We start from the raw sequence: 123847 nt of genomic DNA on the forward strand, positions 1-123847 counted from the left end.
GAAAGCTAATCTGGGATTAAGAGAAGAGGAAGGGCATTTTCAATTAGAAAAACAAAATGAGCCCATGATTTGGATAAGTATAATTAGTTCAGTGAATGAGCAAAGCAAATCTTATAGAAAAAGGGTTATTATTACTTTTTAGTAGTTGATAAGGCTGGTTAAATAGAAAGAGGACAAATCAAGAAAAGCTTGAATACCAGTCCAACTCATAACGTTTAGTGATTAAAAAAGTAACTTTCTAGGTTCTTCAGCAGTAAATGGAAACAACGAAAGCACTCTTTAATCTGGTGGTATATAAAACATAGTCGAAGGAAAAGAAACAGTAGAGAAATTATTTAGCAGGTTTACTCCAACACACTCACTGACCTAGGACAGCAGCAGAGAGAATGGAAAGTAAGACTTGGATAAAACGTTGAAGGAAGAGTCAATTCTTGATTTGACTTAAACGACTGGAAATTTATCTGAGGAATATTGTTATAAGTACATATGTAAAGATTCAGTTACAAGAACATTAATTTCAGTGAAATTCATAATTAAACAATGGAAACAATCTAAATGTCCAAGAAGCAGGAAGTGGTTCAGTCGCATAATGGAAGATTATTAATTTACTAGGAATGTTATAGATGAATACATATTAATGAGCTAGGATATTCACAACATACTGATATCTTTTAAAATGTGTTCAGAATGGTCCAGTTTTTGTTTACAAAAATATGTATGTGTTCAGATGCCTAGAAAAGTTTGGGAAGAATATCGGTACAGCAAAGTATCACTAGTGTTATCTCTAATACTTCATTCTACATTGTATGATAAAGGACTTTTTTCTTCTTTTTGCTTATCTATGTTTTCTAATTTTTCTAAAATGAGTATGTTTTGGTTTTGTATTAAGAAATCAAAATTATTTATTTATGTTAAACATTTTAAATAAAAAAATAAGACTTGTTGACTGTGAGGAAACTAAAACAAAACTACTGAATTTTGAAAGCCTGGGTGACAGAGACTGACATTAACAAGGAAAAATGTGGGAAGACAAGAACAAGAAAGCATTTTGAGATCAGGATGATAAGACATAGTTTTAGACCTAGCTTTAAAGGTGGACACACACACACAACTCAAGAGAGAATATATAGAAAAAAATGGCCAAAAGACTAATTTTGGAACATTGTGGAGTTCTGGGAGAGTAATGAAAAATAGCATTGGCTATAGAAAGTGAATTTAGAAGCCTTTTACTCTTGCTAAGATTTATTTATTTACCCTAGATGTAGGGAGAGGAGGCCTTTTCCTAAGGTTAGAATAGTAATTCTCAAACTTTATCATGTATCAGAATCACCTAGAGGTCTTGTTAAAACACAGACCTCTGGGATGCTGGGCTCTACATCCAATTTCTGATTCTGTAGAATCTGCAGTAGGACTAGAGAATTTTCATTTTTAACAAGTTCCCAGGTGATACTGATACTGCTAATCCAAAAACCACACTGAGAACAACTGTACTAGAGTTGAGAGATATCTGTCAAACTGGTGGATTGGCAGGGCAGAAGTATGTTTGAAGACAGTTCTAAGGAAAAAAGTCCTAAGGCATGATGCACTTGATCCAATAACAAAACTTTGAAATTTGGTGTAAGACCAGGGTGGTAGGGATTTTTAGTTGAAGGTGATGCAATATGGTCCTTGAATTCATTCCTGGTGCAGCCTATCTGGACCCATACTCAGGTCCCACTTTTGAAAAGGACTACATAAGTAAAATTGAGAGAACTGTTTCATGAATACTGTAGCATATGAAAAGGGAAAAGAAGGTCATTTCCCTCCATTCTCCATCATGCATCTAGAACACCACCAGGGCAGACTAGCATCTGGTAAAGCAGCATGGAGTAGAAGCAGCACATGGTAGGCTATCATAGGATTGAATTTGTTTCTGAACAGGTGTGGGACTCCTCATGGGGGCTCTCAGAAATAATTAAATAGGGAATGTACTTTGCAGGAGGCTGGAGTTTCTGCATAAGCAGTTGAGGGCCAGAGCCAGGACAATTTGAGTTACACAGAAACCCTTGATTTTAACTCAGAATTTTTACATTATATCTTGAGTAGACAGCTAAGAGGAGTATATACTTCGTATCTTCTGCTCAGAGTCAATTTTAATTCAGCTAACAATAAAGAACCATCAAATTACTTTTAGTAGAACCATCAATAAGATAAAAGCAAAATGTCTGATGACAGCTGTTACAGGTATGTTTATGCAGGATAAGCTGAGGAAGAGAAAATGATAGTCTAGGCAATAATTAGAATGCTGCTATACTCTAGTCGTAAGGTGATAAGGAGGACTCATCTGGGGGGGCGGCTACAGACCAATGAAGTAGGAAAGGGGTATATAATATCAACAAGACTTGATAGATAATAGTTAGTAAATAAATTCGAGTAAAAGTCAAAGATAGCACCAACTTTTCTGTCATAGTAGCTAGAAAAGCTATGGTCCAACTAAGAAAAACAGAATTTTAAAAGAATAATCATTTTGAGAATTAGAGACATATATTTTTTGGATTTCTTAAACCTGAGGTAATAATCAGCCTGTGATTTTAATTAGGAGAATGTAGCTTAATTCCTCTTTAGTTATCTCACACTAAAAATTTTTCTTCATCTAAATTTTTATAAGTTATTATTTGTACCACTTATTTAGTATTAATTATTAACTGACATAGTCTCAATGGTTATTTCAGGTGTATATGTTTTATTCCCCAAACAGATTTTGCCCTCCCAAAGAGTAAAACCAATGTTTTACATTTGAATCGCCTATATCTCATTCTCTGGCACTAGCAATAAGTCCATACTAAGTATACTTTTTTATAGCGTATAGTTCAGATATCCTTTGAAAAATATAAAGAATACATTAAAAATTATGATCAATATTCTAAAGATGAAGGTCAGAATGCCATTAAATAATAAAAAGGAACTAGAATGAACTATTGGAAATTAAATATTCAATAGCATCAATAAACAATGCATTAAAAAAACTGAAAGATCAAGTTGAGGAAATCTCTTAGAAAGCAGAACAAAAAGATCAATAAAATTAAAGAATTATAAAATAAATGAAAAAAGAGAATTTCCCAGAACTGAAGGAAACAAGTTTCTACATTGAATGTGATCACCAAGTACCCAGCCCAATGAATACAGCAAGAACCATCCAAAGATATATCAAATACTGAACTGTCAGAACACCAAGAAGAAAGAGAAAATCAAATTAACTTCAGAGAGAAGAGACAGGTTACATACAAATATTTTGGAATCTGATAGTATCCAACAACAAACACCTGGAAGCTAGAAGATAATTGATCAATGACTTTAAAATGATGAAAAAGTACTTCCAACGTTGAATTTTATATCCAGCCAAGCTATAAAATGTAAAGATAGGATAAAGATCTATCTTCTTTCAGATGTACACAATCTACAGAAATCTTCTATGCACTCTTTCTCAGGAAGCTAAGAATATGTTCCACCAAATTAAAGAAAAAGACAGGAGTCCCAAAAAGAAAGGAATCAATGTGGAAGACAGAAGGAAGGAATTCCTAAGACAATAGCAAAGAGAACTCCTTGGATGACAGCAGTGCATCCGGTCTGTAAAACAACAAGTCCAGATCAGAGCAAGAGAAGTGCGTGTTCCAGGAGGGATGGACCCAAGACTAAAATGGATCTGAGAGGTAACTTGATATAGTTGACCATGCTGGTAAGTTTGTGGCTGAGTTAGTGGTAGATGAAGAGTTAAGCCAATAAAACAAGGCAATTGTTAATTCCAGAAAAAAAAAAAAAAACTTTAACAAGAAAAGAAATATAATCACAGTCACAGTAAAATGTCTGACTTACTGTGAATACTTACATAACTCTAATGCTTTAAGTTTTGAGCACTTTATTTAATTTAAAATTTTGAAATAATTGGGAGGTTGGAGCAAGAAGAGGAAGAATAGTGTGAGATAAAAGAACTAAATCCTCATCTTTCATGGGACTAAATCAATAAACAGTATGCACAATTTTTTTAATTGAAAAAAATCAGAGTGTAATCATGTTACTTAGGAATATGGACATAGGAGCTAAAGTATATCTACAAGTTGAGTGTGACTACTTCTAAAAAACACGACTCAAGACTGTGGAGGAAAATTATATGATGTTATTAACCAATGTTATCCCAGTAAATTTAATTTTAAAAATGCTTTTTAATTGGGAAGGTGAAAAAAAAATTGTGGCGAGATAGAGGAGACTTTTTAAAATTTTATTATCTTCTGGCATTTCTTCCTAGATGCCACTTCTCACCTCCCTTAGAAAAATAACTATGTACATTTTCACAAACTTAAATACATACATATTCATCTTGGCTTATGTAATTGCTGATAACATATGAAAAGAAAAACTGGTTCTGTTTCTTTCTGTTATAAATATATTATTAAATTATGCATGTGAGTATTTGAAACATATACCAATAAAAACTACCAGAGCAAATATCAATTTATCTAGGTAGGGTTTTGATAAAACAGTGAAAAGCCATTATTTGAGACGTGTTTCATGGCTTTTGGCTCTACTATGGTTTCTGGCCTGGAAATAATTTGTTCATTCAATTTATTCATATTACACACCTTTATAAAACTCCTTTTTATAATCAAGGCACGATACTAAATTCTGAATATCCTGAAATATGTAATATTCTCATTTGCACTTAATGGCCTGAAATACTGTAGTGCTTAGACTAGCAGCACATTTCTTAATCTATTAACATTGTAACTCTTTTTCAGGAAAAATTCTAATTTGAACAATACTATTTATTGTTCACGGATTGACATGGAGATCAAAACACACAAACTCCTTAATTCAACATTCTAAAGTAGCTTTCCATTATCTTTTCTAATTTTCCTCTTTTCCGAGAGTTGGATAAATGATTGTCAATGTAAAAAAAAGTGGAAGGAGCTCTATCTCCTGCATTCTCAAGAAACAGTTCTTTCCAAGCATTAAAAATGTAGCAATAAAAAAAAAAAACCACTAGGCACTAAACCCCATGAAGAGATGAGCACTTCCGGGTGGGCTGGTTAGCTCAGTTGGTTAGACCACCTGGCTTGCAACAAGGTTGCCTGTTGGATCCCCACATGGGCCACTGAAAGCTGCGCCCTCCACAACTAGACTAAAACAACTACTTGACTTGGAGCTGATGGGTCCTGAAAAAACACACTTAAATAAATAAAATTTAACAAAAAAATGAGATGAGCACTTCCTCTTATTCACCACGGCATTCCCAGTGCCAAGCACAGCAGCCAAACACAGTATCCAGCACGTGCTGTGCGTGCTTGGTACTGAAATGTGTTAAAATGAGTGAATGAAACACTACTTGGCAATTTTGTCTGCCTACTCTAACCAAAAGAGATACAAAAGATTACATTCTATTAGGTATCAGGTATTTGTATGTCTATGAAGGAACACCTGTCTTGTCAATTTTTGCATCCCCAGAGCCTAGAAAATGTTGAAAGATTTAAAAAATAATAGGAAAAAAAGCCCTTGTCTGGAACAGGTCAGAATAGGACCCAAATCCATTTTGTTACCAACAAAACTTCCAGCCTAGTTTGTCTGTCCTCTCTGAAAACTGCATGGCCCTTAGAGGAGTCAGTTCTAATTAGAAAAGTAACTTCTTCAGGAACAGGCTCTTCCTACTCTATGCAAAGTGAGGCCAAGTTAACCAAACCTCAAAGACTTGGCTAATTCAAGCACAAGCTAATTTATTATTATTGGCCCAAATTACCCACATTTCTTTCTTTCTTTTTTTTTCCTGCTGCGCAGGCCAATATCCACAACCGCACTGACGCCTCCTGTAGGGCGAACTTTTTCACCGGTAGCTGGTGGGGAGCACTGTTTCTCAGCCAAACCCGAAGGAGACTGGAATTTGCGCAGTGTGGTAATCCAAACACCTCAAGTAGATCCCAGCCTTTAAAATCTGCACCTTGTAAGAAACTCCTTCAACTTTCCACATTATATGCTGGGGAAACAAACCTCCTCAACCCTTCAGGACGAGCTTTTTCCCATTCACGAGCCCGAGACTGGGCCACACAAGACGCAGCTCTGAAGGGTCACAGCGAAGCTGCGCGCCGCTCGCCTTGCCTTTAAAGAAGCCGCATGTGGTGAGGATGCCTTGTAGTCCAACTTCCGGCCACATAGTGAGAGGATGTTTTCCTCCTGGCCACGCCCCGGACACGCCCACCACGCCCCGCCCTCAGAGCGCGCGCTCCGACGGACCGTCGAGAGCGCGCGTGGGAGGGCGGGGCCACGAGGGAGGCCGCCGCGCAGATCGCCGTCACCCGGCGGCGCGCAGGAAGGCGTAGACTCGCCCAGAGTTTGCCGACCCCGCGGCGGCGCGCGCGCGCGCTCCCGGTGCCCTGCCCCGTGACGTGCCTGGACGAGGCCGCGCAAGGGCGCTGTAGCTGCCAGTACCGCTGTCATGGCGTCGGAGGCACTGGCGGAGGAGAACCCGCAGCGGTCTCTTTAGAGCGAGGGGCGGGCGGCTGGGTATGGAGAGCGGCCCCGAGAGCCTGCAGCCGCTAGAACACGGGGTGGCCACCGCGCCAGCGCCAGGGACAGGTTCTCCGCAGGAAGGGCGACAGGAGACCAGGCTCGCTGCTGGGGATGGTCCTGAAGTATGGGCGGCAGAGAGCGGCGGCGGGAATGGGCAGGGGGCGGCGGCCGCCGGGAGGAGCCTCCAGGACTCGGTTCCTCCCGCCAGCTCTCCTCAGGTTCCTGAACCGTGCAGCTCCTTCACGGGCTTGGACTTGCAGAAGAGCGATTTGGAGCGTCCTGCTGCCCAGAAGGTGCCTCTGAGAGGACAGCACAAGGTGACCGCCTCCCCGGAGACAGCCGAGGCTGGAGCGGGCCATGGGTTGGGTCCGGCCGGAGACTCGGGCGCCCGCTCGGATCCCGCCGGCACCTGCCGGCCAGAGTTGGCCGCGGGCTCCTCGGAGCCCAGCAGCGCCGGCGGCCTCAGCAGCAGTTGCAGCGACCCGAGTCCTCCTGGGGAATCGCCGAGCCTGGACTCCCTGGAGTCGTTCTCTAACCTGCATTCTTTCCCCAGTAGCTCTGAGTTCAATAGTGAAGAAGGAGCTGAGGGCAGGGTCCCCGAGGAGGAGGAGGGCGGCACGGCGGTGTTGCCCGGGGTTGTGCCTCTGTGCAGGGGGGAGGAGGAGGAGGAAGAGGGGGAGGCAGCTCAGGTGCTGGCGGCATCCAAGGAACGCTTCCCGGGACAATCTGTCTATCACATCAAGTGGATTCAGTGGAAAGAAGAGAACACACCCATCATTACCCAGAATGAGAATGGACCCTGCCCATTACTGGCCATCCTCAATGTTTTGCTTCTGGCCTGGAAGGTACCTTCTGCAGCTTTTTATTTCCTACAGCTTTTGGGGAGGGGGAAAAAACGGGGTGGGGGAGCTGCTGTATATTAACTGATGACTTCCTCCTCTCTTTCCTCATTAGTCCCCTTTTCTTTTTACATGAAATTCATTCTGAGACTACCATGTTGAAAGCATTAGACGTATGTCAGAAAGAATTGCTGGCAACCCCAGGTCTCTCTTGTACTGTTTAAATAAGAGTTTAACTTTCAGTTGTGGCTGGTATACTTACAATAAACTAGGACTTAGAGCATCCTAACTCTTATCATCATTTTTAAACTATATTTTTGTATGGTATTCCTTCTTACTGACTATCACATACGCAAAAGAGTGAATAATAGAAGGAAATGATTTTCAGAAGTTATCATCAATATGATAATCAGGGATCGAGTTCTGATTGTTATGTTTAGTCTATTTTCCAACTAATGCTAGCTCTATTTGGGTGTGGACACTTAACGAAATGGTGATAGGGAAGATGTGGCCCCTTAGACAAATTCCATTTAAGGAAAAGCTTTGGTCTGAGACCCAATTACCATAACTTCTTGGTTTTCAAAGGTTGTTATAATTTTATGCATGATTTTTGCTTGCCTCATTTCTTTGGCTCTTTTTAGTTTGGCATTACCAGTAACCATGCATCAGAATGTTAGGGGACCTAAAATTGTATCAACTAAAATAAGAAAGATATATTCAAGGTAAATGAGCATAAAAGGGAAGTGCCCATCAAAAGTAAGTATATTGAGGACTCAGACTCAAAGTGAGTTAGTTATCTATAAATGGAGTGTCTTTTTTAAGCTTGCATTTTATGGTGCTGAGAAGATGTATCCTATAACACATATTTTATTTTCAAATTGATAATTATATCTATAGATAAAACGTCCCCTAGAAAAAAATAACCTGGATTATTCTGACCAGTTAGGAAGAAAATCAAGTAAAGGGAATTGTATTTATTACGTGCCTTAGTATTCCTGTTACTAGGAAAGGTTGATGCAAAAGAAATAAGATTAGAAAAAACTTACCAGCATCTGGTACATACTGCCACTCAAATATTTTGAATGAAGACTGTGCTTGCTCTTAAAGAGCTGTTGAGTTATTTGGGGTTGCAGCATTGACTTATACTTGAAATTATTAAAGAACCATGCAAGACAATACACTATAAATACTAGATTATAGGTAACAGATTGAAATGCATTAGATATCCCAAAAGGGGACATTTTCCTTTGGCCTGGCATAGTCCCAGAGAGCTTTGTGGAATTTTTGGGTCTTGAACCAAGCTTTTAAAGAGAAGTAGAATTTAGAATAACAAGGAAATGGAATTCCTGGGAGAGAGAAGGGTATAAACAAAAGAGAGAGAAAAATAGAATGAATAGTGTGTTTTGGATGACAGGAGTGGGAGAATAATAGAAAATAAAATTGAAAAGGTGAAGAGCCACGTGATGAAGGAGGCCACTGAATGTCAGACTAGGGAATTAGACTTGATCCTCTGGGCCAATGTTCCCAGTCTTTTTGTAGGAAGGTTATAACAGTTTCCTTTAGGCTTTTCATTCTTCTTAGTCTCTGTATAGTATGTACTGCAGAAGTTCAGAGGAAGGAGCAAATACTGTGGGCTAGAATGTTTGCGGATAGATGAGCATTGAACTGACTCTGAAAGACATTGCTTCAAGTGAATGATCAAACGTTTGGGTTCCCACTATGTGAGGTACTAGAAATACAAAGATGAGTAAGATGCAAGTCTGTCCTCATGTAGTTCACAATTAGTGGGGAGACAGACAATAATTACGGTGCAATGTGAGAAGTTCTAAATGTGTTATGGAATTGCAAAGAAAAAGGTAATTGGGGATGGGATGTGTCAGAGAAAGCTTCAAAGAATTGGCAACCTATGAAGTGGGTCTGAAGGATGAGAGAAGACCTTCCCGGCAGAGGGAATAGTTCATTCAAAGATGCTGAAGCAAAAAAAAAAAAAAAAAAGGTTTGTTCTGTTTGAGGACTCCAACCTCTGTTGGAGTACGGGGGAGGAGGGAAAGGAAATGGCAATAGGAAATAAAATTGATAGGTGAGGTTAGACTGAATGAGCAGGCATGCTAATGAATTTGGAGATTATTTTAAAATTTGTGATTCTTAGCTTTATTTCTGCCTCCATGCTCTTGCTGAACACAAAAGTTACTCATCAGTAGTCATCAGTGATTGATAGGGAGACTGATTAAGAAAATGGGGTCAGATAGTGTTCTTAAAGTGAGCCAGGGGTTCTAGAGGTCAAAACTGTTTCATAATACTAAGATGTTATTTGCGTTTTTCCCTCTCATTCTCTCACAAATGTCAGTGGAATTTTCCAGGCTGCATGATGTGTGATGACATCATGCTTTGACAGTTAATGGAATGTATGCTTGTGTATTCTTATGTGTAAAATTTTTCTCAATTTTCATTTTTAGTACAGTAAGTATTGGTACATGTAACCCACATAAGCTAAAGCTCTTTGGGGTCCTCAATAATTTTTCAGGACTGTAAGGGTCCTGAGACCAAAAAGTTTGAGAAATGCTATCGTAGAGAAAAATAATAAATAGGCTATGAAGGTAGTTGTCCAATTTCAGACGGGTCCCATCACTGGGGTTATTTAGACTTTATATATCGCTGATTATAGTGAGCTATTATAAATTACTGGACAGAGGAATGCCATGGTGAAAGTGGTATTTTTGTTTGAGATGAGACTAGAGGTAAGATTGTAGTGAATGTAGTAAGAATTGATGAGACTAGCTGTTTTGGATGGGGAGTTCTTTTCTCTTTGATGTCACAGCCTAAATGATGCACTGATCACTACCTGGCTATAGGAAATGAAGGAGCTGACACCACTGTTTCTAATCTGGGCAATGGAGATTGGATCATTCAAAAGGTAGAGATGTTTCAGATGGGAACTTTAGAAAGTTGATGTCAAAGTTTGGTTGTGTCAGGCTGGAAATGTCTGGTAGTGGGACATGAAAATATAAATGTTTATTATGTCTCTAGAAGCATGGACTGGGTCTCAGGAAAGAGGTCAAAATTATGGAGAAAAACTGAATTGGGGAAATACTACACAGATGTAAGCTATGAGAATAAATGAATTCTCTATAGAGTGGTGAGCAATAGTTGTTAACTTTTTCCATCCCAGTATATATAGGGAACTACAAATTGCCAGGGAAAACATCGTCCCTGTCCTCACTCAATTTCCCCACTCCCTCTTCTACCCCAATCTCTAGCAGACATAGAGAAAACAGAGGAATAAAGATTCAACTTGGTGGGGAGAGAGAATGCTAGACATTAAGGGAAAGAGTATCAACGAAACCAGCATAGGCACAATTTGAGACAAGAATAAGAACTAGAAATAGGAGAATGTCATGATAGTCTGCGAGAGAGACTGTAATAAAAAAAAGTGGTTAGAAAAAACAAGTGGTTAGTTATTGTCAAAAGCAACAGCGTCGAGGAGCTGATGGTGGAGGAAAGATTTTGTCAAAAAGGACAGTCGTGAGGACAAGGGCACTGAAAAATCAGGAAGATATGGACTCCTCAGACTAGGTGGTAAACTTCTCTTCAGAGGAAAGAAACAACAATCTCATTTTCTGAAGTAATGGAAGGAATGGAACAAGGCAGAGACATACAGAGACAAGTTTAGAGAGGCAGACGGAAATTGAGGCCTCATTTTCCATTTTGACAGTGTTAACAGTTGACCCCATCAGTAACAACTATTAACATCAAACTTGTCAGTAATTAAGAGGTAAAGAGGTAAAGCATCGAGGGGTTGGTTTTGTGAGAAAAGTACATTGTATTTTTTTTTTAATTCTAATCTCACTGGACATTATGCATAGTAGGAATTTGAGGTATAGGTAGAAAGGTAATAAATAGCAATTGATAAGTTAGGGTATTCTTTAAAAACTTGATATGTTAATTTTGCTTTCCTCCCACCCCAGTAATTCTCTTATACCTGGAAATAGAGACAGGAAGAATGGCTAGTTAGGGTTATCAGGGATTGGGCTTTTCAAGGGTTGATTCATGGCAAGTCAATGGAATTAGAGTTGAAAGTGAAACAGTTGATCATCTCTTTTTGGGGGGATGAAGTAATGAGAAAACCAATAAACTGAACATATTGGGAGGATTTGAATGATTCAAAGGAAGTAAATGCCATGGTTCTACATGAGCGATAACAGTTAAAATTATCAAATGTAAGTACTGAGTTGAAATGTTGCAGTTTTAAATAAAAGTGTTGTTTTTGGACTGGAGAGTAGGTAGGTGATCATTCATAATTTGTAAAATAGTTGAGCTTTGATAATTCCAACAAATCAAGAAAAAAGGAAAAGCTACTCATTAAATTTAATGCAAGCTCAAATGTCTAAATCTGTTTAACTAACATCAGGTAAACTTATGTCTTGGAATACATTTCCAATTTGGTTCTTTACTTTAGACTATATTTGGTGATTATTTTAGTTTTTCTTTAATCTCTCATTTTTATCTGTCAAAAACAATGCCATTTACAGGCATATTTGAGGGCTGTGACTCATTTAATTAGATGTGTTTATAAAAATCAACAAGTCAGAAGATACAAAATATAAAATTTGGTTTCTGGTGATACTGGCCTTATTTTATAAATGTTGAAGCTAAGTGATTTAGAAGTTCATTACGCTATTATTTTTCTATTTTTGTGTATGATTTAAATTTTGTACTATGAAACATTTAGAAAACTTTCTGCCTTAATATTTTTATGTTTATGAAGGTATTAATTTAATAATAGAGGGAGTATCTGCTTTGTCATACTTTTGTTTTCTTATAGAAAGAACGTTATAGGTTCTGGGCCCCACACACTAAAAAAAAAACCTTATATATCTTATACTGTACATTGTGATAGAGGACATATCATATTTTATAGCTAATCATTATGTATCTAATCATTATATAGCATTCTAGTAGAAAAATGAGTGCACTGTTCTGATTTAAGATGCTGGAGACACATCTCCTCTCCTCCCCAGCCCTTTTGGGTAGGAAATTCTTTTCTCCTTTTTTTTTGCTTAATAGGAGGTGAGACCATCTCCTACTCCAAGTCCAGGGAGAAACACCAGGGTTCTGAAGCAAGATTTTTTTACATTAAACTGGTTTCTCCAGACAGTAAACCTAGAAACTGTACCATAAGGATAAATACATTTGAATTTGTAAAAAAAACAAAAAACTTAAGGTTAAAAAAAGGCAAAAAACATACCTCCCACCCCCAAAAATAAAATCCCACCAGAAACTAATAAATCAAAATACACACTACAAACTGAGGGAACTATTTGCCAGATTATGTATCTAAGGGCTAATTTCTTAATTTATAAAGAGCCCTTCCAAATTAGAAAAAGATGAGCAATCCAATAGCAAAATGAGCAAAAGGCCATTAACAGAAAATTCAAAGACGGTTAAATAGACATCCTCTATCACCTGCATAGTGGGACACCATGAGGGTGAGCCTCTTGCCAGCATTGAGTGTTTGCTCTAGTTCTCCCTCCCTCCTTGAGGACTTTTTTTTTGTCATACTCTTCAGATACCTCTTCTTGCTTCTGACTAGGGTTTTGTTTTGTTTTTTTAACTTCCTGACTTGTAGGAACATTGCAATCACACAAATTTTCTCATATTCCCCTTTTACTAAAGTAGACAGAAAGCTCTTTTGAGGTTTTCCAAGAGTGTTTATTACTTGTAAAAATGGAAAAACAGATGGTGAACTTCCATTTTCGCCTCTGCACACCCTGTTTTTTAATATAGATCCTGTAAAAAGAGATTAGAAACTTCACACCGTGATGGAGTTTTGTTTACACAATAGGTGCAAGTAACACTTCAGAGACTTTCATGTCTAGTGTCTCCTAAGAATTAAGATTAGTGTGGTATCTCTAGATTGGTGAGATAAAGTGGATGAGGACTGATGATAGTATCCATACTGACAGTGGGCTGATTGTCCCATTATCAGTGTGTTCATTTTCTCCTCTCCCCTTGCTATGGAGTAGCCCTTCAGTGGGAAAACCTTCCCATTCCCCATCCAACCTTGTCTATGTTGAGTCCCGGGTGAAGGACATTTGAGCACAGGTGGTACCAGCAATCATAGAGCTTTGAGTAATAATGGTAAGTACTCAATTATTTTTATGTCTAGGTACTATGCTAAGTATTTTACAGGCATTATATGCATTTTCTCTTTTAATTTCCTCAACCACATCATGAAATCCTCATGTAGATATTGTTCCTATTTTATATAGAGAGAAAATTGAAGTGCATAAAGTTTAAGTAATTTGCCCAAGGAAGATTATCACCCACTCCAGAACCTGAACTCTTACTTGGGATATTTGGTTGGGAAGTTAAAATTCAAGATACCAGTAAGCCTGTGGACAATTGGTCTAAAACAAAGCAGGGTGAAAGAACCAGTGATAAAGTCAGAGAAACAGAACTAGACTTCATGATTCCTTAGACGAAAACCTGGGGATCTGGTACCAGCTGCTCTTTATACAGACTCCTTCTGTTTTTAGCCCTCTATGCTTTATCCCATGTCTTCTGATTTCTCAGACACTTCCAATTTCAGAGCCTGTCTTGGGTTCTGTGGTGAATGAGCTTGCCTTTCCATCATAGTTTATTGAATACGATATTTTCAATAATTAGTAACTCTCTCTACTACCACTACTCTATCTAGTTCAGACCACCTTCATCTCTCACCTGGACTACTTCAGTAGCCTTCTAACTGGTCTCTTGTCTTACCCTATTACTGGCTATCTTTCAAGCAATTAATGTAAAAGTTTCGGCTTTTTTTGAGGGAGAGGGTGGAATTTTCAGCATGGTAAGTTTGCTGACCTTCTTATATATAAATCCAGTGTATTTGGAACTGAAGATGTCTTTTTTTTACTAGTAAATCTTTCACTGGTAAAATTCACTGTAACAACATTGTTCATTACTCTAAAACCCTTTGAATTGCATATAAAATAGGACATTCTTGAAAATCTAATATGTGTGAATATATCTGCAGTTTCTGATGGTTTTAAATAGTTTTAAGTAGGCCTTGGTATTACTCTGAGGATGAGGTCTAAATTATGATAAAAATTGATGGTGAAAGTGTTTCAAATTGGCCTTTCTAAGTTGAAGGTTGTCTCTTATAAAATTTTCCTGCTTTGAAATACTGCTGGCAAGTAGAAAGTCAGTTAGATTTACTAAAAATCTGAGTTTTAGTATTTTTAAGTACAGTAATTATTAATAAACAAATAGTACATATAAGAAATTAGAATATAAAGCATGATGTATAATAGTTTGTAATGCATAAGTTTATTTGCTGTAGCCAAAATTAAAGGCATGCTGAAAGAATCCTTAATTTTTTAGTTCTTATTTTGAAAAAATGACATTTCTTCCTTTTAATTCCTGTTAATAATGCTTCCAATATTTTCAAAAAAATAATTTCTTTACAATTTTAATTTAAAATATCATGAATGAAATATGATTTACAGCATATTCAAAATTAGTAAAATTTTTGCTAAGAAGAAATTACATTATTTAGTTGGTCCATTTTACCATAGTAATGCAAAAATAGACTGCAGCACAGGAATCAAATATTTCATGTACAAATCAATAATGGTTCTCTCCTGAGCTCCAACTCAACTTTCTGTTTGAATGTTAAACTAAACTTCACAGTTCTGAAGCAGATATCTTCTACAAACTTATCTTCCCTTACCCAAAATCTGATTTTTATTGATTGCATGGATCTTGATTTTTAGTCTCCTGAGCCTTAGAGTCAACTTCAATTATTCTTTCCCCATCATCCTCCACTTTTCATTGGTCGCAAAGTCCTGTCAATTAATCATTTAAAATATATTTCAGATGATGTTTTACATACGATTTCATTGTTTTGTAAAAGTCTATAAATACTGGTATAATGGAGAAGATAATTGACTTAGGAGTCAGGATCTCAATTCACACTACAGCTCTTCTACTTTGGACAAATTAACTTTTTAATGCCTTCGTTTATTCTTTGAACTTAATAATGCCTGCTTCATAGGATTGTGGTAGACTAAGGGTAACATGTAAATTGAATGGCAATTAGTAGAAGTTCAATACATTTAAATATTTTTCCTGACTTTCCTAAGAGCAGAGACTGTCAGTTAATATTTTTATCTCCTTAAGTATTTTTCCAACTTTAAAGAGGTGTTAGAATTCAGACTATGTATTTCTTGAGTACTTATTAATTGGTATTCTAATGAAACATTTAATAATGTTCTTTGGCTGGTTATTTTCATACTTACCATTACCTATATAAACTGCTTCTTATTTCTTAGTTATTTCTGGGTCCTCTGCATTTCTTTCTACCCTCAGAATATTAAAATCATAGGTATCAAAGTCTTGGCGTATATCTTTTTGGATGTTTTACATTCCTGTTTAAGATTTTAATAACACTTTAGACAGAAGGTCTTTTGTTGTTCTCCCTTTTGGTTGCTTGAGTCTATTCTAAAATACACTTCACTCTTTAAATGACTAAAAATCACAGATAATTGGGCTGAATTAATGAGGTTTTATCCTATAGCTGAGTATTTGGTGTTGGAGTAGCTATTTCCTTTGTTAATTTAACTATTCTTGCTGTGCTTATATTATTAATTTGCTCAGGAAATCTAGTTAATACAATAAAATATTTATAGGATAGGACATTATTTTCCTGGAGAATAAAAACTTCATTTTATTTGGACTCTATTAATTTGGAACTATGTGTTAATTTGGGAGGCTTTGCTCAGATTTCAGGAAGACTATTTAAACTACTTAAGAGAATACCTTCCAAGTACCCACCTATAAATTAAAGTACTCTCCTTTACTTATAAACGTTATAGGTTATTACTAAAAGAGGACCGCCTGAGAACCTAGGTCATACTCCATTTATTTTTTTTCTAATTATAAAATTGTAAATTTAGAGATTCAGACAGAATGCCACAATTGTTAATTCTTAGCTAATTGGATATTCTTAGCTAGCTGTCCCATAATCTATTGCTCTTTAATAAAATTTAAAGAGACAAAGGAGTGAAAGTCTTAGGATCATTAACAAAACCTTTAGCACTTGCTTTGAGGCTATGGTGGTAGAGGAAAGCAAAAAGAGAAGCAAGCTTTCAGGAAGATCATTTTGTGGTTAAAAAAAATTAAGATCTGTTGATGGCTCCAAAGTATTAGTGAGAGGCATTTTTCTTCACTATTATACTCTTTTGTCCCTAGTTTTAATGAACATCCAGAATATTATATTGGCTAAGATTCAGGAAATCAACATACCACTGAGTATGCTTGTGAATAAGTCAGTTAAAATATTTGCATATTTGTTGTTTCACTTCTAAAATCAGTATAGAGGTTGTCATTTCCTATTTCAAATATTTGAAGCAACACGTGGTAGGCAGTTATTATTTGGAAATTTCAAGGCTAAACCCTGAAATTATCTGTTTGTAGAAATCGAGAATTGTAGAATGTATTTCACAAATACATATACTGGTTAGTGCCTTGGTTTCTAATTTTTATAATTCTATAGTAGGATTACTACATTAACCAAAGCAGAGGGATAAGTAAGCTATTCATTTATGGAATATTTTGGTGAATATATTTCTGTAGTGAATCTGTCTGCGATAAAGAATGCATAGGTCTTATTTAAGAAACATTGCTAGATGTAAATGGGACTTTCAATTGGTCTGACAGTTCAGAATATAAACTTTCACAGTGGTTTAAATATCAGACCTTCAAAAGCAATACTGAAGCACCTGATAAAGTATTATATAATAACAGTTAAAATTATCTAAAGCAGGGATCAGCAAACTTTTCCTGTAAAGGACCAGATAGTAAACATTTCAGACTTTGTGGACCATATGGTCTCTGTTGCAAAGATTCAACTCTACTGTAATGCAAAAGCAGCCAGACAATACGAGGTTAGACAATTAAGTTTGCAAACTCATCCTAGAAAAAGTGCTACAGACCTCATTGCTGAATATAACTACAGTCACCTTCGAAGTACTCCCCTTGGGAAGCTAGGCACTGACGCCAGTGCCTAGTCCACCCTTCAAAGCAATTTTGGAACTTTTTTTCTGTAATGGCCATCAGAGCTGTTGTCGTATTACTCTTGATGTCCTGAATGTCATCAAAATGTCTTCCTTTCAATATTTCCTTTATCTTCGGGTAAAGAAAGTCATTGGGGGGCAGATCAGGTGAGTAGGGAGGGTGTTCCAATACAGTTATTTGTTTACTGGGTAAAAACTCCCTCACAGACAGTGCCGTGTGAGCTGGTGCAGTGTCATGATGCAAGAGCCATGAATTGTTGGTGAAAAGTTCAGGTCATCTAACTTTTTCACGCAGCCTTTTCAGCACTTACAAATAGTAAACTTGGTTAACTGTTTGTCCAGTTGGTACAAATTCATAATGAATCAGCCCTCTGATATCAAAAAAGCCTAGCCCATCATTGCAGCAAGTTCGCGAACTTAATTGTCAGACCTCATAAACAAATGAGGGTGTATTTCGATAAAACTTTATTTAGAAAAACAGCCAGGGGACTATAATTTGCCAATGAGGGTCAATTTAAAAATATACCATATATAGGAACACTCTGTACTTTCTGCCCAATTTTTTTCTGTAAACCTAAAACTACTAAAAAAAAATAGTCTATTGCATTTAAAAAAAAACATGTCACAGAAAATAAAAATATTTAGAATCAAGTAATGATCAAAACCTCCATGGAATCTCTTTGTTTTCACTGAGCAATAAATCCACTGGATAACTAAATCATTGTCAACTGTCATGTATGCTCTCAGACGGTCTCACACTGTTCTGTGTACAGGGATCTTTTTTAGAACCTATTCATTGACTAAAACAAATAAACAAAAAATTGTGACATACTATTACCATATTTGGTACCAAAAACACCCCAGAGCACCTTTTTCAGCACTTGGGGGAATTGTTGGAGAAATTGCTAATTTCAGTGATTTCCTTGGTTGAACAGAAAATAATTCCTGAAGAATTTTAAACTATGTTGCTATTCTATCATTGATATATTAATTACTTTGTTTGAGTTTCCATCCTACAGTATTGACTTTTCTTCTATGACTATACCACAGAGTATGCTTTTGAATAAGTCAGTTAAAATATTTATAATCATTAGCTATAATATCTGTAACTCATCTGACAATTCATTTGAAAAATTAATTTAGACTGTGTTAAAGCTGAATTAACGTTACAAACAAATATGACTATAACATATGTATCTACTTTAAAATGTTTATTGTCAAATATAATACAGAAAAGTACATAGAACACATATCTAGTTTAACAAGTTATTATAAAGCAAATATTAGTGGAACTATCATACAAGTCAAGAAACAGAGAGTTGCCAGCATTTCAGATGTATCTTATATACTCTTTTCCAACTCCTCTTATCCCTAGGGCTAACCATAATCCTGATTTTTATGGTATTCATTTTACTTTTCTTTATAGTTTTATCACCAAATGTGCAACTCTAAATAATACAGCTTAATTTTGTCTGTTTCAAAACCTTACAAGTAGAATCATACGGTATGAATTATTCAGTGTGTAACTGATACTTTAATACTGTATTCATTTTAGCCATTCAACAATAAAAAATGGCCAGTGCAGACTGAAGTAATAGGATATTGAGTTGTGGTCAAGCCTGTCTTCAGTAAAACTGTTCTTTAGGTGACCTGTCACAATATTTTTGGTGCCTCTTCCTGCCCTTTAACTGCATTTCTGTCACGCAGAACACTGTTGCAGGTGCCTAATGACAGTCATGGTGGGTGGTGAAAGGCAGAGCACGAGTCTCTGAAAACAGATTTCTTAATGTCTCTATGAGACCTTATATCATTTTGTAAAGTTGATGGTGATAGGATTGACGTTGTGTTTTATAACAATTTGTCATAAAGATTTTAATAATGTGAATGTTGATGTATACATATAGTAGATTCACATACACACTTGTGTTTCTAGAAGAAATTCTTTAATCACCTAAAACGTTTGATTTTATAGAAAATATACTTTGTTTTTCAGGTGAAACTTCCACCGATGATGGAAATCATAACTGCTGAACAGCTGATGGAATATTTAGGTTAGTGTTGAAAAGTGGATGATTTTTTATCTCTTTCAAAATAAAACAAAGTTTTCAAAGTTAATATAGTACCAAATCTCACCTTCCTGAGGTGCTATTATATAATCTACTTTAAATTATAATTTTTAATGTCTTAATTAAAATTTTGTTTCAGTATGCTATTGTTCTTGGATGTTAAAGCCTTCTTTCTGACCAGGATTAAAATTTTGTAATATAAGGAGACTGGATTACATGTAGAAAACAAGATACATAGTCATTCAAATAAATTGAAGAATGGGAAATGGCATAGAAACTCTGATATTGCCTATAGAAAGTGTTAAGAAATGCTGAGTAGACTTGAATGAAAGACCCAGGAGGTGATTTGGAACAGTGCTACCCAAAGTATGATTCATGGACTTATGCTGGTCTATAAAATGTTAGCTACCAGTCTGCAGTGAGATAGGGGCTTGTACTAGAATGTAAAACATTTACATTAATAAGCACATTGTTCTGTTCACCTGAAATTTTTTCATAGCAAAAATTTCTTGATGAAGGAAGCAGTGGTATTGAATTGCATTCTTATGCAAGCTTCTTATTTCAAAATAGACCAGTAATACACAGTTTGCAGACCAACTGCATTGAGTAGAACTTGTTTATGAGCAGGTAGTTGTGTATCACACTGAGGTCTTTTATAATTTAGCAAATAAAAATTTATATATTTATACTATTACCAAAGAGGACATCTTAATCTGTATTCTCACAGTATTTTTATTAATTTTTTTTGTTAGCTGATTAGTTTGTCTATGCCATTTTAGACAACTAGCTGTTTTTTTTTTTGTTTGTTTTTTTTGAGATGTAGGCTTGATGAAGTAAGAGATTGCAGCTTTTGGAAAACCCTTTTCTTTATGTAATTAATATCATTTAATCCCATTTACTGGCTAGGGAACCTCACAGACGTGGATAGATTACTTTGACTACCTAGATATCTAGAAATAGAATTTCTAATTATACCTCTTTTAGTCTAGCGTGGTGATTCTTAGACTTTGTGATTTCTAAGATATATTTCATGGGAAGGCTGAAATATGTGTCATGCTTTTAAGGAACAACCAGTATGACTGCCATGGAGGGTGCAAAGGGGAGGTAGCAAAAGATGATAGTAGGTAATGGGGTCAGATCATATACAGCCCTGTAGGCTATTACAGCAACTTTAACTTTTGCTGGGAATGAGCTGGGAAGGCATTAGAGGATTTTCAACAAAGAACTAACATCTGACTTTGAGTTTAACAAGAATTCTCTAGCTGTTATGATGAAAATAGAACTTAGGTGGGGTGAGGACAGAAGCAGGGAGATCAGGAAGCTATTAGACCTGGCAAAAGATGGTGGTAGCTTCAAACAGGGTAGTAGAAGTAGAGGTTGTAAAATGTGGTCAGGTTCTGGATATAGAGCTGGCAGAATTTGCTGGTTGGTTGAATATGGGGTGAGATTGAGAGTGGAGTCAAGGGTCATACATGGTTTTTGGCTTGAACAACTGGAAGGATGGAGTTCACTTCAACTGAAATAGGAAAAAATGGCAGGAACGTGTTTAGGGAGGAATATCACAATTTTGGTTTTGAGATGTTTATTGATATCCAAGTGGAGATTTCAGGAAGGCAATTGGATATAAAAATCTAGAGTTGAGAGCAAAGATCTAGATCAGCACTGTACAATGGCACTTCCTATGATGATAGAAATGTTCTATATCCGTGCTCTCCAGTTTGGTAGCCACTCGCCACATGTGGCTCTTGAGCTCTTAAAATACAACTAACATGACTGAGGAACTGAATATCAAATTTAATTTTAATTTAAATTTATATAGCTACATGCTGCTGCTGGCTAATATATTGGACAGTACAGATCTAGTCTGTAAATTTACATTTAGGACCAGAAAACATAAATAAAGTGGGTTAGACTAAAAGAGATCATGAAATTTTAATGGGGGATAAACAAAAATTGATGAAGAAATATCTAGATGTAGGGTAGTGAAAGAGGTTTGGAAGTCCTGGATGAGGGGACTCAGCTATTAGGGCAGGCAGCATGAAAGTAATGTAATCGTAATGGGACGTGGGTAGCAGTGAGCAAGAGTGATGCGAGAAAAAAGATTCTGAAGAATTTGCCTTGCCAAAAGTAAACTTCATTCAGGGCCAATCCTGCCAGGACAAATTGTTTAATTTTCTAAGTTATTTGAATTTTCTCCTCTTGAGATTACTCCAGTTCTCTGGAAGAACTAGAAATGTTTTTGAGTTAATAAGCAAACACTAGTAGAAAGATAAGAGAAACCATTAATTGATTTCCTAGCACCAAGCTGAGAAACCACAAGGGAATGGGAATTTTGATTGGTAAAGATTAGAGGAGGAGGGGATTTCAATTTGGAAATTTTTGTTAACTAGAGTAATAGAGCAGGGCCACACGTGGACAAGGCTTGTTGTAGGGCTTTGGTGTAAAGAAGAACAGAACAGGGATACCTAGAAAGTACTAAGAGGTCTAATAAAGTAAAGTGGGGAGGCAGTGTGGCAGAAATGGTAGGAAGATAACATAAAAAAGTGTCACACAAATTGGAATTTATACTATGACTTTACTCATCCAAAATAATTTATATGATGATGAGATTAACATAGTATTACAGTAAAGAAAATGGTTGTTGGGATGGTGGTGTTCTCTGACTTTAAAAGAGATAATGTATTTTATCTTTTGAATATAAACACTATATTTGTTGGTCAATGTTGAAGCATTTTAATATTGCCCAGTGTTGACCACGTTTCCTCTTTTCCAAATGCTTATGTGGGATAAGCTAACTGCTGCCAAACCCTGTCTTCCATTTTTTGGCCTAATGAAGCTCTCAGATTTTTGTTTCTTGATTTCTGCTTATTTGGTATATCCCATTAGTAGCAAAGTCTTATGGATTCTTTCTTTGAAATTCTTCTCCTCTTTGTATACTAATACTTCACAGCATGATTTATTGCAAACTCTATTATTTCCTTTCCCCTCCAAATAAGCCTACATACCAGTGTTATCTTTAGAAAGCATCAATTTCATCCTGCACTTGTCTAGTTAAAAACATAAAGATCCTTTATGATCTTTTATAAGCAGCCATATTATTTATGATTTATTATTATCTGATCGAGTTGACTCATCCAGCCATATTTCCCACCATTCTGCAACATAAATCTTACATATAAACCTTCTTATAAACTGTCTGTATGAAATGATGTTTCTTAATATGTACTTTTTCCATCACTCTTTCTCCCTTAAAGAATGCTGTTTCCTTCACTGACTTGCCAAGTTCTTCCCATTTTTCTGAATCCAGTTTAAATACTACCCTCTCCAAAATATATTTCTGAGTACTACAGACTTTATCAATATCTCTTTTCAAAATTATATGATACTTAAGGCATTTATTACATTTTCACTGTATTATACTTTATCATTATCTTATTCTCTGTTTCCTGTATGTTCTCTGCTCAAATGGATTATTGGTTTTTTAAGAGAACCATTCATCTCCTAATATTTGTTTTAACCCATTACTAAACACAGACTCTCATGAAATAGTTAATAGATTGAAATAGTATTGTTGACTAATTTCAGGTAATAAAGGTTAGATAAGCTAGAAAAAACAGCACTCGTAAGAGTAGATTTATTTAGATATCTAAAACTGAAAGATGCTACCTTAGAAACTCAAACTCAGAACTGACTCTGGGTAGTGAACACACTATGTGGTATATAGATGATGTGTCAGAATTGTACACCTGAAATCTATGTAACTTTACTAACAATTGTCACCCCAATAAACTTTAATTTAAAAAAAAGATTAAAAAACAAACAAACTCAGCCTTTTAAAAATATCGGATTCTTCTAATAAATGAAATATAGGATACAAATATAGCAATTATGTTCTTGATTATTTGAATAAATAATGTATAGAATTTATTCAAAATAAAGTATAGTAGTTTTCAGTTAAATGCTGTATTAAAACCCTTCTCTCTATATACACATACACGCACACACATAGCACACATACTATGTGCCATATAGGGAAGGACTCAGAAATACTTGTTAAATAGACTTGCTTATATAGCTCTGCAAATCAATTAATTTAGTACTTTTGAAGTAGTTCTTGTACCTATGTGAAATAAAATCTTTACTAGTTAGGTTTTGCTATCGTGAAGTTCTAATTAGAAGTACAAATAATAATATATTAATGTTCATAGGAATTTTTTTACCAGTTGGAAAGCTTAAGAGAATACTTGATGCAGTCTTAAGAAGTTAATTTGAATTAGAAAATAAGGTTTATATTATAAACAATTTAATCAACTTGTTAGTGATTTCGGAGGGTCAGTGAGAAGCTGGTTTCATATATAACTATATCAAAATAAATTCCAGATAATAAAATATTTAAACATTAGAAAAAACAAACAAAATTACATGAAGAAAGCATATGTGAATGTTTGTATACTTTTAAGAGGTGGAGATCTTTCTAAACATGACATTCAACCCAGAAGCTGTAATAGAGAAGTTTGACTATATTAAAATTAAATATTTTTGTATCACAGACAGTAGACAAAAAATCATCAACATAAAGTCAGAAGCCCATATGGGGAAAAAATATTTACCACCTATATAACAGTAAATGTTCTGATTCCTCTAATTCAAAAAGAGCTTTTATAGTTCAATAAGAATAATAGTTGTATAGGCAGGCAATTCAAAGAAAAGGAGTATATATAGTTAATACATAATTAAAAAGGCAAAATATAAATTAAAAGGTACAGCCGATATCAAAATGGAGCTACATATATTTAAAAGGTGCCACATATACTAAAAGTCATACATATATTAAAAAGGTGAAACCAAAATAAAATACATATATAAAAAGATACCAGTTTTTTTAAATGCAAAATAATTTTATTTACTTCTCAAAATGCAAACATTTAGAAGACTGATAACACCCATTCTTGGTAATGGAGTAATAGTTATATTGTTAATATCAGTGAAACTTGGTACAACCCTTTAGAGCTTTATTGTAGTTAGTGAAAGATGCTCAAATATATTGTAAAATGTAAGGAAAAGAAAGCTCAAAAGAATTAGAGTATGTACTTTGAAAAAAATGTGTGAGACTAGCAAACAGTTAATATCGATTTTCTCTGAATAGAGTTGGGGAGTTAATTTTATATGCCACCTATTGCTATAATTTATAATTAAAATCTATTACCTTTGTAATCAGAAAAAAGTACTATTTTAAAAAGGCAACTTCTTAATTTCTTTTTACAGGAGATTACATGCTTGATGCAAAGCCAAAAGAAATTTCAGAAATTCAACGTTTAAACTATGAACAGGTAATAGAAACAATTTTTGTTATATTAAAATATGTCATTTTTAACTTATGGACGTATTCATTGGTCTCTATCAGTGGCCAGTCTGTTTTATATGAACATATATGCTATATAGAATGAAACATAGATATCATTCTACGGGACTATGTAGAATGATAACCTGGTATTTTCCTCGCAAATATTGACTTTCAAGTGATTTTGTCATTGAGTCATCCTTCCTCATTTTATTTATTTATATTTTATAATTATATTTAAGAGAAAGTTGAGCAAATGATATCTAGAGTATATCATTAGGACCCTGCAGTTTCATAGTTTCAATGTGTCCACATTTCTTAGCATGTTCTTTAGAGATTCTGTTCCATATATAGGAGGGGTCACGAGGCTCAAAATTATTGGAGCTGGAAGAAAGCAAGCAGAGCTTCCTTTTCCTCAGTATTCTTTCTTTCTTTGATAGTAGAAGGCAAGATCCTATAGTGGAAGGAAGTCTCAACCAGGGAAGAAGTAGACATCATTGGAACCTTTACATTTACTTTCAGAGCTTTTTTATATATTTTCACTAGTATCAAATTTGCAGAAAGGAAGCAAAACCTCATTTCAGTATTACAAAATTTATTGAATTTAAATATTCAGATGATCTAGTCCTAAGAGAATGGAAAAGCTAACATGTTGCGTTGCATCGCTGTGTGAGGTAGGAAATCTGTAGCTAAAGCCAAATTGGTATGCTAAGTCATTTAACTTCTATTGAAATTTATAGCTTAAAGCAAGGGTTTCAAAATGTTTTTTGCAATAGAAACCACTTTTCAAATGAAATCTTATGGTAACCTCCAATATATAAAACCAGTAAATAATATTTTATAAGTATAAACTGATATGGTTTAGTGTATATTATTTATCAGATTTATGTCATCTCTTACTGAAATCAGGCTGTTTTGATTAAAAACTTGAAATTAAGAATTATGGATGATAATTGCAATTTCAATTCAACCTCAAAATTCATTTTACTTCTGTTATACAGTCTAGAGAGAATCCTGATGAATCTTTGCAAATGATATCAGTATTTTGTTTGTTTCAGGTCCATCTTGCAGTCTCAGGATACACTTTCATTAAGGTGTTGTAGACTGTTGGGAAATGATTGGAAGTAAAGTTTTGTTTCAGAGTTGAAACAAACAATATCTAACAACCACTTATAAACATGCCAGACAAAAAGTACCCTGCATTTAAAATAAGCTCTAAAACTATTCATAAGGTATTGTGATTACATTATCATTAGCTTTGGGAGTAGTATGTATCAAGCTAGCATGTCTGAGTGTGAGCTGGTATCTAGTGTTCTACAAGTATGATGTAATAATGTTATTTTCTGTGAAATTTTATATGAGCAAAAATGTTCAAGCCTGGATTATAGGAAGACCAGTGCAGAGCTGCCAGCTTCCTAATTAAAACCTCTTTATCAGAAGTTGTAATGTAAACAAAAAGCATATTTTTCCCAGTTTTGCTTAATGATAGATACCCTGACAAAATAAGAAAACATTGTGTATTTGTGTATGTGTTTATGACAGATTTTTAAATGAATACAAATATATTTTAAAATATATTTTATATTAACCATTGTCACCCCAATAAACTTTAATTTAAAAAAATTAAAATATTTCACCATATTAGAAGTACGTTTGGGGAAAATTCAAAGAAACAGTTTAACCACTGGCTTAAAGGAACCAATAGTAATTCTTTCTTGTGATCGGTTGCTTACACCATACCTAAGGTCTCTGTATTTTATAATACTATCATAATTTGGATTTAGGAACAAGATAACAAAATATTTATCCTTTTAAACTCTTTGTTTATAAATTTGTTTATTTTTGTCATTTATTAATCATTACAAAGACTATCAAATGGTATCAATTTAGTTATTTTAATACTATATAATCTATAAAAAATGTGGACGATATATAAAGGTATAAGCATGAGCCCAGGAGCTATTTGAAATTACAATTCCCCTAAAGGAAATTGGGTGACTAGTAACCTAGAATTTAACAAATATAAAAGAAAAATCAGTAGTAGTAGAACTACAATCCTATATAATTGCTCACTATTGTTACAATTTTTTTGTGTTCATCTTTGCTATAGCTTTAGGCAAAATTTTGAAACCACTGAAGGAAAAAATGTGAACTGTTTTTAAAGGTTCAACTTTTGAGAAAATACAGTTGACCCTTGAACAATGCACGGGTTGGGGGCACCGACAGGCTACACAGTTAAAAATCTGCATATAACTTTTGACTCCCCAAAAACTTAACTACTAATAGCCTAGTGTTGACTGGAAGCCTTACCAATGACATAAACAGTCATCTAACACATATTTTTTATGTTATATGTATTATGTACTGTATTCTTATAGTAAAGTAAGCTAGAGAAAAGAAAATATTAAGAAAATCATAAGGAAACTAAGATAATATTGAATAGAAACTATAATTGAAAAAATAAAATAAAATCATAAGGAAGAGAAAATACATTTACAGTATTTACTGAAAAAGATCCGCAGGTAAGTGGATGCACATACCCGTGTTATTCAGGGGTTAACTATATATTGTTTTGGGGGAACAGTTATTAGGAAGAAGTGAAACTGACAAAGCCAAAGACTATATAACAATGTTATCCTGTTATAAATCTCTCATTCATAAATTTTAAATATTTGAATAATTTCTGTTTTTAGTCTGTCCAGTCTCTTAGAATGGAATTTTGTCACTTAGTAAAACAGAACTTTGTTCTTATGACCTAAATTTGTCTTTTTCAGATTTTAGAGAGTTCCGAGTTTTAATATAAAAGGATTTATTTCATGTTCACCCTTTCTACTCTAAGCTCTCTAATAGCCTATAGTCTACTCCTATTTTATATCTTTTAATGGCTTGATAGCACAGTGTCTGATTAACATTAGGGATTCAGTAAAATTTTATTAAATTTTATATATTGGCTTTTATTTGTTCCATCAAATATATCCTCTATAAGCATGTCCATATTTAATGTATTAAGATGTTTAGAAAAACATGTTTAAAATAGTCTTTGTAACAAACTTATGTGATCATATTTGTTGAGAAAACTGATGTGAATTTGGCCAACAAGACTTTGTGATCCAGCCACTGTCTCTTGCAGACTTCATCTCCCACCACTTTGTTCTAGCCGTGCCGGACTCTTTGCTATTCCATGGACACATTATTGAACTCATTTCTGCATCAGAGTTTTTGCACTGATGCCCACTTTGTCTGGAATGCCTTTTTTCCAGAGCTCCCAAGACTCAATAGTTTGCTTGGTCACTATTGGTTACTATTTAAGTGTCATTCTTATATAGACCTTTTTTTAAAGCAGTTTAAGTTCACAGCAAAATTGAGTAGAAAGTACAGAGTTCCCATATACCTCCTATCCCCTCAACACACACACACACAACCTTCCTCACTATCAACATCCTGTACCAGAGTGATACATTTGTTATAAAGGATGAACCTACATTGACACATAATTAATACCCAAAGCCCATAGTTTACGTTAAGGTTCGCTCTTGATTTTATATATATTCTATGGGTTTGGATAAATGTATAATGCCATGTACCCATCTTTATAGTGTCATACTGAATAATTTCACTGCCCTAAAAATCCTGTGCTCTGCCTATTCATTCCTCCCTCCTCCTAACCTCTGGCTACCACAGATCTTTTTACTGTCTCCATCTTTTGACTTTTCCCACAATGTTGTTTGAAATCATACAGCATGTAGTCATTTCAGATTGGCTTCTTTCACTTAGTAATACACATTTAAATTTCCTCTGTATCTTTTAATGACTTGATAGCTCATTACTTTTTTTCTTTTTGTGTGTGTGTTGTTAAAAAACATATATAATTTACTCTCTTAACCATTTTTAAGTGTATAATTCAGTAGTGTTAACTATATTCATGTTGTTTTATAAACAGATCTCTAGAACATTTTCATCTTATAAAACTGAAACTCTATACCCATCAAACAATTCCCCAGCTCTTCCTCCCTCCAGCCCCTGACAACTACCATTCTGCTTTGTTTCCATGATTTTGACAACTCTAGGTATCTCATATAAATGGAATGCATTATTTGTCCTTCTGCAACAGCTTATTTCATTCAGCACGGTGTCCTCAAGTTTCATCCCTGTTGTACCATGTAATAGGATTTCCTTTTTTTTTTTTTTTTTTTTTAAGGCTGGATAATATTCTATTGTATGTATATACCACATTTTCTTTATTTATCTGTCAATGGGCATTTGGGTTACTTCTGTACATGGGTATACAAATATCTCTTCAAAATGCTGCTTTCATTTCTTTTGGATAAATACCTAGAAATGAGAGAGGCCTTCCTCTTTGACTAGAAACGTTTATCTTTAGGCTTTCTGGTCTAAAATAGGTCCCTCATCCCTGTCACTTTGTACATCCTTATCTGCTCAATTTTTCTTACCAGTACTTGACATTATATTATATATTTTTATATTTGTCTCTCACAGTAGAATGTTAGTTGCATGAGATCAGGAACTTTGTCTATTTTATTTACTATTAGATTTTTTTAGAACTCAGATTTGTACCTGGCACCTAGTAGGTACTTTTGTTTTAAGGAGGGTGCAGCTCACAGTGGCCCATGCAGGGATCGAACCAGCAACCTTGGTGTTATCAGCACCACACTCTAACCAGCTGAGCTAACCCGCCACCCCCTAGTAGGTACTTAATAATAAAAGTTGAAGGGATAAATAAATTGGACAAAGTGAAAAATTAGAAGTAGATGTGCTTACATTTACATATCTTTGTTGTTGTTGTTGTTTGACTTTTTTCATTTTTACCCTTCCCTTTCTGTTTTCAGAATATGAGTGATGCTATGGCAATCTTGCACAAACTGCAGACAGGCTTGGATGTAAATGTAAAATTCACTGGTGTTCGAGTGTTTGAATATACTCCAGAGTGCATAGTATTTGATCTTCTTGATATTCCTTTGTACCATGGGTGGTTAGTAGACCCTCAGGTAAGTAGAAAAATTTAAATTATATAAACACAAATGTAGTAAAATTTTATTAATTTGGCAAATTAATCTAGATTTATGTTTTCTGATACTTATATTTTTATGCTTTTTCCTGGAATTAGCCAAATTGTGAGGTTAAGGGCGCAGACTGTTAAACCTGCCCAAGACTGCTGAGCAATTTCAAGGAGTTAGGGGCCAAATCCTTACCAACACTTGTTATTATCTGTCTTTTTTATTACAGTCATCCTAATAGGTGTAAAGTCATATCTTGTGGATTTATTTGCATTTCTCTGATGACTAATGATGTTGAGCATCTTTTCATGTGCTTATTGGCCATTTGTATATCTCTTTGGAGAAATGTCTGCAGATCCCTTGCCCATTTTTAATTGGGCTATTTGTCTATTTGTTACTGAGTTGAAAGAGTTCTTTATATATTCTAGGTATAACTCTCTTATCAGATACATGATTTGCAAATATTTTCTCCCATGCTATGGGTTGTCTTTTCACTTTCTTGATGATATCCTTTGAAAAAAGTTTTTAATTTTGATAAAGTCCAATTTATCTATTTTTCTTTCATTGCTTATGCTTTTGGTGTCCTACCTAAGAAGGCTTTGACTAAGCCAAAGTCACAAGGATTTACTCCTATATCTTCTAATAGTTTGATAGTTTTAATGCTTAGGTTTAGGAGTATGACTCATTTTGAGATGATTTTTGTGTATTGTTTGAGGAAGGAATCCAACTTAATTCTTTTGCATGTGGCTATCCAGTTGATTTAGTACAGTTTGTAGAAAAGATTATTCTTGCCCCCATTGAATTGTCTTAGCACTCAGAGTGATCTGTATAAAATAAACCCTCCCCTTTATCCTTGTACTCTTCTCCTTTCCTTACAAGCCTCCAGTGTAACTAAAATAAGACGCAAAATCCTTATTAGAGTTTTCATGATAATGCTACATGATCTAGACTTGACTTATTTGTCCAAATTCACCTCATATAATTCTCCTACTTTTTACTACCCTCTAACTACACTAACTGCCTTTCTGTTCTTCAGACATGTCAAGTTCATTCCTGTCTCGGGTTTTTATACTAGTTGATTGGCCACTGTGGAACATTGTGTTACTACCCCAACACATTGTTCTACCAGATCTTCACATTTCTAGTTCCTCATTATTCAGGCCTTAGGTCACATATCACATTGTAAGAGAGACCCTCCCTGACCAACTTGTTGAAATTAGTCACCCTCCTTTTCTCCAGTCATTTCCTCTCCCATTACCCTATTTGATTTTCTTTTCCACTTATCTAGAATTATTATTTATTTCTTTACTTGATTGACTGTCATCTCCCACGAGAATGTATGTTTTATTAGGACTGGGCTCTTATTTCTGATTACTTAAAACAGTGCTCGGAACATAGTAGGTTCTCAAATATTGACTGATGGAATGAAGTTTGTATTTAGGCATGCATTAACTACACGGTAGAGAACGCAATAGCAAGGACTTGGCAGTGTTTCTTTATCCCTGACCATTGGTAAAAGCAACAGATATTCTGGGCAATGAAAGTGTGTTTTTCTGTAAGCAGGATATCTGTATTTTTAGTGACACTCTGTCTCTAAGAATATCACTGAAAAGTCAAAACATGTCCAGCACTTTACACATCCATGGGGAGACTTGTTGGATGCTGACAGATGACAATGCCAGGTAGCTTAAATTCTTGAGAATGAGCTGATGGCCTGAGGAACTTAAGCCTGAGTTCTTACTATTGGACTCAGATCATCCCTCTGACTATATGTAGCTATATGTTTTGGTAAACAGTTAAATTCATATGCTTAAAGAAAAAAATATAATATAGGACAGAGATGGTTCATCAGACTTTTCTGATCTACACAGTGGTTTTCAAAGTCTTGTGCTCTATATCTATTTTACTTGTTTTGTGACAAAAGGATTCTACTCCTGGGAAAGAAAAAAAGAATAAGGCAAAGTTTGAAATAGGTCTGTGAAATATCTTTCAGAACTGGCTAGTTCTTTGTATTCTAATTATGTGTTCTGCAAATAATTATCTTAAAAATAAATATCATCAGTTCTTTGAATGGTGGGTACCAAAATTCAGCCACGGAGAAGGTATTTCTCCATTATTAATTGGTAACTAACTCTTTAGGAGCAACATTGGAAGCCACATGACAGTGGAAGTGATATATTCAATGTGCTAAAAAAAGATAATGCTAACCTACAATCCTGTTTGCAGAAAAATTATCTTTCAAGAATGCAGCAAAATAAAGTCATTTCTTAGATTAATTAAATTAAGATAATGTCCTGCTGATAGACCATCATTAATGGAAACTCCAAACAGGATTTTTGAGAAGGAAAGTGATCCCAGATGGAAGGAAGAGTGAATGGAGAGAAAATAACATGATAAATATGTGGACAAATAATAAATGTTGACTGTATCAGATAATAACATTATCTTTTGGGGTTTAAATAAAGAACATTAGCTACACAAAAAATAACATAAGGTGGGAAGAAAGTATTCTAAGGGCCTAGAATTAATTCTTCAAAAAGAGAGTATTAACTTCTGACTTTGGTATGGTAGGTAGAGATATTATAATAGCTATAATTTCTCTGTTCAATATGGTAGCCAAGTGGGGCTATTTAAATTTAATTAAAAATTTAATTCCTGAGTTGCACTAGACATATTTCAATTGCTAATTAACCATAAGTGGCTAGTGGATATCTTATTGGGCAACACAGATTTGGAATATTTCCATTATTGCAGAATATGCTTTTGGATATTGCTCTTTTAGAGTAACTATGAAAAGAATAGAAAATATAGTGGGTAACTTCTAGATTAGTAGAAGGAAAAATTAATCCAAGAAGAAAGAAGAGGTATTGAACTGATAGGATAGAGAGAAGAATATTGAACTGATAGGATAGAGAGAATGGTAGCTTTAATAAATTCAAATATATGAATAATTATAGTAAGTATAAATAGGACTAAATCCTCTAGTTAAAAGATAGTGATTCTGAGACTAGATTAAAATATATATATTTGCTGTTTACAAGAGACATATATAAAACAGTATGAAATCAAACAGAAAGATTGAAAATAAAAAGAAGAAAAAAAGATGCCATACAATTGCTAATCAAAAGAAGGCTGGTATACCTATAGTAATTTCAGAAAGAATAGACTTACAGTTTAAGTCACAAAGCATTACGAATGCTAGATTGTTTAATTTGCTAAGAAGATATAATCATTTTAAATTTGTACGTGCCTGGAGACACCTGGAAAGTAAAAAAACCTCGAATTGACTGTTTATTCCTTGAACCCATAGAAACTGTCACAAAGAGTAAAGGTCAGTTTTTGACAATGAAAAACAAAATTTGTATGCATCTAATAACATAACTTCAAAGTACGTAAAGCAAAATTTAATAGAAGTATAAGAAGAAATAGGTCATCATACTGGAAAATTTTAGTATACCTTTCTTTGTAATTGTTAAGAGCATGAAAGAAAACCTAATGAACATACATTCTTCTAAAAGAATTTAATAAACTTTTTATTTTTGAATAATTTCAGAAATAGGAAATTTGCAAAAATATTATAGAGAATTCCCATATACTCTTTAGCCAGTTTCCCTTAATCTAACGTGACCATAGTACATGTGTCAAAACATAGAAATTTAATATTGGTACATTACTATTAAATATATTATATTCTTCATTCACAGTTCACCAATTTTCCCACTAATTTCTTTGTTGTTGTTCCAGAATCCCATCTAGGGTATCACATTGCATTAAATCATCGTATCTTCCTACTCTCTTCCTGTCCGTGACATTTTTTTCAGTCTTTGTTTTTCATGAACCTGACTATACATTCTTTTTATATACCTTAAATTTTAGATTTCAAGACTAAATTTATAAAGATGTTCGTTCTCTCTAAAATAAATTACAGTTTCAATACAACCCCAAACAAAATCCTAGCAGATTTGTGGGGAGTAGTTGTGGAATATGACAAGTTCATTATGTAATTTATATGGAAATGCAAAGAGCTAGGAATAGAAGCCAAGATACTCTTTGAAGCAGAACAAGTAGGAAGGACTTGCTCTTCTAGATACAAAATATTTTAAATATTATAATTAAGAATTAGAACAGTGACAGAGAATAGAGAGGCCAAAAAGACCGTGCACTGTAGAGCAGTGGGGGAAGGAAAAGCCAGTCCTTTCAATAAAAGGTGCTAAGACAGATAGCCATTAGGCCAATTCAAATTTCTTATTAGATAGCCATGAGAAAAAAAGGAAATTGTTTCCCCAAACTCACACCATAAAATTCTGTGCCATGTACATTGATGTTTAACTGGAAAAGATAAAACTGCATTAGTTTGAGAATATGTTTCTAACCTTAATGATAGAAAAGGGTTTCTAAAACAAGACACAAAAGCATTAACTGTGAAGAACGTTGGTAGAACATGAGTATATTAAAATTGAGAATTTCTGTCTATCTAAAGAAATCCCAATGAGAATGTAAAAGTAAGCCACAAAGTAAAAGATGATTGCAACTTATATAATGAATAAAGGATTAATATCCAGAAGGTATAAAGAGCTCCTACGGGTAATTTTTTTAAACACAGACAACCCAGTAAAAGAGGAGTAAATTACTTGAACAGGCATTTCACAAAAATGGATATCCAAATGGCCAGTGAACATATGAACTAGTCGTCAGGGAAATGCCAATTAAAACCAAAAATGAGATAGCACTATTTACCCAACAGAATGGCTAACATTTAAAAGTCTGACAATACTAAATGTTGACAAAAATATGCAATGTAGAGAATTCTTATTTGGGCTGATGAGAATGGAAATTGGCTATCTACTTTGGAAAGCAGTTTGGAGTTACCTAGTAAAGTTGAAGATAAGCATATCCTAAGACTCAGAAATTTAATGAGGCATATTCTCTAGAGAAATTCTTGACATGTGGAACAGGATAAATGTACAAGAACATTTGCAATACATTTGCAGTTCACAGCAGTATTACTTGGCATAGACCCAAACTGAAGACAACTTAAACAGCCATCAAAAGATGAATAAATAAATATATTATGGTATAGTCATATTATGGAACACTAAAGAACAATGAAAACAAAGAACATCTACATACCACTACATACAACTACCTAGCATATTATATATTTGCTTATTTGGTTTATTGTTTGTCTTTGCTCCAGAATATAAATTTTATAAAAGCATAGACCATCTATTTTGTTCACTGCTAAGTCTGCAGTTTCTCTCACAGCACCTGGTACATAGTAGTGCATAAATGGCTACTACTGAATTAATTGAATGAAATATTAATGTAGATTCGGGCTATGAAAACTTGAAATTTTGTATTGTTCCTTGCTAGTCTATAGAAGTACAATTGATTTTTATATATTGATCTTGTATTTATTGTTCTAGTTGTATTTTTGTGGATTCCTTAGTATTGAATATTCAGATTCTTTGGAAAGACAATGAAGTTGATTCATTAAAGACAATTGCTGTAAACAATAATAGTGTTAAGAAAAATAATGAAAATCTAAGGGCTTGTGCCCTCAAATTGCTTCTTAGGGGTCTAAGTTTTCATTTTAAATGAATCAAAGCTAGAAGTCATACTGTTTTGTGTGGTTTACGTAAACTTATAGCCGAAAGATCACCTTTGAAAGAAAAGGCCTTATTTGGCTCTACATCAAAAGATTGACAAGTGAATACATTCGTGTGTTTTTAATTAACATGAAATGTTTAAGATATGTATATAACATTTAACACAATTCCCTGCTTTGACTTTTTCAATTACCTGATCTTCCCAATCAACCATCAGTCCCACTTGCATAGCTAAGAGGCTTTTACCATCCTAGAATTTTGCAGGAACAAAGAAAATAAATTCTATCCTAGAGCAGAGCCGTTGGTCTCCCAACTTTGCTATGCAGCCGTGGAATGAAACTTAGACAACTGAGAAGCAACTTGAGCCTGGAATTCTTTTAGATCTTTTTAACAAACTCCCCAGTTTGGGAACTACTGTCCAGAGGATTATTTGTGCCAATATATGTCAAGACTTGTGGTATTCAAAGATTAAGTATTTAAGATCATTTGGATGTGGAAAGAAAACATTGGCCGTCTTATGTTTTATATCATTATATTAATTTGTACTTGTTTTATTATGCATATATCATTAATACAGTAGTACACATAAATAATTTAGAAGTATATTTTAGGATGGGAGGGCAATCAAAATAAGTTATTTAGACAGCAAAAGCCTATTTTTCTTCAATAATCAAAGCAAAGTATAATGGAGGAAGAGTAGAGATGCCCAATTTTATTTTCCTATAGCTTAAAACTTTGAATTTATTTTCCTACTGTACCTTCAAAGACAAAGATTAAGAATCATTAGGCAAATACTGTCCATCATTAATATAGTATATTAACTTGAGTAAAACAACGTTAGTTATGTCTACTCATATCTCCACTGTACTTTGCTAGGAAGTAAGTAATAAATAAAATGGAAAAACTTTAATCCAATAAATTAATATCTTTAGATTGCCTTGCTTTAAATACAAAACATTTGTGTTTTAGTAAAAAAAATAAATAAAAAACTGAGATTTTCTTTTTTTTCCTCTGAAATATTTTAATCACTTAAATGCATCTTTAAGACCTTAAGAAATAAAGTTGCATGTAATAATCCCATTTAATTATTTTTTGCATAATTGAAATACAGCTGAGCAATAATTTTCATAATATGTTATAGCTGTAAACAAAATTGGAAACTGTTGGGTATTGATTTTAGTGATTTTTTTCTTAAGTAATATTTGTATATTTTAGCATTGTATTAGAATAAAACCCTAAAGACTTATATAGATTTCTTTGTAATTGTTTTTAATCTTATCATGATTAGTGAGACAGTCATTTGTTTTCTAGATTGATGACATTGTAAAAGCTGTTGGTAACTGCAGCTACAACCAACTAGTGGAGAAGATCATCTCTTGTAAGCAGTCAGACAATAGTGAGCTGGTTAGTGAAGGTGGGTGAGTGCTATTACCTGACTTACTCTTGGCAAAATAACTTCTCTGATAATTGAGTATCTTTTAAATGTCTTAATTAAGACTTACGAAAGAATACAAGTGATGCTACTTGTAGGAATTAAAAGAAGTAGTTATTCATAAAGGTGCCAGTGAAAGGTTTGTCCTAGAACCCTTTTCACTTGACTTGTAAAATCAGGCCTGGATTTTAATAAAAGTTTTTGGACTCTCGCTAGTTTTGATACGGTCTGTTACCCAGGGGTAACTGATAATTGCTTTTTAAAAAAGGATTATTATTTGGGAGCCCTGTGTGAACTTTATAATTCATCCTGAACACTTCAGTTGACGGGGATGAGTATTATGATACTCAAGTGTTCATTTTAGTAGGGCTCTGCCGTATGTTTCAGTACAATATAGTATACACTAAAGCTCTATTCCAGATAAAGTATACCTCTAATCGTCAATTTTCCTAATCCTTAGCTACTTAAAATTGCTGAATTCGTCACCATAGAAGCAGTTTCATTTTTTTTCAGCTGTGTTCCAGTCAGTGAAGGGAAGAACAGATTTGAACCCAGAATGCTAGCAGGAGCTATAGCATTTGGATATAGTTCTACATAGTACCTTCCCCACCACCCCCTTCACTTTTTCATAAATATGCTCAAATACTAGAACTGCTATTCTTCTGTTTGTAGGGCAAGCAAAATAAAGAGAAGTAGAGGGTGAACTACATCATTCTAAGACACAAATTTTTTACATGAGGTGTAAAAAAAGTTGATTACAATTACCACATTTTTAAAAATTAAAAGAAGATGTGTACATGAATACCACACTATATTGATTAACCAGAACCCAACTAATTATATTACTCAGTTATCCATAAGTTTAACATATTTATGCAAGAGGCAAGTACCAAGAAAATACATAGTATTTTACTTGAGGCTTATCCTAGTCTACTTGCAATAAACATATAAATGTACAGGCATATGTACAGGGATCATTGATTTGTATGACAGCTCTTTTACTATAACCTAAGACAGCAAAGTTTAAATTTTAGGGGGGAGAGGAACAATAAAAGCTGTTAAAAATATTTTCTCTCAGTTAACAAACTTTCACTCATTAGAACTTATCCAAGCTCTCATTACTATAAATATATTCCAAAACAGCAGGCTATAAAGAAAATTTCCATCTGTGGATTCCTACTTTCTCAGTAACTTCTAATATTCTACTCAATAGCAATTAAGGGAACAATAGGATTCAGAAAGTGTTAACAGATGGAATGATAGCCACGAAGTGATATTTGGGTGAACAGACTTACAGGGTAAGAGGCTATAGGAAACACTGTTAACAGCATTTTTCCCAAGCCAGGCTGCAATATAACAAGGTAGGACTTAGGTAATATACTAATTAACAAATGAATAACAACAAAACCCCCCCCCCCAGTCCCTTTTTGTTACAACTATTTGTTACAACTATTATTATTTCTCTGACATTGATTCCCCAGGATAAGAAAAAGAATAGCTAATTTATATAGTATCGATAACTTGAGAAGAATATCTCAGTAAAAGGAAGAAAGGAATTATCCTCTTTAGTGGTACAGAATTTTCAGGTAATATATATCAGAATTGATTAACTCCTTGATATATAAATTTTATAATGGTGAAATTCTGCATATTAGATTTCCATATCAATGAATAATTATATATGGGATTCACTACAATTAAAAAGCTAAACTACTTTTTTGTTTATAGAAACTACAAATATGTAGTCTGTTTGAAATAATTTTTTGACCAATGGTTACTTGTATAAGGCACTAAGAAATATAGGAAAGAAAAGGCCACAAGAGACATTTTTACTTATAATGTAGCAATTAGCTTCCTTCCATCATTTTCTTCATCATATTTTCTTGGGTATAGTGTTTAACTGAAATGGTCTGCTTTCTTTTCTAGATAACCTACAACTGTAACTTTCCTTCTTATTCAATAAAATAGGCAAAAGGTGATTTATTTCTAATCCTTCTTTATTAAAAAGAATTAAGCTTTTGTCTTAGATGATAACTATATTTTGTAAATTCAAATATTTCATTTTTATAAGGTGCATAATATTAGAAATACTTTTACTATCTTTTTTAATTAAAAATGCTATTTAGCTGACAGTCAAATAGAATTCTTTCAACTTCTTTCAGATGACATTCATTTTCTTTTGATGACAACACCTTATAAGTAAAAATACAAAAAATACTACATTTACATAGAATGCATATTATTGGCTATCTCTTCTGGATGTTAATACTTCCTTGAATCTAGTTATAATGATGGTTTGTGGCATAGCAGCAAAAATCAACAATGAAAACAATAGCACGGTACCAGCTGCCAGACTTCACCAGAGCTGGTCATTTAATTACAGATGCTCTCTCAGGAATAATTTCTTCTTTTAACAATTGTTTCTAGGTAAAAAACATGCTTAAAGAAATAATTCCAGAATAATCGTTTATTCAGATATTTATTGAGCCTTTATTATGTGCTATAAACACGGAAAATTATAGTTGGAATTCATATTATTTTTATTGAATAATATTGATTTCCTTTTTTCTTTTATTTTGAAAAAATCTCAAACCCATAAAAAAGTTGGAAGAGCACAATGAATATATATATACATATATATGCATATATATGTATATATGTATGCTTCACCTAAATTTACCAATTATTAACATACTGAATTTTTGCTTTCTATTCTTTTTCCCTCTCTCTCCCCCCTCACATGTTTTTGCCTAAAATCTTGTGAGAATTAGTTACAAATATCATAGCACTTTACCCATTAATACTTCAACACTTGTCTCCTAAGAACAAAGAATTCTCTTGTATAATCGCCACACAATTAACTCAGGAAATTTATCATTAATACAATATATTATGTAATATGTTGTTCATATTCAAAATTCCCCAATTGTCCCAATAATGCCCTTTATAGCTTTTAAGTTTTTCAATGTAGGTTCCAATCAAGAATCATCTAATTGGCATATCAATTTAGTCTGTTAAAATCTAAAACAGATTGCTAAATTTTTGTCTGTCTTTTTTTCTTTTTGGTCTTTTGTGTTGTTGACTTTTCTTAATAGTCTAGGCCAGTTGTTTTGTAGAATAGTCCTCAATTTGGATTCATGTGATTGTTTCTCCGTGAGCAGATTTAGGTTATATATTTTTGGTGGGAATACTACATAGGTGACATTGCGTCAAATGAGGTAGCACATGATGTCTGATTATTCTATTATTGATGATGTTTATATATGATTAAGGTGGTATCTGCCAGACTTTTTTGTTGTAAAGATGCCCTTTGCTCCTTTGTAATTAATAAGTAATCTCTGCTGTTATGCTTTGAAACTGTGTGAATACCCTGTTGCCTAATAGTCTTTCATCCAATAGAGTTGGCATTCATTGATTATTGCCTGAATCAATTATTACTATGGTGGTTATGATATTTCTGTTATTACTTCTACATTTACTAGTTGGCATTCTTCTGTAAAAAATAGCTTTCCCTTCTATTTCCCTATTAAAAAAAATTTTTTTGTATCAATGTAGACTCATGGATTGTTTCTTATTCGGTGTGTTACAATCCACTATTATCTTTATTCTTTCTGATGCTTCGAATTTTCCCATGTATGACCAATAGGATGGTCTCAAGTTGGATCCCATGTTTTTTTGACATCTTCATCATTTCTTGAACACTTCCTTGTTTTCTATCACAATAAGATGTTCTGGGCTCTGTACTGCATCCCTGGAATCAAATCATATCAACCCCTGTATTTTCAAAGAAAATCATAGGCCATTGGATATATTAAAAGACATTTTTTTTGCTCCCCCGCCTTTGAGTGAAAACATTCATATAATATGTTTGATTTTTGAAACTTTACATAAATGAATTTAAAAATAAAATCAGACCATTTGTTTAAAGCTATCACAGTGACACAGTTAAATTTTGATTGAGTTTAAATGTGAGCACAAATCTCAGGTAGGGCTACATCTAGCGAACATTTTAAAATAAGCAAAATTTCCTTTTATCCTGTTTCCTCTTTTTGTTACTTTTTGCCTAATTTAGTGCCCCTCTTTCTAACTTTACATCTTTTAAGGCACTCAGTACTTTGTCTCTAATAACTCTTTAATAATAGTGGAAAATAATTTGGTAAACTAATTTAGCATTGAATTTCTGAAACTAATAAATATTTTCAAACATTAATGTCAGCAAAATAATTTTTAATTTAAATTTATTTTCAGTAATATTTTATTATTACCATTATATCAATTTTTACCTTACTTTAGTATCATTAATAAGACTATCTATAACTATCTAATCTAAATGTTGCAAATAAACTATTTGTCATTTGAAGCAGCAATGGAGATAAATATACTGCTATGTAACACTTAGAATTGTCTACCAAAGTTTGTTTAATTAGTTATGAAAAGTTGAAACTAGAATAGGCTTTTGAATATTCCACCAAAATCACAGGAGTGTTAGTGTTTAAGAGTTGGTAGAAGAATTAGGAAACATTGTTCTCTATATGTCTAAATTACTATACTTTATGGTTTGAGGAGAAATTCAGTTTGCATTTGTAATAATAAGTACTAAATTTTTTAACTTAATACCAATAATTCTTCTGGGTTCCAGTCTTCACTTTTCCATGTGGAGTTTTGTCCTTGAGCAAATCACTTCTCTTTGAGTCTCTGTCCTGTTCTATAGAAAGACCTTTCTAATGTTGAATTTCTTAATTTCACCCACATACAAGTAATGTGCTATATCCCCACTTATTGTATCTTCTTGAAAGGGATTTGTAGAGAGGATGTTGTATGAATGAGATGTGTGAGGGGCATGTAGAAACATCTTTCTGAAGGAAGTATTTAGTAACACTGACATTACAGACAGCAGTGGTACATCTCAGCACAGGCATTATACTTAATTTTTAAATGCTATATAATAATAAAGTACTTTAGTATATAACCCATACATTCTACTCAGTAACATAGTACTTAGCAAAGTAATGATAATAATAGCAGGGGGAAACTCTTATTTCTAAATATATAATCCCAAGGAGTTGCAAATGTGCTATAAATTTCCTTTGGCTGTGGCCTTCTGTATAACTTGGCATTTCCCCTCCTACCTTAACCACTTCTTTGGAATAGTGCGATACAAGGTCTAACAATTAAGTTTGCAAACTTTGTTGCAACGATGTTGCTTAACCTTTTATGATACCAGAAGGATTATTGGTTATAAATTTGTGCCAACTGTACAAACAGTTAACCAAGTTTACTATTTGGAAGTGCTGAAAAGGCTGCGTGAAAAAGTTAGACGACCTGAACGTTTCACCAATAATTCATGGCTCTTGCATCACGGCAATGCACCAGCTCACACGGCACTGTCCGTGAGGGAGTTTTTAGCCAATAAACAAATAACTGTATTGGAACACCCTCCCTACTCACCTGATCTGGCCCCCAATGACTTCCTTCTTTACCCAAAGATAAAGGAAATATTGAAAGGAAGACATTTTGATGATATTCAGGACATCAAGGGTAATACGACAACAGCTCTGATGGCCATTCCAGGAAAAGAGTTCCAAAATTGCTTTGAAGGATGGACTAGGTGTTGGTATCAGTGCAAGCTTCCCAGGGGGAGTACTTTGAAGGTGACCGTAGTGATACTCAGCAATGACTTTTTCTGGGATTAGTTCATGAACTTAATTGTCAGACCTCGTATATTGGTAACTTTTTACAACCACTTTGCATCTTGACATTAAGGGTGAGGGACGGAGAGGGAGTAGAATAAACCTATACTCTCCAGCTGCCTCTAGCCCTACCAAGTTTGTTTTCAATTTCCTGTTGACGTGTCAATTTCTTAAACACAGGTTCATCTCTACTCCCTATATTTGCACGTCTGTTCATTTAAATATTTTAGAGCACTCTCTTCCCCCCTTTTGTTTCTGAGACATTTCTTCCTTATTAAAGGAAGAAAACAAGAGGAGGAAGAAGAGAAATACAGGCACTTAAAATATTATACAGTCAATTTTCAGTATTCCCAGTAGTTATGTTCTATAAAGTTGCTGTGAACACTGAACTAAGTGAATACTAAACCACCGCTCCTAGGGGAAACACAAGATTAGGTTCCTGTGAGCCTCTTGTCAAAAGATTTGCATCAACTCGTAGATACATAACCTTGTTTTATGTGCATCTCTGTTTAGAGACACCTTATTTACTATATATTGTTGATTCAGTAACATTAAACTTAAACGGCCAACAGCACTATACCTCACTAGAGCAAAGCTGCAAAAATATGTGCTTTCTCCGTAAGACACATCACAGCCTTTGTGCATTAGGAACACTAAGCAGCACTTCAGCAATATGCTTGGGGGCCATTTTACACAGTAAAAATCAATACCCCAACAAAGCACAAAAATGTGAAGAATGTGGCACTAAACAGGCTCTGTGAAAAGGACACTTGTTTATAGTATGAGAGCTGAAACGAGAAGGCAGCATTGCCTTGTTTGACCTCAGTGGGGAATGTGTAAGTTGGGTGACTCAATTTTTTTGCCCTTTTGCACATATCCAGGAATGACCCTGAAAGCACAGCAAGTATTGATTTTGGAGTTATACATTTCAGGTAGTAGGCAAATTTGCAAATATGAACCTGCACCAATAAGGAAGATCAACTGTACATATATCTTTTAAACCCCAGAAATCTTCTTTATATTTTATTATGTTTTGAAAACAAAAGAGATCATTTCCATTTCTGAACTTGATGTATCTATGTAATACAATAATGTATCTAAAGTGGCATATGTTGGAGGAGATTAGGATAAAAATGACATCAATTATCGCAGTTTTCTGTTCAGTTTTACGTGTACTTTTAGTTTTAAGGCAGGAATTGAGCAGTTTGTGAATTAAGGATTATCTGAGAGCTTTGTTAAAATCTTGAGCAACTCAATTTGTTAAGGCTGCTTTTAATTTCTAAATACCTGTCTATTGGGGAAGTAGCTGTTGACATACATCTTTCGCTTCTATGCACTTTTTAAATTGCTAACTCTTACCTTCTTATTTCTAGAAAATGGGTTTTAGTTGTATTGTGTCTGTGTGTTTTGTTGTAAGCTGCCGGAAATCCTTTTTGGAAGTAGGTGAAGTATAAGTAAATACATTAATTGATAAAAAAAAATTTCATGTAACTGTTTCTTTAGGATGGGAATGTCTGTAGACACATCTTCCAGAATAAAAAAAGTAGAGTCTCCAATTTGGGGCCATCATGTTATAGTAGGAAAAGTCTTATTTTGACTAGCCTTTCTTCATACAATGGAGGTAGAAAATCTTTTTAATTTTGAAATTATTCTTCCATCTAATACTATGCATTGGTTCCATAGGCTTTGTAGCTGAGCAGTTTCTAAATAACACAGCCACTCAACTGACGTACCATGGATTATGTGAACTGACTTCAACGGTTCAGGAAGGAGAACTTTGTGTGTTTTTTCGGAATAATCATTTTAGCACCATGACCAAATACAAGGTATGATATCGAAATAGCTATTTAATTGTTATTTGAAATTAAAGGAGCTTGGTTTAGAAATGTCTTATGATCTGCTTCAAAATAAAAAAATATATAAATTTAGCGTAATATTCCTTAACGATCAAATGATGAAGGTAATTATTAAATACTTCTTTAGGATAGAGTGTTTTTTCAAATCAGTTTTTTGTTTTTATTTAAGTCTCAACTACTTTTTCAGATTACTTACTGCATTAAAACGTATTTATTTCCTTTTTAAGAAAAAAGAAGATAAACCCTACAGATAGACCCAGGATGACCGCTAATGGTAGATGTTTATATTTGAGGGCTAAAGGAGTTTAGAAGAAAGAATCAAGATTTGTCTTTATGATAGTGTTTGCTATTATTAATCAGTATGACTTTAAATTCTCCTTATCATGCCATTTTTGGCTCTGCCAAACAATCTTACTGATTCATCCCTTTTGTTCTCTCTTTATCCTTCCCTTCATTTTTATAGCTGCCACATAATTCAGGAGTATATCAATTTATGCCTAAACTTCTGTGGTAGAATACTATGATCATGTCAATAATATAGCAAAAATGTTCATTAGCACCCAGTGCATAGAGGATAACAATGTAAGGTATTTTCTACTCTCCCCCTGTGCCAACACTTTACTTCAGCCGTAATGGTCTGTCTACTCATTGATAATCCTCCTTTCCCGTACACACTTTATGCTTTTCCATTTCTGAAAATTTACTGCCATTTACTACTGCTTACTCCCTGTTTGAAAAGATCACTCCTTTTTGCCTATCCAAATTTCACCTTTTAAGAAGGATTTCAAAGACCAGCTCTTCAGTAAAGCTACTTTTTCTTTCCTTAAACCAAAGGTTCTCAACCCAGCTTGCATGCTAGAACTACCTAGGGAGCTTTTTAAATAACCCCAATGCACAGAGCCTACCACCCACTCAAATCAGAGTCCCTGGAGATAGGACCTGAGCGTCAGTATTTTTCAGACACTCCCGGGTGATTTGAACGTGAAGGTAAGGCTAAGGCTGAGGACCGCTACTCTACCATCCTTCTCTAGCTGTTACGGGCCATAGCATGCTTACCCTTATTGATGAATACCTAGTTACTAGTTTTCTTTATAAATGTGTCTTACTTTTCTAAATGAAAGTAAGCTTATTGAAGCGAGGAATCAGGTCTTCATGTTTCCTATAACACTTTAATCAATGAATTGCACAAAGGAGTGTAAATAATAATGTGTTTGCTTTCATAAGAATACCTTAGCTCTCCTACTCCTATATTAGCTATGGCAAGGGTTCATCTTATTGCTCCCATTTTTGAGCTAGATGTGTACTAGGTATGGGCCCCGAGTCATCCATATGCCTCAGAAATCTAAGGCCAAAGAACCCCAGGATCAGAATTATTACTATATAGTAAATAACGGCTAAGTCATCTTGCTTTACCTGATCTCTTCAAGCCCTGACTTTATTCATTCATTTAACAAATAACTATTGAGCATAATTATGGCAAATATCTGAGCCCAATTCTGGGTGCTCAGCTAAGTACTAGGACCACAGCCTGAGAAAGGCAGCTATGGTTCCTGCCATTTAAGGACTTCTTATTTTGGCAAGGGACAAATATTAAATAATTGCACAATTAGTTACTTCTACTGAAATACACTCTGTAACTCGTACATACAACATACTGTGAGTGCTTTTATCAGGACTTATTATGTAGTTGGGGATGTCAGGAAAGACTTCCTTTAGAAGTAACATTTAAACAGACCTGAAAAATGAATCTTCTTAATCAGTTAGCAAAAAAAGGGTTAACTATGTAGATAGAACATGTGTGCAAAGGCCCTGAGGAGGGAGAGAACTTAACTCCTTAAAAAGTTAAGTGTGGGGGCCGGCCCAGTGGCTCAGGTGGTTAGAGCTCCATGCTCCTAACTCCAAAGGCTGCCGGTTCGACTCCCACATGGGCCAGTGGGCTCTCAACCACAAGGTTGCCAGTTCAATTCCTCGACTCCCTCAAGGGATGGTGCGCAGCGCCCCCTGCAACTAAAATTGAACACGGCACCTTGAGCTGAGCTGCCGCTGAGCTCCCGGATGGCTCAGTTGGTTGGAGCGCATCCTCTCAACCACAAGGTTGCCAGTTCGACTCCTGCAAGGGATGGTGGGCTGCGCCCCCTGCAACTAGCAACAGCAACTGGACCTGAAGCTGAGCTGTGCCCTCCACAACTAAGACTGAAAAAACAACAACTTGAAGCTGAACAGCACCCTCCACAACTGAGATTGAAAGGACAACAACTTGACTTGGAAAAAAAGGCCTGGAAGTACACACTGTTCCCCAATAAAGTCCTGTTCCCCTTCCCCAATAAAATCTTTAAAAAAAAAAAAAAGTTAAGTGTGGCTGAAAGAAGACCTGTGTGGCCGAAGCAGAGAAAATAAGAGGCATGAAATAAGGCTAAAGAGATAGGCAGGTACCAGATCTTGTAGAGTCTTGAATTAAGAGGAGAAACAGACCTTGATCTCCTATGGCCTAGTGGTTCTTTTTGTTCTCTTTTGGGCTTAGCAGGAACAAGATAGTTCACTGGAAAATAAGGTGTCTATCATTGGTGGTGGTTCTACCACCTCCCAAAACTGAGCTGTGCGTGTTCCCTTTTCTGTCAAAGGCATATCCCTGACCAGGAAGTCCTTTGCTAGTCAGCTAGGCATTCCCCATCTTCTTGTGTAGTTGGGGAGGGGGTGCCTCTCCCGGAGCATTTTCTGTCATGTGTCTGTGTCTGGACTAACTATGCCTTTCTAGGAGATAATGATGGCTCAGAGAATGTGTGTATTCTGCTGTTTCTCTGCTTCTAAGTTTTTCTCAGTAAACCTTATTCTATAGCTAAACAGTGTATCACTATTGGGACATTGTCCTCTTGCCTCTTGCACAACATTAAAGTGCTTTGGACTCGGAGGCAAGAGTAGATGGGGATTTAGTTAGACTATTGCAGGAGGCCAAGCAAGAAGTTATACTGACTTGAACTAGGACGGTAAAGAAATGGAGACTAGACAGATTCCATAGACATTTCGGAGATGTAACCCACCAGATTGGTGATTAGGATGAACAATAAGAAAGAAAGATTTCTGGGTTCTGAGCATGAACAACTGGATGAACACTGGTGCTCTTGATTGAAACAGAGAATACTGGAAGAGGAAAGAAACACATGAAATCAGCCTTGGAACTGTTATAGCTGCTTCTGAGGCATGCTGCAAGTGGAAATATTGGGAAAATTGTTAAAGACTAGAATAATTTTTGTGTACAAATAGTAATTTGGGGAGAGGATGTAATTTACAAGAAAAATATGGAATAAGAAGAAAAGAGAAGGCCCAGGACAGATTTGAGAAGTGCCAACATTTAAGGATCAACTAGAGGAGTATGAACTAGCAAAGAAGACTGAGAAAGAAAAGAATAAAAGGAAAATCTGAAGAATGTGGTATCATGTAAGTCAACAGGGAGAGAGCGTTTCAAAAATAATGGAGATTTCAGTTGTTAAATGCTGACGAGAGAGCACTGGGGGAGGAGGGAAAGTATCCATTAGCAATATGGATTTCACTGGTATCTTTTAGAGAATGGTGGCAGCAGAAAAAAACCGAATTTGAATTGGTTAAGAAATAATTGGGATGTCAGGAACTAAAAACAGATGATAAGCAACTCTGAAACAGTTTGTCGGTGAGGGGACATACACATGCCTCATAGCTGTAGTGGAGTGTGGAAGCCAGGGAGGGTGTTTGTTTTTGTTTTTTAACATGAGAGATTTGATCATGTTTAACTATTGAAGGACTCAACAGAGAAAGGTTGAAGACTGGAGAAGGGATAATTGATGTTAGAAGGCTCCTAAAAAGGTGAGAAAAGATAGAAATTTTCACGGGGATTGGTTCTTGATTAAAAAAAGATATCTCTTCATTGTAAAGGAGAGAAGAAATAGACTATGAGTACAACTACAGGTGAATTTATAGATTTGATGGCAGGAAGTAGAGAAAGTTACTGTTTGAATGCTCCTGTTTTCTATATTATGTGGAAGGCAAGATCATTTACTAAGACTGAGTAAGGGGTGGGAAGTTTTGGTTTCAGATTTGAAGAAGGAAAGTTTGAAGTAGTCTTTACAGCATGTGGGGGAAAGCTCTAACTAGAGAAAATAAGAAGAATCACCAGGCAGTGTTGGGAATGGTAATTATTGCATGAATATGCCACTTGTGTAATTTTTCTGCAGGAGTATCAGAGTGTAGGCGTGGAGAAGGTGGCTAGTTTGTCATTCTAGACTTGGGACTTTGTTAAGTGGTGCAACAAAGAGTAGAAGCGCAAAAGAATTTAGGGACATGATGGTATTATGAACATGATATTGTCCAAATTTATAAATATTGCCTAGAGAAAACAAAATGCCATTCTTCACTAAGGTGATTCTCTCTATATAGAAAGGATAAATGGCAACAATTATACTGGCGGCTACAGTCACTAGGAGAAATGCCACTGTTTACTATAGTGACCACCAAACAAAAACAGTAACATTTTTTAAAAATTTTTATTATGAAAAATTGCAAACTTACAGGAAAGTAATGAGACTAATGTGTGCCTATTATACTCATTTACTTTTAACAATTTTGATATTATACTGTCTTCATCTATTTTTATATTTTTGCTTATACTTTAATATGTATCTCTAAACAAGAAAATTTTCCTTTCAAATCACAGTACCATTATAGCATCTAACAAAATGAACTATAATTTTTAATATCATCTAACACCCAATCCATATTCAAATTTCCCACTTGTCCTGTGTGTTTTTATGGTTGGTTTGTTCAAACCAGGATCTAAGCAAGGACCATGCATTATATTTAGTTAAAGTAACTCCTTTTTAATATGATGCAAATCTTGTGTTTTACAGAGCTCTTATAGGCCTTTGGGCTGTTATTTATTTATGCCTCATTAGAATTATCTCCGTCCTATTTCCTATATTCCCATTGAACTATATTTTCATTTTTGAGGGTCTTGAAATAAAACACTGCTTTACTATGGCAGAGTGCCCAATGAGTACATTTTTTTTACAAGAATCACAGACACTTTCCCTCCTCATTGATCCAGTGACTGATTAACTGGATTTACAACAAAATCTACAACACTTCTTTGGCTGTTGCTGTAGAACTAGAAGCCCTAAAGGAATACTTAATAAAATTTAGGAAGGGGTTCCTCCAATATGGTATCCATTTGCTTAATAAGGAAATAGGATAGAAGATTCTGTCCGTGTTCTGTTAAACCTGTTAAGCATTAGAACTATTCTCTACCACTAATTCCTGAGTTTCTGTAGTTCTTTATAAACTTGAATGCCAGGGAATTGGACGTGATCTAATAATGATACAAGTAAGAAAAAACTAGAAAGCTACTTTTTCAAACAAGATATGGTTACTTTTAATACTATTAGGTTAGTGCACAAGTAATTGCAGTTTTTGCAGTTATTTCTAACCTTTTAAACCACAATTACTTTTGCACCAACCTAATATATTAGATCTTCATAATGCCTTCTCACATTTCACTTTTGAAGAACCCCGAGATTTTAGGGCCATTTTATGCATTCATATTTAATGATCCCTTTATTTCCCATATTCTATCCTTGTGAACTCTTTGGAATACCTATAGTATAAACACAGTCCATCCCACAGAATTCAGATATACTTTCAACAAAAAAATGAATTTAATATCTGGATAGAATACTTTGTACTACATGTAAGTGGTATCTATAACGAGGGTCCTATAATAATAATAATAAATTGCCAGTCTATAATAAATTAACAATCAGTCATAAATATCTTCAAACTTATTATTTTATTAGTGGGGCTTATTTTTATTAGAATTTGGAGAAAGGATCTTTATGCTTTTTGGTACCCATATCATATCATATGCTATTGTCATCTCAGGACCAAGACCAACAAGGACGAAGTCCAGGACAAAAAGGATTACTTAGGAAAGGTCATCTCCAGCTTCATTATTGGTTGTTTCAATTTCCTTAGGAATTTAGTAAACTCTTAACTTGTGTGTAAAAATCTTTTGTCATCTAAAGTCTTTTGAAATTCTAGAGGTGTTATGAGCTATGGACTTTTGTTTGACCAAGGGGAGGTATATTTCTGTTACAACATTCTCCAGTACTAGCTCTCTGTTCTAACTCCTGTCTCTAGACTTTCGATAGAGGCAAGGGCAGATTCTCTAGTACTCTCTATACATCAAAGCATTGAAGAGTGTAGATATTTCTAAAATCTGTACCTGGACAAAGTATTCTCTGCTTATTAACTTGACGATTCCATCTCCATAGACTTTTTATTAGGACTTTTATCATCACGCAGTCACAATGGAAGTGTTAATCAAATTGACTATTTTTTTCTGTATAATATCTACCAATCAACCTCACATTTCCCAACTATCTAACATAGTATGGTATGATCTGTGGTTTTATTTTATTTTATTTATTTATTTATTTATTTATTTTTTATTGGGGAAGGGGAACAGGACTTTATTGGGGAACAGTGTGTACTTCCAGAACTTTTTTCCAAGTCAAGTTGTTGTCCTTTCAGTCTTAGTTGTGGAGGGCGCAGCTCAGCTCCAGGTCCAGTTGCCATTGGTAGTTGTAGGGGGTGCAGCCCACCATCCCTTGCGGGACTCGAAGAGTTAACCCGGCAACCTTGAGGTTGAGAGCCCACTGGCCCATGTGGGAATCGAACCGGCAGCCTTTGGAATTAGGAGCCTGGAGCTCTAACCACCTGAGCCACCGGGCCGGCCCTGATCTGTGGTTTTAATTGCACAGCTTCTCATGACATTTTCTCTGACCACACATGCTAATTGACTTCCTATTGTTGGAAAGTCTTATCATTCCTAGTTTTGTGGTTTACCATTCCTAAACTCTGGACAAGTACCTCTGCTGTTTCTTCCATTACTAGCAAAGTAATCAAGTCCACCTCGTGTTAATTATTAGTTGTAATAGCACTCTCCTTGAACCCTTGATTATATTCATCCTTCATCTATCCATTGGCAGCAAATACCTATAACCCCCAATTTCTGCTACCACTTACATTACCTTGCTCCACGGACTTCCGCCTAATCTTGTACAATTAAACTGCACAGATCATTTTGGCAAATGCACTCTGAGTACGTGATCCTATCAAGATCTGTACTTTTCATCAGTATGACTAGATTAGAATCTGAAGCAGGAGGAGACTTTAGTGAGAGAGAGCAGGGCCAGTGCTTTCAGGGCCAATCATGTGGTTCTAGATAGTGAGATAATTTTTTATATAGGCAGGAAATTTTAAAATATAAAAATGAGTTGTACATAAACTACCTTTTCCCTAGATACAGACTTTTTAAAGTCTGTTTTTTTGTTTGTTTGTTTTATAATTTTTAACAAATTTTTTTATTGGGGAACAGTGTGTACTTCTAGGACTTTCTTCCAAGTCAAGTTGTTGTCCTTTCAGTCTTAGTTGTGGAGGGCGCAGCTCAGCTCCAGGTCCAGTTGCCATTGCTAGTTGCAGGGGGCGCAGCCAACCATCCCTTACGGGACTCGAGGAATTGAACTGGCAACCTTGTGGTTGAGAGCCCACTGGCCCATGTGGGAATCGAACCGGCAGCCTTCGGAGTTAGGAGCATGGAGCTCCAACCGCCCGAGCCACCGGGCCAGCCCCTTAAAGTCTGTTTTGCTTTTCATATTATCCATATGATTATGACTGTCAGATTCTTATATACGAGTATATAATTCTACCGGGGGTGCCAAAAAAATGTATATAAGCGGACACTTTGGCCAGTGTTGCTCACGCAGTAGTTCGCTGTAATCAGAAGTGTCTGGATGCTGATGGTAACCACTTTAGCACTTATTGTAATTGCAGAAGTCAAACGTGCCTTGTATTCATCTTTTGTTATCGGTATATGTTGAGTATTACAATTTTAATAGTACTTTCCTTTCTTAAAATGTTTACACATTTTTTTGGCAGCATATGTATATCCAAGATCTAGTTACATTCTTTTACTTTTATGATCCTTCTCCACTTCTCCAGTACTTCCTGCTTGCTTTTGAGTAATATAAACTACTGATCCCTTGGTCCTTGTCTAGATCACCTAGCTTCTAGATCTTTGGTTTATATAATGACATCTGCATAACTCGTTCCCCGTCATGACTTCCTCGTGATCATCCCTTTCCCCTAACAACCTTATGTCCATCATAACAGTTTCCTCTGCCTTTGGTTTCAAATTACTGACACATCTCTGGTGTATAAAACCAAGGTTTTTGATGTTGGCTTTTGTGTGTTTGCTTTTTTACTTTACATGTAATAATTAGAAGTAAAAAGCAGGTTAGAAGGAACTACAGTACTAGATAAGTACTAAAGCAGGGGTGTCCAAACTGCGGCCTGCGGGCCAGTTGCGGCTGCAATCCATTGTTAATTGGCCTGCAGCAAATTCCAAAAATATATTTAGTTTACTTAAATAAACCAGGTGAGGCAATACGTACTTCACCTCGAGTGAGTGACCCAGCTGTTTGTGTGTTTTACTGCATATGGCCCGTGGTGAAAACCGTTGAAAAAAGTTTGGACACCCCTGTACTGAAGCCATATTAAAGAAAGTTGTTCATTCTCTTATCTCTTTGACTAAGACTACAGTGGGAATTTTTTTTCCACAGAAGGCTACACTTAAGTAACAATTCACTTAATTTAGTTATTTTAAAAAAGGTGGTTGATACATCAAAAATTGTCACTTCTTTAAAAATTTTTTTTTTTTTTTAATGGGGGCACAGGGTAGAGAAATGTAGAAACAGTAAGGAAAGTGATAGATTCCACAGTGTAGAAAGAGAGATTTATCTTTTTCTCTTAAATAGGAGGCAGGAGAAGGAGATAGATACAGAAACTGAGATCTAGGGGATATTCATGAATATAGTATCTTATATTCATTAAGTACCATGTGTGTTACATGGTAGTAGCACTTTCACTTTATATTCATTATCTCATTTAATTTTCACAACTCTCCGATGAGATGCGAATGTTACTACTCCTTTATTATTTTAGAACTAAGAGAAAAGGCCCACAGCCCCTAAGGTACTTGCCTAAGACCACGCCTTGTCAGCAGCTCCAATATGACTTTCCCGTCCACACTCTCCACAGCTCCGCCTCTCTGGGGAGACAGACTTCTTTGTGGATGAGATTTATGTTTGTTAAGTAGGAGTCAAGTTCTTTCAATTTCTAAAATATCTTAGAAATTGTCAGATCTCACTGCCCCTATATCACTTTTTAAGAAAAGAAAACTAAGGTCCAAACACATAAAGTAATTTGAATCCAAGCTAGTAAACCAAACATATTCAGGCAGTGCTTTCCTCCATATTTTAAAGGCTGGAATTACTTAATTTTTTAAAATTACGTTTGACACATTTTCTTTTATCAATTTACAAATTGTGATGATAATCACATGTGTTATTCAAACTCTGTGTACTACTAATTTATCAGGATATTATCAGTTTTGGTATCCACTTGCCTATTTTTAAAAAAATTATAAAAATTTCTAATTTATCATTTTATATGTTATGCATTTTTCTGTATTTACATAATTTAAGAATTAACACATGTAGTAGTTATTTTTATGAAATTAATATTTTAGAGAGTGGTGAGAGAGACCTTCTAAATACTAAAATTAATATTTTAGAAGACTGGTGAATCTTCTAAGATTCAAGGCTTAGAAAAGAAAGCTTTGACTAGATAATATAGCAACAGTGATGAGGTATAAAAACAAACTATATTCTTGATGGTGATTTAACTGATATGATTTAATATAATGTAACTTATATTCATATGCTATTGATGAATAGAAATAGCTTTAATAGAAACCCTCCCAGAAATTACCCATCCTAAAGAGGCATTTGGAGAAAAATCATTAAGTTTATGGTTACTCCCCTAACACACAGCCAATCTATGATCTACATAAAATAAATTATAAAGCCTAGATATTGTATAATATAGTGGTATGTTGAAATGTATTGTGATAAGTGTAAACAGAAGAGTCATACCCATTCAGTAGAAAATTGGTTGGAAAGAACTTTTAGTTTTTCTCTTACATTATCTTAGGACAAGGTAGACCCTAACTGGAAATTAAAAATGTGTCACATAATGAGGACTATGGCTCTGGTCTTCAGGGAGTTTGAAATGTATTAAGAGAGATGAATAAGTAAGCAGACAACTACAATTTAATGTATAAAGTGTTATGATAGTGGTAAGTGCAGGAATCACATAATGGGGCGCCTAATTCCAGACTAAGGTGGGATCATTAATTCCCGTAAGAATCCTCAAGCACTTAGCCTACTGCTGCACGTATGGCAGGCATTCAAATAGTTGATGAATTGAAACATAACCTGATTTCTTAAAAAGCATGAACATGGAGTTAATTTTTGCTTAGAACAATGTCTTTCAACTTTGTATCAAAATGTTTTTCTTTATGAATACTTTTCATGTTGCTAGAGTAATTTCAGTGACTGTATATATTATTTGGTATTTACAGCTAATTCTTGAATGTAACTGGAAGTAGACAACAGGGAAGACTTTGTACTTTAGGAAGAGCTATGTCCCACAGTGCCAGACACATAATAAATGTCCAAAAATAATTAGATTTCTAAAGCTTCAGAATTTTATCTCCATACACATCATCCAACTCTTTAAAGGAATTTTTTATTCTTAATTATTAAGATTAACTGTGAATGATAATAGAGAACATGAAAAGTATGATTTTTGTGAATAAACACTATGTTAACCAGTGGGAACTCTGAACAAGTAAATGAAAGTCATATCCTTGGCACATCTGAAGAAAATGGCATACAAACCTTATATGGTATACTAGGGACACTTTATATATGATTGGAGTTAAACTAATGCCTATGAAAAATTACACGTCAGTGCTAAATTCTGTGTTAGTGACTGTAAATACAGTATGAGTTCATTGCTTGATTCAATAATTAGGCTCCAACTTTATGATGCTTACTACACTAAGGTCCAGAGTAACAGAGATTAAAAAGTATAGTCTGGGGAATAAGGCAGGAAAACTCAATCATGGTATAGTGTTATTCAGTGCTACAACAGAAATAGGTACAAAGTACCGTTGGTATATGAAGGAAGAGTAGCTAATAGTGCAGAGAAAGGAAAAATTGATATGGATTAGTCATATAGGCTTCATTATAAAATAAAATAAAAAACTGGCAATATGATATCATTTTATTGTAACTGTGTCTTACTTGTTACCTGATGTTTTTTTTTTGGAACTTGTATTTTGCTATTTTGTGAAATGAGACTATAAAACCTAAAGGTTATTTGTAAGTCATTTATTTAGTTGAGCATGCCACGAGCTATGTTTCATTATACTGTAGTGTACTAATTATAAATTATATTTAAAACTAGGTAGATTTAATTCAGTAAGCAAATTAGATGTCTATTTGATCTATTATTTATTATGTTGTATAGACGTAACAAGTAGGAATAATTAATATGCTTTAAAAATCCAGATTATAAAATTTCTCTTAAATATTAACTAGTTTTGATCAATTTAACAGTCCATTTTCTTTTGTTATTTCTTGTTAAGGGTCTACTCTATTTGTTGGTAACAGACCAGGGGTTTCTTACTGAAGAAAAAGTTGTTTGGGAAAGCCTACACAATGTCGATGGTGATGGAAATTTCTGTGACTCAGAATTTCATCTGAGGCCTCCTTCAGATCCTGAAACTGTATACAGAGGACAACAAGATCAGATAGATCAGGTAAATTTGTTTTGTCTTCTTCATATTGTTTAAAATTCTCATTCCTTTTAAATATGAATTTAGTAGTCCAAAACTTTTGAACTAAAGATTTATTCATTAATATGCTTGTAAAATTTTCCTGACACTTCCTAAATAGGTAAGTGATCATTCTACATGTAAATTAATTACACACTTTGGTTCAGAAGGCCAGATCATATTGAACTGTGAAGTTCATGGTAAAGAGTTTGAATTTTATTCCAATTACCGTAGGGGAAGATATGCCCAATATATCACGTGGAAGTGACATAATGTACTTTTTAAAAGGATGCTAGGTAGAGAATGCATAGGAAGGACACAGGTATAAGTAGAGACTAGCAGTCCAAGCAAGAAGTGATGATGGCCTGGGGTGGTAGAGATGAAGAGATGAGCACATATTTGAAATATATTTTGGCTAATCAGAAGAAGTAGAAAAGGGAGTTTTAAAGATAGCATGCACTGCACCGGGTGGATATTCGAAGCCTTAGAGTCCAAGGTAAACGAAGAGTAGACACTTACAGCAGGAGCTGCACTAGTGAGTAGAATTCCCATTTAGAACTGAGACAGGTAAGATTTTTGCCTGCTATAGGTAAGCAGGCTTGCTGCCACAAATGTGTTTATTACTAGAAGTATAACAGTGATGTGACTTCTTCTCTGAGGCAGAAATCTGGGTATATTAAATGGTTGGCAAGTGTTTTGCGGATGACAGTTTAAGTGCATAGAGACTGGGTTCATTTAGCCAGTATTCATTGAGCAGTTGTATTCCTAGCACTATAACTAGGTCCTGGGGACACAAAGATAAATTATTCAATTTTGTCCTCAAAGATTCTGCAGTCTAGCAGGGGAGGCAGATGTTTGACCCCCTAATGTTATATATTGTTATATAACAGCAATTTGAAGATCAAGGTATGAGTGTACAGAAGAATACTTGATTCAAACAAATATTATTTATAGGACTCCTAGCTTTCCTTTGACAAACAGTCATAATAATAAACATACTCATTTTCCTTCAGAAGCTATACAGGGGTATTGTTTTTTAAATATTACTTAAGAGAAATGTGCAAGATTTTTCTAACCACTGTATGTACAAACTATTGAAGCAGAGAGAATGAAGATAAAGCAATAGATTGCCACAGTAGGTCTAGTTGTAAGGTGTTGAGATCACACACACACACACACACGCGGTGCCAAAAAAATGTCTACATATTTTAAGAAAGTAAAAAACTATTAAAATTGTAATACTCAATATATACCTCTAACAAAAGATGAATACAAGTCACATTTGACATCTGCAGTTACAAGAGGTGCTCAAAGTGATTATCATCAGCATCCAGACACTTCTGATTATGGCAAACTACTGCTTGAGCAGCACTGACCAAAGTGTCCACTTGAATACATTTTTTTGACACCCCGGGTGTGTGTGTGCGTGTGTGTGTGTGTGTGTGTGTGTAAAATAGTTGATAGTGTCTGTGGAAACAGCAAGGAAGGAGTGGATTTAAGACCATGGAAGTTGGCAAAGAGCAGAGTTTGAATAATTGAGAAAATTTGAAGGATAAATTCTTGATATAACAAAGATAGTCATACTAGATAATATAAGGTTTTCACAAGCAACATATTCTCTTCAGTTATTTAAAATTCTCTTATTTTGAGGTTGGGGGAGGTGCACAGAGTAGTCAATTCATTCAGCATTAATGCTTAATTAAATTTAAAATTATCTAAATTTGTTAAATTAGGTAATTTAACCAAAGATGCTTCTTTTTCTGATAGGAAATAATCTGCTTGTGTATGTGGGAGGATGGAGTGGCTGGTTAAGTAATTGAATACAACTGTATGATGAACAACTATGTTGGCTTTAAAAATAATGTTTTCGAAGAACATTTAATAAATAATCTTGGAAAATTCTTATGATTTAAAAAAAACAAAAACCGGAAGACTTGTGACACTGAATGGAAAAAATCAGATTACGATAGTTTCAAGGGTTGGGAGATTTGTTTCAGTTTGTATGTGAATGTAGAAAAAAATTAGATGGATATATATTAATTATAAACAATAATTATCTCTGTGTAATAATATTATGGTAATTTTAACTTGCTTACAGTTTCCTATTTTGCCTTAATTTTCTACTGACATGTTTCTTTTGTAAACAGTTATTTTTAAGCTTTCTCAATGCCTATATACTGTTTCTACAAAGAATTTCAAAGAATGCCAAAAATATTTAGAACAATGGCAGCATCACTGAAATGAGTTTATACTCCCAAATAGAAACATTTAGATACCTTTTGTTTTTATATTTAAGTTCTGGTATGTTTTTTAAAAGCCATTCTCATAGCTTTCTAGATCATAACCTCTATATTTATACTCATTAGTTCTTTGGTAAGGTCTCATAGCTAAAGGTGGTTATAATTTAATTTCTTAGGACTATCTTATGGCGTTATCTCTACAACAAGAACAGCAGAGCCAAGAGATCAATTGGGAACAAATACCTGAAGGAATCAGTGATTTGGAACTAGCAAAGCAGCTCCAAGAAGAAGAGGACCGACGGGCTTCTCAATATTACCAGGAACAGGAACAAGCAGCAGCTGCGGCTGCTTCTGCTTCTACACAGGCTGAGGTGAGACTAGTGCTCTGATTCTTAAATACAGGGATCACGTTCACAGTAAAGAAATTGTGCTGAGATAAAAACAATTTAAATTAGGTGTTGACTCTTCACTTATGTGAGCATTTTAGTACCCATTAGGTTGTATAACATTGTCTGAATTTTGTAATGAATATTTTTCTGATTTAGTAAAGTTATTTTTCCTGAGGTTCTGATGGCAAGATTTTTCAAATTTATTTTTTAGGTTCTTAATACCTGCAAAGAATATAAACCAAACTGAACAGTCTTTTCTGTCAAGAGGGCAGTGTGAGGTACTAATGGAATGTAGACTTCAAGCCAGATAGATATGGATTTGCAGTTCCTGCTGCAACACCTTAGACAAAGTCCTCTAACTCTCTTAGCCTCATTTTCCCTCTATTTCTGTGAAATAGAAGATAATACTTCGATTAGCTCTTAGGTTTGTGGTTGAGAACAATTAAAACCAGTGCCTGACATATACTAATTATTCAACAAAGGTTAGCACTTTCCCACTTTTTACTTTTTTCCCTGTTTAATGTTTTAAGCACTGAAAATGTGACTGTTAATTGGGTTTCTGTATGTTAAATCTCATTCCATTAAATGAAAAAATATTCCCCTTCTTTGTGTTTAACTGTACCACGCCAGAACTGTTCCTTTGATTTGGGTATACAAGAAAGCAAGATGTCCTGTAAGGTCTGATGAAGATTTAAATATAGAGGTCTCCATTAAAATAACATTTCTATTTCTGGCTCAAATATTGACTATCCCAAGCTTAAAAGTTAAAACCTACCATTTATGACTAGCTTTTCACTAAAAAAAGAGTTCTCTTATTTCACAGAATACACTTACTCCACACTCTCAGTTCTCAGGACTTTTTTCTCCTTTTAAAATCTGTTTATTATAGTATTTAAGGAGAACTTGGAGAGCTATTGCAGTTTACCAAACGGTGTCACTCATTAACATTTTCTGAACTTTAACATTTCTTGAATTTGAGGCTTCAAGCAGTATAATCCTACACAACATTATTTATTTTTTGAAATTCCATTTAGTTGGAATAACAGATACATTAATTGTATCTGTCCAGAATAGTAGAGGCAACTATTTAGATACCATGTAACATAACTATACACCAATAGCTTCTTTTACCATTAATGATTCCTTTCCCTCTCTGTGGTTTTTCGTTCTAGATAACTATGATTAAGCACCTTAGGAAAGTTGAGGTAATTTCTTCCTGTTTATTTTTCTTAAAGCAAAGCCAGCCAGCACAAGCCTCTCCATCAAGTGGAAGACAATCTGGGAATAGTGAACGTAAACGAAAGGAACCTCGAGAAAAAGATAAAGAAAAAGAAAAGGAAAAAAATAGCTGTGTCATTTTGTAACAAGTGTTGGATTATATCGGAACCATCTATGTCTTGAGAAACAAAACCGCAGGAGGAAAAGAAGAAAAACCGATAAATACCGTCTGTGCCTGATTTCCCAATGGATTTTGTTCATGTTTTTCAGGGGAAAGGTTGTTACTTAGTTATAATCAGACTATTTCAAGTCACACAGTACACTCTTTATGAGCTGGAGGTTCATGTTACAAGTTGGAAATGCTGTGTGTTGTCATTCATGAAAAATACTGTACTTGTAGCCAAATAAGCAAATCACAGCAAATTTTGTGTCACAGTGACATTCATAACTCATATCAGTTAGTAAGCTATTTTATCTTCTGTTCTAACAGTGAATGGAGGTAATTGATTTTGTCTGATTCCTTCCCGAAATCTAAATATTAGCACAATAGTTTCTGAAATTAATTTTTACAATGTTAAATTATGATATAATCCACAAGAAACCAGGGGTTTAATATAGGGATTTAAAAAGCAAATAATAATAATAATAAAAAAATAACAGGAATAAATAACTCTTAATTGTATATTGGACTAGTTCAGCCCTTGAACAGCTTTACCTTTCTTTAGGAATGTACATTTTTAGATATTATCTTGAGAATTGATAACGGAGCTTGGATTTAATTTAGATAGAAAAAAAATAAAGATTTGTATTTCTTTTCCAATAGCAAAAAAATTACATAACACTAATATTCATATCCTATCAAAATCAGATATTATTGACTTTGTAGTGTGACATTTTGAGGAATTTTGAAATCTTTAATATAGGTAACTTGGACCACAGTTACTATTTATTGACAGTGTGATAAATGAGAGTAAGAAGGAATCCACAGTGGATGCTACGCTTTGTAAATATGGGGATGTAGAAAAGCAAATAGTTCGATGTCTACCTTTTTCTAGAATTACCTTGAACCTTAAAATTTAAATCATGTTTATTTGCTAGAAAATTAAGTATACTTATTAAAACCAACAAAAAGCACATTTCTGAAAGTTAGACATAGATAATCTCTGAGTCTCGTAAGAAAGCATTAATAAAAATCTGAAGGGATTTATGTAAAAGCAATCAGATTTTTTTAACTTATGGGAACCAAATAAACCTATAACATCTTGTAGTGTTTGTAGGATTCAGAAAGAATATTTATTGAACTTTATTATGAGGCAATACATATTTTCCTGTATTTCTAGATATAGTTTGGAAAACTATCCTTAATAGTCCTTTTTATATGCTTTATATTTAAAAGTTTGTTTTAGTCATTTTTGAAATGACTATTGCTGCTGCAAGTAGTTATATGATTTACATTCTAAGCCTCAGTAAATTTGTTGGTTTAAGAGCATCTTAATCTAACCTGAGCATCCACTTGGAGAGAGTTTTTTGTGGTCTGGGGTGACAATAGACTACACAAAAATGTGGTCTAGATTTCTTAAGCTCTGTCCTTAACATTCTCCGTGATCCAAGACCAGTTGTAGGATTAGTCTATATGTAAAAAGTAAAGTCTTATTTATGGAAGGAGTTATTCTAAGGGGAAAATCCAGGGTCAAGCTGTATCTTTTATGTCCTTCTGTATTGCATGTCTGTTTATATTATACCATGTGTTAGTCCTTCAGATTTACTATGCTAGCATGATACATCATCAGAGAACCTGCTTGGGGTATAAAACTTTAACACAAAATATTTGGTGAGTTTCTGATAAACCAGGATATGTGTATATTGGTAAAGTAATCAGATGTACCACACAATTCTCTGTTGGCTCCAATGAGTTGACCTGAGTCCAAGTTTACTTGGTATCACTCTGTTGGTTGAAGGAGGAAACTCAAACCTCAGGGTTTGTTTTTCCCAGAACAGATAGCAGTGACAGTACATTATATTTTAATAAAAAAAAACAAAGCAAGAAATCCTGAGAAATTTTAAAAAGCGTATTTGAGGCATATTTTTCCATAATTATATACTTATCTATGTATTGCCCTTGAAAATATGTGTAGAAGTGATTCTTCTGTTATTTGCTACCGTCTTCTGAATTTGTTCCAAAGATAACACTGCCATTCTCCATTCCCTCTGGAAGAAAACAGCTCACTCAAAAGCAGCAGAGCTGCTATCAGATAAGTAGCTGTCAATGTACACTAATAAGAAGTAACTACAAAATGTAATGTGTTTGTTAATTCAACCTTTTTCTATGTAATATTTTCAAGTCCGACTTTCTTACATTCCTGGAATTGTTTGATATACCAAGAGTAATAATGATAAAATGTTTGCTTTGATTACTGTGGGGAAAAATTAAATGTTCAATTCTATTAAAACAAATACAGAAATACTGGTTTCCCATCCTTGAAGATTATAAAGAATTTAGAGCTATTGTATCTTTATTTTCTTATATTTTACTCAAGGCAACAAATTATATATGCATACATTTCATTGCTGGTTTGGATACATTGGAATTTGACAGTGGTATATTCAAGTCTTTCCTTCACAGTATTTTGCAATACTTGAAAACTGTTACATGTACACTGCTGCCAGAAGTTAGAACTCAAACATTTTTGTTTTTAATATTTATAGGCTAGATTGGGGCACATTTGCATCACCCAGTTAGTTATCCCATTAGAGCTAGCAAAAGAGGCACATGAATAAATATGATCACTGCACTTTCTCCTATTTTCAGAGCCTGTTCCTTAAGGTTAGTGACGAGTCTTTATTAACAATATGAAAATTTCATGTCTAATCCCACTGAACCAACGATACTGTGATTTACAGTAGATTATCAACTCTTAAAAGTAGTGTGTGTTTCTAAAGCAAGGATCCATGACTTCTGTTAGACTGTCAAAAGAATCTGGGACTTTTCCCTCAAATTTAATAATCACCTTTTTAAGACTATACACACTAAGTAGTTTGAGGCAGCTGAAATTGGCAGTGGCTGCTTCCTGTAATACGCTGGTCCATTGTGCTTAGATAAAGTAACTTCTTCCATGTTTCAAGGTGTGTCAGGTTAGTAGTTCAGTGAGGCATAGATTAAGTTTAGGATTAGGTTTTGGAATATGTTTTGTTTTATTGTCTCACATTTCTAGTATTTGACTACCTATCCCTTACTATGTTTCGAAGTTTTTCTCATACTTCTTGATCTTAGTTTAACTAGGCAAGTTAGTATCAGAGATTAGTTGACTGAAACCAACATTAACCATTTTGTACTTGCACAAGAACTTAACATTTTGTTTTCAATGAATCACCAATTCAATTCACTAAGATCTTGAGAGGAAAGGATTAGAATTATTGTGGTCCTATAGTAATACAGGCATATGAAGCAGAAAAATCAAGGCAAGAATTTCCAGAACTCATTTATTTATGTCCTCGATCTCATTTAAATTCTTTTTAGAAAGCAAAAAGCAAACATCACATTTCACTTAACTTTCCTATTCAATGTACCAGTTAAATGATGGAAACCCTATGGGCTTTACCTATCACATGATCCTTTAGTATACAACTTAAACTATGATTGTGAACTTAACATTAAAATAAGATGGAGGCATTAAAGATAGCATATAATTTCTATTTTAAGGAACTGGAAATGTGGAATTCTGAATCATTTCATGTCTAAAAACCTGCTTTTTATCTTGCCATGGGCAAACTCTGTACTTCAATTTACTCTAAATATGTAAATGATGCTTATTTTTTAGTGCTTTGCACTCCTGAATAAAGGGCATACTATAAGCACTGAGTATTACTTAAATAATCATAAATAATACAGATCTTTTGTTCTTGAATATGCAGGATTTTCCCCCAATGACTATTTATTAAGCCAGTTTTTTATGCTGTCAAAATTTGTAGAATTGTCTTTGAGTACAGCCTCATTTCTTCCCAAAATGTATTTTACAGTTGCTTTTGTGTTCTGCGGACTATAGGGTCAAAATCAAGAGTATGTTGGCAGAATAAAAATCATTATAAATTTATTGTTTCCAATATCTTTCATATATCTAAATATTTAGATTCTCTTTGCTTTTCTTCCATTGAACGAAGTACAATGGTATCAGGTCACTAATACCATATATGTCAATTAATTGCATGGATGGAATTCATTTAGATCTCTCAATTACTGTCATTTTTAGGGTTATTTATTATTTTTAGTATAAAATGTTACTTGATAATGTGCAGTTAAATTCCTTTTAAAAAGTGACTGAAAATGGTAAAGGAACTCATCAGAATCAGAGTTCTTAGGTTCTCTGGTAATTTAGTGTCTTTTTTTTTTTTTTAACTGACGGCTAATACTTCTGAAGCTCTTGGGAAAACATGAACTGAGGTTACTCTTGTCAGGTGATACTATAAAACAAACTAAAATTTTTAAAATCAAAGGCTTCCTGAACAACATAAATTGCAAAATAGAAATAAGGGAGTCTGAGTCACAAATTGCAGGGCCCTGATAAAGTTCATTTACTTTGAACATCTATTTAAATGTCAATTTGGGCATGTATCTTAATCCTGGTGTTTCTGCTGTTAAGAAATTACAGTTTAATAAATTGTGAGATATATATATATATAAATATATATATATAACAGGATTCTAGTTTCTAATTTTACTTCTGATCACAAAAACATGAAACTCAAAAACAGGGTAAAAGTCTTCAACTACTGCCTCAAGTTCAACTTCATCCTGTTATCCTAAGAAAGGAGGTTTAGACTTGTCTGCCTGTAACAGATGATTTTTAGGGCATGGTACTATCTTAGATAAGGTATTGAAATACCATGGCAGAAATACAAAACCTAAGCTTTAAACCACAGTAGATTAAAGAACTAAAAGTTGTATTAGTCTACAACTCTACTTTGATACTAATTCGCACAATTTTTTCAAATCACTTAATTTGTCACCATTAACTTTGAAAGCTGTGCATCCAAGCTCACTGTAATACCCCTACTTTGAGAGGCACGGATGCCTCCTAGATTTAGAGAATACACAAAACAAAATTCTTCTGAAGGTGATCCTGGCTTGGCTTTAGTAGTTACAGCTTCAAATAGGAAGTCAGAAAACTGAAATTCCCATTTAAATTCCCAAATCAGCCACCTATCCAAATGGGAGTTACAACAAACACCCTACAGACTGCTTCTAATTAATAGGATGTGTTTTAAGACTAAGATTGACATTTAATCTTTAAAGAGGTATCCTGTATGTCAATTTTTGTCAGCTTTTGTTGTTCTTTTTTACATCTTAATTGTGTGAAATAGCATTTTTTTTTCCCGAGTACATAGGATACCTAAGCTTTACAGATTTTCAAAGATGAGGATTTTAAAAGCTTACAGCGGTTTTTGTTAAAAGGTTATCTTCCTCAATAAAATGACAACTGTTGTTTTCACAGATCCACACACAAGTAGGACAGTATGATAGAAGATTGATACATGATTGCTACCTAATAGTAAAAGGGATAATCTTCACTGGTGAAACTTCATAGGAACTCTGAAAGTAATTTCCTAATGTTAGTGCATGTGAGACTTTTTCCTCGAATTGTGCAGAATAATTGGATTGTGGCACACATTTTGTGGAATAGCAGGTAAAATGTTATAGACTGCAGAGAAAGTGATCTTGAAATATAACAAGAAGAAGAAACAAGTTTTCTTCCTTTACTATCGGACTATTTGGGTCCAGAAGTTGCTATGACATATCAGAGGTCTCTGTGCCAGGCTAAGGACTGGCCAATTGACAAAGTTTAAACACATAGATTGTGTATGAGTACCTATGCTCTTCTTTTACTATCCTAATGCCCTTTCTACTTCTGAAATAACATCTGTTTTGCTTTATGACCAGCTTGAATTCCAATTTAAGAATAATAGCAATCCTAGAGATTGATAGGAAAGAGCATTGTAATACATTTTTTGAACAAAGACACCTTAAAGCATCTATGCCACTTAGGGTTGAATTGAATTTCCACGAAAGTTATTGTCTTAAATGCTAATTATGCTAAAACTATTTCATTCTAAAAAGTATGTTTTAAATAACTTTCAAATTTTCACTTAAAAAGATATACTTAACATAGATTGGAAAGTATAAAATATTTCTGACAGAATTATTCAGTATTATTCAACATTTTACTTCATGTTTGTTACTGTACCACAGGATGGTGTTATTCTTGAATTAAAATATTGGATTTCTTGTTAATATACTTAGAACTGTAACCAATGATAACACCCTTAGTATTTTTTATTATAGATTATATTTTATTTCAATAAACTTTGATATTTAGACCAAACAGTCTTTCTGCTATGTATATTCACCTTATTAAGCTATTTCTTATAAATTTAAAATGAGTGGGGAAATGGGAATTGACATGGTGATTCAAGTTTATGAAGGATTAACTCAGAATACTTGGACCAACTCTTGATACAGACAGATTTTCCCCACCACAGGCACTGAATAAAGAAAATTAATTCTAAACCATATACTAGTTAACCACCTGATTCCAGTGGTAGATTTGTTGTATCTGCTACTTCTATCCTCTTGGAGGACTTAACTTAGAACTGAGAAGGGATCGTTTTCTCTTTACACCAAGCCAACCCTAATATAAAATTTTTGTCCAACAGTTGAATGTCCAAATGAGCTAATGTCTGACATTCTCTGTGGAAGCTTTTTTAGACTCCCCAGCCCTTTAAGCAGAATTAATCATTCCATATAGTGTTTTGCTGAACGCCCCTCATTGTAGCACTTAAGCTAACTAGACTGTGAGCCTTTTAAGGACAGAGATCGTGTGTTATTCATCTTGACTTTCTTGGCATGTTACATAATTATTGGTACTTTAAATGAAGTCTCACATCTATTTACATGAATTATTTTAAAATATGTAGTTACGGTTGCCTGTGCTTTAAGTGAGTTGGGTTACTGAATCAATTTTCCCTCTTAGCTTAAAAGTTATGTACATAGAGGGAAGTAAAATCTTTCATCTTTTATCCACCCCCTCTTCTCTGCTTTTCCCTGGATATCATCCTCCTAGAGCCAATGGCAGAACACCTAGGGAATAGCAGCCTCAACAAGACTGAGGTAAGCAGCACTGTTCTTCCCCCATTTCACAGCCTTCTTGTAGGGTCTCTTTCCTCACTTCATATTATCCTACTTGTTGGAGCTGAGATTTGAAGCCAAGTAGTCTGACTCTAGAGCCTGCACTTATAAATACGAGTATATATGGAAGACTACAGGTAAGCCAAAGCCAAGTCTGTGTTCAACTTCTGACTCTGGTATTTTTAAGCAACTTTTCTTTCAAACTCTGCAGAAATCTTCAAAATTGGGCCTCCAAGCCTTTTTTGTACTCTATAATCTTAGAGCAAGTTCATTCTGCACAGCCTGTTTTATCATCTCTAAATTGGAATGATTTCTACCTCTTGAAATTGTAAAGATTAAAGATAATGTACATAAAGTGTCGTATACATAATAAACTGTCAATAAATTATAACAGATTGTTAATAACACACTAGGGACAACTTTTTTTTAACCAAGCCAAGAACTTTAAGTGAGAAAAAACTTTGACTAAGGAGATTAAGAGTTGTATACTTTAAGGGGGTGAATTGTATGGTATATGAATTATAGCTCACTAAAGCGCTTTTAAAAACCTCCTTAACAAAATTTTAGTAAATCAAATTGACATATATATTACATATGTTATACATAATATAACCAAATATATATATATATATATATATATATATATATATATATATATATATATATATGACATCCAAATGTGAATTTTTCCTGGTACACAAGATTGATTTAACATTTAATATTAATGTAATTCACCATATTAACAGAATGAAGGGGAAAACCTATACGATCATCTCAATAGATACAGAAAAAGCATTTGACAGAATTCAGTACCCATTTGTAATAAAAACTATTAGCATATTAGGAACAAAAGGGAACTTCCTCAACCTCATAAAGGGTATAAATGAAAAACAGTTGACATCACACTTGATGAAAGACTAAACTGCTTTTCCCTTAAAATTGGGAATTATGTAAGAATGTCTGCCCTTACTATTCCTATTCAACATTCTATTGGAGCTACTAGCCACCAAATAAGGCAGGGGGTTTCTGAAAAAGATAAAAGAAATTTAGAATGGTAAGGAAGATTAACTGCTGCCTTTGTTTTCAGTATATAGAAAACCCTGAGGCATCTACAATAAAACTAGTAGAATTAATAAGTAAATTTAGCAAGGTCACACGATACAAGGGTCAATATACAAAAATCAATTGTTTCTATGTACTAGCAATGAACAATAAAAAATTAAACATTTTAAGTATCATTTATAATAGCATCAAAAATATTAACTACTTAGGGATAAGTTTTACAAAAATGTGTAATCTACACAATGAAAATTAAAATACATGGCTGAGACAAATTAAAGAAGGCCTACTAGGGATGGATGGTTAGCTCAGTTGTTTAGAGCGTGGTGCTGGTAGCACCAAGGTTGCCGGTTCGATGCCTGCATGGGCCACTGTGAGCTGTGCCCTCCTTAAAAAAAAAAAAAAAGGCCTACTAAATGAAGAGATACACTATGGATTGGAAGATTCAGTATTTTTTGTTAATGTGTCAGTTCTCCCCAAATTCACCTATGTATGCAACACAATTTCATTCAAAGTCCCAGCAGGCTTTTCTTACAGAAACTAGTAAGCTGATTTTAAAACTTACATGGAAAGCAAAGAAGTGAGATTAACCAAAATAATTTTGAAAAACATAAATAACATTGGAGGAGTTACATTACTTGATTTCAACACTTAATATAAAGCTACATCAATCCAGACAGTGAGGTATTGGTAAAAGTATAAATATATATATACAGATTAATGGAACAAAATAAAATCCAGAAATAGATTCACACATATACAAATTGATTTTAAAAAAAAGGTGCTAAGATAATTAATAGGTAAAAGATAGTCTTTTCAACAAATTATACTGAAAAAACTGTGTATCAATATAAAAAATAATGTACCTCAACCTTTAATTTTTGCCATATATAAATCAATTTGAAACACATTTTATCTAAATGTAAAAGCTAAAACTATAAAACTTCTAGAATAAAACAGGAGAAAAACCTATGTGATCTTGGGGTAGGCAAAAATATCCATGAACCTTGAAAAAAAACTGATAAATTAAAACTTCATCAAAACTAAAAACTATACTTCAAAAGATACCATTAAAAAAATGAAAAGGCAGAGATCCAAAATGGCAGAGTAAACACTGTCTATGTCCATATGTGAACATATTAAAATTAAAACTAAATTACAGAACAATCAACCTGGAAAACCATCTGAAGTCTAGCAAACAGAAGTCCTATAACTAAAAATATAAAGAAGAAACCACAACAAGCCTGGTAGGAGCAGAGACGCAGAACAGGCCCCAAACCTCCCTGCAGCAGTTGAGATTCACAAAGGATACCTTAGCCACAAAGGACACCCCCGGAGGAGGGAGGGACCCCGGACCCCCACACCAGGCTTCCCAGCCCAGAGTACTGGTGCCGGGAAGAGGAGCCCCCACAATATCTGGCTGTGAAAAACAGTGGGGATTCTGACTGTTAGGGTGGGACAGAAGGCTGCAGGAAACCAAGGTGTGTCTTGAACAGCCCACACACAGACTCACTCGTTCACAGGCACTCACCTTGGGCTCCAGACAAGGTACGGTGACTTGGGGGGCCTCAGAGACATGCGTGGGAGTGGTGGGAGGGCAGAGTAAGGAGTGCTGCTGGCTTCAGGCGGACGACTGGAGGACAGTCAGCATTTTCCCACTAAGGGGTCCTTTTCCTGGACAGCCGGCAAGTGGGCGCCATCTTTCCTATGTTGAGCCCGCCCCCACAGGCCAAATCTGAACCTAATTGGTCTGATGAGCTCCACAGCTCTGCCCTGCAGATTCAGCTGGGACCTCGCCCCACCCAACTTGCACACAGCTGGAGGCACTTTCTCCAGGAGAAGCGAGTCCCTCCTGCACTGCACTCTTTCTTGGAAAACTATCAGAATCCACAGTCCCAGGCAGACAGGGACTGGCCTTGGTGTGCTCTAAGACTTTTGCTGAGTTACGCCAAGCTCAGCATTGGCACCAAACCAGAATCTACATTAACCTGGTGACCACAACTCTTCCCACTCTAGTGACTCCCTGAAACCCTGCCTCACTTAACTCGCAAACTGAACAAGGCTTTATCAGTGGCTGAACCTTAAGGGAGCCGGCAGGTGGCAGCAGGCCTGGGAGTGTCCTGGCTTTTTGCAGTTACCCCAGGCCCGGGACTGGAGGCAGCCATACTCAGTCTGCAGCTGTGGCCTCTCTCACACGCCTCCAGGTTTAGCAGAGGCAGTAAACAACTGTGCATCACTTTGTAACTACTGCCAGGTAGCTTCCAGACAGTCACAGGCAGTAGCTGACCTCCTGCACCGAAGCCCCTCCCAAGAGGCCCCAAAACCACATATTTGGAGGTTTCAGACCACAGCAGAGCACTGCCTAATTAGCCTCACAAGGCACACACAAAGGGTGACCTCAAAAGGCACCAGAGCCAGCTTGGGCGAATCCCACCCAGTGGGATAAGTCTCCCCCACAGCAGCCCATAAGCTGTGGATGTGGCCAAAGCCCACAGCCAGTTAGCCTGAGGGTCAGTCCCACCCACTGACTTGCCAATAGCAATCAAGGCTCAACTATAACAGGAGAGCACACATAACCCACACAAGGGACACTCCTGGAGCACCCAGAGCAGGTGACCAGGGAGACTGAGCCCCACAGGACACCTACTACATAAGGTCACCCAACCAAGACTGGGAGAGATAGCAGATCTAATACATAGAAACAAACAGAGAGGCAGCCAAAATGAGAAAACAAAGAAATGTGTTGCAAATGAAAGAACAGGAGAAAATTCCAGGAAAATAACTAAATGAAATGGAGGCAAGCAACCTACCAGATACAGAGTTCAAACCAATGGTTGTCACGATGCTCAAGGAACTCAGTGAGATCTTCAACAAAGAGATTGTAAGCATAAAAAAGGACATAGAAACCATAAAAAAGAACCAGTCAGAAGTGAAGAATACAATAACTGAAATGAAGAATGCATTGGAAGGAATCACCAACAGACATGATGAAGCAGAGGATCAAATTAGTGATTTGGAAGACACAGTAGCAGAAAATGTCCAATTGGAAGATCAAAGAGAAAAAAAATAATAATAAAAAAAATGAGGACAATTTAAGAGACCTTTGGGACAACACCAAACATGACAACATTCACATCATAGGGGTACCAGAAGAAGAGAGAAAGCAAGGGATTGAGAACCTATTTGAAAAATGACTGAAAACTCTCCTAACCTGGTGAGGGAAATAGACATACAAGTCCAGGAAGTGCAGAGTATCCCAAACAGAACGAACTCAAACAGGTCCACACAGAGACACATTATAATTACAATGGCAAAGGTTAAAGACAAAGAGAGAATCCTAAAATCAGTAAGAGAAAGGCAATTAGAAACTTATAAGGGAGCTCCCATAAGACTATCAGCTGATTTCTCAACAAACTTTGCAGGCCAAAAGGGATTGGCAGGAACTATTCAACGTGGTGAAAAGCAAGGACCTACAATCAAGATTACTCTTCCTAGCAAAGCTATCATTTAAAATTGAAGGACAGATAAAGAGCTTCCCAGACAAGAAAAAGCTAAAGGAAATCATAACCATCAAAACAGTATTACAAGAAATGTTAGAGGGACTTAACTTCAGGATGGGAAAGAAAAATCAAAATTATGAATAAAATGGCAAGAGCTACATATCTATCAACAATTACTTTCAATGTAAATAGATTAAATGCTCCAGTCAAAAGACATAAAAGGGCTGAATGGATAAGAAAACAAGAAGCTCACATATGCTGCCTACAAGAGACTCACTTCAGATTGAAAGACACACACAGACGTAGTATAAAGGAATGGAAAAAGGTATTTTTATGAAAATGAAAATGACCAAAAAAAAAAAAAAATCTGGGGTAGCAGTACTTATACCAAACAAAACAGACTATAAAACAAAGGCTGTAAAAAAAGACAATGAAGGACCCAGTAATCCCACTTCAGGGTATTTATCTGAACAAACCAAGCTACTTTGAGGGGACCTGTGCACCCATATGTTCGTGGCAGCATTGTTTACAACGGCCAAGATGTGGAGGCAGCCTGGGTGCCCGTCGATGGATGAATGGATAAAGAGGTGGTGGTACATATATACAATGGAATATTGCTCCACCATGGAATGGAATGGGTCCTTGCCATTTGCACCAGCATTGATGGATGGACCTGGAGGGTATTGTGCTGAGTGGAGTATATCAGAGAAAGACAGATGCAATGTGATTTCGCTTGCATGTGGAACATAAGAACAAAATTAACAAACAAAACAGAAACAAACTCATACAGAAAACATTTTGATGGTTGCCAGATGGGAGAGAGGTTGGGGGTGTGGAAGAAAGAAAGGGAAGGGATTAAGTACTAATTGGTTGTTACAAAGTAGTTACGAGGATATAGGGTATAACATAAGGGACACAGTCAGTAATATTGTAATAACTACCGTGTTTCCCCAAAAATAAGACCTAGCCAGACCATCAGCTCCAATGCATCTTTTGGAGCAAAACTTAATATAAGATCCAGTTTTATTTTAATATAAGACCAGATCTTATATAAAATCGATCTTATATTATATAATTATTGCTCCAAAAGACGTGTTAGAGCTTATGGTCTGGCTAGGTCTTATTTTCGGGGAAACACAGTATATATGTGAGATGAGTACTAGATTTGTTGAGGTGATAGATGGGAGGGGTTGGGGGCAGAGTGAAAAAGGTGAAGGGATTAAAATGTACAAATTGGTAGTTACAAAACAGTCATGAGGATGTAAAGAAAAGCATAAGGAATATAGTCAGTGATACAGTAATATTAATAACTATGTATAGTGTCAGGTGGCTACTAGTTAGGGGGATCACTTCTTAAATTATATAAATGTCTAACCATTAGACTGTACACCCGAAATTAGTATGAAATAATATTGAATGTCAACTGTAATTGGTAAATTTTAAAAGGAGAGAAAGGGGAAGAGGAATAAGAGGTTCATATTTCCAGGTGTAAAACAACTAAGTGATGGGGATGTAATGTAGATCACAGGGAATATAGTCAACAATATTGTGATAGCGTGGTACAGTGTCAGATGGTTGCTGGACTTATGGTGATCATTTCTTTGGGCATATAAATGTTAAATAACTATGATGTACACCTGAAATTAATATAATATTGTATGTTAGCTATATTTTTAATAAAAATCTTTTTAAAAATAAGCAAATGAAAAAGCAGGCCACAAACTGGAAGAAAATATTCCCAATATATGTATCTGATAAAGGACTGGTATCCATGATACATAAAGAGGTCTTGCAGCTCAATAAGAAAAACAAAAAGCACAATTAAAAATGAGGTAAAGATTTGAACAGACAATTCGCAACCAAAAATCTATCAGTGGTCACTAAGTACGTAAAAACATGTTTAACATCAATAGTCAGCAGGGTAATGTAAACTAAGACCACAGAATGATAGTTCTGTATGCCCACTAAAATGGTTAAAATTAAAAAGATTGACAATACCAACTGTTGGTGAGTCAGTGGAGTAATGTGTACCCTTTACATTGCTGATGCATAATGGTTCAGCCACTTAGAAAACTCTGGCAGTTTCCTGTAATGTTAGACATATATATATATATCTCCTAGAAATTCCACTCCTAGATATTTAGTCAAAAGAAGTGAAAACATATGTATACACAGACTTGTATACAAATATTCATAGCAGTTTTATTCATAATAGTAAAAATGTGTCAACTCAAATTTCCATCAATAATAGGTGCATGCATAAAAAATTGTGGCACACCCATACAGTAGAATACCGACCACCCAGCAACAAAAAGAAGGAACTACTGATACAATACAAAGCAACATGGCTGAATTGCAGAAACATTACACTGAACGCAAGGAGCCAGGTACAAAAGACATTACTGAATGATTGTGTTTATATGAATCTCTAGGAGACAGAAAATTTGTAGTGATACAAAGTAAGTGGTTGCCTGGGGCCAGAGCTGTGGACTGTGATGATCAGGGAAGAGCACAAGGAAAACTTTTAGTGATGGAAATATTCTGCACCTTGATCAAGGTCGTGGTCACTTGGGTGTATCCATTTGCCAAAACTCATTACACTTAAAATGTGCACGTATCATTTGTAAATTTTACTTCAAAAAAATTGTATTTCTAAACACTAGCAGCAGTTGAAAACTGAAAAATTTTAAATTCCATTCATAACAGCATCAAACAACATACTTAGTTATAAATTTAACAAATGTGTAAGACCTATACACTGAAAACTGGAAATTCAGTTACTTCATTTCTGTCATTCTGTGCCCACTTGGAGTTTTATGTTTAAATTTTTTAAATAAACAGAGAAGTAGAAAGGGTAATATTTTTGCTTGCTATGTGCAAATTTTAGTTGATGCAAAAAATATTATACTGCATTGTAGTATCTTTTAAATTCAAAATTTTTATTTTAAAACTAAAGAAATAAAGGAAATGCTTATTACAAAAGCTGATTTTGTCATATAGAGGTTATGTTAAGAATTTGCTTTGTGGTGTCCAATACAATATTTATTCACTGGTCATATCTGCCCTACCTTGGATGAAAGGACTTGAAGTGATGTTCTTGTATGTGCCTATGTTTGAATCTTGGTTCCACCGCTTGCTATGATTTTGGGCAAACTGTTCCTTAGTTTCCACACATATAAACTGGGAATAATAACAGTACCTACATCTAAATCATAAGCTGTTGCAGGAATTGAGTTAATGCACGTAAATTACCTAGCACAATGGCTAGCACACAGCAAGTGCTCAATAAATAGTAACTTCTGTGATGATAAACTTACTCATATTTAACAAGCCTGATACACAGTAAGCTTGAAATATGTTACCTTATTGTGTGGTAAGATTTTTTTCCCTCTAGTTTCCTATAATTGGTTAGAATGATCAGCTGCCTGTATTTTGAATTTTTATTTTAAGACAGTAGGAATCATAAAGGTCATAAATCTATGGATACAGAAATTGGGATCCTTAAGTTAAATTGCTCCGGCTAGTAGGATCAGACCCAGACTCTAGAACTTCTAATTACTGAACTAGTTTCTTAATCTTGGTATTTGGCTATAACTCTTCCAAACCGTTTCAAAGGTGACTCTCTAATAGGATGAAAACAAAGTACTGTTTATAGAAATAATAGATACTATTTAATATTTCACAGCTCAATCTGGACAGTTCTGAAAGCTCTGGACACAAGTTCCTAAAGCTGATGGATAAGTTCCCCTTCTCCTACCTCAAGTGGTTCAACCATATAAAATTATCAATAATCAGTTAACTAGAAAATGACATCAATCAGAGCATCTCATCCCACTGGCATAAGATTGGGTTTCTAAAACTAAAATGACATGTTGGAGCAGTGATGAGCAAAACTCTCCTACCCAAACAATTGTGAGCTGCTCCTCAAAGAACATTCGGGACTACCTACCTACTCTGAGCTGTGTATCTATAGTGATTCCCAATCCTGGCGGCACATATGAATCCTCTGGGGGAACTTTTTTGTGGGAAAATATGCCGAGGCCCCACTCATTAGTATTTCGGGTTAGGACTCAGCTTTGGAACTACTGCCTTATTTCACCCGGTTAGACCTCAGATTTTGTCCAGTCCAGCAGCTGTACCAGTACAGTTCTCCATTTAACCAGCAACCTTTACAAATGAACTCTTTTCTTTGTCTTAAAATCAGAGAGTATAATGTGACAAGAGAAATAACAAGAATTTATTCAGTATTCCACACAGATTTTCCCATTGAAATCCTTACAATAGCCCTGTCAGGTAAGCCAAGTTGACCGTAGCATCCTGAACCTACAGATAAATTGCCCATAATTGCACACATCTAGTAAACGGCACAACTAGCCCTTGAGCCCTCATATTCCCAAGCCTATGATCTTGAGACTAGACTACCCTGCAAGCTGTCCCAGAAGTGAGGGCCTGCCCTGTAATCTCGCCCAAGTTTGCATGATTAGAGTAGTTCTTGGTAGAGAGATGTAGACCAGGGGAAGCAGGCCGTCAGGCTGCCTTCCCCGAGACCAGAGAGGTAGGAACAAGAGGGACCAAGGATAGCAGATCAATTGGAGAACAGAGTAATAAGTCATTAACGACTAAGTATATGGTTTTAGGAAAATGAGAACATTTTAGAAGGCTGGCTGTTCCTTTTCTTATGGAATCAGAAGTTTTAGTCTTATCATGCACTTGAGTGATGCACCGTATCTTGTCATAGCATCTGATCTGTTTCCCTTCCACTCCACATTCTAAACACTTGGCAGAGTATGAGAGTAAATTAATGAATTAATATATGTTGATGGACATCACTAGAGACTTATTAAGAGAAAGAAAACTATCTCCATCCCAATGACGAGTTCTTGCTTGAGCTTTTGATGGGCTTAGTCCGTCTCTAATAAACTGATGAAAATTTAACTATTGAGCAGATTTCACACTGTTTCCTAAGTCTGTTGGCAAATCCAAGTGGGAAGCAAAATATGACTGAGCAGAGTTGGGGCAAAGATGACTTCTGGCTCACGTTCCTGTCTGAGACAGGCATCTCCTCTCAGGGAAGGGCGTCTGATGGTCTGGGCAGCCTGTCCCTAAACACTCCCATTTCTTCCTGGTGGCTGCACCAAGGTATGGCTTGGGAGAGGCTTTTGGCCTCAAGTCCTCACTTTACTTTGCATCAGATACTCTCAAAGTCGCCCGTAAGTATTCAATCTTAGAACAGTATGTTTGTTACACCAATGCAGTTTCAAGACAAAACCCAGACCGTCCCCCAGTTCCAACCAGACTGCTGCCTGTAAACCTCTACTGTAAAGTCTAAATCCTCCTCATGGCTGGTTATTCATTCAAGAAATATCTGAGTGGCTACTAAGTGCCAGGTGCTGGAGATACAGCAGTGGGGAAAAAATAGGACAAAAACTTCTGTCCTGGGGGAGCACAGATACATCTGAGTAAGAGCCAGACAAGAAATGTCAGATGGGAAAGCAGAGAGGGAATACGAAGGGTGGGGTAAGAGTGTGGCAGTTTTAAATATCAGGGAAGGTATCACTGAGAGAACATTTTAGCAAAGACCTAAAGTAAAGATATGTGGATATCTGGGGAAAGTGCATTCTGGATGCTATGTTCAAGAAACAAGAGGGCAACGTGACTAAAACAAAGTGAGCAAGGAAAGTAGGAAAAGAGGTAAGAGAAATAGAGCACTCAAAAGATTTTTGATCTACTCCAAGGGAGATGGGGAGATATCAGAGGGTTTAAAGCGGGGAAAGAAAACTATGAGGTGTGGTGGTATAAACGTAAGATAAAAGTGATTAGTACAGAATATTTAGGTGAAATTTAACTATATGAAACCTGTCCCTTAAGCCTGGTTCAATGTTTAAGTATAGCAGAAAGAGAACGAAAAGGTACCAGTTTATCTTGTAGAAAGTACTTAAGGATTTCAGAAAACAACTGGTTTCAGGTAAAAATAAGCAATATTTGCTGATTGTTGCATTTTAAGTGATGTAGGAAGGAGAATTTTATGTATGGCAGCTTTATTGACTTGAAGATAATGCCTAAATATTTGTGAGGATTAGTCAACTTGTGGGGGGGGGGTAATTGAACAAGTTAAATTAGAAGTGCTTGAGAGAATGCCAATTAAGCATATGTTGGAGGTATTGGAAAAGATTCATCTTTGGGTAAGGAATTGGATTAGATGACGTTCTATATAAAGAATGCAAAAGTAATTTGACATTTTTTTCCCATTAGGATTCAGTAAATATTAATATTTCATTGTTGGAATTTAAGTATGGAGGAACTGAGTTAAGTGGCAATCTAGCAAGGGATATAAACATAGGCAGAAGGGTTCCATTTTTCTTTAACTTCGTAACTTAAGAGCTTGGAAATTTTTTCTTGTAATTCTAAAACTTTCATTTTTCGTAAAATTATTTTTTGAATGTGTAGCTTCTGACTTCAGTGTCTTGCCCAAGTTTATTACGAGTGGCTCTTTCTTGAACCACTGTAAGCTATCCGATGCTCCTAAATTATTGAAACCTTTGTTTACATTATGGTGGAACTTCTGGATTGCTCATCCAGTACATGGAGAAGAGCAAAATTCCCTCCTTTCTGTGCGGTTTGAGGAACCCAGCTTCCTTTATAAAATCTCTGTAAATTTGATTTTCACTACTGACCCTTAGCCAGCGAGATTTCTACTAACTGGTTTCCCTGAACCTTGAGGACTATTCCCAACCTCAATGCCCACATTTCAGAAGGCTGTATTGTCAGGTTTTTTCAACTTAAGAAATGAGATCTTTGATTTGTTCCAATTTTTCTTCACTTACACTGAAGGGTACAACAGTTCACAGACAATGTAAGTAATTATTTTTCCTTCAGGTTGCCATGGTGTAACTTTTTGAAGAGCAGGTCACTTCTCAGATACACATCTGAAACTGGGTAGGACAGTACTTATTACCTATAGCTAGCAGGATTCTTCTGAGTATTAGGGCAAGCAAAAGCACCTGAAATGCTAAGCACACTGCCCAGCACATAAAGTGCTTAGCAAATGCCAGCAACCATGGAATCCCTTGTATAGTTCCACTCTACAAAGGAGGAAACAGACTAGAAGCGACACAATGACCCAAAGTCACCGAGAGAGGTACAGCTGAAGTTAGTTCATTCCTATCCCAAGGTTTCTACAAAGTGTCGGAAACCAGGAAATGAAGTACTGTGTTTCACCGAAAATAAGACCTACCCCGAAAATAGGCTCCAGTTAAGATCATCAGCTAGACGGACGCATTTAGTACGTTATGATGATGTTCCAGAAGATGGCATGACTGTATCTGAATAAATGTAGATTGTTGTACATGAAAAATAAGACATCCCCTGAAAATACGCCCTGATGCGTCTTTTTGGAGCAAAAATTAATATAAGACCTGGTCTTATTTTCGGGGAAACACGGTAGACACACACACACACACAGACACACACACACGCACACCCCACCTGCTCCTACAGTTGCAGGGCTAGGAAGGGCAAAAAAGGCTGATATCCAGAGCAATACAGAAAGTGTCAGTTCCCCAGAGGGCCAAAGGCCAGGGTACAGTGACTGTACTCAGAAATCTGAGCCGTCTCACAAGCATGACCATATCCACCCAGTAACATTTACAATTTCTATAAAAGACTCCTCCTCAAATCAAAAGTTGACCTCAGCGCGATTCCTTGCTCCTATCTTTCACTTTGTGGGAACATACAGACTCCTTAATTTACCAAGAAGCTAGACCATCTGGATTATTCATCACTGATTTCCATGAAGGAATATAGGAGGCTTTAAGAGGTAGTATTCAGAATTTACCTTGAACAGCTTTCCTAGAAAACGTGCCTTTAAAAAAAGCCATAAGATTAGTCGTTACACCACCAACACTTCAACAGATCGTACTGCCCAGTTAGAGTGGAAGGGTCAGTGTTAGTCTTATTTTCTTGGTACAAAGACCAAAAGACTACCTTTATAACTCTAAACCTAGTCAATTACTTTGGTTTTAACTCCAGAAAGGGATGGATGACTAACACCTAAAAAGCTGAAAAGCTGGAAACAAAGACACATACACTTCTAGGTGTGGATTTTTATTTTCACAAGGAGACAACAATGCCTTCCCACATACAAGTATTTACATAACCCAAGTGATTCACCAATCTAGAACCTGGGTTTTTTCCACTTCTCAACATAGTTGGGAACATGGAAACATTAATACCCACATAATTCCCAGCGATGGAATTTATCCATCAAACAGTACAAATTACCTAGAAGTGCACTTACCTGCACAACTCAGTCTAAGAACCCCAGTGATACAAACCTCATGGCCAAGGTTTCATGAATCTATTTGGTTTCATACCATGCAAACCTGAACAAGTATGCTCTACACTAAACTGAAAATTGGTTCTCATTTTATAATTAAAAAGGTTCTCAACACTTTAGCAACTATTACAGAATATGAAGGTTTATTTCAAAAAAGAGTACATTTTTAAAACCGGGGTACACAGATGCACTTAATGTAACAGTACCTTCTGCAAAAATAGGTTACATAATACTCAGAAATGCAAGGAACAATCTTATTCTCTAAAAATTAGACAGCAGACCTTTTAAGCTTAGACAGCCTTCAAAATGGGGCTGAAAATGCCTGGTGACAAGTAACTCTAGAGCCTGATACCACAGAGCTAGTGCTGCAAATTAAACTACTACCACACAGCTGCAAACTACTCTTTATATTCACACAGCATTAAACAAAATGGTTTTGATTCCAATCTTTCCAAATATCTCGGTGCTGCAAGAAAAAAAGTTGAATGATACACAAAACTAGTAAAAGTTACAACAGAACTATTTAAACATCTTCTCCAAAATTGAGAAAAGCAATCATGTTAAATTTTAAAAAAGGAAACAAAGAAAAGTCCGACAGAACTCTCAAGCAAGTCAGAGGTCCTCTTCATAAGTAGTCAAGTAAAGTTTACAGGAGATTTCAATAAATTATCTTGAAACCATGGCAGAGAACTAATTTTCAAAATCGTCGTGGAGGTCCACCCTTAAATGGCTTAAATCCAGAGCCACTTCCTCTTGGTATGGAATTGCCACTGATTTGTACAATTCTATTAATTGGGGATGCATTACTGGAAAAGGTTTAAAAGAAAATAAAAGTCAGAGAACAAAAGAACAAATAATTACAGTTAATACCTACAGAGTACTTATAGTTTATCAGGCACTGTTCTTTGTATTTTACCCATGTTAACTAATTTCCTGTTTTGAACAGTCCTGTGAGGTACGTACCATCACTAACTCCAGTTTACTGATGATGAAACTGAGATCTGGAGGTTAAGTAACTTCTTCAAGATCACAGAGCTAATCAATGGTGGAGCAAGGATTTGAACTTGGATAGGTGAACGTGCCTCTCAGTAAGCAATTTAATGGCATGCACATGAATGGACTGGAGCCGTGGTTATCAATGCATAGTGACCAGATCAGTGTCAACTAGGCACTTGAACCTCTGAGTTAGAAAACATCATTCAAGGAATGTTTCTGGAATTTTTTATATATATAATGCAACACAGTAGATACTAATGAGTAATACAGGAAGACTCCCCAAAAAAACCTTATAACAAATTTGGGAGACAAAAACCCATAGTAAAGTGGTTTAAGTAGAATAAAACCACATTATGGAAAGGTTTGAGTATCAGGCTAAGGAATCTGGATTAGATCCTATGACCTGAAGAAGCTGCTTGTGGTTTTGGAGCAAGTAAATTGTATAACAAATCTACTGGACTAGTTCCAATAGTCCAATTTAGAAATAGTGTGAATAATGGAGCAGGAAAAAGACTAATTTGGAAAGACCACATAGAAACTAAAATGAGGAAGAAAGCATAGCTATTACAAATATTTTTTTAAAAAATTGAACCACACTTTAAAATATATACTAGGAATGAAAACAGATAAAGATGAGGCCCATGGTTTTGCAGTCTGACTAAATGAGATGTGTAGTTAGGCACTGTCAAATTAAAAGAAGCTGAAGGCAACAACTGGGCGCAAACCAAAAAAAAAGGTTTGGAACAGGAGAGTAGAGTTTGCCTGTGACCTTGAATTTATGGATGCGGCAAGACATTTACATGGAGATCACAATATAGAGCTAACAATAAAGAGTACTGTCTAAAGTTCAACCATTTCAATGAAAGAGCCAGCAAAAGAAATAAAAAAGGTAGAAAAGAAAATTATGGTGCATTAGAAACAGAGGGGTATTTCAATAAATGGAAAGGTAATAGTGGGAAATAGTACTTAACCACCAAGAAGCCCGAGAACTAAGAAAAGAAAGGAATCTACACTTATCAAGAAACAAAGGCATTGGATTGGTGACCTTTAAAAATCAAAGACAGAATGAGTGACAAGCTGTGCAGGCACCAGGATAAACACTCCCTTAGAGCTGGATGGTAGAAGTGACGAATAGAATAGTAACTTGGGTTACTGAGCCAAGCCAGTATTTTTTCTAAGACAGGGGAATGGGAAAGAACGAAGGGTTTGGAAGAGAGGGAGCGGCCAAAGACTTGCCAGCTGAAGGGCACGATGGATGTTAGTGTTAAGAGAAAATAAAGCTTTCCTCTTAGCATATGAACTGGCTTTAAGTCAAATGTCTAAATGTTTCTGCTAGAGTTACTTGAAAAGGCAGGAAGCCAAACATACTTTCAGTTTCTTCTTCCTTTCTAGGAATTTTAGGAATAGTAGGTAGTGAACAAGAAGATGGTTCCAACTTGAAGTTAATGTTCATTATCTCTTGGCTTCTGACATACGAACATACCTATATTTAGATTAATATTCCAGAATACCAATCAGTTAACTTATAATGAGGAATATAAACAAATCATAAATTAATCAACTGCCCTGCATAAAATCTCCTGGAGATTTGGAGTTCATATGGGGAAATGTTTGGGCAGACCTAAGGTTGTAACTCAATCTTCTCATAAGAAAGGATAAAGGTCTGGCTGTGTACTCGCGGAAAGGTTTAACTTAACTGATTAACTACTTACCTTGCATGTTGGGTTATCATGCCTGCCCCTGTCCGGCCATCACCCATTCGCCTGGCATCATGATAGCCAGGCCCTTGAGAAGGTGGACCGTGCCATTCTTTCCTTGGTCCACTTGTGTCCCGTCCATGGCGTTCAACCACATGTCGTTCTTCAGGATAGTGCTAAGGAATAGCATATTAAAGGAAAGTCATGACACCCTCAGTCTCACACCAATTTACTTACGCTGGTGTGTGTTTAATGTCAAAAGCAAATCAGTAAGATGTCTGAGAAGACAAAAGGATGAATAATACAACAGCATATATGAAGCGTTTCCCTCTATTTTTGCATAGAGAAGCTACTCAGGCTTCAGGGTGGGCATGGGGGAAGTGATTCAGCACTGTCATTTCTATACCTTCCAGCAACCATGTACTTTTTGACCCTTGAGTATTTCTGGACCCATATATATGTAAAAAGGGCATAGTGAGAGGTCAAAACCTTAAGAATTCAGGGTGGGTATATGATCAACAGGCAAACAGCACATAGAAACAGAGCAACTTAATTTACAGAGTACTATTCGGTGCTCTTACAAAGTCTTACATCCATGACTGAAAAATAGTACTGACTATAAAGAAACAAAAGCCACAGAACTAAGGATCCGAGGAAAGAAGAGGCCAAAATTATGAAAGTCAGCCTACAGAGAATAAAGCTAAAGGTAATACTGCTAGAGAGATAATACTGGCAGAACAACTTAGAGATTTGCATTATGAAAAAAAGAATTTTCAAGGAAGGAATAGGATCTCCTTTTCAGGACACCTTTCCTAAAAGAGTATGTGAACACAGGGGGCTAGTCTATGAGACTGCCTTAAGTTTTACTCTAAATAAGGCAAAATATGTGGATTATAAACCCAGTCTTAAAGTTCTGTTCAGGGTAAACAGCTCAATGAACTCATCTACTGGACATTTCTACTTATTAGAAATATTAAAGCTTCTAATGCCATCAGGCCCAAATCTGTTTCATAAATGCTATGGATGAAACGAAAAGCATACAGAGGTATTAGCTAGGACACCAAGGGATTAAAAAATTTTCCAGTAAAAAAGCTTCCTACAAAACCTAGTATGTGTTCAAATACAAAACAGGGCATCAGTATATAATGCAGGCTGAAGGATGGATACACACACACTTCAGAATTCTTCTGTATCTAATTTAAGATGACATTCTGTATGTGCTACTTTCAACTCATATGCCAGTATTTCATTGATAAAATGCTTTCAAATTAGGTAAAAGGTTCTTTGCTTATTATAGTTACTTAAGAGATGAAGGTACTTTGCTTTGTCCAGGTTCATTAACTTATAAAATATTCATTAACGTATAAAATATCACAAGTAAAAAGCAATTTAAAAATACAAAATATTCCACTCATCTACCCTTAGAAATAAAAGAACAAAAAAGAGATAAAGAATTATTTCAGTTCTATAGTTTAAGCTACTTAAGGAGAGTACTTTAAAGAAAAAAGGAAAAAGTGAAAGGGAAACCCAAGTAGGGGCCAAACATTTCCCATTTGGTTTGAAAGCCTAAATTATTTAAAAAGAAACAAAACAGAAGTCATTAGGAAGACTCATCTACCAAATATAACAATTCTCAAATTGTTAGTAATTTCACTTTTTGGACCACTGACGTTCAAATGATGTTTACAGACAGTGAAATATGAGAAATATTATCATCTTTTACAGGAAACTAGTCTACTAATCATTCTAATCTAAGTAATCTAGGCCACATCAAAATAAGTCCTCTGAATTTTTTTTTAAAGAGTTGAGAGTAAACCTTCATAAGCATTTACCTGTGATCCACCTCCCCGGTCTGTGATGACTCTGTCTCCTTCTCTGCTTCCATAGCTTGAAGCGTTACTGCGACTCCCAGGGGGCGCCCCTCTTACACTGTGTCCTGACACTTCTCTCCCGGATCGTTCAGGCCTTTCAACTCTAAAAATTAAACCCCAAAACATGTACAATCAAGGTTCTGTTGTAACTTTTCTTAAAACCCAAATGCATTATAAACCACTAGCCAAGCATTAGAAACTACACAAACACCTTGTTTCCCGCTTGTCACTGGACATGCCTCCTTCACTTTTCCAGGTGGTTGGTCTAGATGGATTGGGCCCTGCTTCTCGAGGATGTCTCGGGTGAGTGATATCAGGTCTGTCATGAATGATCACAGTTCTCCTCTCATCTCGCTCCCCTCGTACTTCTCGCCTGTCTGTTTCTCTAAGTTCATTTCTTGGTGGTGGAGGCTCATTTCTTCTGGAATCACTGAAATTTTTGGGGTACCTTTCAAAACCTGGATCTTCTCTTCGTGTAGTCGGACGTGTTTTTTTCCCTTCACTTTGACCAACAAAGCGTTCTCGCCTATTGATTATCCAAAACAAAGAACATAGGTCCTGAGAAGTACTTATTTGGCCTTCTTCTTCTTAACTTTATTTGTATAACCTACAATTACACCTTCTGTAAAAATTAACTTAAGGCAAAGCCACCAAAAAAGCCACAATTATTGATTACGGTAACTCATATTCTTTTAAATTGAGCTAAGTGTCTGGCATGAAGTTTGGGTTTTTTTGGCATCCAGGAGGCATTACATCCAAAGCTCAGGTCACTACCAACCTGAAGGATATTTGACTGCTCTGAACTGAGGCACATCCAAAGCTAACAGTATTCCCACTTAGTTCAAAAAAATAAAGCCAACCTACTTAACCTTGTTATTGTGGCCTAGTGAACTAATTCTGAATACTGAATAATATTCCCATTCATGAAAATAAAAACCAAGCATACAATTTTTTCTGAATACTCAGTTTTGACATGTACTGCTTAATTAAGATTTTAACGAGAATCAAATTATCACTATCAAGGCTCATATACCAAACACAAACACAAGAATTTTCAATGTATCTATTTACCTTTCAAAAGATGAAGACTGTACTGAACTCTCGGGAAACCTGCCCCTCTCTCGGTGATCAAAGTCATTAAATCTGTTCTGTTGCCGAGAGTAGTCAGATCCATGGCTGAATCGTGCATCTGTATCTAGAGACAACTTTTTACTCTCGTTCCAGTAAGGATCATCTCGCCTTGAAGAGAAACATTTGCTCATTTATATAAATTAGTGTTACAATAATCAAACACCACTTAGCAGGAGCCACATGCTAGGAACTGTAGATACAGAGAGCTAACTAATAAACTCAAGACACAAAACATTCTGTTACAAGGACAAGCAAGCAACTAATTTTTAAATTACATCAAGTCATACAGTGTTAGAGGAATGTCATAGGAGAAAATAGTTGAAAAATTATCCATTTGAAAATTATTAGATGGAAAAGACCAGTAAGAGAAAATACTTGGTACCATTTTATAGTAAAATTCTAACCAGCAGTATACAACCTTTTCAGTTACATTTAACTTTGGAAAGGTTAGAGAGGTAAGTCCCATGCACAATTCATTCATTCCATCTATTTCTCAACACAATCAACTGAATCTCATAGAATTTATATTAAGAAAATTAGTATGTTTTTGAAGTCTAATGCAAAGCATGAACTCAAACACACAACAGAATCTATATTTAAGTCTTCCTAAGTTTATGACTTCCATTTTTGTACTATCTGTATTACCCTGTAAAAATTCTGAAAATGGGCCTGAGTTTGAGAACCACCATCACTGAAGCTTACTATGACCATGTATTTCCAGTCATAATGGAAAAACATCTGGCACTAGAAAGAAAAAACAGAAAGAACAGACTCTTCCTACTTGACCACGCACTGGGTCCACTCCTGTACTGCAATCATTCTCATCCCTGTTGATCATGACCTCTTGGTCCAGTGATGGTTGCCTGTACTTGCTAGTTCTCCGGTTAGTTTTGGCTTAAAAGGAATACGATAGCAAGTGTAACTGTAAAAGAAGAAAGCAAGCAACTACCTATGATCTACATCACGTGGGCGTTTCAAAGAATTCCTTTTTTCTTGTTCATAACGAAGCTGCTGCTGTTGCCTTCTCAGTTCCTCTCGTTCTCGAGCAATACGTTCAGCTTCCTTACGACGTTCCTTCAGACAACACAGAAGGAAGAACCAACCAATGCAAAATGAAAACATATGGTAAGTATATATACAGCGTTGTTTTAATCCTGTCATTAAGAAACCTCATAGACAAGCAACTGATAAAATATACTTGGGACAAATACATTAAAAAAATTTGACTCTAAGAATCAGTAATCTAGGCTATGGCTATTGTTCTCCAACATTAAAAGTAATAGATTGGGTGGTGAAAGTAATTGGGAAGGTCAGATTTAATCATCTGATTGAAACAAAGGCACCTACAGGGAATTAGAAATAAGTTCTTAACACGTATGGGCACTAAGTGCCTTAAAACCCTGGATGCAATTCTGCAGAGAGGCATTATTTCCTTCCAGCCTGGGAGATCATTCCCACAACAATAAATAAGGAAATACTCATTATTTTCTAAGATTGGGATAGTGACAGAGCCTGGATTACAACTACTCTGGACTCATAGTCCTATGCTCAGACTATTAGGCTGCCATGACACTGCAGAGTTTGAGTTTTCACCTATTGGCTACAACAAAATCACTAGTAAATGTATTTTTAACTAGCATCTAATTCATTGTTATCTTTCAGGGACACTTAATGAATGCTCAGCAGCTGAACTCATTCTATAGAAGCTTTACAAAAGTAAAGCAAATTTTAGGGCAATAATCACAATGTTTAAAAAAGGTGTTATTTAAGATGAAAAGATTTTCTGACTGCACCTGTTCAATACGAATGCGTTCCCTTTCCAAGCGTTCGCGTTCCATTCTCTCTCTCTCTAGTTTTTGCCTCTCAATTTCTAGGCGCTCTCTCTCTCTCTGTAAGCGTTCCCGTTCTTCCAGTTCACGAATTATTCTAATGCGTTCTCGCTCTCGACGCTCTCTTTCTGCAAGCTCTCTTCGTCTAACAAAAATCAGTATTTAGAAATATTTAAATTATGCTAGCACTGTGTGAAAGAGAATAGCTTTTGAATTTGAACTTTTTCTTGAGGTTGGCGATTTTAAACTTCAACTTAATCTAAGTAGTTTTAATATAATTGGAAGGAGAACTCAAAACTTTAAACAGACTCCAACACTCATTTACTGAGACTGTCAACTGAATTTTATAAAGTAGTTGCCTCTTAAATGATTCCTGTTTAAATAAAAATCCCGCTATAATAATAGCCCATTAATTAACTGACATTTTTAAAAGGATATTCTACAAAAAAAATGAATTTACCAAACTACAACTTCTATTTGCTTTTGATAGAAAAATTTTTATCATCTAGTATATATTCTATCTCCTTAAACAAGGTATACCTTATTTTGATGACCTGGGATCATACCCATCAACATGAATTATAGCAAATGCTATAATAAAATGGTGGCCCTAAAGAGCTTTTTGGAGTGTTCACTGGCCCATAATAGATGGCTCCATGTAATATGCATTTTTGAGTCAGGGGGCAGTTCAAATGTTTGCTGAACTGAACTAAGTTATTGTATTGGACTTTTCATAGTTTTGTCATTTCCTCACTCTAAGGAACTCAGTATACTTTGCTTATCAGCATGTCTTCCTCTAGCAACCCAGTGATTCTCAATGGATCATTACTGCCCCCATGGAAATCTGAGTGACATTTTTAATTATCACAATGACATTTACTGAGTGGGGACCAAGGATTCTTAAATATTTTATGATGCAAAGGATAGTCCTGCATAACAAAAAACTGTCCGACACTCCTAAAATCTTTCAAACGACATAATAGACATTTATGTCATTACGACAAAACAAAATCACCTAAAAAAAGTTTGAGCCTAGAACTTAACTCATTTTTAATTAACGCTAGGTTGCTTTTATATACACTACAATTTCTAGGTGTGCAACTCCCTGCAAATAAAGGGAAAATTATACTTTCTTGAGAACTTCACCAAGAGTTGTTCACCATTTCAGAAATCATATCATAATGTCAACACTACTCCTGGTTTTTGACTCACCAATACGACACACCAATATCAGTCGTTATCTGTTGCTGTCACATTCTAAAAGAGGGGTACAAACATCTGACTATTTCATTAGGACTTCTGGTGATTCATGCCGAAACATTTATGTCTAGAATATATGCTTCATTATAAATTACTTTCTCCTTTAAATCAGAGGTAAGGCATTATATTGATTTTTTGAAAATTATCTGTACAGACAGGTATATTATATATCGATTTCATTTCAGAATAAACAGGGTACTGTAACTTTTTTTTAAAAGGGGTGTGGGTCTGATAGTTTTGAGAATAGTTTTAGTAGCTACCGCTCTCATCTTCTCTCAAATTACTGTCATCTAAATAGGAAGCTCAGCACATAGGGACTTCAACCAAAAAAAAAAAGGAAAATGGATTCTGAGTAATGCAAGGATTATTTCCTTTTAATAAAGTGTGTGACAATCATAGTATTATTTAAGTTACTAAAAGTATCTCTAATAGTTCCTAACACTCTTGTGAATGAATAGGTGAAAGCCTGTTACGTCTCGGTTAGCTAGGTTAATATTTGGAAATTTATATCATAAAACACTTTCACAAGAGTTTTTAAAGTGGCATCCAAAAAATTGACATACCGAAAGCAACTGTCACTCATGGTAACCAGCTGAGATACTGCTACTAAAAATAGAAATGTTTTGTTTTGTTCTCAGTTTCTTTTAAAGAGAATTCTTGCTTTGGGATAGAGCTTGAACAAAAGAAGGTTCATAGGGCAAATCTTCTTTCCCTTAGGCTCTAATCCAAAGTACAGTGAATTTTTCTTACAATGTCAACATACTCTTTGAACACTGTAGCTTACACTGAGACTTATCTTACCTGAAAAATCAATTTAAATCATGTATTTTATGGCAGCAGCTTTGGAGAGGAAAGAGCATTGGACTTGGAGTCAGAAGACTTGGGTCTGAGTCCCGACTCTGCCACTTACTAGCAATGTGGCATTGGAAGAGTCATTTAGCCTCTCTGGGCCTCTATTTTTTTCAATTATATAATGGGCAAAATTAACCTTATACAACTGTTGAGATTGAGATAATAGATGGAAAGATACTTTGTACATTGTAAAATGCTATGCAAAGTTAAGAAATATTTAGGTTTCACTGCATTTCTTGAATGTGGCAAATAGCTTTCTGTGGGAACACAATTTCCAAGTGTTAAATATGTACCTATAGTTAAAGATAGGTATAGGTACAAAATAGGCTTTTTCTACCTTCGAAGTTCCACTGCTTGTCGCAATCTTTCAAAACGAACTAAATGTTCTCTCAGTCTTTGTTCCTTCATCTTTTCAAAAGGCAAAATGTCCTTCCTTCTGTAGTCTTTGTCCCTTTTTTTATCTAGGCTAGCTCTCTCTTTTTCCTTGCTTCTTCCATGAATCTGTAGGAAAAAAAGTGTAAGAGGACCAGATGTTAAAATAATTTGGGGTTTTATTTTTCAAGTTCAGCTGTTCATTTAAAAAGCTTAAATGAGTAATGACATCCCCCTTTTCTTAGATTTTCTAGCATGGACGTATGCAAAAGTAGTTACAGAGATACTGAGTTATCTTCTTTTGGAAACAGGAGACTTACTTTCTCATATCTTCCTCTTCTTGATGGCCTACAATGGTCTCCTTTAGTTTGGTCTAGTATTACCATATGTCCAGGACTCTTTGAACCTAAGAGAAAAAAAATTAGATAAACAAATGTCCAAAAAATTATTTCATCAAAAAAGAAAGTATGATGTAAAAATGCTGAATTCCTAGACAGCCAGACATTCACAAACCAATACATGAAATAACCTACTTGTTTTATGAAAACATAAATGCAAAGTTTTTAGAAATAGCTCAGTCTCCTAACAAGTATTTTCAGTGATACCAAAAGATCCTACTTCAACTACACAGCTATAAGTCAATGATCTTTTTTTTAAGTCAGCCCAGATTTAATAGTAAAGGGACTTAGTGGGAAGAATACATTTGTTTTCCAAGAGTAGAAAAGACAATTAGTTCTATTAGACCTCCTTTTCTAAAACAGTAACATCTAACAACAAATTTTAAATATTGTTCTGGTTTGTAATCTCAAGTTTTCTGTTCCACTATAAAAATTAAGTTGTAGAATGAATTAGAAAGGGAGTGAGAAGAAAGATACATAGCATACTTATTCGCTTCTTTTCTTCACTTTTTTTAATCAATTCTGAAGTTTGGCCACTTGATCCATTATCATTCTTCTCATCTTTACCTTCTATTTTCTTAGTATCCTTGCTTTCTTTTTTTTCAGATTTCTCAGACGACCTTTTCTCTTCTTTTTTGAGAGAGGCTTGTGTCCTAACCATACCACGCCACACAAGAAAACAATAGAATGAGAACTATGTCATCAGTGTACCAAAAACGTCTATGTACTTATCAAAAAAAAAAAAAATCCTTACTTGCTACTTCTATCACTCAAATTCTTTTTGTCTCCAGAACTTCTTGAACTACTCTTTTCATCATTTTCTTTCTTCAAGTCTTTCTTAGAAGGATCACCTTTAACCTGAAAGGTTTAAAAAGAAAAAATATCTTTATGTTTTAAAATTAAATTTTAACTTTTTAGGATTATAAAAAATATGTTGATGGTAGAAAATCTGAAAAACACAGGAGTAAAAAAAATTAAAATGAATATATAAAATTAAAATCACTACTAATTCTACTCCCTACCAGTGTAACATCTTTAAAATAAGAATTACTAGCCCTCAAAGTAACCTACCTTTTATAAACAGTTAGGCAAGCTTACTTTTTCAACAGAAATCAGTTGTCCATGCAGCTCAGTACGATGAAGATGTGCAATACATCTGGACACCTCTGTGCTGGAAGACATAGTTACTATGCCATAGCACTTTGCCCCAGGACTTCGAGCATTTGTAACTACCTTTGCACTCAGAACCTGTAAAATACGATTATACTTAGAATGTTTTAGAACTTCACAACTACATACATTTCTAAGTAGATGAAACTTCAGAACTGAGATTATTCCAATTAAAGGACATAGTCACAATACATAAATTCAAGATAAAGGATAAATTTAGGATATGTAGTATTATTCTGTGTCACATGCTTGTGATCACCATCTACCTTGTCTATAAATACTTAGTAAATATTCAAGGGAACAATTTGAAATGTCAAAAAGTAACTTAAGCTACTTTTAGTTTTTCTTTTTCTTTTTTTAAATACATAGTCAAACACAATTAGTCACGTCAATGAAGTCATGGCACACTTAATGAAAGCAAAAAACTAATGTTCTCAATTAGATTTAAGCCAAAATTTCCTTGTTACAGTCCCACCCTGATTCTCTTAATAAAGAAAAAAAAAGTTGTCCAGGAAATTTCTAAATGAGTGTAAACACTGTTCTTTGAGTCACAATAAGCTTTCAAAAATAAAGAATCAGCCATATGTGAAAAGGCAGCCTTAAAATTACATCCTAAAAAATATACTTTAAAAAGACACACTTCCTTCTAGGTGCTTTTAAAATGTATACCAGTATAAAAGTGACAATTTCAGTTCTACAAAATGAATAGTTAAGAGAGATATGGCAGGGATGGGTGAATGAGAAGAAAAGTTACAGAGAACAATCTAGTACTGTGTTCAGTGCTGTGAACACAGACATAATGACAGGAAGAGGTAAACGGGATTTCGGAAGTTGTATGGTGTAGGTGGCTGGAAACTACTATCATATTCTATCTCAATTCTGAGAAAGGCTAACTTGCCCCAACAGCAGTTTTATCAAATGCATGGTATCCATCAGTCCTAATAAATGCCAACATTAAAATACTGTTTTAATATCTCTAACAATAAATTATTGAAAATAGAACAAAAAGTATACCACAGCTGACCATGGGACTACAATTCTCAGTGTTCTGTATCTGACACCTATAAGATTATCTCCTTAATGCTCAGCCAACTCTCTAAATTAAATTAGAAAAAAAACAAACCTCTTGAAATCAATAGATTTTCGTAATATTCATTAATAGCTAGTTACCAATACTGGTCATTTAATAAATATTTGAAAGTCTACCATGCACATACAAAGTATAGTAGATAAGGTCCCTGTTATCCAGCTTATACTGGAATAGGTTAACTGCTGTATTTTTAAATGTAGGGGTTACAGATTATTGCAACTCAACAACTATTAATTGAATATTCTTTATTCACCATTTTTCTCTTCCGCTAGTTCTCCCTTGTATGTCAGAGAAACTTTTCCTAATAATTAAACTACAGTAAAGCCTCCCCTTTTGCTCACTGAGTACCCTGTGCTCTTCCCTCATAGCACGTATCACAACTTCTGATTAAGTGTATTTTTACCAGTTTTACATTTTTCTCCAGCACTGTACTGGAATCTGTATTATGACAGGGACCACATAAGTTTTGTGTTCTTTTTTCCAATTCTATATCCCATTGCCTAATATTATATTAGTCTACCTATGTTTTCCAGATGACCAGGTCAGCCTCAGCAATTCTAAGCTCCTAGAAAAATAATGATGAATGGGGATGAATAAAACTCAGTCCTTGGCTTAAATGGGCTCAAAATATGAGCTTTTAATACAAAGATCCTCAGGGCTCAGAGTGAGATTATATGATGAAACTCACCATTATCACAGAACTCAATAATTATGCCTATAACAGTCCTAAGAGAAATAAGAAATTAGAAGAGTTTATATAATACTGTTAAATACAATCCCTGTTTCAAATGGAGATATTAGAAAGATAACAAGATAAAAAGAATGTACCTTTCCATATTTGCCAAAGAGGTTCTTCAAATCAGCAGCTTTGGTATTAGAAGAAAGTCCACTAACCCAGATATTTTTAGTTGAGCTTCCACTGCTACCAGTAGTACTACTTGTACTTCCTAGAATAGATTTAATACCAGACATTTAGGTCTCAATTGGATTTTTTTTTAGAAAATTACTAGGACCACAGTCTTTCAAAATTATAAAACCCTCTCATTTAATTTTGATAGTATGATCTTACTAACTCAAAACCCTATGAATTTACTATTATTAAAATCACATACAATAACAAGCAATACAACTGTAATGAGGAAACAAGTCTGAACATTGTATACTTCCTACTACATGAGTTTTAAGTGGGTAAAAAAATCAATTACATGTCTTGGACTTTTGCTATTAAGTTTAATAATTTATACTCTACCACTGCACTGAATACTGGCACCCAGGAAGCAGTCATCTAGGAATGTACAGACTGCTTAACTACCTGTATTTCTGTGGGCTTTAGATCCTGAGCAACTGGGAGTGTAAGAGGGAAAAGTCAATGCAAGGGATAAACTGCTTTCAAGAATTTAAATGTTTAATAACAAAGACTAACCAAGCAGCTCATTTTCATTCTCTACTAGAGAAAGAAGAGAAAATGGGAATTATATGCAGCTGGATAACTCTGGATTTAATAAAAAACAATCTTCTAAAACAAATTAATCATAAGAATAAGATGAGACCTTAAAATTCTTTAGAACAGGTAAATGGCTGAATTATTTCTGTATTATTTCCATATACAAATTACAGTTTCACACATACAGATGTCATTTCTTAGAATACAGGCCTAGTCAGTCACCCTCCAGTGCTTTTCTTCAAATGTGCTATTATAAAAGGGGAATTTTCATTCATTTGACTTATTTAAAAAACCACTCTTACCCACTGTAAGAGAAACAGTATATAAGCAATTAAAAGTAACAGTTTTTATAATGTCAAGTTATTGTGTGTAGAAAGAATAAAATTTTCAATGGTTTTAAAAACTACATGCCACAAGTTTTAGTTCCTGTCAGTGTAAGCTTTTGAGAAGACAACACATATCTGACTCAAGTATTTTAAATATTAATGGTTTCTAGTAATAGAAACCATTTCTATTCTCAAGGAACACATTTATCAACAAGATCTGTTTTATCTTATGAAATGTTAACCAGAAGTTTGTGTATCTTTTTTGTTACCAGCAACATTTGGGCCCAGATACTTCTCTAATTACAAATAAAAAAATTTCTAATAATGGGAGAAAGTTAACATTTAACCAAGACTACTTCTGAATGTAAAGGATAACATTTAGTAAGTTTATTACATCTTACCTATTAACTGAAATTATAAGGGATGTGGGTATTATAATTCATTGTAAATTAGTAAATCAATCACCGAAATTTCCAACAATGAAAACATGCCAACAAAATACACTAAATAAGCCATAGTCGACATATAACACTCTTTTTTTTAGGCACTGGGAGGCATTTTAGGACTTTGTATTATCTGAAATGTATTTCTCTTAAAATGCTTTTTTAGAAAATTAAAAATATTTTTCAAGTAGGCAGCATGTGTGTAAGATGAAACTACAGTGCATGGCCGTGAGATAACCAGAGAGTTCCCAATAACAGAAAGCAATCAATATTAAGCCTATAAGGTTATAAGAATTTGAAATAAAACTATTTTCCTATATAAGACTCCCATCAACCCAAAATAAATTAATTAGGAAGTAAATTCTGAAGAATTAAAATATACTGTATACTGGCTATGTTAATAGAAGTGTGCCCTAATTTAAAGAAGGAAAAAAGTAAAATCAAATATTAGAGACTGATTTACTTTTAAATATTATACTCCACAAATATATACAAATATAATTTATAGCACACTTCCTACTAGATAGAACAGGGAAACGGTTGTGGTGGAGTACAGGGGTTAAAAATGACCGCAACTAACGGTAAAATACACTTGAAATTATAACATAAGGAAATGAAATACCCATATTAATATTCAATACAGTTGCTTAGAACACATTAAAAACACATACCAAATTGATTTTTAGCATACTCAAACTAGTTTACAAATTAACTAATTACAGAGTAATGCTTCAATCACACCAAGAGTTTGCTGTAATCTAACTAACTTTATAGTTTACACACAGGCACAATACAAAATTTTTAGTATGTCATTTTTAAGGACTAAATGTCAAAGGAAACCCCATGCAATTATTCCTTTTTAATGAAAATATGCAATTTACCACTGAAATAAATAGGAAAAAATACATTACCTTTGTCATCTTTGGATGATGTCTTGCTGTCTTTAGATTCCTTTGAAGAGCTAAAGAAGCAAATCACCAGAAGAAAATTGAAAACAAAAACCCAAAAATCGAACAACTTGACATTGACTATATTTCAAACTAGTGCTATTCATACAAATTGACAATTCCAAAGGCCTAGGTTAGGTTATTCGAACAAATGATTCCCTTAGGATTCTTGCACTGAGTTTCCCCAAGATGCCTGAAGATCTAGATTTTCTGACAATTCTATTCAGTGGATATATGGCCATCTTCTCCAGATTTCAGGACTGGGACTTGACTTCATTTTGTGTTGTTAGGACTGATAGTTGTTCATTAACCATCATCACAAGGATTTTTAAAAATAAAACAAAAAAATTGTCAATTTGAAAAAAAAAAAAAAAACAACCAAAAAAAACAAATATATGCTGACAATTCGACAATGCAATCAGTAGAACACACTGCATATTACGAAGATCTTGAAATTTTTTTAAAAGTAACTTATGACGGTCAAGAATATTATAGGCAGGATCATAAGTACTAATTACTGTACATGGTCTTGAAGCCACCCCCTTAATGTAGAGTGATCTTATTGAATGCTGGAATTCAGTATCGTAAAGAACTGACATAGAAAAACAAACCTCTTTGCTTGACCAGAGGCCCCAGTAGACGAGGGCCCTTTCTTCAAAGTATCCTTTTCTTTGTCTCCAGATTCTGCTTTCTTAGAACTTTCTCTGGCTTCCTTCTCGACAGGATCACCCTTCATGCAGTCTTCCTTCTTACCATCTTTATGGTTCGCATTCATCTCATAATCCTTGCTTTCCTTCTCCGGGCTCTGTGCAATGGCGTCCTGCCCATCTTTTGGCTTACTTGCTTCAGAATCTGTAATTTTCACATTTTTACCTGTTTCTAGGAGGTCATCACCATCAAAATCCAGAGTGATGGCATCTTCAGCCTGGATTGTGACCGAGATGTTGTCATCCTCAGCTTCTTTCACAGTCGCATTAGCTTCCATCTCTTCCTGAGCTGTGTGATCAGCCTCAGCTAGGCTCCCTTCTGAAGGAAGAGGTTTAGATACTTCTTGTGTACCATCACCAGAACCTGCTATATCTAAGAGGATTTAACAGGAATAAATATGGCAAAACAAGAAGTTTAAACAATTTCATATTCATAAGCTAGAATAGGACCTAGAAAATATAAAGCCAGTTATTAGCACTGATGGAAGGTTAGGGGAAAAAACACAAGGGTATTAACTAACATAAACAATCCTTTACCCAGGATCACTTATTCTTCATGGAAAAAAATGATCTCTACATACAGATACCAAGCAACAAAAGTGAGGAAATGGTTCCATCCTGAGGATACCAGCTCTTCGTTTCTGGTTATATGGAAGATATTTTTTCCTCCATGAAATAGTGATGAATGTGAAGATTTGTTATTCAATGTTCGAATCATCTTGGGATTAAGCCCTTGTGACCGTCAGAACTCCCATGGTGACATCTTGCAAGGTCACAGTCTGAGGATATCAGTCTTCAAAGTATTTCAGGGCCCATCTTTTTCACTCTTCTTATTCAATTCTTGGGTAGTCCAGAATCATACAGAAAACTGCTACAGAAGGCTCCAAAGATAGCTTGCTCCATTATGTTCAGGAAATTGGTTATTTCCAGTCTTCATCCTGGTCCAGTCAGTCCCGCAATTACCATTTTCAAAGATGTCTTGCATTCCCCCAAAATAGATAGGCTTCACGCATGTGAGATTTTCAGTCAGCTTTACTTCACCATTGCTTCTAGGCTTTTTATTCTGTCTTGTTTAGAACCCTGCTCCATGTCCTTGCCAGTCCAAGGTAAGATCCTTTGACTTCTGTCCAAGAACTCTTCCATGGTCTCGTAATGACCACATGTATTGCTACTGATGTCCCTGTAATTGTATTGGATGAGACAGCTCTCCTAAGCCACTAAAACTGTCAGAAGATTGTAGGAAAGTTTGTTTAAGCAGCGAATAAAAAGTCAGTCTCCTGGTCACCCACCATTTTTGGGACTATTTGCAAAATTAACTATCCATTTACATGCTACAACTCCAATAAGTACACATGAGTTACTGCAGTGCCAGTTTTATGGATGTAACCAACTTACCGTATGCTAGAAGTTAATTCTTTAAAAAAATTAAAACTGGATTAAATAAATGGCATCGTCCACTACAGTAACTGATATGTACTGTTAAGTTTGAACATATCTTAAGCGTTAAAAATAAAATTAAAACCAATTGAAAAATAAAATCAAGATGCTAAATTCACTAAATTGATAAATTTGAAAATAAACTTATTTCAAAATAAGGTTTCAAGAAACGAATGCTTTATTTTCACGTAATTTACCATTTTTCTAAATGTGAGCAATTTTTAAACTCTACTCAGCATCACACATACCTTTCTCATTTTCTTCTTCCTCACCATCCTGAAATTCAAAGAATAATCAAATGTAAAATGAATTCACTTAAAATTGGATTTTAGTAATAGTACAAAACTCAAGTCAATTTAAATTGGTCTATAATTTAATATTAACTAGGATTATCTATTACAAACAAATGTATGATATTCCAATCAAAATCAGAGCCTATTTCGAGAAATGTGGCACATGCCTGATATATATGACTTTAGACAAGAAACAGGCAAATCCATCAATGATTAGACCAATGAACTGTATTATTTATATTCAGTATTCAAAGCTAGTTTATATAACCTGAATATTACTCATATCTGAGCTGCCAATAAAAAGAATGACCTTATTATTTTATGTGACTCAGTTCACTCTTGAAGCATACTATTCAAAATAGTACCAGAAAATATAACCTTAAGACATACACGTTCATGAGCTTAAATGCGTATTAATAGACAAAACAAACAAACAAAAAACACACTCCCTGTTTAGGCATCTCAGAAAAAGGATGGCTACAAAAGTAGTAGTTAGTTTCAAATTACTCATTCCTTCTTAACTGCTAAAAATGAATTCATAGTTGTCATACAGACACTGGTGGCCAGCCACTTTAAAAATCGTATTTGTGCTATAGATAAATCAAAACAAATAACATACATTTTCAAAGACTGATTTTAATGTTAAAATATGTGATATCTTCACCTAATCTAAAATTAAGCATGTGGTAGCTTGAAAACAGGAATAACACAAAGGGAAAACCTCATTTACATCAAGCAAATACTGCAAAAATTCCTGAAGTGATCACACAAAGGTAAAACCAATATTGTCCCTATAATGCATAGAAGTAATATGCATCATAACCCTAGTGATGAAAAAAAATAAGGGATGTTTTAATTGATACCTTTTAAAATAAAACCTGAGTTGAAGTAGGTCATCTTCAGTCAAGGTGGTGTGAAGTTACCAGGTACAAGACTTACAGTAGTGATTCTCAAACTTTGAGCCTGTATCAGAATTCCCTGGAGGGCTTGTTTAAAACACAGATTGCTGAGTACAACCCCAGACTTTCTGATTCAGGTCTCCAGTGGGGCTTGAGAATTTACATCCCTAACAAGTTTCCAGGTGACACTGACACCATTGGTCCAGGGACTACACTTGAACCACTCACATGCTTTAGAGCAGGGTGTCCAAACTTTTTCAATGTTTTTCACCAAGGGCCATATGTGGTAAAATACACAAACAGCCGGGCCACTCACTCGAGGTGAAGTACGTATTGCCACACCTGGTTTATTTCAGTAAACTAAATATATTTTTGGAATTTGCTGTGGACCAATTAACAATGGATCATGGGCCGCAGTTGGCTGGCGGGCCGCAGTTTGGACACCCCTGCTTTACAGTGACAGCCTAGCAGTCAAAATTTAACTGCAACAAAACTTTAAATGGCATATTTATCTTATAATACAATTTTAGATTCATATAAATGCTTGATTCCTTAAAAATATTCAATATTTTACCATATGCTCAAAATTACGTTTAGGTAACTACCATATTTTTATGAAATCATGTTAAAATAATTTTTTGACTTTAAGTTAATCTATAAGTACCCCAATTAAGGAATAACCAATTATTTTACACACTAAAGTAATGTGAGGGAAACTAAAACACTGAACTAACCCACAAGCGTAGAAAGTAAAACAGTCCAAAGTCAGTTGATTATTGATAACAATGTGAATCCTAATTATTACATAAGTCCCTTATATTGCACTCTAGTAATCTCTTAATTACTATACTGTATTGTTGTACTCAAAGAAATTGTACTGAAATTTAGTTTTAATCTGCAACATCTGGAAAGGAAAAGAAAAATGCTTTAACTTGGGTGGAGAGGTGGGCAGTGGCAGCAAAGGAAGGATGTTATGCTGGAACTATGATAAATCTTTTTCTTATAAACTCTCTGAGTTTAATAATTTATCTTGGAGGAATAAGTAAACTGGAATACCTTAACTTTTACTCAAATGCAGAACAAATGAACTTAAGGAATGTAACTTGCCTCTTCTTTATCTATCTACCTATGATGCCAATAGCACACTACTTCCAAATTATTCTTTTAGAGATGCAATATTGATAGGTTCACAAAAAAATAGCCAAATTATTTGCTATTCTAAAAAGTAAACATTTTAAAATACTGTGATATAAGAAAACACAATCCTTTCTGCTATAGCTCCTACCAATTAGAAATGTTACATTGAGCTGCTAAAATAACTAGTAAGGTGTGCCTTACTTTGCTGAAGAGTTTTCAGATATTTATCCTAATTATTCAACATGTTTTCTGAAAGGTTTCATAACCTTAGTTTCTTAAAAGAGCGGTAACACTGCCTTATTACATATACTAAAATGCCCTTAGGAGAAGGCTTTTACCTAGCTTCTAGAACATAAAACCAATTACAATGGAGGTGAAGCACAAAACAACTAGGGTTAGTAAAAAAGGTGAGCCTACGTATCAATGCATATTTGTTTTACTGTGCAGTACACTACTAATGTTAAACAAAAAATCAAAAATAAGCCTGACAATCCTTGCAATAAGGAAACAAATCAAGAAATATATGAAAGACACTAGGAAAAATTTCCTGTCTAAATGATACATATGCAGACACAATACTTACTTTATTTGAAAATATTTTCCTCCACCAAAAAATCAGGAATATAGGAAATAAGTAACAACAATCTAAATCATCATTTTATATTAACTACTTTTTAAGTTTATCATGACAAAATGTATTTCACACATGAAAAGGAAGCAAATGCTCTGTAAGGTAGGTCCTCATGTTGTTTATCTTTGTAGTGGGATCTACAAACTTTAACAAAATGCCAAGTCATACACAAAGCTTCTGTTTCTTTTTATTTCATCCTAGCAGCAGCAATGATTAGTAAGAGACAAAGGCAAGCCTAAGACTTATTTTTCAGTTAACAAAAGTGTTTACTATACGCCCATTTTATTGCCCTCTCCTAGGTTAATCTTGTGATACACGTACATATACTGTTTCCCCGAAAATAACACCTAGCCAGACCATCAGCTCTAATGCATCTTTTGGAGCAAAAATTAATATAGGACCTGGTATTATATTATATTTTATTTTTATTATATTATATTACATTATAACAAAATAAGACTGGGTCTAATATAACTAATATAAAAAATTAATATAAGACCGGGTCTTATTGTACTATAATTATAGTTATAGTACTATAGTACTATATTAATTTTTGCTCCCAAAGACGCCTTACAGCCGATTGTCTGGCTAGGTGTTATTTCCGTGGAAACACGGTATGTGCCAAGTTAAGAAGACGTTTCTTCTGGAAGGCCACCTATCCCATGACTTGCATGTAAACACTGTATTCAGCCTGGCTGACTTAAAATAAAGCTTCAAAATAACCCTAACAACTAACTGCCTGCTACCTATCTAGCAATATACTAAAGATCATGGGAAATAAAAAATACATGGCACATAATAAGCACTCATTAAATAGTTGTTGAATGAATTTACTGAATAAATGTAGTGAAGGCACTGCTGTTTTTTAGGTGGAGTGACTGAAGGCACTGATCATTCCAATGTATGTAAAAAGCTTAATTGCGAACACAGTACAACTGGAACTCACAAAACAGCATTTACTAGCGTGGAGTTATTCCAGTGAAACGAATACCAGACGAGGCATCATGAAACCTAGGTATTTATCCTGTCTTTACCACAGAAACAGTTTTACTCTGTTGTACTGTCCTCTATCGAGATGAATTTTACCTGTAGAGATAACGTAGACCTAAATAGGATATATAGGATTAAGATAATGGATGTAAAAAAGTTTTCTGTAAACAGTAAAGCATTACATAAGAGAGAGATACTACAGTAAGCTTTATGGAGGAGATGGAGAGAAATCTTGCTTTGAGAGGTATACAGACTTCACATGACCGGAGGGGAAAGGAGGAGGCCCTCCTTTTTTTCTTTTTCTCTTTTTTTTTTAAGGAGGGCGCAGCTCACATTTTTTTAAGGAGGGCGCAGCTCACACTGGCCCATACGAGGATCGAACCAGCAACCTTGGTGCCATCAGCACCACGCTCCAACCAACTGAGCTAACCAGTTACCCCCCAGGAAGGTCCTTTAAGTTAGTGAAACATTAGGGGCACAGGAATACGGGAAAAGGAATATATATGGTGTAATCATAGAAGATAGAAGAGATTGAGACTACAGGAAATTTTTAAGAATTAAAGCATTAGCTTTAAACTTAAATTTAAAGAATTAAAGCCTGTTTTAGAAAATTTTCCAGAAAATTCTCAAGTAATGGGTATCTTGAAGCTAGTAAAACAATAATACGAATAACCACTAATTGCACATGTACTATATGCCAGGACCTATGACTAATCCTCACATCAATCTAGCAGGTAGGAATTATGTTTCCTTTTAGACATAGAAATTAACTAAGACAACCTGTCCAAAGCCATAATATTGTTAATAAAGTAGAATTTGAAGCAAACTCTATCTACCAGACAAACTGCATAAAGGCTAAAGATTTAAGCCTCAAGTCAAAGCCTGAAGATTGGCTTTAAATAAATGTATCGCTACACAAGTATACTGCCTAGTAGCTATTTTTTAAAAGCAAGCAATAGAAGGACAAATCATGAATTTTAAGTTTACAAACCGGGGATGGGTGAAGGGGGCTTTTTGGAATATATTTTGTCTTGTAGCTTTAACTTTGGAACCATGTAAATATTTTAAATAATTATAAAATTATATTAAATTTTCTAAGTTTTTATTTTGAAATGACAGACTCACAAGAGTTCCAGATTAAAATTTTTAAAAAGCAGTAACTCAATATTGAAAATAAAATGAAACAGTCAACCTAAGTATGTATTAGTTGGTGCATAAGTATGTCTGCTCTGCATAGAGAGAACTAGTCTAAAATACAGTGATTTGTTCATTCCTACAGGGGTACATCCTTAGAAGAGAGAAAACGGGGGGGGGGGATCTTAAATTATTTTCAATAATCATATTAGTGGTGGTGTTGGCATTACCATTCTAAGAGTGTTGTATGTGTACTATGAGATAAATGATTAACTTAGAAGTACCCCTATGAACTCAGAATCTATTTTATTTTAAAAGTAAAAACAAACACAAAAACCCCACACATTCTCTAGCACTATACCATTTACCAGTAAAAGGAAAAATTGGCTAATTTTAGGTCTGGAGCAGGAAATGAAACATCATTACATACTAGAAAGCAAGGAAGCAATCAAAGACTAGTAGAATCATGTTGAAAGAACTCAAGAGCCAACTTGAGGAGGCTCTCACTAGCAACAGATAGGACAATTTGAGTATTAATAAGAATAACTACAATGGACTGATATACATTAGATATATTTAAATCGATGACTTCAAAATGAAACTAAAGGAGAAAAAAGGAAAAATAAAAAACTCATTAGTCACTGTTAATGAACCAGCTCATTATTCTGAAAATTTGTAAATAAAAGGAAAAGAATCAACCATATATCCTGGCTTTGCTTTGTAAACAGTACAACTGGAAAACCAAATAGTAGATGAGAAGTTTCTCTTTCGAGAAACATTCCAGCGAATAATTAAAGAAATGACAAAATTAGAATATTACCACTTTGATGAATGGGGTATGGATCATCAATGATTGGCACCATCATCAAGATACAACCAGACATTATATGTAACCAAATGGAAGAACCTGTGAAATAGTTGTGTGTGCTGGCGGGTGGTGGGAGCACCCTGGATTGGATAACAAGCCTCTAGATCCTATAACTAACTTACCGATTTACAGGGAATACAGTAAACAGAGGCACATGTTGAACAACTCCACAAAATGTCATCAGCAAAATCTAGACTTTGAAAGCTCAACACAGGGGTTGGTAAACTACAATAGATGCCTCATTTTAAAAATATTTTTACTGAAATAGCCATGTCCATTCATTTACCTACAGTCAGTCTATGGCTGCTTTCACACAACAATGGCAGAGTTGAAGAGTTGTGACACAGATCATATGGTCCACAATGGCTAAAGTATTTTCTACCTTGCCCTTTAAGAAAAACTGTATCAATCCTCGCTCTATAGGATAAACAACTCAATTTCTTTAACAAATAAAATTGGGGAGGGAAGATGGGAGGGAAAATCTATGGATTAAAAGAGACCTTGAACACACAATGGGATTTATAGATGATGTAATACAGAATTGTACACCTGAAATTATGTAATTTTGCTAACAATTGTCACCCCAATAAATTAAAAAAAAAAAAAAAAAGAGAGAGACCTAAATAGGTATCTCAATCAATCAAGAATGTGTAGATCTTATCTGTACCTGGATTCAAACAAAACCTGTTTTAAAAAAAAACACTATATGTCATTAAAATCTTAGCAGTAATAATGTAAAAAATAAAAGAGTTCTCGTTTAGAGACACATACTGAAAAATTTTAAGCAAAATATGTCGTCCAGGATTTGTTTCAATGATGCAGAAAGTGAAAGTGAATGGAGCTATAGATGAAAAAAGACTGCCCATGAGTAAACAGACAATAGCTGAAGCTGGGTGATGGTTTCACTCTATGTAGTATTCCTTAATGCACACAGTAAGACATACTCATTAAGCATGTTCAGAAGCCTTAGATCATGATAGAATCCAGAAACATTTATGTTTCTAGATGCTTCACTATACATTATTTAGAAAGGGGAAAAAAGTCATTTTACTTCAAGAGATCTTCTCTGAAGATGTAACCTCTGTCTTTTGATACAATAAGGCAAAACTTGCCCCTTCATCAGGATAGAATGGGAGCAAGGACATCTCTAGCCCATAAGTACTTGTGAAATTAGAAAAAGGCACCCATTCCTTAACATACTTTACTTTCATCATTAAATTTTTGTAATAAATAGTCTATTATGTGAACGAGGTCCCTTAGCCATGATACCTTCACACAACTCACAACCCGTACAACTGTAAGACAGGCTATTGATAGAAATTAAAAAGCTAGTTGCCAAAGAATATAAAGAGCTCAACTTCACCTTATTGCAAATTAGTGATCAAAAAAGGCACTACCCCAATCTGAGAGCTCATCTTCCTCATCTACTCTTTATCACTCAGACATGAACATATTTGTGGATAGAGTGTGGGACAAGTCTATAGACTTTCACAAGCCTAATACATTTCCTTCCAGAACATTCCAAATTATCAGAAACATTTCTCCCAGAAATGCAGTTTCTCCCCACTGCAATAAACACAGAGAGCCAATAATATACAGCCTCACCAGCATCTGTGGCTCACCAGCATTTTAAAGGCAAGACAGCTGCAGGAAAGAAGGCATGACCAGAGGCCATCAGCTTAGCAGTCCATGAACATAACCCACTATATACACTTCTAGTAAATATTACCGTAAGGAAGTAACAGACCTGATCACTATTTTTCCTAAATCTAGTAAACAGGGCATCCCATCTCTATTTAAAAGTATACCATTTAAAGAGGATATGAACAAGGGATTGTTGAGTACAGATATGAGAGAAAGACAAAGGATAATTAAAAAAAACAAAAACAAAACACTGGAGAAATTGAGCTATTAGATGGTTATAGCATCTGTAAATCATGCTTTAAAATGTACACTATGGACATTACATATACCAAAAACAAACTTTAACACACAATAGGAGAGTGGTCATTTTCTACACACAGACACACCCCAAGTAAATTTCTAGAACACAGATTTTTATCATTTTTATACTATCCCCATCCTAGGATTGTTAAATTAACAAAAATTTAAATAAAGCTTTGGAAAGGATATTAGTACTTTCAAATGACTTACTTTATACCAAAGTGACAGGAAAAAAATTAAGGAGAATGTAGACTGCAAAAAACTGGTAATTAGAGTTTTGTTTTCCAGAAAAGATGGGCTGTTTTTATTTTTATTCTGAAAATGGTAGGAACCTTGTTATAATAACTTCCAAATACCTTTCGGGCAAAAAACTTCTGGCTGCCAATTTTAAGTATTTCGTATATACCACATAAGCAACTTAGTCTTCAATTGAAGGCCATTGTATGAATTAGAGAATTATATAGTCAAAGTAAGATTCCTGTTCCAAGCCCTTCCACCCACAATGTCAAATTCATAGGACTAAATGCAAACTTACTTGGGCTGTTAGAAAGGTATCATCTTCACCTTCTTGAGCTTCAATTTCCTAAGTAAAAGGGTATACAATAGCTTTGCTTTACAAAATATCTGAGTAACATGAGAATGCTTTTATTCTATCCCCAATTATCACTTGCCTCATGCTCTGCATAGTGTCTATGATACCGAAGGTGCTAAGTCAATGTTTTATATTCAGACTATATTTTTTATGCCAACAAATGAACAGTCACACTGACAATTAGAAAACTCTCTTGCTTGAGTCCTTCATATATGATAGGTAGAATGGAAGTCCCAAGCATGACAAAGCACTAAAAGCACTGACTCCCTAATCCACTGATTTATTTAAGACATACTAACATACTCCAAAGCAGGACAAATGGTCTATTTAATTCAAAGAAAAGATTTTTAAAATTATTTGCTTTTAAATTATAGTTTCCTAAGTAATTTCCCCGCCCTTGATCATAACCAAAGAAATGCAAATTAATCTTATGTAGAAAAATATACATACAGAGGGTGCCCCAAAAATGTATACACATTTTAAGAAAACTGTATTAAAATTGTAATACTCAGTATATACTGATAACAAAAGACGAATACAAGTCATGTTTGTCTTCTGCAATTACAGCAGGTGCTCAAAGTGGTTACCATCAGCGTCCAGATACTTCTGATTATGGCAAACTACAACATTGACCAAAGTGTCCCTTGTATACATTTTTTTTGGCACCCCCAGTTTATGTATGTGTGTGTGTGTATGTATCACCAGGTAATGTTGGCACGGTCCATTCATTCGTAGTGGAGTAGAGAACATAAAACTTAAACGTCCCAAAACTTAGAGTGGCTATTAGGCACATAAAAAGCCATCTAATATACGTTATGGTATAACACACAGATTATGAAATCATTCTGATATGTTATGTGAAAACATTATACAGAATAAATAGCAATTTATGGCATGATAACTAAGTAAAAATATATACATATGTGGAAGATAAAAATTTAAAAGGTCATCTTAGGCGGTAGGATCCTGGGTGATTTTATAAATAACTTAAAAAAATTTTTTCTGAAAATTCTGAGACTTCCACATTGAACTAGAAAAAAATACTTTTTATTATTTAGTACTTAATTTATCTGAGTCATGTTTTAAAAAAACTGGCTAAAGACCTGACTTTCGATGTCCTCTTTTTCTATATCTTCTATTGCTTCTGCCTCTATTAATTCATAAGCTCTCTTGTTCTCTTCTGTGGAAAGTAACTCCTTGGAATGCATATTTTCTTCTTCATTTTCACCAAACTCTTCAGAGTCCTTTAGTTCGTCATTTCCATCTTGTTCAAGTGCTTCTTGATTCTCCAATTCACAGTCCTTTTAATGGTAAGAAAATTTGGTACAACTAGAAACAAAGTAGTGCAGGCTATCCACCAAACGTTTTTGGTAATTTACATCTCTACATATTTTAAATTTTACCATATTTTGACATTATTCCCAAAGTCAAAGTTCAATCATTTTACCTTATATGTTAACTATGTCTTTAAAAATAGAGGGAGTCTAATACCAAGGTCATTAAACCACATATCTGAGTTCCCAAATCTCTCATACTGAAATACACATGAATTGGATTGCTACAAGAGATGTTTTCAAGTCCCAGTTATTTAATATTTACCAATTCACATCCTACGAGCTGTTCTAGAAGATACGGCTTCAAACAAATGATTTGATTTCTCCATGTGCCATAGTTTAACTTCAAAGACTCTGGAAGTCTTACGTATTATGACATAAGGTTTATTTCTAACTAATAATAAGGAATCCCATCTGTTACACCAATGTTTGTTCTTTAAAAATATGCAAATAATTAACTTAAATGTATTTGTTTTGAAATCTATCACTATGCCACAATGCCCATTAGGCAAGGGAACATTGGCTGGGATTCTCTCTCTAAGGGAAAGTCTGTGTGACCTTCAAAGTTTATAGATATTCGGTAATTCAGGGGGGGAAAAAAAGCAGCAATCTGCTTAGTTTCCTCTTTAATAACGCAAAGAAAGAGCTGAAAGCAATGAACATTCCTTCCTCCTTTCCTACTCATTTAGCAAATCCAGCAGATTTAGAAAAGGTTTCTGGGTTATACAGGGGAAAGGGCAGGGGCACGCCTTAATCATTCATAGCTAAACTGCAGTGAGAGAATAGAAATTTTCAAGGGGGGTAGGCATAGAGAAGAAATTGTTTTGGAATGTGGAATGCTTGGGGAGCCGGTAGGTTTAACCAATCTCACCAAGTATGAGTGGGGGAACCTTGGGGATTGAAAACAGAGTAGGTAATTGTATGGTGGTAGAACAGGTGCAAATAAATAAATAAAAACCAAGGGAAGTCACCAAGGGAACTCCATCTATTCTTAAGTGCCAACTTGAACCATTCTCCTCACTTACAAATGAAAGCAAATCCTACACTATTCAGGTATCTAGGCAATAGGTGATATATACCCACCACTACTATAAATTCCTAAATTACCAGCTCTGGAAGACAAGGAAAGTATATTAACAATTTCTATCTAATATGACACATATGCTGATACTTCCAAAGTGAAAATGAAACAAAGAACTGCAGATATATTTAAATAGGATTTTTTTTAAAAAGTTCTTTTATTCTTCTAGGCATCATGACCATGTTCACTTAATAACACAAAGGCATCCTTTGCAGCACATGTAAGAGTACTATGATGCTGAATAGAAGTATATACTTCCTTGTAACATTTCAAATGACTAAGATTTTTATGAACTGAAGAACTAAAAGAAAGTTAGACATTTGAAAATTAAAAGGTTTTTTACTAACAGACAATGTTTTCCCAGCTTCTGGATAATTTTTGCTTAATCATATACTCCCTAGTAAGGACAATTAGAGAAAATAAGAACAAGGGAACAAACCTCAAGGAGATATACCACAAAGATAACAGAATACACAGAAGAGTTCTTAAAATGCCCATACAAAAGCCGATTTACAGGTGAGCAATCTTCAATTTTAACGGATCCCTTGGCAAATACTCTCTAAAATATTCTGATTTCAGAGTTCAACCAAACATTTCTTTCTCCCTGTGCCTGACTTCTAAGTGCAAGGTACAAAGTGTGGGATGTGTGGGACGCTGTGTGGTCTATGTGTAATGGAGAGGGTAGAGAGCTAGATGGCAGAAGAGATGGGCAGGTGAATGAACAGAAGGTGGCTTCATGGTGGTACACACAAACATCCAGAGATGTTATGACAATATGGACTAACTGTGCACAGAAAATGGAATATATGGGGATAAGAATGTACATAATTTAAAAGGAACTATGCTCATTAAATAATTCCTGCTAATGCCACACTACTTCGGACCTAATGATCAGTAAGTAGGAGATCATGTCTCAGTAAAATAAAAACAAAAAAACCTTAACCACAATTAAAACTAAGTTGGTATATAGAACTGCCACAACCCTAATTAAAATTACATACATTATTTTTCTAGCTGGTCAGTTTTAAATATTCTTTTTTAGCCAAAAAAGACCTGGCTTATTTATCATTAAAGCACAAAACAAATTTCTTACTTTTACCAAGAAGCAAAACATCAGCAATTTTCTTGCTCCACTTTAAGGACTACATTAATCTAAATTCTATATATTATATACAAAAGCTAAATGCAATGGGCAGATGAAAAATAAACTACCACCATCCTTCACTGCAGTACCTTGTCCAGGAACTAACATATCAATTGTCCTGTAGCTGTTTCTCTGGCACCTATGTCAACCTGGACAAACATTATTTTTAGCTCTATGTCTCATTTAACTGAAGATAAAGTTATTTATTATATTTTTCAACTATGAGAATTAATGAGATTAACAATATTACAGAAATCTCTACCTTTATTTTCCCTACATACTTCAGTATCGTTCAAATAGAATGCATGAGTTCATCACGCAAAATACTAGACTCAAAATAAACATCTTAACCTGAGTTACACTTTACCTTGACAAAAGCATCATCTTCCACAGAAGCATCTCCACTCAACTCATCTGCTTCCTGCTTTTTACCTACAAAAGAAAGAAAATGGGCTAAAACCAATATTTTATTACTTTAAGAGCAAAAAAACATTCAGAGAAGTTTACCCCGCAGTTTTAACTCTCTACTCCCAACACTTGACAAAGCCAATGGCAACAGGTTATAAACCATTTGCGCATAGCTGTCCCAAACAAAAAAAGCTTTAACAATGTCATGCTGTTTCACTAAAATAACCTGTGTAAATAATTATTCTTACATATGAACTCATCATCTTAACTGACTTGATATATGGGATACATTTTTCTTTACATCACTCAAATTCTCTACCTTGAATTCTCCCAGAAGTAGCAACACCTCAACAGTACTCTACTAACTGTATGTGTGTGTGTGTATATCTCCACATATCTGATAGCTAAACTCAAGACTCATATCCCCCACCAAAGCCTTCCTTAAGTTCTCTTCTTCAACAAACTTTCTCTGAAATAAAATTCTCGCACTGTAATCTACACCTTACAATCTATCAGTTGTTTATATATTACCTTGTACTTTCAAGTACATCTTGCTAACCATTATTTTGTATTTCTCCAAAAGCCTAAATATAAACAGGGCTGGGCACTTAACATGATGACTGATTTAACTGGTTCAAGGCAAGTAGAAATTACTTCATAATGAAAACTGTTAATAGCTTCCAAATAGATTACAGGGCTCCTAAACCCAATCCTCAAAATCTTCAATCTTCAAAACTTTAAACTGGTGGTTGAAACTTAGAATGTTTTCTACATCAAAAAACAAAAAAACTATTCCATAGAGCCAATGCTAAAAATTTGTTTTCAGACTAATCCACAAAAACACAATAACCCGATATATCAGAAATGCTGTAAAAAACACATCTGCTGGAACTTTTTAAATTTTTAAAATTTATTTATTTTGAAATGTGAATGAATACGCTTTCCTGAGGCTAATTAATCAACTTTCCCCTTTGCCTAAAACAGGAACTGCTGTGTACCTATCTCAAGCTCCTGTGATCCCAGGGTAGAAGGTTTAGAGGTGAAATAACTATTTTAAAAAGTTAGGTTATCTCCCTTTCCCTAGTCTCTTCATCAGCCCCTATCTTCTACTCCCAATTCGACACACTTCCCACAAAAGAGCGATAAAACGGAAAACAAGATACTGGTCCTTCCAGGTATATAAAAAGACAAGATTAAAAGTTGGAATTTTCTTTTACCCACTGAGGTAAGAGGGCGTCCCTATCCCAAAGGCCTTGTGTGAATCAAAAGAGAAAGTGTGAGCTTAGTGTAGTGTTCACTTCCTATTTGGAAAGTTGGTGTTTGTATTTCGGGAAACACATACATTGTAAGTTACTACATAGGTAACAACTAAGAAAGCCTGTCCACCAGCAAGTGTTCCTTCCTCCCAGAAAACAGTGTCAGATAAGAAAGTGGTCACTAAATTCTTCTACCACATTTAAAGTGCCAAATATAAAAACCTTAAAGATGTTACCTTTTGGGAGAAATAAGCTTTTCAAAAATGTAGGCTCTTTTCCCCCGTCTCCACCCCCAACACACATCACCAAATGACCTACTGAGTAGGGCTTTGGAGGAAGACTCCTTCAGATCATTTGCTAATACTATCTACTCCTTACAATTATAAACTGCTTTACAATTAGCAAAGCACTTAAAAAAAAGTTCAATTGATTTTTCCAAGCACCCTATTGGGTACATGGGGAAGGTCATCACAATTTTAAAAGAGAAAATGAACCCGAGAGGTTAAATAGCTTGGCCAAAGCCAATAAACGGCATTTTGCAAACTGGAAACCAAGGCTTCTCATTTCCAGTTCTAAATTCTGTCCACTACATTTTACTATGACCTACTTATTCTAATAAGGCGTGGTTAACTCAATTTAAAGATATTATCTTTGAAATGGCAGCTCTCAGCACATGACAAACGACATATACTATGCACAATGCACGGTGGATTTCACTTACTTTAGTTTACTTAAAGGAAAATCAAATTACACCACAACAAAAACATCAGTAGTCACTACCACTGCTTAAGTGGTTTCCACAGTCCTAGGATAAATGGCACTAGGATAAATGCTTTATATACATTAATGTATTTATTTTATCCTCCTAACTATATTCCAATTTTACAAAGAGGAAACTAATGCTGAAAAGTTAATCAGTTTACAAAACTAGTAAAGGCAGTGCTTCCATTTAAACCCAGAAAACCATTAGATCTTCAAGTAGTTAAAATGTGCCAGTTGTTAAAAATGTTATCTTTTAGTGTAAACCGAGGTTCTAAAAGCCACATCGATAAAATCTTAAAATGTGAGACACAAAGATTACATAACTTGCCCCATGACAAACAGGCTAGAGACAGAGGTACACAAAAAGGTCCAACTTCACTATCCCTCAGTGTTTTAACAGCTGCATCATACGAAAACACTTGACATTTCATGTGTCATCAGCTCTTAAACACAAAAACCATGAGGGTGAGACTCGCATACATACTGTGATGAAACTGTAACAATAACCTGACAGATACATAGTGTTCAAGAAAACTGAAATTTTACACCCTAGCTTTTGACTGTTTTCATAATCTGTAACTTTGGGCTTGTTTTACATATGCCAAATTAGAAACTATATTGTAATTCCTCTGTGAAAAAAGTATCACCCGTTCTCCATACAATACAACACAGTATTTTAAAAAGCTATGATGTTCATATCCAGCCCAGAACCTAGCATGGTGATGTATAATGCGCAGATAGTCAAGCATTATCTATGTATTTCCTGACTGATAATGGAGTTAAGTCCTACGCTGGATGCTAGTGTTAAACAAGGTCTGGATTTCTAATTCAGCCCTCAGTGGAACAAAGAGGTGACACGCCAGTCAAACTAGCATTGGATGCAACTCCAATCTTTCCGTAAGACAGTAAACTCCCAACTTTCATGATGCTACAAAGTACATTACAGATTCCTCACTTTTATGATGTCACAGATGAGAAATAAAAACAAAACCCAGATCCCCCTTAAACTCCAACAAGCACCATCACCTTAGGCACATTTCTATATAGTGAGTAACCATTTTTATCCCTATCTCCCATTTAAGCCAGTGCTATCCAAGCTCCTAGGCAACTTAATTAAAGAATCTTTTATCCTTCAAAGAATCTGTCATGTGCCACAAAAATGTGAATGGTCCAAAGGACAGCAGCATGCCCAGGATGAGAGCGCTAACTCAAAAGTTTCACGGAGACTGAAGTCTAACTTTAATGCTTGAGGGACTAAACTAGAAAACAAACTGAGCTGTAAAGATAGTCTAAATAACAAAATAAAAAATGGAAGCAAAATGAACATCACACCTTAAATTGTATCAGTAGTAACATACGGCTGTTTGGAAATTACATAAAATACACTGCAATATTCTTTGCTTGATTTTAGGGTCTAACGTAAAATGGTAAAGTAAAAATGTATACACCAGAGGATGACACTAGAAACATCCCGTTTATGCGACATAAATTTGTATAGGTCCACAAATTCTTAAGACTGTTGGGGCCAGACATGTTTCAGAATTCAGAATCTTCAGATTTTAGAAGACTAAGATTTATTATTTTAAACCTTCCAGTGCCTTCGGAAACAGGTTCTCTCAATCACAATAATATCTGTGCAATGAAATATATGCATATTCACATCAAATGGGATCAATCAAGACTATAAATAGCCTCACTTCTGCCACCAAGCTAAGAAAAAACTTTCAGTTTCCAAAACTTTTGTTATTTCAAAATTATGTATAAAAGCATTAAGGACTGTAAATTGGTGTCCCCCTCCAAAGGCAAATAGGTCCTTATAAACTTTGCAATTTTCCTTTCAAGTTCAGAAATACCCCCAAAACAAAAAACTGTACTTAATTAGAATTAAAATAATTTTGCCCAAAAAAAAAAAAAAAAAAAAAAAAACAACACCCAACTGTGGCTTGAGTAATTTATCTCCTAAAACAGTTATAGAAACTAGGAAATGCAGAAAATATTTAGTCATAAAATTTCTACTGGAGAAGTGGAGGCAAGATTCAGAGTATAAGCCAAACTGAACATTTAAGTTTCCAGGAACAACCTCTCCCCAACTACATGTTATATCTTAAATTAATCATAAACTATGTCTTGTGTTAATTGTTTGCATGTGTTTTAGCCTCTCTTCTCTTAAACCAGTATTTTACTAATGAAATCACTTTTCTAAAAGGCTTTGTACATTGTCTTAAACATAGCAGTCATACAACAGGTCATTTTACTATTATTTTTTAATCTACTCTTTAGATAATTCACTCAGTGTAATCTGAAAAACACCAAAACTATATTATGAAAGTCTCTAACTTTGGTTATCTAAAGATAACCAAACTACACACACACATGCGTGTATACAAATGATATTTTAAAAGACAGCAAAAGTGTAACCGACTTCTTAATGGATTATTTTTATTCTATCAATAAAAAGAAAATACTACTGCTTCCTAGCACTGTTGCAAGAATCAAATAGAGCAATGTGAAAGTTTTTTGAAAACTGTAAAGTATATAGAACAATTTGCAAACTGACAGGCAGAAAAAGGTGAATGAAAATGATACTAAGTTTCAAGCTCTAGTCTAGTCAGTGGTGAACACTAGCTGCATGAGAATCACCTGAAAGAACTTTAGAAAATACTGGCTGCCAACAGAGCAACCAAAATCAAATCTCTGGGGCAGGAGCCTGGTTTCTGTATTTTTAAAAACGCGAATGACTCTAAAGTAGAGTAGATTGAGAATCACTAAGGTGACTGAGCGTAAGTAAGTGTAAGAGCTAGAGTGAGACTATAAGAGAAAGATTATTGTTTTCAGACTCTCTAGACTAGAAAAAGTTAAATTCTACCTACCTTTAACAAAACACCATATATGGTGTGAACTCATTTTAGTTGTTGAAAAGGAAAAAATCCTCAACATAAACCAGTAAGACATGCACCTGTATGTACACACCTTAGGTCAACAAAATGCTACCTGTGATAAATTCAGGATGGTGGAATCACGGGCAATTTTCACTTTTTTGTGCTTTTCTGGATTATCTAATTTATAAAATGAAAACGTTTCACTTTTATAAACTGGAAAACAATACTGTAAAGCCATAATGCAAACTACTATTCCAGGGTAGCAGGACTGCCATGTAAAGCTAACTCCTGAAATTACAAACACTGAGTCCCTTTTACCATAATATGTGAGAACTATAGAAGAAGTGATTAAATAAATCAGTAAATTCCACCCTTATATCCCAAGCCATTGTTCAACCTCTTCACTAAAGTCTTCTGATGCCACCAACTAATAATAATGATTTCTTTTTCTTCTAATTTCTGGAAAATTTGCACTTTATTTTTAAATAAAAAACTATGTCCTTACCCTCACAAAGCTTCTAGCCTAGTGGGGACCCAAAAAAAATCTGTGAAAATTCTGTCCCCAAGCCCTTCTCAAATGCCACAATTCTGATTAAGTTTTCCATAACATCCAAACATACTGCAGTTAAAAAAACAAAAAGTTACAGTACATTATGATATCGTATTAAAAGCATCTTATGTGGTTGATTACTGTAGTCTCATTTGACATAAATTTTAGAAAGATTTACACAGTACACATGTAATTAATTATATTGGCTGTGGTATTGTCCACACAAAATTAGACATTAGATGTTAAGCTAAATCTGTAACCCCAAATTATACTTTTTTCCCATAGAGGGAAATATCAGATTTTATACAGCATTTTGAAACCTTTTTTAAGCCTGCATGTATTGCAAATAAGTTCCAACATCAGTAAGTACTGCATTACATATTTCTTAATACTTATACTGATTAACTACATAAAATAACTTTTACTGAAGTTTAGAGGTGACTCTAAAGGTTGAAAATACAAAAGAATGGTATGCAATTGCCAGCTGAACCAAAAGAAACTTTAAATCTATAATCTCTAAACAAGCCAATGAGGAGGAGTTAGCTCTACCTGTTTAACCACTTTCTTAATACACACCCAAATAACATGATAGTAAATCTCACTGATGAAGCTTTCTTCTAGGCTACTTATTAAAAAGTTCATATAGCAAAGAGAATATAAAAAGACTCAGAAGGGAGAATCAAACTAAGCTACAAACTATTTCACAATATTAACTGTATGCAAACAGATTTTATAAATGTTGATCATAAATATTAGAACCCAGTACATTATCAAGTTATCAATACTGTCAAACTTTTATTACAAGTTTGTGTTTATAAAACTGCATTTTAAAAATAGTCTGCAACATACCTAAGACTGCAGATTCCTTTTCCTCCAATCTGTCCAAACATAATCGTTTTAACACACAAAAATAACTTGCTTCTCGCTTGCTTTCTTAACATCATTTAACTTTTATCAAAAGATTTCTTTTCCTGACGAGCTATTATACATTGTATCTTGCTGTTGTCTACATGACTGCCTCTAAGTAATTAATCCCTGTTTTTTCTCTTTCCCTTTTCTAATAATCTGTCCTAAAGAATATTTCTGCTGCTTGAAGACCTATGACATTTCCTGTTCCTTCCTTATACATCTAGTTTAGCTGAACAGAAAGCATTTTTCTTCTGGCTCCTGGCTATACGTAATTATTAAATCTTAGAACTAAAGAGCCTTGCAGATAATCTAGTAAAATTTCCAACTTTACAAAAAAGGAAACACCTATTAGAGGAAAAGAAGTATGAGATCAAGCTGACATTATCTTCAAGGTAGACATTGCTAAGTAAAATAAGATTTGGCAAAAAGAACAATGTAGTAATTCTGCGCCTAGCCTGAAAACCTGACATCGCAATAAACTAACATTTAATTTCTTGAATCCTTAGTTTTAAGTCTGTTAATTTTAAGTTTCCCTATTCAAATTTGATTTCTAAGGATTATTTTAAACTTAATTTAAAATTCAAACTAATTTTTATTTATACTTAATTGTAAATTAATTCAAAGTAAGTTCTTAGGTTGGGATTTACATTATGTTTTTTGCAATCCATAGGATTTTCAGAACAATGATAAATGGAATTCAAGGAGACAAAAGCTATTTATCATACGTGTCCTAGAATTAGTCTCAGGGAATACTCAGTAGTACCCTGCTGGAGACAAATGAGCAAATGTTACAACTTCTAATTAAAGACCCCAAGGCAGCTTAACATCAGAGTTCAGGAAAAATTAAAGTTCAAATATCCTTATAATCCATATAAAAGAAAAAAATTAACATACTTATTTTATAGCTATACTGAAAAACACATTGCTGAAATTATTTCTAAAGGTAAGATACTGAAAAAGGGCTAGTAGCTACACAGATTAAAAGTAGGTGAGAATGAATAAATCAAGGGTTTATTTTAGATGCTAAAATCAATAATCAGCTCAAATTACTTGAGACTATGATTAACACATAGTATCTGTCAAACTATCACAACGCGCTAGATAAATGACAAATCAAAATCATTGTAAGAAATTACTATAAGAAACATGGTTAATTCCTAATGTACTTATTTCCAAATTTTTTATGCCTCAGTATGAAATAGCCTCTGGTTTGTCAGCAGAGGCTTCTCAGCACAAACTTCTCTAAACACAGGGAAATGTATTTTTCAAAGTGACATATGGAGTCAGTTACATTAAAAGCCACAAGATAACTGTTAGTTTTCTTAAACTCTACTTCCACCTCTGCCATTACCATGCCACCCAGGAAATGCTTTTTAGCCCTTGTCAATTTCCTCTGCCAGAACTAGGGGTCTCTTGAAAACATACGAACTCCCAAACAGTGAGATGGCATCAAGATCTGCCTGGTCCTTATTCCCACATAGACTGCTTAAGATCAAACTTTAATATTCCCTTCTTTTCAAGGTTAATCCATTCAATCATTTACTCCAGTTACAATCAATCTGGTCTATGGCAGATGGAGTAGCATTTGAATCACTTAAAGCAGTAAATAAAGTTAGATTTTCAAAATGCTGCAACTATCCATGACACACACTGCATGGAACTTATAGATAGGTACCAGGATCCAGATAATCACATCATGTCCACCCTCTGCCACTGTCATGATGGGAGGGAGGGAGAAATTTCAAGTATGCATTCAAGTAAAGATTTCACTTACCAGAACCTTTTAAAAATACATGTCCCATTTATATTGTCAAAATGTTAATTTTAAATCACTTTTATCTATTCACTAAATCACCATATCCTGGAAATATTCTGGCCTAGTTTAAAAGTTATCAAATCAAAATCCTTAAGAGATCCCTATAACTAAAAACTTTTTTAAGCTAACTTATCATGGATTTTCCCTACCATGTTAGTATGATTGGTGAGGTCTTTTTGAATTTCACTGAAAATTAGAATGCATAATGGCATAAATGCAAATTAAGTTCACCAAGTCAAACAAAATACTAAACATAAAGGTTATAGAATTTTAATATACTAGAGAAAACAGCAAAGAGCCAAGGTGAAAGATTTGGTAGAAATTCCATCAATACTCTGCCAATTGTGGGGCAAGGTAGATATGAAATTAAATTGTATTTTATTCTTCAGGTCTTCACACTATGAAAGAAGAAACATTATGAAACTTGACTTTGTAATTTTTTTCAGAAGCGATCAAGAACTGGTCTCACTTTCAGGTCAGCTTCAGCCAAATCTTAAGGTCTATACAAGTCACCCAGAGCCTGGCAACAGGAACTTTTTCTTCCTTGACCCAAGAAGGCAGAGTGCCAGAGGGAAATAGCAAAGAGTAGCACTATATAAACAGGGCAAGTGGCACAAGAGCAGAGGCAAGTTATATAACCAAAATATATTTTAAAATATGTTCATAACTCGTAACAACCTTTGCCTTTGGTTGGTTTCTTGTTTGGAGTATCAGTTGAAACAGTTAATTCAATATTATCTGGATCGCCTCCTTCCTCTTCAATAGCCTACATTAGAAAGAGAAGTTAATATGCTACACAATCTATCTAAACTTATTTTATAAAAACGAAATGAAAAAAATTCAGCAAACCTCAAGCCTCAAGACATTCGAATTGCCAGTCATTTCACAAACCGACTTCAAAAAAAGCAATTAAAGTACACGAGTGAGAGAAACTTTAGGGGGAAATATTATTAGGTTTCAAAATCACAGGGACTTTTAAATTCTACCGAGTCGAGATAATTAAATATCATATATCATACTAAACAAAAGTCTAAATATTCTCGATGGCAGAAAAGTTGCTAGGTACTAAAATAAGTAACTAAAAGGAGCTTTCCTAATTTCTATAATGCAAACTTGTTTCTCCTCTACTACAGTTCCAACGCTCACTCAAATAAACCAGAAAGATAATCAGATGAAAAAGCACATTATTGAGCTGATGCAAAAACTGAAATTCCAGCGGTAAACAAACCCTCTTACCCACCCATCAACTTCCACTACCAATTCCCCCCCAAGATGGGGAAGAAACGGTTGGACACAATTAAACGGTAACTTCGCATAAGTCACCAAAGTAACCAGTCCCTCCGAGGCCAAGAAATGCACGCGCTCACCATCGCTAAAGGCTGGGGACCGAGTGCCTCCCGAGTCTCCACGATTGCCCTAGGGAGGCCCCGCCAGCCGGCTGCAGCCCTCGCAGCCTGGGGGGTACGTCCGGGAGGAGGCAGGGGCGAGCTCGGCTGCGGCGGCCGGTCCCAGACCTGGGCGGCTCGCGGACGGGTCGCAGGCCTGGCCCGGCGCGCGGGGGCGGAGGCACCGCGGGAGGATCCTCGCTCACCCCGTGCGCGTGAGCGCCTCCCGGGGCCTCCCCATGGCGCTGCCGGGCGTGCACCGGCGGCTGCAGGCGACCGGGGGCTGCGGCGGAAGGTGGGGCTCCAAGACGCGGCCTACGCTCCCCTTCCCGGACCTTGCCGGGCCTCACCTGCTTGAGTCGGGAGACGAGCACAGTCTTGACTCCGGTGATGTCTAAGTTCCGCCGCTTCAGCTCGGACTTGAGATCGATGACCCGCAGATCGGTGATCTTTTTACCCTCCGCCTGACCCGAGGCGGCCGCCACTGCCACAGCACCGGTAGCGGCAGCCATTTTAGAAGTGCAGCGCGCTGCTGAGGCAGCAAGTGAGCTGCAGGGCGGCGGCAGCAGCGCCAACTTCAACCCAGGCCTCGGGTACAGCCGTCGCCGCGCAGCGCTGCGCACAATGAGCCGCTGGCTCCGCCCCCTGCCGACAGCCCCAGCACAACCTGCAGCCGCAGCCAGCACCCGGATGACGGGCGCGCGTGCGCACTGACGTGAGGCTCGGGGCAGGCTCTGCGCGCTCCGCCTAGCCGGTCGCGGCCAAGTGGGCGGTGCGTCGCCCAGCATGGACTAAGGAGGTCAGGCAAGTCCAACTGCGCCAATGTCGGCTATACCGAGGTTCCCCCGCTGCTTCGTTAGTCATTTTCTGGCAACATTTCGAGTCTTGAGCAACAGCAGTGTGCTCGGCACTACACAGCATAGATGGTTTGCGCGTTACTCAACACGGACCAAGGGGCGTGTGCGCGGCCTCCACCTCTTCCAGGGAAGTACTTTATCAGTTCTGCTGAATAATCGAGAAAAATGTGGCCGGTGTGCACTAGGGAACTAGGTTCTCCGATTTCCATACAAAGGGCTGGAAAGAAACCCTAGGGCGGTAAGAATATAAAGAGTATCAAAGGGTTTCAGGGTTATAAGAATATTAAGGGCTTGGCCTGTGTGACATGGCCCACTAGCTGTCTCGGGAAAACATGCTTTCATTCCCAAAGAGGCATAGTTTGTTCTAGGGCTGCCCCACTCACTGAAGAACAGGGCAACTTTCCCCTCACTGGCCTCAGTTTGTCATCCTCTCCGGTGGACCTGATGACTCGACACAAAAACCATCACTGAATAAGGGGGTTAGTTTATAAGTACTTATTACCATTCTCATACACGGTGCGTGCTAGTGGGAATATAAAATGGTACAGCTGCACTGGAAGAGTTTGGCAGTTTATCAACAAATGAAACATGCATAGCACATGATTTTTTCTTCTTACTGAGAAGGGCTTTTTAATAGTAGGGATATTAACCTTTTGTTTTTGACATACTTGTAGCATTCACACTCCTGGGCATTTGTCCCAGAGAAATGACTTAAGTCCACAACAATCCAGGCCCAAAATGGAGTCACTTGTGCTAAAGCCCATGACACCAAACCTAGACTCAATACCTGATCTAATTGCAGTTTCAAACGTTTCCAGGAATGTAGCCTTAATTGGTTACCCTGGAATTTTCTGGTCAGTACCAATGAGTAATCTCACATGAGGTAACCTGTGATGTGGGCCTTCTCAACCCCTCACAGGAAGTTGAGGCAATCTGCCTGATAATTTTCTTGTCCCACCTGTTTCTACCTATGAAATTCTCCCATTTGTACAGTTTCTCAGAGCATCTCTCTAGATAGGATGCTGCCAGATTCCTGATTACTCAAAACCAATTAGTTCTTCAGGTTTATTCGATTGATTTTTTTTCTTTAACTTTTATGATATTACTATTTTGAAGAATCCAGAGCAGTTATTTTGTAGAATGTCCTACAATGGGACTTGGCCTGATAGTTTGCTCATGAGATTCAGGTTAAACATTCTTGGTATTTTGGCAGATGATGTGTTCTTTTCAAGTACATCACATCAGAAGGCACAGGTCTCCATTTTAACATAACTCCATTGTTAGATTATTTATTAGACAAAGAAAAACTCATTCACTTTAAGTATAACATTAGCTTTTGGTAATATAACCCTTCTTTATAAGTGTCCACAGAAGGTGAGAGCAGGTGGCTGAGTGGGAAAGACACTGGAATGAGATCTGAGCTTTAGTGACCATTTGGCAAATAATTAGTTGTGGGTCCCTAGATAAATTTCTTCCTTTTTTTTAATTAAAGTTTATTGGGGAGACAATTGTTAATAAAGTTACATAGATTTCAGGTGTACAATTCTGTAATACATCATTTGTATATCTCATTGTGTGTTTACCACCCAGAATCAGATCTCTTTCCATCACCATATATTGGATCCCCTTTACCCTCATCTACCACCCCTCCAATAAATTTCTTAAAATCTTCATATATTAAAAAAAAGGGTGGGGGGAGGATTGTGCCAGAAGATTATTCTAAAGATCCTTTGAATTCTAAAATTCTATGATTGTGAATCAAGTTGTAGTAAAGACAAAGCTAGATTTGGAATAAGAGCTGGATTTGGAATCAGGAGACCCAGATTTGAGCACCGGTTCTGTCTCATACCAGCTGATATTCATATATCGCGTGAATAAAAAACAAGCCATTTAATCACTCTAAGCCTCACAGAGATTTCCCTCTCAGAGTCCGGAGGGATTAAGTGGGTTGTTGCGTGTCAAAGTGCACTATCAACCACAAAGAACTACCTGAATGTCAGGTATTGCTTTATAATGTCCAAGTTTATTTTCCTTTTGATCAAATTAGTCAATCAGAAAAAGCAACCTAAAGTGAGACAGACCTCATCAACCAGGAAAATTCCAGTATAGTTGATTTTGAGTCATACTCAGTTTATGGAATTTATAATTTTATTCAATAAATGCTTATGCTTTGATGATTAATAATACTGGCTAAGGTACGAATAGGTACTTACTTGCACAGGCCAGTAGGATGTAAGATGGTCATTGTTCTTGGGATCCCAAATTTTCGGGAGGGCAAAACCAGTGTTTGGGTATTGTCACTTTTTAAAATTTCACCTGTTTTAATAGATATGTAGTCATGTCTCATCGAAAATTGGGGTTTTTAATAACTGAAGTGAATCCATTTCTAACACCAGGATAAATTCCAAAGGTATTAGGTATTTAAATATAAGAGATGAAATCGTACAAGCTCTGGAAGAGAACATTGGTGAATTCCCAGTTCCTGGCAACCATTGATAATGATTTCTGTCACCATAATTTTGCTTTTTACAGTTTGTCATATAAATGGGATCATATAGTATGAAGCCTTTTGTTTTTGGCTTGTTTTAAGTAGCTTGAGATTGTTGAGATACATCCATGTTCTTGCATATACTATTACTTCTGTTCAATACTGTTCTCTTTTGAACAGTATTTCATTATATGGTTGTACCACAATTTATCAATTAACCAGTTGATGGGCATTTGAGTTATTTTGAATATTATGAATAAAACTGCTATAAACCTTAACATACAGGTATTTATATATATATATATATATATGTTTTCATTTTTCTTCTTCTAGGTAGATACCTAGAAGTGGATAGTAATTGTATATTTAACTTCTGGAGAAAT

At 35.1% G+C, this 123847-nt stretch overlaps 2 protein-coding genes across 15 annotated transcripts; one reads left to right on the plus strand and one right to left on the minus strand.

Annotated features, from left to right (window-relative positions):
- Positions 1–6347: 6347 nt before the first annotated feature.
- On the plus strand, positions 6348–64154 carry MINDY2 (MINDY lysine 48 deubiquitinase 2). The gene is made up of 9 exons (XM_019732234.3): positions 6348–7379; positions 19434–19491; positions 24772–24836; positions 29695–29853; positions 36783–36885; positions 44277–44419; positions 56028–56201; positions 58633–58827; positions 60081–64154. Exons 1-9 carry the CDS (start codon positions 6531–6533, stop codon positions 60207–60209), a joined length of 1875 nt encoding a protein of 624 aa, XP_019587793.2. The 5' UTR covers positions 6348–6530; the 3' UTR covers positions 60210–64154.
- A 16104-nt stretch (positions 64155–80258) lies between these two features.
- Positions 80259–120785, minus strand: SLTM (SAFB like transcription modulator). Of its 14 annotated transcripts, none has more exons than XM_088797245.1 (21): positions 120470–120785; positions 119413–119500; positions 110522–110586; positions 107699–107896; positions 106539–106586; positions 98356–98383; positions 96575–97043; positions 95928–95977; positions 93632–93750; positions 91642–91791; positions 91298–91401; positions 91111–91196; positions 90466–90551; positions 90111–90274; positions 87626–87806; positions 86782–86906; positions 85773–85940; positions 84913–85227; positions 84663–84804; positions 82846–83006; positions 80259–80943 (listed from the first exon to the last, which is right to left on the minus strand). In XM_088797245.1, exons 1-21 carry the CDS (start codon positions 120629–120631, stop codon positions 80835–80837), a joined length of 3018 nt encoding a protein of 1005 aa, XP_088653371.1. In that variant the 5' UTR covers positions 120632–120785; the 3' UTR covers positions 80259–80834. The 14 variants fall into 14 exon arrangements, with proteins under 14 accessions (XP_088653371.1, XP_088653369.1, XP_019587779.3 ...); XM_088797243.1 differs by having other exon boundaries at positions 91030–91196; positions 96575–96986; positions 120470–120784; XM_019732220.3 differs by having other exon boundaries at positions 91030–91196; positions 120470–120784.
- Between the last annotated feature and the right edge of the window lie 3062 nt (positions 120786–123847).

This window comes from Rhinolophus sinicus, chromosome 3, assembly GCF_057876585.1.
Source record: "Rhinolophus sinicus isolate RSI-liver-muscle chromosome 3, RSI-T2T, whole genome shotgun sequence".
Taxonomy (NCBI): Eukaryota; Metazoa; Chordata; class Mammalia; order Chiroptera; family Rhinolophidae; genus Rhinolophus; species Rhinolophus sinicus.

What these genes read in the sequence shown, in the direction of transcription:
- MINDY2 (XM_019732234.3), top strand. Translation starts at nt 6,531, where the DNA reads ATGGAGAGCGGCCCCGAGAGCCTGCAGCCGCTAGAACACGGGGTGGCC. An exon ending in TTTTGCTTCTGGCCTGGAAG is followed by an intron (nt 7,380 to 19,433) that starts GTACCTTCTGCA and finishes TTTGTTTTTCAG; the next exon opens with GTGAAACTTCCACCGATGAT. An exon ending in TAGTGAGCTGGTTAGTGAAG is followed by an intron (nt 36,886 to 44,276) that starts GTGGGTGAGTGC and finishes TTGGTTCCATAG; the next exon opens with GCTTTGTAGCTGAGCAGTTT.
- SLTM (XM_019732220.3), bottom strand. Translation starts at nt 120,631, where the DNA reads ATGGCTGCCGCTACCGGTGCTGTGGCAGTGGCGGCCGCCTCGGGTCAG. An exon ending in GAAACCAACCAAAGGCAAAG is followed by an intron (nt 110,587 to 119,412) that starts GTTGTTACGAGT and finishes TTTCTTTTGTAG; the next exon opens with GTAAAAAGCAGGAAGCAGAT. An exon ending in GAAGAGGAAGATATGAGAAA is followed by an intron (nt 90,275 to 90,465) that starts GTAAGTCTCCTG and finishes TTTTTCCTACAG; the next exon opens with ATTCATGGAAGAAGCAAGGA.